Genomic DNA, 120,643 nt, shown 5'->3' on the forward strand with positions numbered 1-120,643 from the left:
TAAGACTCAGGTTCACCTGAGAGCCAGGAGCCTGCAGCCCCTACCAGGCCCCCTACAACCCTTATCCTAACCTTAGGAAGGAATCACAATGTGAGAAGGCTTAGTTTCCCCCATCCTTCTGGGGAGACCACCGGAAACCCCAAGAGGCTCCATTGAGAGAGGTCCCGCTAGGACACGGGGAAATTGGGTCTGTTAGTGCTCCCTCACTGGTACTCGGGCGAGAAATTTCAAGAAGGAAATGAAACCATTGCTAGAAGATCCCCTGGGCCTAGCGGGCCAATTAGACCAATTCCTGGGACCTAATATGTGTACTTGGATTGAGCTGGTGCCCACCGTGAATATGCTGTGCCCTGGTGGTGAGAGGGGGTGACCAGGAGAGCCACTGTGTCCGTTTGGGAACGAGAACACCCACCGGGCCGGGGCGTCCAGCCAGCGGAACAGAAGTTCCCAAGTGTAGATCCTGGGTGGGATAATAGTAATCTAGGGGATAGAACTAAAATGCAGGATCTTCGAGGGCTGATTATAAAGGGAGTTAGGGAATCGGCCCCAAGATCTCAAGATGTTACTAAGGGGTTTGGAGTCCAACAGGAGAAGGAAGAGACCCCAGCTGCATTTTCACAGAGACTCGGGGACCAGATGAGGAAGGACTCAGGACTTGGGCCCGAAGATCAGGTAGGAAAGGGTCTTTTAAAGGTCAATTCTGTAACCGAAAGTTGGCTGGATATTGCTAAGAAATTACAGAAGTTAGATGGATGGAAAGAGAAACCTAATGAGGAATTACCGAGGGGAGCTCAGAAAGTGTTTGTCACAGGAGAGGACGAGGCGAAGGCAGAAAGCAAAGATTACGGGGCTGCCGTAGAGTGACTGAGAGGAGAGGCGGAGGGCCGCCTCAGAGGAGACGGGGGGGTCAGGGAGGACAGAAGAGGGGGAGACGGGGGCCCAAGGAGGGGACAGGAAATGCTCTAAATGCGGGTAGTCAGGCCACTTTAAGAGAGAGAGTGCCCTTTATGGGAAAAAGAAGAAGATGTGACTTCCCTCAGGGCATTAGATGAGGAATAGGGACGTCAGGGTTTCCCCTTAATCAAATCCTACCAGGAACCTGTGATAAAGGTAAAGGTGGGGACTAAAGAAGAAGACACAACCTTTTTAGTAGAAACAGGGACAGCCCGTTCCTCCTTGACCTTTCAGCCACAAAATGTGGAATTTCAACTGAAACGCTTTTAGTCTCTGGGGTCGAAGGGGAGGGATTCCAAGTTCCCATTTTTGAAAAAACTCATCAGATTGGGAAATGAAATTACAGAGGGATCATTCTTGTACGTCCTGGAAGCAGGAACTACTTTCTTAGGATGGGATCTAATTATTCAGTTAGGCCTGGGTCTAGGAAGAGAGAAGGGCCCAATAGAGCCCTTCTAATGGCCTGTCTCACGGAAGAGGAAAAAAAGAAAACAGACCCTAGAGTGTGGGTTAAGGAAGGAAATAGGGGAGGTTTTCACAAGTTCCCCCGATAAAAGTAACTTTGAAACAACAGGGTGAAATAATTTGCAGGAGACAGTATCCAATTCCCCTTGAAGGGAGAAAAGGTCTCCAGCCGTAAGAGAAGGCCTTGCTAAGGATGGTCTGTGGAGCCTTGTAGGTCACCATACGGCACTCCCGTCCTCCCCGTGAGAACACCTGAGGGCCATACCGGGTGGGGCAGGATCTTCGGGCTATAAACCAGATAGTCCAGACCCGACAGCCTGCAGTCCCTAACCCTTATGCCCTCCTGAGTAAAATACCATATGAACATGAATGGTTTAGTGTGGTGGACCTGAAGGATGCATTTTGGGCCTGTCCACTAAGTTTGGATAGCAGAGACCTTTTCGCCTTTGAATGGGAGAGTCCCATAAATGGAAGAAAACAGCAACATCGTTGGACTGTGTTGCCACAAGTTTTCACGGAGACCCCCGGTTTGTTTGAACAAATTTTAGAATCCATCTTTGAGGGCTTTGAACCTGCGCAAGGAACACGACTTCTGTGATACGCAGATGATTTATTAATCTCAGGGAAAGAAAACACAAGAGTGTCTCAACCTACTGTGGATTTGCTTAACTTCCTGGGACAAAAGGGGTTAAGAATCTCTAATAAACTTCAATTTGTAGAAAAAGAAGTTAAATATTTAGGTCATCTTATAAATGGAGGAAAACGAAGAATCAATCCAGGAAGAATTGCTGGAATCATAAGTTACCCCAAGCCTAAAACAAAGAGGGTACTTAGAAAATTTGGGGGAGCAGTAGGATATTGTAGATTATGGATCGACTCATGCACAAAAAGCTAGAAGCTTGTACTCCATATTGTTAGAGGGAGAGCCAGACCCTCTCCAGTGGGCCCCAGGGGAACTGCAAATCCTAGAGGAATTAAAGCGACCTTAGTCACCACCCCAGTCCTGGCACTCCCATCTTTAGAGAAGCCGCTTCACTAGTTTGTTACTGTTGAACGAGGTTCCTCTGTAGGGGTTTTGACCCATGCCTGGGGAGGAGAGAAACAACCAGTGGCCCTTATGTCTGCATTGTTGGGCCCTGTCTCTCAAGGATGCCCTGCGTGTGTTTTCTGAGCTTGGAAACTAACTTTTGGAGGAACCCTCATGGTCAGTACTCCTCATCAGGTTCCGGCCATACTTAAATCAGCAGGCTGGGTGCTGGCTAACAGATGCTTGAATTTCAAAATTTGAAGGCATTTTATTTGAAAAAGATGACCTGATCCTAACCCCAGATGCCTGCCTCAGTCCGGCCAGTTTCCCGTGTGCAGGGGAGGCTGAAGGATGACCAGAATTGAGCCACAGTTGCACAGACCTCATAGAGCATCAGACTAAAGTCAGGCCTGATTTCAGGGAGGCACCTCCAGGTGGAGGCATGAGACTGTTTACAGATGGGTCCTCCTGGGTGATAGGGTGCAAATGACATGATGGCTGTGCCATCATTGATGGGAACCAATTATCTATTAAAAGAGGAGATTACCCAATAATTGGTCAGCCCAAACCTGTGAGTTGTTTGCCCTTAATCAGGCCTTAAAACTACTTTCAAATAAGGAGGGCACGATTCACACAAATATGACTCCAAATATGCCTTTGGAGTAGTCCGTACCTTTGGAAAAATTTGGACAGAAAGAGGTCTCATAAAGAGTAAACTAATTAATTCACAGGGAATTAATCAAGGAGGTTCTGCAACATCTCTTGACTTCCAGCTGAAATACCTATAACACATGTGAATGGGCACCAGAAACGAAATTCTTCTAAAGCAACAGGTAATAGAATTGCTGATGTAGCCGCTAAAGAGGCTGCATCTGAAGATGAAATTAGACTTTTGAATCTCACTCCTAATATCCCTAAAACTACCTTGATCCCAAAGTTTTCTGAAAAAGAAATTAAGAAGCTACAGAAGGTGGGGGCATCTTGGGAAGAGAAAGGGTGGTGGACTTTACCAGATGGGAGAGAAATGATCAGCCGACCTATTACAAGAGAGCTGTGAACATGTTACACAGAGGGAGCCATGGGGTCCCCTGGCACTGTGTGATGCTTTGATAAAAGGTTATGGGTGTGCAAGTATTTACACCATTGCTCAGCAGGTTTATAGGAGTTGCAGAATGTGCCAAAGAATTAACAAAAAGTGTATGAGAAAGCCAGACCTGGAGGGAGACCCCCAGGAAGACGACCACTCCAAAGCATTCAGATTGACTTTACTGAGATGCCAAATATGGGAAAGCTTAAATATTTAGTAGCGATTGTTGGCCATCTCATTGGATGGGTAGAGGCCCACCCACTAACAACTGCAATGGCAGGATCAGTAATAAAAGTACTTTAAGAGCAAGAAATTGCTAGGTTTGGATTAATAGAAAAAGTTGATTCAGAAAATGGGAGTCATTTTACTTTCAAAGTACTACAGGGAGTAATGATGGCACTCCAGGTACAGTGGGATTTCCATACTGCTTGGCATCCACCATCCCCTGGAAAGGTAGAAAGAATGAATCAGACTCTCAAGAAACATTTAACCAAATACTAGAAACCAAGTTGCCTTGGGCGAAATGTCTCCCTGTAGCACTCCTAAGGATCAGAACTGCTCCCTGAAAGGATCTGGGACTTTCACCTTATGAATTATTATATGGGCTGCCATGTCTGGGATGGGCAGTGGACTTGCCCACCAGGGAAACAAAGGATTGGTTTCTAAGGGTGTATGTGCTGGCCATGTCTCCTACCTTGTCTTCTCTCAGGCTGAAAGGACCCCTCGCCCAGACTCCCCCACCTGAGCCCTTCGCTCACTGCTTCCAGCCTGGGGACCTGGTGTTAGTAAAGTCCTGAAAAGGAGACTGACTCCAGCGCAGCTGGAAGGGCCCCTACCAAGTGCCTCCTGATCACAGAGATGCAGTAAGGACGGCCGGAAAGGGTTGGACTCATTTCACCAGAGGAAAGAAACTGAGGGGGTCTGGGGACAACACAGAGAATTGGCAGGTGTCCCAGGTGGCTAACCAACCCTTAGAGCTGAAACTCAAAGGACCTAAAAATGTTAACTTTTATGCTTCTAACCGTATTTCACAGACAAGTAGCAGGGAGCCCTAGAATGGAAGGAACTCTGGGTTATCCTGTCAAGCTGGTGATCAATATTACAAAACTGTCAGGCCCCCAAACCATCAGGTTTGATGCGTGTCAGGCTCTGTCTTGTGGTGACCTGAGTGACCAAGGACAGCTTCCTGGAGGTAGTAAGTGTCTGTGTCCTGAAAGGACGAATGTAACGGAGTGAGAAAGGTAAACGGGCCCCCGTGTGCAGGGTGGAGTGGTGTCTGGTGGACCACCCAGTTTCAAGGGTGGACTGATGGCCCCTCGTGCAGCAGGAAAACCTTTAAAAGGAACGCTCCACTTGGCTAAAGGTATTCCTCCTGATAATTGTCAGGACAGACAGTGTAACCCCCTCTTATTAACCATACATAATCCTCAAGACTTAGGCTCAGACCCTGTGATTGCTCCTCGTGTTTACAGACTCGGTGCAGATGTCACTGGAGTCGATCCCGTGGGAAGGTTTGGTCTTAATTTAACCAAAGACAAGACTTCACCCACAGTGACCACTCCGATCCTGAGGGAGATAATGAGCCAGAATTTCCCTATAATGACCCTAAACTCTAGTTACTGTAACAGTGGTAAAGGATCTAAAACAGACTCTTGAACTCCAGACAGGTTATGGAGGCACCAATGCCTGGGTAAATGGGTCAGATTTTCAGTACGAGCTTTGAACAGAAGAGATTGTTACGCATGTGCTGCTGGACGCCCATGGGCACAGGTGGTCCTGGTGGTCCCGTTCCCTCTCGGCTGGGACACGGCCCCCACTGGGATGAACTGCACGTTGGCCCTGTACCGGGACAAGGACTCTTGGGGAGACGAGATGTGCAAGGGCTTGTCTCCACTCCTTCTTGCGCTAAAGAAGTCAGACCCGAGGGCAACCCCCTCTTTTCCATAGAGAAGATGTATCACTCCTCATGCCTCTCTAGGAAGGGGAAGGTTTCACAACTCCTGTGGGGAGCTTGCTGACTTGTCCCACGTCCTAAATGTCTCTAAAGATGGCAACTTCTCTCGAAAGCACGCATCCCCTGAGCGGATGTTCAGTGGTACTGCGGAAAGGGGAACCTGTGCTACTTGTTGCCACCCAGTGGGACTGGGACTTGGGCTTTAGTCCAATTGGCCATTCCATTTACCCTGGCATTTCTCTCCACCCCTAAGGAAAAAAAATTTTTTTCATAGAATCACAGAGCATTACAAGGATCCTTTGATTGGAATGTACACATTGACTCAATAGGAGTCCCTAGGGGAGGCCCTAATGAATTTAAAGCTAGAAACCAAATAGCTGCAGGGTTCAAATCAGCACTATTTTGGTGGTCCACCATCAACAAAAACATAGATTGGATCAATTACATTTACTATAATCAACAAAGGTTTATTAACTATACCAGGGATGCTTTTCAAGGAGTGGCTAGCCAATTAGATGCTACCAGCAGGATGACCTGGGAAAATAGGGTAGCATTAGATATAATGTTAGCAGAAAAAGGAGGAGGTTATGTTCTTTTGGGAGGAAAATGTTGCACTTTTATTCTAAATAATACTGCCCCTGATGGTACTATTACTAAAGCCCTACAAGAACTCACTATTTTCGCTAATGAATTAGCTGAACACTCTGGCATCAGTGACCCCTTTACAGACTGGTTGGAAGGGTGGTTTGGAAAGTGGAAAGGTGTGGTTGCCTATCTTTAACATCCCTTGTTATGGCTGCAGGAGTTGTAACCACCGTAGGATGCCGGATCATCCCTGTGTGAGAGCCCTGACTCAGAGGCTTATAGAGGCCGCCATAAACAAGCAAATACCTATGACCTGCACCCAAAATAATCTTATGTTACTGAAAGATAAATTTGACTATGAAGAAAAGAGCAAAAATATATTAGAAAAGTTTGAAAAAGGACTGGGCATGAGTTGAAACACATTACTGGGAATAAAATCAGAAATTCTTAAAGAAGAAGAGGGGGAAGTGTTAGAAAAAGTCAAAAACCCAAATGTGATTTATTCCCACTAGAGGGTTTAACCGTTTTAACAGTCAGGTATTGACAAAGGGCCAGTAGTGAAATATATGCCAGGAAGTTACTCAGGCTGGGAGTTGGGGAGGGTGAAGGAATTGATAAGGACCAGGCTGTACCTATCTGGGAAAAGAAAGAAGTTTTAATCCAGCCAATAAAATTAAGACAAATATAAGGGAAAGCCTAATATGGATAGAACTTGCTTAGGGGAAGTCGGGGAAAGAATGTGGACCTTGTGGCACTCAGCCAATGAGGAACCAGGGGAGGGACTTGCATACAGAGAATAAATTACTTGCGCCAACTGCCCCAGGCGTGCCTGCCCACCAGACTCCCGTTCCTGCAGGACCACCATTAAGGCCTCACTCTGCTGTTCTCTTTCTATGCCCACTTATTGAGTTTGTGTATTTCTCACAATGTTAGTACCAGTTTTAACACCTGCCAGCAGTGTATGAGATTCCTGGTTTGTCCTTATCTTTGCCAAAATTTGGTATTTCCTGTAATTTTCACTTTAGCTCTCTGGTTTCTGTAGGACGGCACATGGTAGTGGTTTTGTTTTTCTGATTATAAAGGACACTGAATATTTCCCCATAACTACTGTATAATCTCTTCTTGAGGTTTCTGTTGGAATACTTTTTCCATTATTCTCTTGTGTTGATCATAAACTTTTTTTGCACTGGAAACAATTATGTGTGGGTTCCTTTTAATGAGAACTTGATCATAATTTTAATATAATCTGTCACTTCACCCATATACCTAATGAATTTTGTGCTGATTATGTTTTCTTCCTCTAAGACCACATAAATATTTTTAATTTTTCTAGATTTTTCATAATTTAATTGTAATATTTAGATCAGTACCATTCAGAAGTGATTTAACCTATGGTGTAGGTAGTGATGGAAGTGTCTTTTCCAAGGTGGATCACAAATTTCAGTTCTTCTGAAAATGTGTTAAGCATTCGTGCCGTTTGTTTTCACTTATTGCTTCCTTCAGATTAAACCGCTTTATCTTTAGTGCACTTTGCCGTGAAGTCTGCTGCTAATTCTCCGCCTTCTCCTGCCTCCTAAAGGCTTTGGCAATCTCACAGGAGCAAACAACCTCAGCTACTCTTGATGTCGGAAATGTTCAGGGAGCCTTTTTGTTCACAGGAATGACAGCTGCAATAATTTAAAGGAAAACCTATTGAACGACAGAAGAGCCTCCGGGGACCTGGCGATGGGAATCATTATCACAGACTACAGTTGGAATCTCGGGCAATTTCTCTCTTCTTTACCATTACCTTTTCCTTCACTGCACTGGAGGCAGGTTGAGACTGACAGACTTGATTCTCAAGCACCTGATTCTAGGCAACTCCTTGGTCCTACTGTCTAAAGGAGTCCCCCAAACTTTGGCTGCTTTTGGTTTGAAACATCTCTTCAGTGATTTAGGATGCAAACTGCTTTTGTATGTCAGCAGAGTGGGCAGGGGTGTGTCCATGGGTGCCACTTGCCTCTTGAGTGTGTTCTGGGCCGTCAGGATCAGCCTCATGAACTCTAGCTGGAAGACTCTTCAAGTAAATGCTCCAAAGTGCATTGTCTTCTCCATTTCCCTCTGCTGGATCGTGTATGTCATGGGAAATGCTTTTTTTCCTATATATGTGTTATTTATGTCTAGGGAATGGAATAGCAAAAATATGACAAAGAAAAGGCATTTTGGATACTGTACTGCTGCATATGATGAGCAAATCAGTGGCTCAGTATACGCAGCCTTGATAGCCTTCCCTGAAGTCTCCCTGTCTGGGCTCATGCTCGGGGCCAGCGGCTCCATGGTGCTCATCCTGCACAGGCACAAGCAGCGGGTCCAGCACATTCACAGCACTAATGTCTCCCCCAGGTCCTCTGCCGAGTCCAGAGCCACCCAGAGGGTCCTTGTTCTGGGGAGCACCTTCATGTGTTTTCACTTCCTCTCCTCCATCTTTCATATTTGTATTGCTTCTTTTAAAAATCTCAGTTTGTAGGGATCCGGACGATGCTGCGGTTGTGGCTGCATCCAGCCCACTGTCTCCTGGACTTGCCATAAGAAGGAGGAGGGAGATGTCTAGGCTGGCATGTGCATACAGTGAGACAACGAATTTGACTGGATCTGTACTGTTGGAACTCAACCAGGAGTTGGGAGGGGTGCAAGTTGTAGCACCCCAAAATCTCATGACTATAGACTATCTATGGTTAAAAGAACATATGGGATGTGAACAGATCCCAGAAATGGGCTGCTTTAATTTGTCTGATGGTTCAAGTACAGTTGGACAATATCCATCATATCATAGATAAATTTTCACAAATGCCTAGGGTGCCTAAATGGTTTTCTTGGCTTCACTGGAGATGGCTGGTAATTATAGATTTGCTTTGTTTATGTCACCGTATTCCTATTATGTTAATATGTGTGTGCAAATTAGTTAGTAGTTTAAAACCTATACATACATAAGGTACTCTACAAGAAGATATGTCAAAGAAATAATCAATCCTCCCAAGTTTCCCTCATATGCTACATCTATAGCTTTTCTTCTTCCTTCCTAATTACAAACCTTAAATAGAATTCGTGCCTCATATCGAATTTACCGAGTATCATAATTCCTCCAGGTGGTAAAGATACCTCGAGACAAGTGCTGGGCATAGAAGCCACAGGGCATAAATCTGCAAAGAAGTAAAAAGCTAACCTTTGCAAACAATATGGCTTCTCTCTCACTTACCAACTTTACATTTCCCTGTATGGCCCCGGAAGATGACTGGTTAGCCAGAGACGGGTAAGATTCCTCAAGGGAGGAACAACCTAAGACAGGCACAGTCGCAGGGGGGCCATCAGGTGAGAATTTGGGGATCAACAGAGGTGAGGCTCAGAACCTCACCCCCCCTGCTTTGAGAGAAATCTTCTGCATCCGTGGATGTCTTGCTGCCCTTGTCTAGCCTGGATTAATACTTAGTCCATAGGCACACACCTGATCATCTGATCATCTACATTTGCCTTCTTACAGCACTAAACTATGTTTTCTACCTTTATCTTGCATCTACCTACCACTTCAGCATTTTATTAAAAATAAAAATAATAATAATAATAGGAGAAATGTGGGATCAACATATAAATCAAGTACAAAAATCAAATGAATATTCATATTTGACCTGATGGTTTATAGGTCATATTGCATGATCAAAACCGAAAGTTTCTGTGATGAATGCCCTTGTACTGTTCACCATGTAAGAATTTATTCACTCTGTAAGAATTCGTTCACCATGTAAGAACTTGTTCGTTATGCTTCAGAAGATTGGAGACTGACGAGAATTAGGCTTGAGATGGATTAATGATTGTACATTGAGCATTGACCCCCCTATACTGAATTTTATTGTTGTTAACAACCATTTGATCAATAAATATGAGAGATGCCCTCTCAAAAAAAAAAAAAAAAAAATCTCAGTTCGTGGGGGTTAACTATCTCTGCTCTAATTTCTGTGTGTTTTCCAACTGTCAGCCCCTATCTGCTCATGAGCTGGGACTGCACTGTATCCAGGCTCTGCTTTGTGAGGATAAGGGACCCAAAGCCCCCTTATTGTACCAGAACAATGTAAATTGTATGTTTTGCACAATGTTTGGTTGTTTTTCCATTCATCATTCTCAAAAAGTCAATACAAAATCTAAGGAGAAGCACATGTCTTTCTAAGGTAGACTTTAACGGGCACTGGGATTTCTTCAGATGGTGAATGTATATGTGGGCACGAAGGTGAACCAAGCAGGATAGCCTCATCATGATACATATCATCCCATTGACAGTCTTCATCAAATGTTGCTTGAGGCAGATTGAACGGATCTGGTCCCAATCTCTTGTCAGATCAATCAGTGTCTGAACAAGTGATACATTCATGGGGAAACATGCCAGGAGCTAATACCCTCAAGAAATGAGCATTGGGTATTGGAAGACAATCCTCCGTGGCTTTCTCATATATGCACATGCCTTATGGACAGTGGCATGGGCAGCTTTTATTCCAGACTGTGTTTTCTTAGATTTTTGTGTGAAAAAGAATCTTGGAAGATAGTGATAGTGTCACCTTTTGGAACAGCAGACAGACTTACTTGCTGTACAATAAGGATAATGTGGGCAAAAACTCTGGGCAAAGATGGGAGCAGGTTTGCGAGCAGCCCTCTTTAAAAGATTAGTTTTCCTAGACTCAGGCTTCCTTAGGTGTGTTGCAAACCCACTGCACACACAGCATTCACCTGGGCCTCTCTGCACTGCCTGGATCAGAATGGGGAGCAGGCCACCAAGGGGAAAAGTTGCGATCAGGTTGTTCTTGCCGCCTCCGGCACCGCGAGTCATAAAGGCATTCTTTTTTAATCTAGGAATCTCATGCATCCTGCTTGTATCTGTGTGAGTTGTGGGTTAATCTTAGACACTCACAGTTCTGGAAAGAACCTTAGGTGTGATTCAAAAGAAAACAGATAGATGATAGATAGAACTCATAAAAAGTTGGATAATACTAAAGCAAAAGCTTACCTACTCACTAAATCACAATAAATTTAGGTGTTTAGGTTTGGGTGTAGATGTAGAAAGCCAACTGATCTGCGTCAAAATGGAGAGGAATTTAAGTTGTTTGGGTAGGTCGGGCAACAGGGGAGAGAGGAGAGCAGGACCCGCAGGTGGTACCGCACAGGCACAGGCTGAGGGAGAAGATCAGAGGAACAGAGCAGCTGAGGGGGGTGGGGGGGGAACAATCTTAATAAAAGCATACAGGTGATTTGCCCTAGAGTGCCCTGGTACCTTTTCTGTCATTCTCATAATACCTTTAAAGATCCACATAGGTCACTGAGGTTTTTCTGTGAGAGCAGATTCTTTTGGGAATACTGACTGCGGGAGTGAGTTTTATGTCTGTGCTTAAACATGGCAATGTGTAATTCTGTGGGGAAGGCTGAGCTGAGAACACACAATATCCCCAAAATGAAAACTATGGGGAATTAGCACAAATTCTTGGGGAAACGTCAGCCTTTCAAGGCTGTAGATCTGGCAGGGTAAAAGCCAAGAGCTCCAAGGGATGAAGCTAAACCCAGCTGATACCTGGTCATGTGTACGTAAACAGTTATCCCAAAGAATATGTTTATATGATTAGAGAAAGGAAATTAAATGGATGTCCAGAGAAGAGCAGAAAAGATCAAGGTGGCCCTGCAAGGTTGGAATTTGCTGGTTGAATAGTGAGGGGAATGTGATGTAATTCTGCTTGTGCTCTTTACCCAGTTTTGAGGCCTGATTAGACGCCAGTCATTTCCCTCTTGCTGAGCAGCTGATTAAGTCCACACATTAAACCGCAATGAGCCTTCTGGCACTTAACTTGTCCTAGGCGAGGTAACTTTGAAAACCAACCACCTTTCAACCACAGTAACAGTGAAAATTGGTAACCTAGCAGCCAGTGGGGAGCAAGAACAGCTCTGGAACTCCCCAAAAACCCGTCCCCAGAGAATTTTCACAATCCAGTCCCTTCAGCAGCTCACTGGGAAGTTCCATTCTCATGGTCTTTCTCTATATGACTTGACTCAGTGCTTGATCTGTGTGAACACCCCCACCCATTAGGGCACTTATTAGAAACAGCCAGTGGCAACTGTTTAATACTGGAGTGTTTGTGAGGTGACACTGTGTGGGTGTGTCATAGCGTGGGGAGAGAAGAGGGCATGTGGAAAGGGGAAGATTGGGATAAAACAGAGCGTCTGTGAGTGTGGGGTATAGAGTGCAGGGAAAGAAATAAGGCAGAGAGATAAAAGGTAAAAGGGCGTTAAATGTTGCTTAAGGGTTAAAGTGCAAAGCCATGTTTAAGATTACAAGGAACAAGGAATGTAAGGACTCTCCGGGTATGGGGGATATTGGGATCCAGGAAGATAAGGTATATAGGGTGTTACGAGAACAAATGGCAATGGAGAGTTAAAGGATCAAAGTGCATGAAACATAAGAGCCAAATCTATAAACTTTAGATGAAAATGTAAGGGTACATCTTCATGACCTTGGATTTGACTGGTTTCTTAGACCTGACAAAAGCACAAGCAACAAAAGAAAAAAATTGATAAACTGGATTTCATCGAAATTAAAAACTTTTGTGCATCAAAAAACACTATGAAGAGTGAAAAGACAACCTGCAGGATAGGAGAAAATACTTCTAACTCATATACCTGAAAAGGGTCTACAAAGTATGTCTAGAACTACATATAGAGAGAATATAAGGAACTGCTATAACTCAACAGGACAAAAACCCAAGCAAAAAACAGGTAAAGGACACAGAGACATTTCTCTGGAGAAAATACATACACAGGCAGCAAGCACACGAGAAGATGCTCAATGTCATTTGTCATGAGGGAAATGCAAATCAAAACCACAATGAGTCATACCATTTGGACGGCTAGTATCAGAAAAGAAAAGTGTCCGTGAGGATGTGGAGAAACTGGAACCCTCCTGGCTGCTGGTGCGAAGGAAAAATGGTGCAGCTACTGTGGAAAATAGTATGGTGATTGCTGAAAAAGTAAACATGAACCAAAAAATCTGTCAATTTCCCTTCTGGGTACATACCCAAAAGAATGGAAAGCAGGGATTCAAAGATGTGTTTTACTAAAAATGGATTAAAAACCTAAACATAAGACATGAAACCATAAAACTTAGAAGAAAACAGGCAAAAATCTCCTGAACATAAGCATGCATAACTTTTTTCTGGACACATTTCCCTGGGCAAGGGGGAAAAAAAGAAAAAATAAGCAAGTGGGACTACATCAAACTAAAAGTCTTCTGTACAGCAAAGGCAGCCTACAGTATGGGAGAATATATTTGTAAGTGATACATCCAATAAAGGGTTAACATCCAAGATATATAAAGAACTCATATGACTCAACACACACACACACAAAAAAAATGATTAAAAAATGAGCAGAGGACCTGAACATTTTCCCAAAGACATACAGATGGGCAACAGGCATATTAAAAAATGCTTCACATCACTAATCATCAGAAATATGCAAACAAAAACTGCCCGGAGGCAACACCTCACAGCAGTCAGAATGGCCACTGCCCAAAAGACAGGAAATAAGTGTTGGCAAGGGTGTGAAGAAAAAGGCGACTACACTGTCGGAGAGAATGTAAATTGGAGCAGCCACTGTGGAAAGCAGTATGGAGGTTCTTCCAAAAACTAAAAACAGGAATACCATTTGACCCAGGAATTTCACTTTTAGGAATTTGCCTGAAGAAAACAAAATCTCTTGTTCAAAAATATATGCACCTCTTTGTTTACGGCTGCATTATTTACAATAGCCAAGATATGGAAGCAATCTGTCCATTAATAGATGAACAGAAAAAGGAGATGTGGTACATGTACACAATGGAATATTATTCAGCCATAAAAAAGAAAGAAATTCTGCCATTTGTGACAACATGGATAGAATTAGAGGGCATTATGCTAATGAAACAAGTGATTTCACTTTTATGTGGAATCTAAAAACAAAATAAAATGGACAAAACAGAGAGACTCATAGACAGTGAGAAGTGGCTGGTGGCCACCATGGAGGAGGGGTTGGGGCAGGAGCGTGATACAGGTGAAGAGGATAAAGCAGCACAAAATCTCAATCCTAATATAAATTACTCATGGGATGAAAGTAGGCATAGAGAATATAGTCAATACTTCTGTAACCTTCTATGTTGACAGTAACTACACTAGTTGGGGTGAGGATTTAATAATGTATATAACTGTTGACTCATTATGCTGTATACTTGAAACCAATATATTGTATATCAACTATACTTCAATAAAAACAACCAAAAATTAAGATATAAAAAAATCTATTGAAGTTTTGCCCATTATTAATCTATTTTTTGCAATGTGGCTTACAACAATGCTCATGGTAGCATTACAAACAGTAGCCAAAACATGGAAATAACACAAATGTCCACTGATGGATGAATGGACAAATAAAATGTGGCATACATATGTGTGTATATATATATACATACATACACACACACAAATGGAATATTATTTGGCCTTACAAAATGAAATTCCGTTACATGCTACAACCTCTGTGAACTGTGAAGATATTATGCTAAATGAAATAAGCTAGATATAAAAGGACAAATATGGTGTGAGTCCACTTATATGAAGTACCTAAAGAGGTCAAATTCATAGACACAAAGTAAAATAGTGGTTGTCAGGACCTGGGGGCAGGGGAAATGGGGATTTTGAGTTTGAGATGATGAAAAAGTTGTGGAAATAGCTGGTGACAATGATTTCATAATGTGAATGTACATAATGCCACAGAACTGTACATTTAAACATGGCTAAAATGGTCAATTTTGTGTTATGTATCTTTTAAGAAGATACTAAAAAACCACAGAATTGACATTTGAAACCCACTACTATGGGTATAATAATATTTTTAAAAAACTGTTGGTGAGAATGTGGAGAAATTAGAATCCTCATACACTGCTGGTGGGGAAATAAAATGGTATAGCCACCATGGAAAATAATTTGGCAGTTACTTTTTAAGTTAAACACAGAAATACCATGTAACCAAGCAATTTCATTTCTAGACATATGTTCAAAAGAACTGAAGGGATGAAAGGCATCAAAAGATACAAACTTACAGTTATAAACAAAATAAATCATGGGGATCTAATGTACAGCAGGGTGACTATAGTTAAACTGTACTGCAAATTTGGTAGTTGCGAAGAGAGGAGATATTAACAGTTCTAATCAAAAGAAAAAAGATTTTACTATGTATGGTTATGATGTCTTTTTTCCCCTCTATATATGTATAAAAATAACAGTATACACAGCAGTAATAGTATAACTTTATTCGGGTACCCGGACCCAATTCCAATGTGTGTAAGTATGTGGGAGGGGGTCTTCCCACTCATATGGACACCAAGCAATTCTCGAACACCAGCAGGGTGTCCAAGAACTCAGGTCAATTCTGATGCTCTCTGTCTGGAGACAGCATCAGATTCCCCAGGTTAAGGGCTCCCTCCAACAAGACGGCCCTCCACCCTCCACTCCAGATGATGGTCACAAGCCCCAGGCAGTTCCCCGTGCCTCTGACCTACCGGCTACAGACTGGAGGTTCCCACAACCTCTCCTTGGGTTCAATTAATTTGCTAAGAGTGGCTCCCACTCAGCAAAACACTTACTTTCCTATTTTAATAAAGGATACAAGTTAACAGCCAGGTGAAGAGACACACAGGGCAGGGTCCCACATAAGGGAGCCTCTATCCTCCTGGAGCTCAGGGCCTGGCTCGGGGGCATGTGGAGGCTTCCTGGCTCCCCACACATAGAAGCTCTTCCCAACTGAGAAGCAGGACCCAACAGCGCAGAGAGAGATAAGCCCCTTCTCAGGGCTTTTTGTGAGGGGCTCATTGCATAGTCATGATTGACTAAATTATTGGCCATTGGCTGATTCAGCCTCCATCCCCTGCCCTTGGGTGGGCGTCCAGAAGTCTCTCATTAGAACATGAGAAAATGCCATTTCACCTTTAAGAGGCTGTAGTGCTATCAGGAACTGTGGATGAAGACCAGTATTCCTGGGAAATATATATTTGGCTATTCATAATTTCTTATGACTCATGTCACACAGCTTGTTTCAGCCAAAAAAGATGAGGGATTGTGCATATTTTCATCAAAATGGATTCATTTAATGAATTAATATACATAAATTTAATCATTAGTTTCATGGTTTGGTAAAAGGAGGGCTAAGTATAAAGGTTGCTTTTGTGGAGCTGTGTGTGATTTTGGGCCCTTAAATATCAGGATGGTCCTTGGTCTGGCCAGCCTCTTGTAGTATCTGTTCAGAATGTGGTGGGGGTGGAAGGAGTAAGTGACACTCCTCTGAGTCACCCTGCGGACTTTGCTGCCATAAACCACCTCTGCTTCAGAACAGATCCCAGGGCAGGGCACTGGACCACCATAAACCACCTTAGCAGAAATGATGATCGTGATAATTCAATCTACCGGTATACAGCGCTCCAGGCACGGTTCTAAATGTTTTGCAAACATCAAGTTTCTTAATCCTCACAAGAGCCCCAAAGATAAGAGACTATATCTCATTACACAAATGAGGAAACTGAGGCACAGATAGGACATGTAACCTTGCCATGGTCATAGTACATGGTAAAACTAGGATTGAATCCATGCTCTCTGAATCTGCGCTTTTATCCACCATTCTATGTGCCACTCAGTTTATATTCCAGTTGGGTGCTGGAATATTTGACAAGAGAAAACCTCCCAGAAGCCGATTTAATCCAGACCTCAGTTCCTCCATTATTATCCCTCTACATCCTGCTACACGTAACTTGTTTTATTTACTTAATTATTTGGTGTTTAATGAGAACAGCTTCTACACAGGAGACTTACAGAGGAAGGGACAAAGGCCTAATAATATTAAGCAAATAAAACGTTTCAAATAGGTTATACAAAAATTGATTTATATGCCTGTAACTCCAGGGGAAAATGCTGGGGCACAATACCTTTAGTCAAAGGGAGAAATAAAATGGGAGAAACCCATTTATTGATTACAAGCAGCTGTCCACTTCTCCTCTCCCATGTCTCTGGTGACCCAGCTGCAGAAGGGACCCCACCCAACCTCTCCAGTCCAGATGTGCCCCTGCTCACCTTTGTAATTACCTATTGATATGAGATGGACTATTTCTCTCCACCCCTTGGAAACACCTATTGATAACGCAGATGCACTAAGGCCAGGTGTGAGATTCTGGAAATATTGTGATTTTACCAAAAATGCCATTTCCTCTTTTTTGATGTTTAGAAAGTGCAGATTTAACAAAAGGTATCCATATCCTTTCTATGTACAATGCCGATTATAATTATGCAAACAAATGTCAGTTACCCAAAAATCCCATTGTTTAGCTCTCAAACCTTACGTCAGTGAATTAAACACAGATTAAAGAGGGTTAAAATTTTAAAAGCTACTATCACATTCCAGATAGAGGAAAACAACAAACACATTAAATTAATCTAACAACAGTAGGTTTTAACCTAAAACTTTTCAAGAAACTTCATTATTTTTATTGGAAAATGAGGTATTATTTGGCAATGCTGCTTTTACTAGTAGTAAACAATGATAAAGTCAAGTGGCAGAAAAACCTACAAACCATCACCAAGTGAGGCATATAAAATTATTTTTAGGGCAGTATCTGAAAAACTTACGGATGTTTACAGCAGATACGTCCCCTTGTTGTTTCTTTACGTGAGCCAAGAGGGCATTAAAGTTCGGTCCACAACACAGAGAAACTTCAGGGAAGCTTCTGTCCTAAACTCAGCCTCTACTACAAGTGAATCCTGCTGCTGTTGGGCAGCTGCGTCTGGGGAGGTTTCTCCCTGTGCACCAAGTAAGCCTTCAAGTTCGACAGGGGAGGGTTCTTGACTGTGAACAAGAAAGAATTCTTGAGCAGGTTGGACGAGTGTAGGTAAGGAAGGAGCTCAGTAAAGCAAGAGAGCGGGGAATGGCGGCTGCTTTGCAGGCAGCAGAGGGCGAGGAAAAGCACAGGGAGGAAAGGGAACCTCGCGGGACTCACGGCTCAGCATACGGAAGATCCTTTGCCAACTCCTAAAGCCAGGGTCACCTGCTGTCCAGTGTCTGCTTGAATCTGCATGGGAACTAAGCCCCCACCACCCCAGTATTTGGGGGAGCCAGAGCACTGGATGGAGTGATATTATTTTCGGAGAAGTTCCCAAGGCAAATAAAGGAGATTTTCAGGCAGGCTACTAAAGAGCATGATCATGCAGCTGCCATCCTGTCCGGGTCACCAGGCGACGGGAACTTGCAAGCCCAGATCAGAGAGCTCAGTAGCTCTTCCCTACTTGTCTGAAGTGGAACAGAGAGTGAAGACTAGTGATGAGGTCTAGAAAATAGAATGAAATAGTGAAGTGACAAAAACACTTACTGGAAGAGCACAAAGACAAAAACGCAATAAGGTGAGCAGTGAGAAGTACTTATTTAAGGCAAAAAGTACACACTCGAAGAAAGGGGAGTGTGGACAACCTCTGAGAAGAGGTGCACTTAAAGGCTCAGGATTCTGTCTTTTAAGGCTTTCAATAATAGGGCAAAGGGCAGAGGTGAGGGTGCACGGGCCTGAGATGTGGTCTCATGATGTTTGTCTCTGGTGAGAGACATTATGCCACCATCCAGTAAGTCCTCTAGATAACTGTGTAAGATAAACTTAACACAAGGACTTAATTGATCCTGTTCTTCTCCAAGATAGTGGTTTTCCTCAAGCCCTGGGAACATATCATTTAGGTCCACTGGCCCTGCCTTAAGATAGGGTGTTGGCTGATTACCAAAGAGTATGTTAGGAATCTTACCTCCTAACTCCCTGGTTTTTAAAATGGAATCTCAGCCTTAAGATAGAGTCCCTCTTATTCTTATTATACAGTTTGTAACTTGGTATTTTTCATCACAGGCAGAAAAAGTTAATTATGATGCTTCTCCTGTGTCTCTGCCCCACCTCAATGCTATTCACAATTTTCAACAAAGGTACCATCTTAGGATGCTGCAGTGTAGCAAACTTAACTTACCTATCCTAGGCTAAACATTGAAGCAGAACTGGTAAAATTAAGTGAAAAAAGGATGATGTTAGAGATAGCTAGAGATCTCATGCTTACATGAAAAGCCTTTTATTGTCCTTATTCCAAATACATGGTAATCCAAGTTTCCAAAGAGATGTGGAGAGGACCTAATATTCTGAACTATTTTTCAATCAAGGTAAAGGCCACTTAACACTGAAAAGGTGTTCTTCAAAGCCCAGATCTCAATATATTTGGCAAACATGTTGATAAATTTCATTACTCCTTTCCACTGTTTTAAAAACAACCTTTAAAAAACAAAACAAATCAAAATAAATTGGGCTACCAAACTGCTAGAGGAATTGGGAAAATGGAGACTACTCCAAGTTTGGTTATGAGATTTATGCTAGGAAACTGAATAGGCTGTACAACGAATTAGAAAGACAAAGCGTAACACCCTCCAAATACAAGTGCTTCGATTTTCCCTCCCATTTTGTGAACTCAGTGGGTAGACAGGAAGGGAAAAAGCGAAGGGGAAGAGGAATGTGAAATAAAACAGCAAGTAAAAGAATCTGGGACATAAGTTTTAGGGGAAAGAGAAAATAAGAGGAAGACATTTGAGGGCAGACAGTTCAAATTGCATCTTTGTTTACTTGGCCAATTAAATCAGTGGTTTATGTTAAAGTTGGCAAACCTAGTTTGCCCCATAGCGCGGTGGGGGAGGAAGAGGCGGACAAAGCAACAAGCAGGGAGACAGACACAGTGGTAAGTGGGCAGGGAGAACTGGTGGCAGGGATAGTTTAAAATATCAGCGCCACTTACAAGGACACTCAGCACCCCGAGGCCACCATTTCTGCATTACCCCTTGTCCTCAATTAACCGCTTTGAAAATGACAGCCAAGCAAACCACAAGCATTTTAATGGTTTATGTCTGGATGATGTGTCTCCTGCTGTTGCTCTGGGAGAAGGGAGGGTCCCCTGCTTTAGGCAAGTTCACAATGAATTTGATGAGACCAAAGACAAGGGCAAGGTGGGGGTGTTAAAAGGGGTGCATACCACGCTTATTCTCCGGAGTCACGCAGTTACGTACAAGCGGCAGAGACCAGCCCGTCTCTCCCGGCTCCGGCCCTGCTCCCTCCTGCTCCCCGGCACGGGCACAATCCCCTCCTAGCTCCGCTCCGGGGCTTCCCTCCAGCAGCCTCTGTTCTCTCCCGTTCTCCCTCGAAGCTTCGCTTCTCTGCCCTTTCCTGTCCTCCGTTTTCTGCTTCCCCACCCCTCGCTCCGGAACTCTGGGCAGGCCTCTGTGGTGACTGGCAGATGTCTGACCAATCATGTACCAGGAACTGAGCAGCGGGGAGAACGGGTGTTTCCTCTCCGCCCTCCGCAAGGTCGGTTCTCCAATGACTGAGCAGCTACAATGTCCCCAGGAAACATCCCACAGATATGCAAACAGGCTTTTCAGGTCTACAGTGTGCAGTATTCAAATTAGGTGACGCAAGAATCCTGCCTATGATTTCCATTCTCTGCACCTACATGCTTCCACCGAAACAAACAAAAGTAAAAACCAAATAAGTTCCTTTCCACATAAGGATAAAATTAACTACATTTACACATTCAAGGCAAAATTATTCTCCTGGTTTTTGTTTATTTTGCCATCAATGTCTATAGATCATAAGGCCTTAAGCACATTATCCATGATAGAACATTCCACTGTTACACAAATTAAAATTGTGAACTCTAATGTTTATTCTTACACAGTTTGCAGAGTACAGCTGAAATTATCTAAGTTTTAATGTTGATAAAAAGAACTGGACCATAATACAACCGAAATGCAGTGGTGAGCTGAGTGAGAACATTTAAAAATGAAGTCACAGATATGATTTTTCTATGTGTTTTTTTTTGTTTGAAGAAAAGTTAACACTGCTATATGTAATTTCTAATACTACACTGTCCAAATTAAAATTCATAGCAAACTAAAACAGCTGTTGTCTGAATCCATCACAAAATATAGTTTGTTCCTTAGTATTTTGGCAACCCTGAACTGTACGGCCACAATAAGTCCTTCCTATTAATGTTACTAGGTACTTCAAAAAATGCTGGTACGGCAAACAGTGGCACTCTAAGCATGATAAATCATAATTGGTTCCTGATAAATCATAATTGGTTCCTGTTTTCCAAACCGAGTTAAGCATATTTAAGTATGTACTCAATTGTATTGAAAAGAGCTGAAGGAAGAGGTGTCTAGATATTTCATAGAGACCTCTTCTTTAACCCCTTTAATAGAGTGAGTGTACTTACTGTAAGATAAATTCTAGCCGAAATAAGCAGGGGACAAGAGGCATCAAAGGGCCAGGCAGTTTATTTGAGCGCAATTCCTGGGCGAGGCTCACCAGTCTGAAACACACGCTGGGAAGTTCGAGTACAACCAGACAGGAAGGGAGCTTTTATAAGCACAGGGAGGGGAGGGGGAAGTGGGCCGCTCCAGGGGTATGTGGGGAATTTTTTATTGGCTCAGGGTCGGGTGATGGACAGCCAGAGGTCTCCTTCCAGTTGGAGGGGGTCTGCATCCAGGTTTGTCTGCACGTCACAGGACTGGAATCCCGGAAGAGCTGTCCGTTCCTAATATGGCACAGAGTTATTTGGTGCTTTGTTCCGTTTGCACTGTCCTCGCTTTCCGCCCTCCAGTGCCTCCAGCCTTACACTTACATATCAGTTATGGATTACTGAAACTTACATATCAGTTATGGATTATGAAAGAAAAACCTAAATAACTGTGGCTGAAACACATAAGGGTTTTTATTCTCTCAACAAGCATGGATGTCCACTCTCCAGGATTGTGCAGGGACTCTTGACACCATTTACATACCAGACCCCTTGTTTTTGGCTTTGTCATTCTTGTGACGTTCATACTCATAGTAGCAATATGACCTCAGTTTACCCAGGTATCGTAACCACATTCATATCAGGGAGAAGACAGAGGACAAAGTGCAAAAAAGAAGTGCGACTCGTGTGTCTCCTACACAGGGAGAAAAATGGGTTTCTCAGAAATCATTCCCCCTTCCCACTTGCTATTGGGCTTCTGATCTTAAGTCCCTTGTAAGAACTGGGTCGCATGACCACCTCTAGTTAAAAAGGGACCTGGGGCCCGCAGCGCCCAGCCTCCCCGGCCTCCGCGCAGCCCCAGGCCGCGGTGCATTCCGGAGAAGCTCCCGGGCATGGCCTGCACCCGGCTGCGGCCCACTGGTGCCACTCTTCGCGTGGGCTCCATTCTCTCCTTTGTTCGCCAGGGTCTTGGAGCACCACTCAGGATTCAAATCGAAGGGCCTCACTTCTCAAAAACAATAAACGTTTTCGAGAATGAGGTAGTCCATCTTCTTGGGAAATGTGACTGTGTTAGGGAGACTTGTAGGTCAGACTCGATGGGTCCCCGCCGGCATCTACGAGAGGTGGTTACCACCTACTTCTTTGTTGCTCTTTGTTCCATCAGGAAATACACCCTGTTCGGAGGTTTAGGAGAGCATTGATTGGCACCTTGCTTGTGAAAGCTGTTTCTAGGTGGTGGGAGTCCTGGTGTAGGAAAACTTTGAGGAGTAGTGCAGTAGTGCTAAAGCAGGTGGTATTGGAAATTATTATTATGGACAGGGTCATCCCACGAAACCGCAGGGAATCCGCATGACTCATAACTTGCTGCTAAATTATGGCTTATATAGAAAAATGGAAATATACAGGCCCCATAAAGCCACTGCTGAAGGAATAACAAAATACCACAGTGATGAGTACATCAAATTTCTACATTCAATAAGACCAGATAGCATGTCTGAGTATAGTAAGCAGATGCAGAGATTTAATGTTGGAGAGGATTGCCCAGTATTTTGATGGACTATTTGAGTTTTGTCAGCTCTCACAGGTGGCTCAGTTGCTGGGGCTGTGAAGTTGAACTGACAACAAACTGATAATGGCTGTTAACTGGGCTGGAGAATTACATCATGCAAAGAAATCAGAAGCATCAGGATTCTGTTATGTTAATGATATTGTACTTGCCATCCTTGAATTACTATAGTATCATCAGAGTCTTATATATTGATATTGATATCCATCATGGTGATGGTGCTGAAGAAGCTTTTCATACAACAGATTGTGTAATGACTGTATCATCCCATAAATATGGAGAATACTTCACTGGAACAGGAGACTTGAGGGATATTGGTGCTGGAAAAGGCAAATACTACACTGTCAATTTTCCAATGAGAGATGGTATAGATGATGAGTCATATGGGCAGATATTTAAGCCTGTTATCTCAAAAGTGATGGAGATGTACCAGCCTAGTGCTGTGGTGTTACAGTGCGGTGCAGACTCACTGTCCGGTGATAGACTTGGCTGCTTCAATCTAACAGTCAAAGGTCATGCTAAATGTGTAGAAGTTGGAAAAACATTCAGTTTACCATTACTGATGCTTGGAGGAGGTGGATACACAATCCGTAATGTTGCTCGATGGTGGACATATGAGACTGCAGTTGCCCTTGATTGTGAAATTCCCAATGAATTGCCATATAATGATTACTTTGAGTATTTTGGACCAGACTTCAAACTTCATATTAGTCCCTCAAACATGCCAAACCAGAACACTCCAGAATATCTGGAAAAGATAAAACAGCGTTTATTTGAAAATTTACGCATGTTACCTCATGCACCTGGCACCCAGATGCAAGCTCTTCCAGCAGATGCTGTTCTTGAAGACAGTGGGGATGAAGATGGAGACCCAGACAAAAGAATTTCTATTCAAGCATTAAACAAACGGATAGCTTGTGATGAAGAATTCTCAGATTCTGAAGACGAAGGAGAAGGAGGTCGTAGAAATGTGGCTGATAATAAGAAAGAGCAAAGAAAGCTAGAATCTAAGAAGACAAGAAGGAAACAGAGGACAAAAAAGCAGATGTTAAGGAAGAAGATAAAGCCAAGGACAATAAACAGTGAAAAAACAGATATCAAAGGAGCCAAATCAGAACAGCTCAACAACCCCTGAATTTGAGAGTCACCAATTTCAGAAGCCATAAAACAAGTGAGAAAATATTGGGAAGAAGTGTTTTCTTTTTAAAGACTTCTGGCTTCATTTTACACTACTTTGGCATGAACTGTATTTATTTTCAAAATGGCCTTTTGTTTTTGTTTTTCTTGGCAAGTTTTATTGCGAGTTTTCTAATTATGAAGCAAAATTTCTTTTCCTCCACTGTGCTTTATGTGATAGTATTTAAAAGTGGATGTGAGTTATGTCAAAAAGCTGATCTGTTGAAGAAGTAATTGGCCTTTCTGAGCTGATTTTTCCATCTTTTGTAATTATCTTCATTAAAAAATTATACTTGGAAAAAAAAGGGGACCTGGGAAGAGGCATACAAAAAATTTTTTTTTTTAAACTAGGCAATTGCTATCCTGAATATAATTAGTTTCTTATATTTGGGCAAGGAGAGAACAGATACTGTGTGGATAAAATGAAGGTTCCTGTGGCCAGGATTCTCACCTGGCTCTGGTTGGCTAGCTCACGACACACGTGGGCTATATGTTGCTATTGACTCTATATAAAGAGCTCCGCCCAGTGCTCTGGGTGACACGGTGGCACGGCTGCAAGGCTGCAGGAGAGCAGAGCAGAGCCTGGAGTGATGACAGCACCGAGGACAGAAGCCCAGAGGACAGCTGTGCGGGCAGAGAGGTCCAGAGGCAGAGACTGGCTTGCTGCATGCAGACTCGCTCTGAGTGGACGGGATTTTTGTGATTGACCTGCCACTCTGGAAATAAAGTTGAGTATAACCATTTCACCCCAAGAACGTTTTACTGTCATTTCTTTGGTCACACTGAACCCATAGTGAACTTGTCTGGGGCTGAAACCCATTGGCAAGATAAGTTCACTAAGGATTCAGTGAGACTGAAAAAATGACAGTGGAACATTCTTGGGGTAGAAGGGTTGTCTTGCCAATGGGTTTCAGCCCCGGGCAAGTTCGCTATGAATTCAATGTGACCAAAGAAATTGACAGCGAAACATTCTTGGGGTGAAAGGGTTATAACCAACTTTATTTCCAAGTGGCAGGTCAGTCACTAGAAGCCCATTCACTCAGAGCGAGTCTGCATGCAGCAAGCCAGTCTCTGCCTCTGGGCCCCTCTGTCCACACAGCCATCCCACACAGCCATCCTCTGGGCCTCTCTACACAGTTGTCCCACACAGCCATCCTCTGGGCCTCTGTCCACACAGCCATCCCGCACAGCTGTCCTCTGGGCATCTCTGTGCAGTCATCCCGCACATTCATCCCACACAGCCGTCCTCTGGGCCTCTGTCCTCTGCGCTGCCACTACTCCAGCCTCTGCTCTGCTCTCCTGCAGCCTTGCAGCCCTGCCACTGTGTCATGCCCAGAGCACTGGGCAGAGTTCTTTTTATAGAGTCAACAGCCATGTATTCCCCACACGTGTGCAGTGAGCTAGTCAACCAGGGCCAGGTGAGAATCCTGGCCACAGGAACTCTCATTTTATCCACAGGGTTAATACCCAAGTTTATTCCCACAGTGGCAGTTCAATCACCAGAACCCTGTGCCCTCAGAGCAAGACTGCATGTAGCAAGCTGGTTTCTTCTTCTAGGCCTCCCTGCCCCCACCCACACAGCCATCTCAGTCTTTGTCCTCGGCACTGCCACCACTCCAGTCTCTGCTCTCCTGCAGTCCTGCAGCTGTGCAGCAGCCCAGAGCACTGGGCAGAGCTCTTTAACAGAGTCAGTAACAACTTATTGCCCACATGTGTGTAGTGAGCAAACTGGCCAGGGCCAGGGAAGAACCCTGGCCATAGGAACCTTCACTTCACAGCCACTAGCAGTACCTGCCATGGCTGAAGGAGGAAGTTCGCACTTTCTTTTTTTTACTATTCCATCTTATGTTTTCTTTTACATTGTACGTTTTACATGAACAGATCTGAAGAAGTTTGGTAACAGTTAGTGGTGTACTTAAGTAAGCCAGCAAATGTTAGGAAACAAAACATATGTTTTCACTTGTTATATAATGTCATGTTAGTCTTTAAATATTTATATTTTGGTATATTCTAAAATTGTCTCATGTGGTATATGCATATTTCATATGCTGTTATTTTCATAGGTGTATTTTCCAAATAAATAAAATTCATGTTATATAACATAGCCAAGAAAGAAAACCACATAAAACTGAGGGACTAATCACACATTTATAACCTTTTTGAAGTCTAATGACCTTCGATAAACATGCCTACCCTTTGTAGTATGTTTTACATAATCTTTCAGAAGTAATGTGCTGAATCTATAACATGATTTTCCTAATTTCTTAACACACTTTTTCCAGATGAATTAAATTCATGAGATTATGAAATACTTTATAAGGTTTCTCCTCAGGTGTGAAGCCTGAAATTCAGGGAAGTTGGTGTTCTTGGTGATGGAATTCCTGCATTCATTAAATTCATAGATACTAATTCTAAAACATATTTTTTATTAATCATTCACTAGGAAGGGCACTTCCAGAGTAATTGGATTCAGAGGCTTTTTCCCCCCAAAGTGAATTTCTGATGAGTAATGAGACACACCTTCAGAGCAAATGTTTTCCCAAATTGCTGGCATCCAAAGGATTCCTCTCCTGTGTGAAATCTCTGATATATAAAGAGATAAGCCTTTTGAGAATATTCTTTTCCACATTCATTGCGTTTGTAAGATTTCACCCCAAGATGAATTTCCTGATGTGCAATGATGTTAAATTCATGGCTGAAGGCTTTCCCTGTAGTCACTGCATTCATAAGTTTCCTCTCCTGTATGAGTTCTCTAATGTGTAATGAGTTGTGACTTCCTGATAAAAGCTTTCACTTTATTCACCCTCATTCACTGCATCCATGGGGTTTCTTGCCTGTGTGAATTCTCTGATGGTTAAGTAGGATTGATTTCTGACTGAAGGCTTTTCTACTGCACCCAAAGAGTTTCTCACCAGTATATGTCCTCTGACATATTACTAGGTATTATTTCTTACTGGGCTTTTCCACATTCAGTGCAATTGTAAGGTTTTTCTCCTGTGTGAATTCTCTGATGTTTTATGACATCTGAGGAGTGAAAGAAGGATTTCCTGCATTCTCTGCATCCACAGGCCTTTCCCAGTATGCATCTCTGATGTTTAATGATGAATGATTCCTCACTTAAGGCTCTGTGACATTTGCTGCATTCATGGGGCTCCTCACCTGTGTGAATTCTCTGATGCCTAATGAGGTATGACTTCTGGGTGAAGATTTTCCCACATTCATTGCATTTACAGGGTCTCTCCCCAAGGTGAGTTCACTGATGTATAATTAGGTGTTTTCTCAGCAACAGATTTTCCACAATCTCTGCATTCACAGGGGTTCTCAGCTGTATGAACTATCTGATGTCTGGTGAGGTAAGCTTTCTAGGAGAAGGCTTTCCCACACTTGCTGCATTTGAAGGGTTTCACCCCAAAGTGACTTCATTGATAATGAGATATAACTTCAGAGTGAAGGCTTTCCCACATTGATTGCATTCATAGGGCTTCTCACCCACATGACATTTCTGGTATAGAAGGAGGTAAGATTTCTGGGAGAACACTTTCCCACATTTATTACATCCAAAAGGTTCTGCTGTGTGAATCTTTTGACATTTATTGAGACCTGGATTCTCAAGGAAGCCTTTTCCATATTCACTGCAGTCTTACGGTTTCTCTCCTTGGTAAGTTCTGTGATGTATAATGAGCCATGATTGACGAAGGTTTTTTCCATTCATTACATTCACAGTATTTAATTCTCAGTTGACTTTTTTCATGCTTAGCAGGAAGAATATGTTCATTAAATTCCTCAGTCCTCTTTCTTGAATAGTATCTATTTTAAAAAATAAATTTACGTGTGGATTTGGTTTCAACCTTTTCCCATGGGAATCAATATGTCTTAAGAACCAAACTTTATGCTTACACAAAAATTTTTCCAAATTATCATATTCGTGGCACCTTTCCATAGAGCTCAGTTTATCTTGCTTATCCTGGTGCTGTTCTACATGCTCAGCAAATTGCCAGACATCTAGAAAAACAGAACAATGAAACTACCCAGTATAACATGCAGGGAAGGGTTGGCTCAGCAAAAATGGGTTGCTCAAACCCTGCAAATTCTAAAGAAGGCCTGTCTTCAGGACTGGCCCTGGGCTGGCTCCTGGGAGATAGGCTCTGAGCCCTAGAAATCTTTTGCTGGGTAACAGGGTGTTTTATATCGGAGACATTGGGCCATCTATACTCATATGCCTACATAAGTTTACCCTAACAATGTGGTTTATGGTGACTGCATTTTTGCTCCCATTTCTATATGAATGACACTGGTACAACCCTGTATCAAGGCTTAAGTGAACTTCTTGGTTGGCAACACTTCACATATACTATTACATTGTTTCAGGGAAGAATTAAGCACATCTCCATGTGACTTCACTGGGAGGGACACCTGGAAACTTACGCCTGGTTTCTTGTGGAGTTTGCCCCATGCCCCTTTTCCCTTTGCTGATTCTAATCTGCATCCTTTCATTACAATAAAGGGTAATATTAGTCTAACAGCTTCTGAGTTCTGGGATTCCTTTTATATATCATCAAGCTTGAAAGTGGTCTTGGAGATTCCTGACTCAATCATACTAGATAATAAAACATTTTTAGAAATGTCATCCTGTGGTAACAAGTTTAACAAGTGTAGGATCCCAGGTTGAAGAAATACAACGGTGAATATATTCTGGATATTGGGGGACTAAAACACACACACACACACACAACCAAAAAGGAATCTACAGAAACAAACTCATGCCATGGAAATCACGACATGACACAGTGATAGAGATTCGGTCTTTGTCTTTGTTTCCTGACATAAAGCTTCTAAAACCCCTTGAGTTTGCGTGACAGAGGTGAAAGGGGCATCTTTTGTTATTCATAACTCTTGCAACCACACCTGAGTTTATGCCAATGAGGTAGCGACTCCTGGGGGACTCCCAGACAACTTCAGCATGGAGCTGGTCGCTAGAACCAGCCATGTGCTTAGAGGGTTGAACTTTCAGCCCCACCCCTTGGCCACCAGGCTGGAGATTTGAGTTTGATCATCACCGGTATTGAATCAATGATCCCCATGTAATGAAATCTCCGTAAAAACCCCTGAGCAATGGGGTTCAGAGAGCACTGGAGCTAGTGGGCACATCCACCTGACTTCACAGCAACAGAAGCTCCTGTGCTTGGGGCCCTTCCAGAAGTTTCTCAGTACTTCCTCCTCTGGCTGCTGGCTTCATACAAGGTGATGGAGAAAAGATGACCAGCAACATGTGATCATTTCTGCCATACATGATATGCACTGCCTTCTCTACGTCTAGTATAGTCAAAAATTTTTTTAATAGCATTACATAATTACCCATTTACGCGTTCTCTAAGCTGCAAGTGGAATAAGCCGACTTTAAAAACTCTGGCTTACCTAGACTCCATCCTGAATATATTTTTGAGAATCTGTTCGTCTGGGCCATGAAAGACAAGGTAAGAAGAATGCCCCCCAGACTGTGGGAGGGACCCAGTCAACGTTGGGGGCAGGCCTGTGGTGGACGCATGGCTTCCTGGCCAAATGATTCATGAAATACCAGCGTAAGAGGCCCAAAGAGGTGGACTGGAAATGGGGGGGATACATTTGTTCTGTGTTCCGTCTTATGACTCCCACATATCAAACTAACAAGCACCGTTAGACAAGCTTATTCCAGGTGTTTACACAGCTTGTGAAAGCAAAGGTCAGAGAGGTAAGGGACCCACCTAAGTCACACAGTGAGTCAAAAATTAAAACGGGCACTTCTCTCCCACCTGCGTGTGGGCAGTTTCACATAAAAGGCTGATTGAATTTCCTCAGCCACTGAGAGTGGGGCCCTAGGCTCGGAAGCACCTTCCCATGGTGCGCCTACCTATTCTTCAAAGCGCAGCCAGTTGCCCTCGTGTTGACCACTCCCTCCATGCCATCCCGCCATTACCACCTGGTCTCACCTCAACCCACTGAATTAGTGTGCATCTTACCTACATTCACCTCCAGCTCGTCAATGAGAACACTGGCCTGAGGGCTGAAATTCCTGTTATATTTATCAATCAGGGCAGCTGGCTGTAGGTCATGAATGGGAAGGTTTGAGGAATCAATGGGACGGAAGGTCAGTAGGTGGGGTCCCCTCAAACTGTAGGACTGGTAGGCCTTTGGGAGGCAGTGAACAATGATCTGTGGAGGACAGTGATGGGAAGGTCCTTGTGGGCACTTACACGGGTCAATTACTGGGAATCCAATGGTCTCATGGTTGGAAGCCAGTAAGAAGAGGGCTTTTGAAATGATCAGAATCCAAATATGCCCTCCAAATGGTGATGTTTTCCCTTCCAAATGGAGGTTTTCGATCGACAATGGACCATATATGATGAAGTAGACAAGTAATTTCATATTTTTCTTAATATGATCAGTAATCCTTGCAGCCTTATGAAAGTATCTTCCCTTTCCCAGTGACCTGCAGCACCACTTCCTCACATGATTTTAGGCTGTATATCTGTCCTAAAATAACATGAGACTATACTCCACAGGAACATACAGAAAAGTAATAGACTCTAGGGGCATAAATCATACTGAGGTTCGTGTTACGTGTCCCATCAAAGTTCATAAAGAACCAAAAATAAAAAATCACTACTAACTTTACTAACAGGTTTCCTTTTACACAGCAAATGTTAAAGGAGCTTGAGTAATCGTATTCACAAATACCTTTTCATTCTGTACTCATCTAGGAGTGAACTGTTAGATTTGTAAATTTGGGGGTGGGGCAGGCACAATTACCTAAAACTGAAGAATATTGTCGTCCTGATTTTTTTAACTTAGCTCTTGTCTCTCATGTTTCAACCTTATTCTTCCTGTCTCCCTTTTGATGCTCCAGCTGGTATTGAAAACCTGATTCTCTTTTGCCAGCTGCGTTCATGTTAAGTTGTGCCAACATGGGTCACTGGGTAGAAGTCATAGGCAGAAGGAAAACACAGAAGGGACCTGCTGTTTGCTCTCTCTTCTTGCTGCTGCTGAAAGTCGGGTGCAGTATCCCCTTTCTGTCCACATTCTGCGAGTCCTCTTCAGCACACACCCTCAGGGCTTCTAGCACCAGCCAGCTATGTGCTGTCCTCAGAGACTGGAGGGAAACTTCCACGGGGGTTCCTCCTCCAGGCTCCAGGGGAACTTTCCTCGGCCAGCCTTTGTCCTCTTCAAGCCAGCACAAAGTTTCAAATGAATGACTGGGGAGCAATGACTTCAAGGTAAACCACTTCTGTATTTTTAAAAAATGAGTGACATTTGTGAGATTTTCTTCTCACCAGGGCCCTCTTCCCATGAGTGTGGGTATTCTCAATGGTAGTAGTATCTTAGTAAAACTTGGGATCTTTGTGTTTCCATCTTTTTTTTTTTGCAGGGCAAGGGGCAGTTTACCACATTTGAAAAAATGGTACAAATGAAAAAAGCTTAAATGGATTCTTAGTTACCGTAAAGAAAAGATAAAACCAAAATGCATGCATGCCACAGTGACCAAGGTAGCCACTCCCATGTCTATTGGGAAGCCTGCCTAATGCTCAGCTCTCACTCCTTCCTTAGCTATGCCCGTCAGCTACTCTGCGTGCAAGATTCAGGGAACCTCATCTTACAAGTTGGTTATGTAGTCACCCAATTCTCTGATGTATTTCTCCTGCTCACTTGGGTAAGGAGTCTCAACTAAGTTACACAAATGGAGTTTGTTTTGTCCGCAGGCACTTTGTGCAGCTCCAGTGGTGACTGAGACACACCTTTTTCTAACTGAGAAACACACTCCATTGCATTTAGCTCACTCTACAAGTCATTATGCTCTAGTTTCTGGATATCTCAAAGGACAATTGGTCTACCTAGTTCTGCATCCTCATCACTTTCTCAGCATATTCCATCTCCTCACGAGACTGGAGAAGAAAATATATGGCAAAGTTCTTCAAAGCCACATCATTGCCATACAGGTAGTAAGACATGACAGACTATAGGTCGATCTGGCAGTTGGCCTCCAAGGCCTACTTGTGATGCTGGTGCACCAAAGAGGGAGACATGGTACTCCTAGCAGGTGGTGGAGGCTTATCAGCAGCAGGTTCTGTACGGCACTGGAGCAGTGGCAGGAGCTTTGGGATCTAAAAGAAGGAGGTGACAGAGGGCTGGCTCTACATGGCCAGATGAGGTTTGGGGGGCAAGCATCAGGTTCTGTCCAGACACTGTTGAAACAGGAAACCATGGCAACACTCAGCAATGTATGTCTTTTTTTCTCTTGAAAATCATATTCTGGCAGGCTGACTCTAGGGAAGTCCTCAAGGATAGCCAACTCCTGGTGTCCACTCCCTCTTGTAAAACTTTTCCCTTGAGTGTGGGTTGGCCTATGAACTTGCTTCTAAAATAATACAGCAAAGGTGATGGGAGATTTCGATACAATATGTACAATGTGACACTGTCTATAAACTATCTTCTTCAAATGAGTTATGGAGTCATTCCCATAACAATGAGAAAGAGTTTAAGACATTCTAATCTCAAAATATACATTAGGGGTGTTATCTGATGAAAAATGAAGGTAAACTTCTGACAAGTTGCCAAATACCCATGGCAATCATGGGCTTATCTCCTTTGTCAGATCTCTAACATTTTCTCAAGGGTTCTTCAAACTTAGTGTGTACACAGACACTTCTTATTTTTGACATAAGAGAAGACTGTTACTGAAAACCTTGTTCTGTTCATGTGGTTACAATAAAGCCTTGATTTGGCAGGTTTGGAAAGTTCAAAACCTGCACATTGCAAAGAAAGAACTGACCCTTGACTGCTACCTAGGAGGAAAGTCTAAGCCCTTGGAACATACTGCCTGATAAGTGTGTTTGTATACGTGAGCTTTGGGCCATGGCAAACAGTTCATGTTAACAAAGTGAATTTTGGTGAGCATGTTATTTGCTTGAGGCTCTGGGCCATGCTCTATCAGTTTGATCTCTGGGAACTGGCATGCGAGAAGTTACGGTCAGTCATGTAGCTACTCCATGCCTATTTAACCCCCAATAAAAACCCTGGGCACTAAGACTCGGGTGAGTTTCTCAGGTTGGAAATATTCTATACGTGCTGTCACATCATTGCTGGAAGAGTTAAGCAATGTCCATACAACTCCACTGAGAGAGGACAATTGATAGTATGTGCATGGTTTCTTCTGGATTCTGCCGTGTGCACCTTTGACATTTGCTTATTTTATGACCTTTCAAAGCTTCTTGACATCTTCATTTCTAATGAAAAATAATGAGCCAACCAAAACCAACCAAAACCTAAAACCAATAGTGTGATCATTAACTGTTTTTTCTGATGACTTTTCACATTTGCTAATTTTAATCTCTTCATCTCTTCATTATAATACACTGTAACATATGTATAGCAGCTTTTGAGTTTTGAAGCATTTTATTTTCTTTTTTTATTTTTTGAAAATTTATGAACTGATTTTAATTCCTTACATTAGGAATTGAGGAAGGTTGTAGAAAAGAGGATACAGTAACATTAGATTTAGTCTTTCCCATGTGGCTGTTCTTTTTTTTTTAATGAGGTTTTTTTATTAAGGTATTACTGATAAACACTCTTATGAGGGTTTCACATGAAAAAAACAATGTGGTTACTACATTCACCCATTACCGCACCCCCCCACTACCCCACTGCAGACACTGCCCAACAGTGTAGTAAAATGCCAGAGTCACTATTTGCCTTCTCTGTGCTACACTGTCTTCCCCATGATTCCTCCCACACCATGTGTGCCAATCATAATACCCCTGAATCCCCTTCTCCCTCCCTCCCCACCCACCCTCCTGGCCCCTCCCCTTTGGTAACCACTAGTCCCTTCTTGGAGTCTGTGAGTCAGTTGCTGTTTTATTCCTTCAGTTTTGCTTTATTGTTATGCTCCACAAATGAGGGAAATCATTTGGTACTTGTCCTTTGCTGCCTGGGTTATTTCATGGAGCATAATATCCTCCAGCTCCATCCATGTTGCTGCAAATTGTAGAATTTGTTTATTTCTTATGGCTGAATAGTATTCCATTGTGTATATGTGCCACATCTTCTTTATTCATTCATCTACTGATGGACAGGTTGCTTTCATATCTTAGCTATTGTAAATATTGCTGCAATAAACATAGGGGAGCATATGTCTTTTTGAATCTGAGAAATTCTTTGGGTAAATTCCTAGGAGTGGAATTCCCAGGTCAAATGGTATTTCTATTTTTAGTTTTTTGAGGAACCTCCATACTGCTTTCCACAATGGTTGAATTAGCTTACATTCCCACCAGCAGTGTAGGAGAGTTCTCCTTTCTCCACATCCTCGCCAGCATTTGTTGTTCTTAGTCTTTTTGAAACTGGTGTGAGGTGATATCTCATTGTGGTTTTTATTTGCACTTCCCTGATAATTAGAGAGGTGGAGCATCTTTTCATGTGCCTGTTGGTCATCTGAATTTCTCCTTTGGAGAAGTGTCTGTTCATATCCTCTGCCCATTTTTTAATCGGGTTATTTGCTTTTTGGGTGTTGAGGCGTGTGAGTTCTTTATATATTTTGGATGTTAACCCCTTGTTGGATATGTCATTTACGAATATATTCTCCCATACTGTGGGATGCCTTTTTGTTCTCTTTGCTGTACAGAAACTTTTAAGTTTGATGTAGTCCCATGTGTTCATTTTTGCTTTCATTTCCCTTGCTCGAGATGCATTCAGAAAAAAAGCTGCTCATGTTCATATTCAAGAGATTTTTGCCTGTGTTTTCTTCTAATAATTTAATGGTTTCATGACTTACATTCAGACTTTGATCCATTTCGAGTTTACTTTTGTGTATGGGGTTAGACAATAATCCAGTTTCATTCTCTTACATGTAGCTGTCCAGTTTTGCCAACACCAGTTGTTGAAGAGACTGTCATTTCTCCATTGTATGTCCATGGCTCCTTCATCATATATTAATTGACCATATATGCTTGGGTTTATATCAGGGCTCTCTAGTCTGTTCCATTGGTCTGTGGGTCTGTTCTTGTGCCAGTACCAAATTGTCTTGATTACTGTGGCTTTGTAGTAGAGCTTGAAGTTGGGGAGCATAATCCCCTTGAATCATTTTAGAGAATAATCAACTTAGAGAGTAGTCTTAGGGGCCTGAACCAATTGCCTTCCTAAAAACATCTTCCTAAGTGAATATATTGGTGATTTTTAAGTCAAGTTCACTATAATTCAACCTACTAAGAGCCACTGATATTTAATGAGGTATATCTTTCCATTATCACTTCATTCATAAGGGTGTCTAAAAAGTTTTCAACTATCAAATAAGCTAAAGCTCTGATCAAGGCTTTTCTACAGAGTGTATCAAATTATCCCTGTATGTTTCCCATGACATAAAAGAAGACATAATTGGTTACTGAAGGAACTACCACATTTATTGCATTGATCAGGTCTCTCTCATGTGCAAATTCTATGGTATCTCCTGAGAGTGCACATCTGGTAACACACTGTCCAACAAAGACTACATTCTTCTCAGCTAGGAACCCACCAATGTTTGATGGCGGCTGGATTACAAGAGAGGGCATTTCCCCAGTCACTCTTCTAACATGATTTTTCTCCTGTATAGTATCTGTGGTACATAATGAAATGTGATTCCCAAAAGAATGATTTTCCAACTTGATGGAATCCACACATCTCTCTCATATGAGTTCTCTCATGTTTAATGAGGCATGGCTTGTGGGAGAAGCCTTTCTCACAATTGCTGCATCCATAAGGCCTCTCTCTGGTACGGATTCTCTGATGTCTACTAAGTATTGACTTGGTGGAGTAAACTTTCCCATATTCACTGCATTCATAGGGTTTCTCTCCTGTATGAGTTCTTTGATGTTTAATGAGACCTGACTTCTGAAAGCAGGATTTCCCACATGTACTGCATACATAGGGAGCATTTCCAGTGTGAAACCCCTGATGTGCAACGAGACATGACTTATGATTGAAGGCTTTACCATATTCATTGCATCCATACGACTGCTCTCCAGTGTAAGTTCAGTGATGTATAAGCAGATTGCCCTTCTGGATGAAGGTTTTTCCACATTTGCTGAATTTATAGGATTTCTCTCCTGTGTGAATTTTCTGATGTACAATGACCTGAGACTTCCTAGAGAAAGCTTTTTCACACTCACTGCATCCATGGGGCTTTATTCCCCTTTCAGTTAGCTGACATACAGTGAGCTCTGCTTTCCTTCAGAAGGCTTTACCACATTTGAGGCATTGATATGTTTTCTCTCCTGTATGAGTTCTCTTATGTGCGGTAAGCTAAAACTTCCTGGATAAATTTTTCCCACATATACTGCATCCATGGGGCTTTTTTCTTATATGAGTTCTCTAATGTTCAGTAAGCAGAGACTTTCTCATAAAGCCTTCCCCACACTGAGTACATTCATGGGATTTCTCTCCTGTATGAGTTCTCTGAACTCAGTGAGCAGAGACTTTCTGATGAAGGTTCTACCACATTCAATACATTCATGATATTTCTTTCCTTTGTCACTTTGATATATAACAAGATGTGAATTAGTGCTGATGGTGTTTCCATATTTACTGAATTTAATTCTAGTGTAGCATTTTTCATGTTTAGTATGAAGAAATGATTTCTCATATCTATTAAACTTATCAAGATTTTTCAATGCACAGTTTTTATTTTGGTTCACCAAATCTAGAGTTTAGTTCATATTTATCATGTCTTTGTCTTAAAGTAACAAAATTTCTGAGCAGATGAAAAATATTTGGAGATGAAATGTATTTATGACATCTTTCCATATTTTTAAGCTTGTCTGAATTCCCAAGGGCCACTGCATATGATGACCTCCAATTTTAGGAAAAATATTAATTCTTTCACAATCATGTGATGGAATAAAATTTCTAAAACATTGTTTTGACAAGCTCTTTGCAATAATTTTGCTATTAGATGGAAGAAACATTAAGTGCGAATTTATGTCTTGGGCATGAGAGGAAACAATGAAATAAAGCCAGAACACATAAAACATCAGATGATACAGAATCAATGGTATAGATAATTCCCAATTAGTAAAGTTTTGGCTGCCCTCCAAATAGATCCTTGAAAAATGGGGAAAGAGGATGAAGCAGAAATGATGAGATAATATCTCTTAGGGAGAGTTAAAAACCAGAAACATCATGGCTCAGGTTCAAGTCTTTATATATTCCAATATTTAGGGTCTTAGGTGGAAATTCACAGAGAATGAAGGCCCTTCCAGAAGGAACAGACAGTGCCACATGCCCAGGGAAATAATATTGGCAAAGATATTTACTTTGAACAAATTCTGGTAAAGACAGTTCAAAAGGCGAAATTTCTTTTGTTGGTCATCCTGCTCCTGAATCAAGTCTCTTTTATTAATTCAATATACTTCTACCAAATTAATTTTCCTAAAATGCCCTTCTTTTATGTGGGGAAAATTCCTGTAGTCAATGTTCCAACTTCTTATTTAACTGAGATTATTTTCATAAATGAGAAATAAGATCATCCATGTGGATTTTAAAATTAGGGCCAAGAACCATCTAAGCCATCTGTAAGTCCAGGGAGAGGAAATCCCAGGGCAAAATACCTCTAAAACCAAAATCAGTCAAAGGGAGAAATAAAGTTTAAAACCCGTTTCTTGCTTACAAACTGCAGTCCGGGGCCGTCTCTCTCTCTCCTGCTCTGGCAGAAGCAAAACCAGCCCTCACCCCTGACCTCTCAGGTTCAGATAGGCCCTCTGTTGCCCAGGTAATCACCCACTGATATGGAGATGATCTTCTCTCCACCCCTGAGGAATGATGAAAATGCACTAAAGCCGTACTTATTTCCAGCTCTGAACCCCTACTGATATGCAGATGTACTAAAGCCAGGCGAGATATTCTGGAAATATTAGTGTCACCCACACCAGCACCTATGGACAGAGCGCTGCCGAACTGTCACTTTCTCCAACCAGATCCAAAATAATGGAACTGCACAGACTATAGCAGCTGGGGTTTTTTTTCCTGTTTCATTGCCCAAATCCTCTTCTTTCCAATGATGCTTTCCTGAGTTCTTTATTTATGTCTTGGTTGCCACATATCTGGCATCCATCAATTAAGGGGTCCTCATCCTGGATCAAGAATCCTGGGTTTAATCTTCCATTTATTTTAGAACCATTGATGATATCACCTAGAACCATCCAGGTGAAAGCGGACAGGGACTGTGAGTGTAATCAGAACAGGGTGAGGGCCTCTGGGAAAAGCAAGGCAAGATAATTAGTCAGAGAAGTGTAACAACATGCAAGGAAACCCCCTACCAAAACTCCATGTTAAACATTAAGCTCTAAAGTCGTTCTTCAGTGAGATCAGTTAATATTTCCCAGATAAAGTAAAGTATCTCAGTATAGTCCATGTTTTTGTTATGCTAATCATTTATAATCATGTGTAAGATTCACTTTAGCATGCTAAAAGGGACTTAGTGTCTCATCAAGGACGAACATTCTAAGACCACTTTTAACAAGTCCACACCCCTAAGCCCTTTTTCACGTTCCCAAAAATCCTCAACTGCCTATAAATCCCCTAGACAATGCACCACCTCGGGCTCTCCTGTCCCCTCCTGGTGTGAGCCAGCAGCTCTGTCTTCTCATTTTACCTTTAAATAAAAGCCTCTCCCTGGCTTTCCTACCTTAAGTGTTTGCTAAGTTCATTCTTTGACTCTGCAAACAAGAACCCTGGCATCAAAAGCAGGGTTGCCTAAAATGAAAGAAAAACCAAGCAAAACCAACTATCTCTATCATTTAGAGTAATCAGCCTGGCCAAATGTTGGTACTTCAAGATATGCCCAGTTTCCATTCTACCAGGTTCTCAATAAATAACATCAATAATGGCCTTTGACAGCTTACTGCTTTGGACCAATCTATCAAATATTCTACTTTAAATTGTATATTCCCAAATCCACACAAAGTCTCTTGGACTCCATCATCTACTTTATTCAAAACAAGATAGGTTTCTTATTTTGGGCTATTAAATGTGCACACACGCATGCATGCACACACACACACGTGCGCATGAACGCACACACACAAACACACACACTCTCTCTCCTCCATTTGCTACTCTGCCATTCATCTACCCCAGGTCAGTAAATGGTCACTCCATTCCATAATCTGCTTAAGCCATAAAACGTCATCTTCACTCTTCTTCTCATTGGCGATATCCCATCTATTTGCTAATTCTGTCACCTTAGTCTTTTACACTCATCACAAGTCTTCCTTTTTCTTGTGAATCCCACTGCTTCCACCTAAGACCAAACTAACATCATCCCTTAACGGGAGTACTGCAGTAGCTTCCTAGCTAGCCAGCTATCTGCACCCATGCCATTTACATCTCTCCTTCAGCTTGTGATTCATAATGAGTTATAAGAAATACATATTTTGTCACTAATATGACAAAATATCTATTTCCCAGGTATGTTTTGTCTTCATCTCCAGTTCCTGAAAACACTGCAGGTCTTAAAAGTGAAATGGGTGTCTTTTCATGTAAATGAGACTGTTGGACCCCCACCCAAGAGCAGGCACTGGAGGTTGAATCAGTCAATGGCCAATAATTTAGTCAATCATGACAATTCAATGAAGCGCTCACAAAACTCCCTGAGAAGAGCTTATCTCTCACTTGGACCCTGTTCTCCATCAGAGAGAGAGTATATACGCTTGGAGAACCAGAACACCTCCACGTGCCCCCGAGCCGGGCCCCACACTCCCTGAGGAGAGAAGCTCCTTTACTGGGGACCTTGCCCTGTGTCTCTCTTCATCCAGCTGTTAACTTGTGTCCTTTATTAAAATAGTAAAGGTAAGTGTTTTGCTGAGTTCTGGGAGCCATTCTAAAACATTAACTGAACCTAAGGGGGAGGTCGTGGGAGCCTCCAATCTGTAGCCGGTAGGTCAGAAGCCCAGGAAACAGCTGGGGGCTTGCGACCGGCATCTGGAGTGAACGGTGGAGGGTGGTCTTGTCAGATGGAGCCCTTGACCTGGAGAATCGGCACTGTCTCCAGGCAGGTAGTATCAAAATTGAGTTCTTGGGCACCCTGCTGGTGTTTGAGAACTGCTTGGTAGTATGTGTGGCAGGAACTCTTCTCACACACACACACACACAGATTGGAATCAGGTCCGGGAACCTGAACGCGGTTAAACTACTTTACTGCCATGTACAATACTATTATTGCTGTGTATAATAGTATTGTTGTATATGAAAAACATATCACACAGTCTAAAGCTAAACATCTTTTAAAAACCTAAGCCAGATCATGTACCTCCTTGCCCCAACCCCTTAATAGCTCTCATGTCATTATGAAAAAAGTCCCAAGTCCTTAAGATGGCCTGCAGCACCCTGCATGTCCTATCCCTTTCCCTCTTTCTCACTCTATCCACAGAGGCCTCCTGGATAGCCCTAAACATGCCCAGCACACCTCTCCCTCAGGAACTGCCTCTGCTAGCGTGCTCCTTCCAGACCTACATGGGGGCCATCCCTCACTTCAGCCACCTCAGCAGAGCAGAGAAGCATTTTCTGCCCACTGTGCAATCTAACATCAGGCCCTGCCTGACACTTATTATCCCCCTTTATTGTTCTTTATTGTTCTAGTTAACCACCAGAAATTTTCATATTTGTGTACCTCCCAATTAGAATACAACCTCTATGAGAATTAGAACTTAATCTCTTTTACTCTCTGCTATAGGTACATTAATATAAAGTATACTACATAGAAGCTCATAGTAGGCACTAAAAATACCTGTTGAATCAATGAAACAATCACAGTTTGGAGGAGTCCTGACTGGTTTAAATAAAGCTGACTTTGAATTTAGAGAATGGAGAGAAAGTGCTTCATAAGCAAGGTATTTTATCTTTGAGTCTCTTGATCACAGTGGAATTTATTATATAGTTGGTAATAGGGTAATACATAGGATCATTTAGACTAGAGAAATTAAACCAAGAATAACATCTAAGATAAGTTAAGAAAAAGATCTGATTCAGGAAATACATGTAAAGTCAGCAAAGTATGAGTGAGTTTTATGGTTTGATTTCAGGTGGGACCTATGATTGTGAATTTTTTGTTTTGAGTGAATTCCTTTATTTCCACATAATTTATTCTGAAAATTACACTTAACAACTCTTCCCTTACCATTTTAAGAATTTTCAGACATATGGATGACAGGGAATTATACAGTGAACAGTCATATATCTACTCTTTGATTCTACAGTTAACATTTTGCTACATTTGCTTTATCTCATATTTACACATCCAGAATGAGGAAACAAATACATGCATATGAAGAGACCAGGTTACCATGGGGACACAGCATCCAAGGGGGAGCTGGATGCTAGGGAGAGGCATCAGTATTACCCAGTGGGGCAGGAAGGTTCACTAGTTCACAGAAAACTGATGGATTCCAAGTTCTCTTTGCAGAGAGGCAAGGGGGACTGGATTCCCAAGCAAGAGGGAGCATGTGATGGTGCTACGGCAGGCAGTGAAGAGAAAGACTTGAAAATTCTAAGAGAAAAAAAATCTTAGCAGAACCATCAAGATCCTAGATGACGTAAATCAGGATCAAATCTAGAGGCGAGAACACAGAGCGTCTTCCTCTAAATGATTAAGCAGTTAATATTAACATAGGAGAGTAATGACCAGGAGCTCTGTTTAGGTATCTTTAGAGACCATTAACACTCTAGAAACTCCAAGATGAGTCACTTCAGCACTACTCCAAAGGTATGAGGCCTTCGTGAATCTAGATACTTACTTCCGTTCCCTTCTACCTAGATGCCCTTCACTAATTCACCTGGAAAACTGACCATGGATTTTTTCCTTTCCTATCCGTGGCTTTTCTCCTTACTCCAATTTGAAGATATCAATTGGTTGGGTACTTTGATACCCTATTCATGAAAAATAACAGAATATTTGGAAACACATATTTAGGCATGAGATATGAACATTGTTAAATGATATCTTTTACAGATTGTACAACTGACTTTGGAAAAGAGCCTTCCCTTAGAGGAGTATGGAAATATACCCTTTGTCTGGGACCAGAAAGGAAAATAAATACTGATCACTTACAAAATTTAAGTCTTAGGTAGGAGTCAGCAAACGATGTTCCACGGCAGTAAGTAAGTATAGTTTTTGCATTTTAAAAGAGTTATGAAGATGTTGCAGAGACAGTAGGCAGCCTACAGAGCCTACAGTATTTTCTGTCTGGCCCTTTGCAGAAAATGTTTGACGGTCTCTCACATTATTCAGCACTTCAGATACCCCCAAAATCATTCCACAGTTGAGATAGGAAAGAATACAGTTTGGGCTCCCTGGGCAAACCAGGGGCGCAATCCTTACTCAGCGACACTAGGTTGCTGCAGTTCCCCAACATCACATCCTGGTAGAGGTCGTTCTGAGCTGGGCCCAGCAGCCTCCACTCCTCCCAGGGGAATTCCACAGCTACACTGTCAAATAACAATGATCCCTGTAGTAATAAGTTCTTTCATCTGAGGGGATTATTATTTTGGTTTGGAAGTGATATATAGAAACCTACTCTTACCACTTCCATTGTATAGATCTACCTATATATGTAACTCCACCACATTATATATTGTGGTAGAAAGGGAAGTCTTATATAGACATCTTGCTACTATTCAGTCATCCATTCACTTGATAATTCAGAACATTTTCTAAAATGTAGTCATTAAAATCTCTTATCAACCTGAGTGGGTTTGCTGTCTGCGTCTATATGTGCACTGAAATACACGCAGGTGGTATCGAAATGAACACTCATATTCCTGCCCTCAAGGAGCCTTCACTGTGTGCAAGTTGAACAGAAATAATAAAAGCAGAATTCAACAAAAAGACCTAAAGATGCTGAAATTGTAATAAGGTATGGTTAATATGTGGAAAGGTATAAGAGAGACTATTAAAAAGGATGAGTGGCTAATTTGAAGAAACAAAGATGAATTCTCAAAATAAAAAAGACATGCTAATTGGAATTAGGAATTCAACCTATAGAATGACAACAAGTTTGATGCAAATGACAGACAATCCATGAACCAGACAACACATATGAAGTACAAAAGACAATAGTGGAAAATACAAAGGTGGTTGAGAGATATGAAAGAGTGTGAGAATGCTGAATTTACTCTCTTGAGAGTTTGTGGGAAAAATACAAAAATTGAAATAATGTTATAAGGGCAGAGATTTTTTCTTTTAGAACTGATAAATGACAACAAACCTCAGAATGAGGAAACCAAAAAATTCTAAGCAGGATAAAGGAGAAGAAATCTACTCTTAGACAAGCAGAAGTAAATATGCAGAACACCAAACTCAAAGAGAAAATTTATTATAGGCTTATTCTATGGAAGGCATCTTTCAAAATTATCCAAGACAGATACCTGACAACAGAATAATAAATACAATTTATTGACAGTAGCGTTCAATAGCCACAATGGAAGCCAGAAAAAGAATGAAACAATATTTTCAAAGTGCCAAGTGAAATAACTGTTAAGAATTTTATACAAGTATTATCTTAATATTATACACGGATATTTTCCCCTATTGTTTCTAGTAAGGTTGTGGTGATTCTTCTATATTTTTCCATGTATTTAAGCAAATTATCTTTAAGTATGAAAAAATTTACCTCCTCTTTTCCAAATTTACTTCTCTTTTATCTCTTTCTTTGGTTAGTATTTCCAAACAATGTCGTGTCACTAGACATCCTGGTCTTGTTCCAGGCTTTAGGTGACATGCCAAAGGGGGATATGGAAATGTGTAAGGATGTTTCATATGGGGGCCTTATGGTATTATATATCTGTACTTATATATATATATATATATATATATATATACACACACACATACATACAAGTGGCTCCCAAACGGGACACACGGTATTATGTGTCCTATAAAGCATATGACAATCCTGCAACAGGAAGAAATGTCAAGCTCAAAATGTCAATAGTACCCATAGCCTCCCTTCCATTGAAAAACACTGGCATGGTAAATTATATTGTATCCAAGAACAAAACTCAAAAATACTTAAAGGAATAAAAAAATAATCCATCATCCAACAGTGAGAAATGTACAATTCCTCATACACAGACATGTGATATGACCAGATCATATGAAATATAACCAGATATGTGAAAAGAAAATATGACCCATTCCCACAACAGAGAATTCTTTGTCAAAAAAGTCAATAGTGTGGAGGTTGAAGAGAGAGAATCAACAGAAACCAGAATGATATACATAACAAAATTAGTAGACAAGGCCATTAAATAAAAAACTATACACATATGTTTAAGAAGGTAGAGAAAGCATGAACATGATGATGAATAATATGGAAAATATAAAATAATCCCAATTCCAACTCCAGAAATGAAAAAAAAGAAGTCTGGGGTAAACATATACTCATTGGATGTGATTAACAGCAGATTAGACACTGCAGATGAAAAGACCAGTGAACTTGAAGATACAACAATAGAAACTATTCATTAGGAAAGAGAAAAAAGACCAAAGAGCAAAATTTTTAAAAAGCCAGAGAAAAGATTCACTGTATGCACAACAACAAATTGGACAACTGTAGACTTCTGTAAACAATACAAGTCAGAAGATAATGGAAAAACATCTTTACACAGCTGAAATAAGAAAACTTCCAACCTAGAATTCTACACCCAATAAAAATATCTTTCAAAAATGAAGGCAAAACTGTATTTAATGTAAGTAAAAAAGGAAGAAAAAAAATTGAAGGCAAAACAAAACCTCTTTCAGATGTGCAAAAGCTAAAGGAATTCATCATCAGCAGACGTGCTAGCAAAATGGTAAAGGACATCCTTCAGATGGAAATCTAGATCTACCTGCATGAATGAAGGGCTGCAGAAATGAAAAATACGTATAAATATAAAATGTTTTATTTTTTATATACCATTAGATGACAACTGATTATTTAAAACAACAAGAATAATATACTGTGGGATTTCTAAAATATGAAGAAGTAAAATGAAAATGATATATGTTGATATATATCCATAAATATATATATGTCTATAAAATAGAGACAGAGAAGAAATTGAAGCACACTTTTGTAAAGTTCTTATACTATGAATGAAGTGGCATATTACTTGTAGACCATGACAAGTTAACTATAAAATCAACCACACAAAAGAACTAACATGTATCACCAGTAAGCCAACAATGAAGATAAAAGAAAATAAAAATATTAATTAATACAAAAGAAGGCAGAAAAAGAGAAAGCAGGAAACAAAGAATAGCTTTGACAAGTAGAAAGCAAATAGCAAGTTGGCAGATCTGAATCCTTTTACATTTATTGAGATTGGTTTTATGGCTCAGAAATGTGGTCTATCTTGGTAAATATTTTGTGCCCAGAAATAAGAAGAACATGCAGAAACGAATAGCTTAGGAGCACACTAATAATGACCACCTAGAAAATGTCTTACAAAAAACAGATAAAGATTAATATCCCTGAAACCTATATATATTTTTTGAGACTGGAAAAAAACAAATCTGCACAAAGGATTTGATTAGGTAATTCAGAAAATGCAAATAGTTAATAAATACATTAAAGTATGTTCAACATCACCAGTAATAATGCAACTGAAAATAACAGTGTAGGTAAAATTGTAGTAGTTCCAGAATATCTTGCCTGGCTTTAGTGCAAATGTGTATCAATGGGCATTCAGGGGTGGAGAGAGGTACGGCTTTAGTGCATTTGCATCATTCCTTGTGGGGGGTGTAGAGAGAAGTTCATCTCCATATCAGTGGGTAATTACCTGGGCAACGGAGGGCTTACCTGCACCTGAGAGGGGAGGGGGAGGGGCTGGTTTTGTTTCTGCCGAGCAAGAAAGAGAGAAGGGCCTGGACTGCAGTTTTCCTCTCTCTGAATCTACTAATTAAAAGTAGTAAAACTCATTCTGATAGCCCTTCTAAAGTGACAGACACTATATTCTAAGATATATTTTATATATGTCTGTACTACTATGTACATACCAGGGCTCTCAAACAGAGATGGTTTGACATATGGCGATGTCTGCAAACCTTTTCGGGGTCACAGCTGGTGGGAGGTGCTACTGATAACTAATGCGCAGCGACCACAGACCCCGCTCAACACCCTGTGATGCACAGGATACCCACAGTGTCCACCAAAAGGACAACAAAGAATTCTTTTGTCAAAAGAGTCAACAGTGCTGATGTTGAAAAACTCTGAGATGTATTACTTTATCTAATCTTCACAATAGTCCTCTCATGTAAATTCTCCTGTAATTCCCATTTTTCAGATTAAGACAGGACCACGGCAGGATTGACTAGAAGATCGTCTAGGTAACCATGGGCCAAGACAAAATATGAGTGAGGAAATATGACCATACAGCTCAAACACTAGGCTCTACCACCTTCAAAATTGATAGCTTTTATATTGCATATTTGTAAGATTTAAAAGCCAATACATTAAATAATGGCAAGGACGTAGGAAAAACAGGGACTTTCTTAAATCGGATGGAGTGTTGAAGACTTTTAGAAAGGCAATTATGTAGTGACCACAGCAAATTTAAGTCCAGGTACCATTTGACTCAGATTTCACTCTTAGGAATCTGACCTAAAAACCTTCACACATATTCAGAAAGATGTATTTTAAAGAAATGTCATGGCTTCATTGTTCATAACAGAAAAAGGAAATTTAAACCACTAGAATGTACTTTTCCATAAATTAAGGCATATCCATGCTAGGAAATATCACACAATCCCTAAATGCAATGAAGTAGATCCATGTACATTCAATGGGAAGTTCTATAGGGCAGGTTGCTATAGAATAAACCAAGCAGTGATATGTTTACTATGATCCTGGTAATGGAAAAATATTTTCAGAGTGTGTGTGTGTAATGTGTGTGTATATACATGTGCATATAAATGTTAATAAAACCAGACTAAGCCATTAACAATGACTTTCTCTCCTAAGTGATGAGTGTAGTGTGAAAGGGCAAATTTCTTCTTTTTTGCTTTGTTTATTTCTATACTGTTTCTGTGTATTTCACAAATGGCTTGTATATTACTCATTTATAGGTTCAATAAATGGTTTATCTTGGCCTGTGTAGTAGTCATACAGGTATACAAATGTATAAAAATTCACTTTATGTATGTTACACTCCAGTATGAAAGTATTAATGTGTGTACAACACACACACACGCATGAGCAGGAAAAAGAGAAACAGCCACAGGAAACTTCTTACATATACCAGAAAGCTGCTCTTCGGGCCACTGTCCACTGTAGGAAGGGCCATCAAGAATTTATTACAACTTCAGTGTCAGGAAATATTTACTTATCTGAGGAAATGATCTACTCTCTCTGTAAAAATAATGCAAATCATATAACATTTTGTATCTCTCTTGTTGGAACTGGCTGCCAAAAATATTGGATATAATCTGGTAGCTCAACCTGTCGGCCTCCTCCCCGTCTCCATCCTGAAGACAAAGGAGGCGACGCGGTGACATATCGAAGACCTGAGTGGGCCAGCCAGGGGCCTCAAGGCTCACTAGCTCAAGAGTGGTGCTGGAAAAGCACCTCTCATATTTACTGATCAGGCATCACATTCTTGAGGGGGTTAACAAGTTTCTAGACACAATGATTAACATGCTTTACTCCAGGAATGTAATTGCCCCCAGGTTGCTGGGGCAAGTCTTCCCTGGCACCAGGCAATGAGGGGGTAGAGATAACAAGAAACAGATCTCCGTTTAGATTTAGTGAGCTGTGCATGCACCACAGATAACAAGAAAGGCAAACAATTCCCACAGAAACAGAATCATCTATGGATAGCAACCCACACAACCTAATTAAACCATTTTACTATTCTGATTTTTAAAATTCTGAGCAGATTCTATGACCTGCACTTATTTCCAAGTTTGCCTTGATAGTGACATTATGGTTATTTACTTTTTTTCAGATTCAAGCTTTTATCAATGTATATTTTTCCCATTGATCAAATAAATTTTTTAAGTCTCCACAAATAAATACAGCAAGAAAAAAAGGGGGAAATAAATAAATATGTAAAACTCACCTGGACCTTGTTGGTCATTTTCTTCTGTTCTTAGAAAATGGCCAGTTACTGGGATCATTCTTTTTACCCTTCTAGATTGTCACTCCAATTCTGGTCAAAGGTCTCACATGTCAAATTAATAGTATCCCCACAAATGATGCTCTCCTGGTCCTGGAACTTCCTTCCCATGACCCTAAGGACTCGAAAACAAATTCACTTTAAATGGTATATTCCTTTGGGCCACACACCTTGTCAATGTTGCTATAGGTGCTGGGATAGGCAGAATCATCCCCCTCCAACCCCCGCCGGTTGCCCCAAAGATACCTATATTCTAATCTCCAGAAAACGGAATAAATTACTCCCCTTGAGTGTGGATGGGATCTGTGCCTCACTTCTAGCTAGCAGAACACACCAGAGGTGAAGCGATCTCACTCCTGTAAGTATGTTGCATTATCTAAGATGATGTCTTAAGACCGCCGTGTGATTCGCTCTTGCTGGACTTGGGGAAACAAACACCCATGATGGGAAGTTTATGGAGAAAGCAACACGGTCCTCCCACACACACCCCAACCAATTCTCGAACACCAGCAGGGCAGCCGAGAATTCAACTCAATTCTAACACTACCTGCCTGGAGACAGACCCAGATTCCCCAGGTGAAGGTCTCAGTCTTACAAGACGGCCCACCAACCTGCATTCCAGATGCTGGTGGCAAGCCCCAGGCTGTGACCTGTGCCTCTGACCTACGGGCTACAGATTGGAGGTTCCCACGACCTCCCCCTTAGGTTTGATTAATTTGACACAGCGGCTCACAGAACTCAGGAAAACACATTTACCAGTTTAAGAAAGGATATAGATGTTAACAGTCAGATGAAGAGATATATAAGGTAAGGTCCCAAATAAAGGTGCCTCTATCTTCGCGGAGCTTAGGGCCTGGTTCTGTGGCACGCAGAAACACTCTGGTGGCCAAAGCAGAGAAGTTTCTCTGGCAGAGAAGCAGGATCCAAGAGAGCAATACCCTCTTCTCAGGGGTTTCTGTAAGGCTTCATTGCATAGTCATGATTGACTAAATTATTGGCTATTGGCTGATTCAACCTCCAGTCCCAGCCCTTGGGTGTCTCTTATTGACATGACAAAACACCTATTTCACCTTCAAGACTGAAGTGTTTCAGGAACTGTGGATGAAGACCAATATATCTAGGAAATGAATATATTTGGTCATATGATCAGATACGTATTTCTTATGCCTCATTATACTGCAGTCCACCCCCTGGTCTTCAAGCACAGATTCCTTACAGCAAAACGATCATGCCCGCCACAACACTTAAATCTGGTATAGCATCTATACAACAGAACAATAGTACCAAGGCAAATAGGCCTAACATTTGGAGAAGCCAGTGGGGGGTGGGGACAGATTTAAACACACAACTCATTTGTCCTATAAAGTCATCACAAACATTTTTTTTTTGCAAACATTTTAATATTGGTCCAGTTTGTCAACATATCTTATGACCAGAGTTTCTCCCAGAGCGATGTAACTCGTTTGCAGGCTGTCATTCAACCTTGTCAGGTTCCAGAAGCAGAGGTGGTCTTGGCAAACACAGAGCTTCACCCTTCAGGGCATCTGGCATGCTTTTGCTAAGGGATATTATTCTCTTGCTCCGAGCCTCCCGTGAGGAATTAATAAAATGTTGGATTTATTTCATTGCATGATCCATTTATTTATCCCTTTACCCTCAACTATAATTTCTCCTTCCCTCCATGTGTCATTTATCTCTACCCAGACTTTTCCACTTGTGGAAGGGACATTAGGTTCAGCTACTTTGCTGGTCCAGATTGCTGGCAGCAATACTAGTCTAGCAAATGCCTCCCCCTCATATATGCTTTTAGATACATTAGTTAATTTCATGAACTCCTTTGGAAAGACTAGTTCAAGGTATGCAGCTTTAGCTCTAGAGGAAGGGGTTCTCCGGCCGGGGCAAGTTCTCTATGCATTCATGGAAACCGAATATAAAGTCAAAGGCAAGAAGTTGGTGAGAAAGGAGGTTACCACGTCTATTCTCACGGTGGTCACAGGCAGCTCAGTACACGCAGCCAGCTCAAATGCGCTCCCCAGGCCAGCTACGGGTTCTGCTCCCCAGCACGAGCATCTTCCTCTATGCAGCAGGTCTCAGTCTCTCCTCGCTCTCTGCTCCCACATTCAGGCTTAATTCTCCAGGGGCATCGGGACTCCATGGCAGTCTCCTCACTCCCCCAGACCCCCCAATTTCCTGCTCCCATGCTCCGGGATCACTCTGTGGGCAGGTCTCTGGTGACTGGGGGACACCAAGAACACACGCAGAGCAGAGAATGGGTGTTTCCTCACTAGCCCTTCCCTGGGCAGGTACTCCCATGACCAGCAGCTCTGTTGTGGTTAAACATCCCATAAATGTGCCATCAGCCTTATTACATACACAATGGGCGCTATTAAGACCAGGCAAGAATCCTGGTCAGAAAGTTTCATTTCCTCCACAGCAACTAAGGGAAAAACCACTATTAAAAGGACAGGCTTGTTCATAACACTGGAATTATTTGTGATTAACAAAACTGGTCAACTAGAAAATGTAAAGGAATCCATTGAGACTTTGACTTTCAATGATACCAAGCAATTAAATTACTTTTCTGCAGTACAAAACTGAGAAGGTAATTTAAAAAAATACATAAAATTGCAAAGAAGTATAAACTACCTAGGAATAAGAATGATCAGAAATGTCTGAGCGGCATGAAAAAAGTCACAATAAATGTTGGAGGTGGGTGGAGACCGTGGAAAAGCAGAGAATCATAATGTTTCAGAAAAGTATAAATATATAAGTCAAGCCTATCTAAATCAATGCATACATTCAATGCGACTCTAGTAACGCTGCCACCGGTTCACCCGCCTGATGTAATGCTATGAAGAAAGTCCGTAATCATGTTAGACTGGGAAAAATGTTTATAATTAGAAGTTGTGATAAAATCAAATGATATTGGTGTTATACAGAGCATTTTAAACGTGAACGTAGCACAAAATTAAACACAGGCACAGGTTTAGGGCAATGGTGTTTTTACTTGTGTACAAGGATCCCGAAAGGAAAGATCCAAGAACACCGTAAACTTGGAGGCAAGAAGCAGAAAACACATCTTTTATGACACATCACTAGGTCACATGTGACTACTGTTAGATAATGACAAGAGTGTTTAGGTGGCAAGACAAGAGTTTTTCATTAGATTTTCAGGGAAGTAAAGAGTGGGAGGCAGGAACTGGATTTGGATCAGCTGACCGAATGTATCGCGTCCGCCCCCAGCAGTCAACTTAAAACTCAGCCTCTCCCTGCCTCCTCTGCAGAGACCCGTCTCCAAGGCCCCAGCCTCCGGCCTCCCCACAGACGTGCACTGGCCTCCCTTCCCACCAAACAACAAAACTGACTCCAGCATTGGCCTGAATTCAGAAGCAGAGGCGCTCGTTTGCCGACACGGCGCGCCCCGGGCGGCCTCACGTCCAGGCCCCACAGGGACACCCACCCACCGCCGCAGTTCTTGTCGCAGGGCCACGCGCCCACTCACACCCACAGACCCTGACGGTCGGGCTGTCGGCCGTTAATCTCTCCGTACGCTTGTAACGACACTGGCCGCCAGGGGCCCGATCACCGAAGCCAAGACTCCGCGGTGACCGAACTGAAAGAAACCCCCAGAGCGGCGCCTCGCGGGCCTCGCGGGCCCCGCTGACGCTGAGCTTCAAGGACCGCCGGGGCTGCCAGAGGCCGTACTCACTTCCGAAGCGGCGCCCGGTCCGGGGCTCGGCGCCGGAGGCGCCTCCCTGGCGGTCGCGAGGGACGCTCCGGGTGTGGCCGGGAGCCCGCCTTGCGCGCGCGGCTGGCCTGGCCGGGCCGTGACGTAACGTGGCCACGCCCCCTGGGCGGCCCGGTCCTCGGCGGCCCGGACGGGGGCTGCGGCTCCGCCCGCGGAGGAGAAACCAGTCGCTCTCGCGCCCGTCCTTGCCCGCCAACCCCTCCTCGCCGTCGGCCAGCAGCGCTGTGCGGGACGCTCGGAGGCCCGAGCCTATCCGAGGCCAACGTGTTCGCGAGCCGTATCCGGCCTTCTGGGCAAGACGGGAGGATGGCAGCGCCCGCGGGCCTGTAGGGGGCGCACCCTGGGGGGCGGCCATCCTCCCGGGGGTACAGCGCGGGGCGACAGGGAGGTCCTCAGGGCTAAAGCCGCCAGGAGCTTCTGGATGGCCCAGGAAGTTCGTGCCGTCAGGCCCGGACGCAACACTGGAGGCCGCGTCCTGGAGAGATGCAGAGGCGCGGAGGCCGGCCGGCCTGAGGTTGGACACGGGCCTGTTTCAAGGACGGAGCTCCGTGAATCCGACGCCCAGGAGGGCTGGAAGGTGGCGTCCTCCAGTCAGAAGGGGAGAGGAGTGAGGCTGCTGCCCGAAACAAAGGCCATTTCAGAGTGGTGAAATGAAGTATTTTATTATCTTGTTTGGCATCATTCCTAAATTAGCACGACACTCAAGAAATATTTTAGGCTAAGAAGGTGCAATAGGAGAGGATTTAATAATGTGGATTCCCCCTTACCAAGTCCCCACCAGGTACCCCCATCAGTCACTGTCCATCAGCATACCAAGATGCAATGAAGTCACTTGTCTTCTGTTATACTGCCTTCCCCGTGCCCCCCCTCCCACATTATGTGTGCTGATCGTAATGCCCCATTTTCCCCCTTGTCCCTCCCTTCCCACCCACCCTCCTCAGTCCCTTTCCCTTTGGTAACTGTTAGTCCATTCTTGGGGTCTGTGAGTCTGCTGCTGTTTTATTCCTTCAGTTTTTGCTTTGTTCTTAGGCTCCACAGATTGAGTGAAATCTTGATACTTGTCTTTCTCTGCCTGGCTTATTTCACTGAGCATAATACCCTCTAGCTCCATCCATGTTGTCACAAATGGTAGGATTTGTTTTCTTCTTACGGCTGAATAATATTCCATTGTGTATATGTACCACATCTTCTTTATCCATTCATCTACTGATTAGGTTGCTTCTACTTCTTGGTTATTGTAAATAGTGCTGCGATAAAATAGGGGTGCATTTATCTTTTTGAAACTGGGCTCCTGCATTCTTAGGGTAAATTCCTAGAAGTGAAATTTCTGGATCAAATGGTATTTCTATTCTTAGTTTTTTGAGGCACCTCCACACTGCTTTCCACAATGGTTGAACTGTCTTACTTTCCCAGCAGCAGTGTAGGAGGGGTCCCCTCTGTACATCCTTTTTAGAAGACAACTTAGATTATACAACTTTGTTTGCATTTTGGTTGATATAGAAATTCCAATGCTAAGAAATTTTTTAAGGGGGAAATCTCCCTCATTACTACATACACATTACTGTAAATTACTAGGGCTTATTTATTTTTCTTTGGATTTAGCATTTCCTGGTATTTTATAGTCCATTTACTGTCTCCATTGCTAGATTATAAAGTCTGTAAATGCTGCTCCTTCGCCTGTTTTGCTCACTGGCGTATCCTCAGTACGTCATAGTGTCTTGCAGTGACAGTGTTTTAAGATATATCTGGAGGAGTTAATTACCCAGACACAAGATTTCAACCAAGTTCTGAGAGAGCCACAGCACATTTCCATTTCTCTTCCTCTAATTAGGACTCACTGTTGGTAACCTGGATATTATATCCTCATGGAATAACAGGAAAGAACTAAAGGAGATAAAGGAGAAGGCAAACACCCCACTCGCAGGACAGTAGGAAGGAATGAAGGACACAGCAAAAGTCACATGTCTCAATTCAGCAGGTCACCAAGGACCCAGGATCTTTAAATGGCAGACTCATTTAGGTAATAAGCCTGTGGACAAATATAAGGATTCATCTCCAAAATATTCCAAAAAGATCTCACCTCCTCTCACTTCCTATACTGTCCACCATCTAGACTGAGGTTCTCATCTTGGTTTTTCCTCTGTTTGTTCCAGGAATAATTTCCCTTTTTTGCTTTGTCCCTTTATAAGTTACTAAGTCTCTATGATCCTAAATGAAAACAGTTTGGAGCAACAACTGGCTCTTTAGAACTGTTTCCCTTCAATGACAAAATATACTTTGATTAGCTCACTAGCTCATTTACTCACTCTCCAAATCTATATATAATTAGGGTTTCCCCTATGTACTGAACTTTTATAAAATCATGGAAACCAGCACTCTCCAAAATAATTTTCTGGTATAATGGAAATGATAGAGATTTCTCATTGTCTCACCATTTTGCTCGGTGTCGGTGCTGTCCACTTCTATAGTCACTAGTCATGTATGACTGTTCAGCACTTGAAATGTGGTTAGTGCAGGCTAAGGAACTGATTTTCATCATATTGGTCTTCAGTTTTTTTTTTACATTAAAATTTAAGGCACTAAAAATTGAAAATGTACAATTTTGTGTGGAGATGAGAAGACGTTTTAAAAATACCTTATGTTCTATGGTACTTAATTACCATTAATAAGAGTCCTTCCCCAGTCCCCCCAAATAATATACTCATTCAATAATAAATTGTCATATTCCCTTGAACCAATTACTTCAAGTCCATTTCACATAAAACAGATACTTACATCCTCTCACTTTTTTAGAACACTGGTCAGTGATGACCTGTGACTCTTTGAGGACGGATTCTTGACTGAATGAAATTTCTGGTGTTTCTTGAGGACTGACTTCCCCTGAAATGATTTCCCTCACTCACTGCATCCATAGGGTCTCTCTCCCTTAAGAGTTTTCTGATGTGTAACTAGCTGTGCTTTCCAAATAAAGCTGAAACGTAGAGTCACCACTTAAAAGACAACTGGACTAACTCAATGCACTCACCACATCACAGGCTTTTCCTGTTTTGATAACCAGTATATCCTCAGCTCATGGAAAAGAACCAAGTGCAAAGTATCTGACAAATACTAAACAAATGAGTTGACATAATCCAGTGCTATTTCATAAGTTCCTCTGCATAATACAATCTTCTACAAGTTTATGGCAGGCATCCCAGTTTCCAATTAATCTGTCACCTGGACCTGGGGAAACTGAAATAATTTATACATATCCCATATGGTACCAATCGGGTATTAGCCCATTCCTGGTTTTTTGATCAGAGCAACACTCCAGATACAACATATTTTATATATTGTAAAAATTCACTTATTTCCTCCAGTTAATTGAACTCCAGGTTCCTTAATTTGTTTTATTGACACAATAAATTGATGTAACTGTTAAGAGTTAACAGATTGTGCCTCTCTTTCAATGCATATATTTAATGGAATGAGGATTTACATAATCTCTTAGTATATGCTTTTCGCCCATAATATGAGCTACACATTTTTGCTTTAATCCTTTTCCACACAGAATGTCTCTTGAATTTTTCCCTACTTCTTTGAGACACAGAAGATGTAATTGATCATTGAAGGCACAACCACACTCACTGCCGTTCATTAGGTGTCTGTCTTGGCCAGATCCTCCTGAGAGTGCCCATTTGGCATGGCTGCATTCCTACTTGCTGGAAGCCCACTCATGTTTAGTGCTGGCTGAGCGACAGCAGAAGGTACTTGCAGAGTCACCACATTAACAAGATTTTTCTTTTTTGGAACGCTGGTCAGTGATGACCTGTGACTCTCTGAGGAAGGATTCTTGACTGAATGAAGTTTCCCCTTATGAGTTTTCTGATGTGTAACTAGTTGTGCTTTCCAAATAAAGGCCTCCCCACATTCACTGCATTTAAAGGGTTTATCTCCTGTGTGAATTCTTTGATGTTTAATGAGGCTTGATTTCCGGGAATAGGGTTTTCCACATTCACTGCACAAAAAGGGAGTCTTTCCTGTGTGAAATCTCTGATGTGCAATGAGGTATGCCTTCTGGTTGAAGCCTTTCCCACATTCATTGCATACATAAGGTTTCTCACTTGTATGAATCCTCAGATGTACCATGAGATGTCCCTTCTGGATGAAGGTTTTTCCACATTCATTGCATAAAAAAGGTTTCTCACCTGTATGAATCCTCATATGTACCATGAGACTTCCCTTCTGGCTGAAGCCTTTTCCACATTCACTGCACACGAATGATTTCTCCCCTGTATGTATTTTCTGATGTACACTGAGCTGTGATTTCTTGATGAAGGCTTTTCCACATTCAGTGCATTCAAGAGGTTTCCCTCCTGTATGTGTTTTCAGGTGTTCAGTGAGCCAAGACTTCTTGATGAAGGGTTTCCGACATTCAGTGCATACGTGAATCTTCACTATTTTTTGAGACTTCTTATGTTTGATGACTCCATACTGAGTGCTAGGTTTTTGGCTTTCAGAAAATTGAATTTCATGCTTAACATGGAGAAAGGATTTCCCATCTCCCATAAGCTCAACAGGATTATTTATTTCATAGCTTCTGCTCTGGTTAAGTAAAGTTAAATCTGATTTTATACTTTTTCCATGGGAGTCAAACATACCATGACTTTGCCTTAACACAGAGTGACTTCTATCCTGATGAACAAAATCTTTAAAGGTGTTATGTTTGGGCCACTGTACAAGGCTATTCTCCGTACTTCCTTTTTGTAGGTGTTCTGGTAGAAGATCATCAACTTTCCACATATCTAGGAAAGAAAACAATGGATCCTCCCATCACTTTGATTTGGAATAAAGACATTTAAAAAAAAAAACCTTGATGCCAGGTGTCTTTTTCGTGATGACCCTGTGTGATACAATGAGTTATAAGAAACAAATATATTTGGTCATATGTATTTTCCAGGTATTTTGGTCTTCATCCAAGGTTCCTGAAAACACTGCAGTCATAAAGGTAAAATGGGTGTTCTCTCATGTTAATGAGATTTTTGGACGCCCAAACAAGGGCGGGGGCTGGAGGCTGGATCAGCCAGTGGCCAATAGTTTAGTCAATCACAACTATGGAACGAAACCCTTATAAAAACCTCTGAGAAGAGCCTTGTCCTCTCTGTTCTGCGCTTTGCCTGCTCTGCTCGGTTGGGTCCTGCTTCTTGGTTAGAGAGCTGCTATGCCTGGGGAACCAGATAGCCTCCAAGTGCCACTGAGGCAGGCCCCACGCTCAACAAGGACAGAAGCTCCTTTATTTGACACCTTGCTCTATGTCTCTCTTCATGGGGCTGTTAACTTGTATCCTTTATTAAACTGGTAAATGTGTGTTTTCCTGAGTTCTGTAAGCCACTCAAGCAAATTAATCAAATTTAAGGGGAGGTGGTCATGGGAACCTCCAATCTGTAGCCAGCAGGTCATAAGCATAGGGAACTGCCTGGGGCTTGTGAGCAGCATCTGGAGTTGGGGATGCAGGGCAGTCTTGTAGGATGGAGCCCTTAACCTGGGAATCTGGTGCCGTCTCTAGGCAAACTGCATCAGAACTGAGTTGAGTTCTCAGACACCCTTTTGGTGTTCGAGAATTGCTTGGTCTAAGTATGTGTGGGAAGACCCCTTCCCACATATTTAAACACATTGAAAATTGGTCCACGTACCCAAATGAAATTGCACTACTGCTACTGTTACGTATGATATTGTTACTGTTATACATATACACAGAGAAGAAATACACATCTCATTTGGTGTTAGAGATAATTGCACTCTATCACGAGTGTAAACATAATGTTTCTTATACAGTGCAAAAAACAGCAATGAATAAACACACATTTGGCTATTTTCTAAATACTGGCTTTACAGAACAAGTAGCAACTGTCAAATACAAGCAATTTACTGTGAGCAGTGGGCCACAGGTGGGAGAGACCTCATCCAAAGTAGAGAGGGAGACTCACTCATGCCACCAATCCTTACTGATGAGTACTGTGTTTCTAGAATGGGCCATGTTGGAGATACACAAGCATACTCTTCATGCACTGCCGACTGGGGAAACCACTTAAAGGGAAGAGACAGTGACGAGGGAAACAGGCTGTAAAAATTAGTCGGAAGGTGCAATGGACATGGAGACAGGTAGAATCAGGTCACGTTTTGGAAAAAGCCAGCCCTCACAGGTGGACTCATGGTGGTGGTCTGCACTGGGGGGAGCAACAATGACAAAACAGAGGGCTCCAAGCATATCTAACTTACAGTCTACCCCTCAGAGAGGTGTTCCCATTGCTAAAAAGGAGTCACCACCCAGCACTTACTGTGTCATTGTGCTGACTTCATTTTATCACTGCACTTTTTACCCTCCACATATTATTTCTTTTTCATTTTGATTTTTATATCACCTCTTAGAATGAAAGCCCTTGGTTGACATTGATAGAGAGACCACTGATATGCTGTCATTTCAGTTGCCCTCCAGCAGATACCAGGCTATCAAAAAATATAAAGGAATGAATCAAGAAGCAATCACATGCACAGAACACACTGGGGAGTTGAGAAAAAAAAAGGAAATTTCTGTTAGTAGGATAAACTATGTGTCAGATATCACTGAAAGGAGAATTTTACGTCATATGACAAATAATGTGGTTAACTGGGACTTAATGTCATCAGAATATGATGGGACAAAAACGAAGATTTCAAGTACTGCCTGGATGGCCACGATGGAGACGCACGGGGGGAGAAAGGGGACCCAAACGCACACGGGTGTTCTTGGAGGGAAGGTGATTCTGGGTCCTGCGATCGCTGGAAACTCAGAGACACCGGGGAGGTGAGTAAACGACACAGAACTAACGCCTGTGGATCGCATGAGACGCCGATTCGAGAGTCCTCACCGGGGACTGGATCAGCCTATCCGACTGGAGAAAGCTTTGAGGGGCTGGATCACATGACAGATGGAAAAGAGAACCTTTGGGGAACCTGAGAGCGGGGAGAAAGGCACAGAGGAGACCGGTCCACTTTGGGGGCCCAGCTTCCAGGACGGGGCGGATGTCAGGCCAGGGAATCCACATCCCAGTGGGCAGGAAGCGGCCTGACGACAGCGAGGAACTCGGTCTCCTCTTCGGAGAGAGGCCGTGGGCGGTGGGATTTCACAGCGAGGGAGGCGAAGGAGGAAGAGGAAGGGGAGACTCGAGACCCTGGAAGGGGCCGACTATGCAAACACAGATCTAGACGTAGGTAAAATGAAGATCAAACCCCAGAAGAGAGAAAGGGGCGTATTTTTCTTCCAACGCCTACAAGAGCTCTCCCGTGGGAGAGAGCTGCAGCAGGCAGTGCTCCGGAGCCTCAGACCCCCACACGGTCGTGACCCTTCGCCGGGCGATGAGCACGCGGGCCCGCAGCCTGCCCCCTGTGCGGGTCGCCTCACCCACCTGGACGGGCCCCACCTCGGATCCCGTCTTCCCCGGCCCTCGGCGGTTCCCCCGGCTCCAGCCTGGGGAGGGCGTTCGGGCTCTTCGGTGGACCGCCTGCCGTGGGAGACGACGCAAGACTCAGACCCACGGAATGAGGCGCGGGGTCAGTGAAGACCACAGAATGTGACATGCAAGGACAAAATGACTTCCACACCTAAAAGTAAAGGTTTTTCTCTCAGGAAGGGGATATGACACCCTCTACTCCAGGACCCGAGTGGGGCTGAGAATCAACCACTTCAGAGAACCTAGGACACACCAGAACGTTCAGAAGCTGAGAGAGGTGAGGTCACGATGGGCAAGCACCCTCTGGGCGACACAGGGGCGCCGTCCTCACCCACTGACACCAGGTTCCTGTAGTTCTCCAACATCACGTCCCGGTACAGGTCCTTCTGAGCGGGGGCCAGGAGCTGCCACTCCTCCTGGCTGAAGTCCACGGCCACGTCGTCAAATGTCAGGGATTCCTGTCATAACACAGGGCTGTTTAATGAAGTCATGTTTTCAATGACATGGAAGAAATGTAAAGGTTTTTCTGCTTATATCTACTCTATAGGCTACAGCTAGATATCTAGTGGGGTTATTTTCATATGTTGTTGAAGCAAATGTCTAATAAAATATTCTGCAATTATGCATTCACTCATCAATCCACTTCCCTATTAGGACTTTCTATAATGTGCACAAGTTAGACTTTCTTGTTAACCTAAGAACACCACACTCGTGTGTGTGACAGACAGAAGACATAGGTACGTGTACTTCTGAGATGAATGGGCCTGGTTTCCTACAGGCCTCTCCAAGTCCCCGAGGAAACAAGGGCGGGACTGAAATGAGCCCGAAGTCACCTGGGCCTGGATCATCTCTCCTGCCTCTCAGCAGCTGGCAAGGGGGCTCTTCGTGGTCTGGATCTGCTCAGCTCTCCGCTCAGCGATCTCAGGCTTCCGTCACGTGTATCAGCAGAAATGCTGGTACCGGATCCTGTCACTTCTTCCTCCTTCACAGGGTTCTCCTGCTCCTGGGGACTCAACTCAGGACCTGTGCGTCAAGGAGAAAGTGAATTTGAGGGGTACAGTCCTCTGTGCCCAGGCGCTGTCACGGCTCCTGGGCACTCACCTGGACACAGTGGCGGCAGTATTGCCGAGTGTCCCTTTATTAGGGGTCCCCAGAGGACCTTACCCTTCTGGCCAAGAAAGCCTTAGCCTCTGAGTGTGGTGGAGGTGAAGTTAAAGTGGGGTGACTGTCAAAGGAGAAGGGGGAAGTGAGATCCATCCTGGCCCCCAGAGCAGGGGAACTGCAGGCAGATAAGTTATAGACAGACCCTGGGGAGGAGAGGGTCTGGGCACAGCTTTCCTTAAACCATGTGAGCTCAGGTACCTCTTCAAACGTTCCGTACACCCCAGGAGGACTCACACTTCAGTGTGAATACCAATGTACTGGGCAAAACGGAAGCACTCTTTTCAGCAATAATGAGAACACCTTAGGTGGTTTTAAATAGATGAAGAATTAAAATACATGATAACAGTAAACAATTAGAAGGTGGAAAACGAAGCCTAAGCTGCTTTTAATGTTGGAGAAGAATGTGAAGGAACTAATAAGCATAAAAATTTGAGAAAGAAAGGGTCCATGCTGTATGTCATCTCTAGTGTCATGATGAAACCATTGATTTTCTTAAAGCACATAATTTACAGTACTACCAGAAGAGGGAAATGTTAAAAAAAATAAAAAATTCATCCAAAAGAAGGTCTCTAATACCAATTTAAACATTGTGTGTGTGTTTATGTTTCACACACCACAATGCAGTTTTGCAACACCACCTTCGTGTCTTACAATTCAACTCAATTCTGACACTGTCTACTCAGAGAAAGGTCAGATCTCAGAGGCTAACAGCTCAGTCCTACAAGACTGCCCCCTCCTTCTACTTCAGACACAAACACAAGTCCACACTGTCACCTGTTTCTGACCAGATAGGAGGTTCCAACCATCCTCTCCTTGGGTTGATTGATTTGCCAGAGCAGCTCACAGAACTCAGAGAAACATTTTACTTACTATATTTGTTTATTATAAAAGGGTATGAGGAGGAACAAGCAGAAGAAAGAGATGACCAGGACAGGATGTGTGGGAAAGGGTGAGGAGTCTCCACACCCTCGGCAGGTGTGCACTCTCTCTGCATCTTCCTGTGCTCACCAGCCCGGAAGGCAATTCACTCTGAATTTTACATCCATCAAGTCCTCCGAAAATAAGGGCATATTGGAACCAGAAGACATGACAAGAATTTTCATAGCAGCATTATTCATGATAAACCAAAATGCAAACATTACTAATTGAATAAATAGTAGAAAAATCGCCATATACTCAAATGGATAGCTATGCAGACAGTACAGTATTTGGCCAACTTGAAAGCTAAGAATTCTTTTTATATTCTTCAAGGACCGTAAAACAAAAATGAGCATATATGAGAGACCTGTGGCTTGCAAATTCTGAAAAGGTTACTGTGTGGATATCTATATAATACAGTTGCCTGGCCCTTCTTACAGAGCAAAAGGAAAAAAGAAAAAATTCACCTATGTGGAAAAACATGATTCTCATAAATATTGAGCAAAAGAAGCCTGACATTTAAAAAATGCTTGACGCATGATGACGTATAATAAAATAAATAATGTTAGGAATAAGTACTTGTATTATAAAACTATAAAGAAAATACTGCAAGTGCTTGCTATACAGACAGACGGTAATGACCCCCGGGTGTGAGGATGTAATATAATTGGAAACAGGCTCTCCGAACACCACTGGGGTGTTGGCAATGTTGTGTCTCTTAATATGGGCAATGTCTTTTATATTGATTAACTTGCAAATCTTTTAAATTAGCAAAGAAATGGGAGTGTTCAGAAACACCAAAGGCTTGTTACCTGAAGAGAAAAACAATAAAATACATATCACAGTATGTATAGGGTCAAAAGACAAAATGCAAATAAAGAATATAAGGAATAAATGAGAGATATGACTCAGATACATTATGCATATATATTTTTGTCTAAAAGACTACTATGAATATCTTAACATCATTAAATTGGAAATCCTAGATTAACCCTCCAGGAAACATGTTAACTCCAGAGATTATAGCAGATGAAGTTTGTGGGTAGGCAACACAATAAAATGTCCACTTTCTCACCACTTTTCAACTTCACATTGTGGAGCTGACCCAATGCATTGAGATAAGAATGTTATAAACATTCGAAGGCAGGACAGAAAATTAAGATTATCTTCATTATTATCAGCATTGAAAAAGAGATGCAAAAAAAGACATTTAAAAAGGATCATGCTCCCCCAGAAATTCCCAGCAGATTTTCACGTATATAGCCAGCTAGAACTGTCATATACCTAAGAACATTTTGTAGTAATTCAATCATTAGCAGTAAGAACTGGAACCAGCACGATTGGCTAAGACCAACCAGGACTTACTAATCAACTGAGATCACCACCTTGTGTGTCTTTATTTCTACACAACAATAATATATAGCAGTAATAGTGTAACTCTTTTCAGGTTTCTGGACCCAATTCAAATGTGTGTGTTGCAGAAGGGAGTCTTCCCACACACAACCAAGGAATTCTCAAACACCAGCAGGATGTAGGAGAACACAACTCAATTCTCACATCTGCCTGGAAACAGCATCAGATTCCCCACGTTAAGGGCTCGGTCCTACAAGACTGCTCCCCTACCCCCAACTCCAGTCACAAATTGCAAGAAGTTCCCTGTGCTTCTGACCAACTGGCTACAGATTGGAGGTTCCTATGACCTCCCACTTAGGTTCAATTAATTTGCTAGATCGGCTCACAAAGTTCAGGAAGATACTTAGGTTTACCAGTTTAATAAAGGATACAGCTAAATGAAGAGATACATATAGGGCAAAGTCCCAAATAAAGGAGCTTCTCTCCCCGTGGAGCTTGGGGCCTGGCTCAGTGGCACAGGCAGGCTTTCTGGTTCCCCAAGCATGGAAGCTCTCTCCACCAGAGAAGCAGGATCCCAGAAGTGATATGCTCCTCCAAATGATTTTTGTGAGGGTTTCACTGAATAGTCCTGATTGACCAAATCACTGGTCACTGGCTGATTCAACCTCCAGCCCCTCCCTGCCTCTGGGTCTGTCATTAACCTGACAAGGTACCCATTGCACCTTTAAGGTTCTGCAGTGTTTTCAGGAACTGTGGAAGAAGACTATATATATGCCTGGGAAATAAATATTTGGTCACATTATTGACCAAATATGTATTTTTTGTGACTCATTACATTGCACTTGCCAGAGGGATGGGTACTTAATAGACTGCTAGAAAAAAAAATGTGTGACTGTATGTCAGGCAAATAAGCAACAGTGTCTACTGTTACCTATTAAGAGGCCAGTGCGGGCAGTTGGCAAACATTTTCTACAAAGACACAGAAATACATTTTCAACGTTAAGGGCCAAAATTATCTCTGTCACAAGGACTCAAAATTCTTTGCAGGGCAATGACTGCCACAGATGATACATAACAAACGGGCGTTGCTGGGTTAGTCCCTCAGTCTACAGTTAGTCAAGACCTTAGTAAAAGGCTGAAAAATAAATGCTTTCCAATTGCTGCCCTGGGCCTCTCGCCTCTGTTCCAGCAGCCGAGGTTGGAACCTCAACCCAATCACCAGCCAGGGGTCCCACGGGTCTGTCCCAGACGGATCGATCACACAGGCTATTAACCCGAAGGCCAGACACCCCGCGACGACTCCCGCACCCCCAGCCCCACCACCGAGGTGCACATTAAACCCCCAGCCAGAACCAGACACTGCGATCGTCGCAAATACCACCTGCACCACCTGCAAGCGGAGGGACCTGACACCCCAAACACAGTGGCGGCTGGTTCCCCTCAGACACCTCAAACCAGTGCCCCTCCCGCTTCCCCATAAACACGCTCCACCTCCGCGCCGGCAGTGATTCCAAGGGTTCACACTGCACGTCCACACGTCACCCTGCGAGAAACGACACTTCTGCTGTGACGAGAAAACTTCCAAGGGGAAAGACCGCACACAGACCTGGTTCTCCCCGGACCAGGAGGGCCTAAGTCTTACTTCCGTGAACTGCTCCCACCGCGCGACTCCCGGCTCCGCCTACGGCGGCCGCGGAGGCCCCAGAAGGGCGGGTGACCGCGCGTCTCCCGTGTTGCCCCGCGAAGCAGTCCGTCTGTGCTCCGCTCGCCGCCCTGTTGAGGGGCGGACGTACAGACGGCGGGGCGGGCCCGTCGGGGCCCCGAAGCCCCGGAATTGATCTCCTTTGACTCCTTCGGGAAATGGGGTTTTCAAAGACTGGAGCTTCCAGAGGCAAACATGCAGCAGGCTAAGTTGCTTTATGAAGTTGAGCAATGACAATGACGAGTACTCTGATTCGTCCGATGGCTCATTCACTCACGTTCAAAATCAATGCAAAATCAATACAAAAAACGTTCCAATACAACCTTCCGAAAATGACAGATTTTTCTCAGTACGTACTTGCCAGCCACAGCTGAAAATTCTGCTCATAGTCTTATGCTGTCCAACAAGGAAGCCACTAGTCACATATAGCTACTGAGCAACTGAAATGTGCTGTAGTGCAACTGAGGGACCGCTTCATTTTGTTTTTAAAACTCTGAAATTTAAATGCAAAAAAAACTAGCGTTATTTTTAATCGACATGAGATAAAACATGGGCATTAAAAAAAACTTGCATCCTAAGGTGCTTAAAAACCATTAAGAGGAGTCCTTGCCCTCCCTCAAAATAATATACCCCTCTGACAAATTATCACAAATCGTTGAACCAATTACAGTGGTCCTGTTAGGCAGGAAAATAGATATGAACAGGGTGGAAAGAGAACAAGGTCAGTAAAGCTCCCTAGAAAGGACTCAGTTAAGCAGTTAAAACTAGAAAGCCAGAAAAGACTCACCTGCTTCTGACCCGCAGATAAGGGAGGAGACACGATGAGATATCGAAGATCTGAGAGGACCAGCCAGGGGACTCGAGGCTTAACTGCGCAAGAGTAATGCCGAAAGGGCACTTCTCATATTTATTGAGCAAATGATAATCATCGTTATCTGGCCTTGAGTCTAGCCCAAGGTCGCGACGCTTCTCAAGTGTTAGGAAAGAGTATAAAACCTAAATGTGATTTATTCCCACTAGGATGTTTAAACATTTTAACAGTAAGGTATTAACAAAGGGCCACATGGTGGAAGCTGCTGGGGCTGAGAGTGGGGGTGGGGGAATTGATAAGGGCCTGGCTATTCCTGTTTCGAGTTTTTTAAACCTACCAATAAGATTAAAACAAATGTAAAGATATAACTGGCTTAGGCGATGTCCAGGAAAGGTGAACCCTGTAGTACTCAGCCAATGAGGAACCAGGAAAGGGACACGCGCACTAGGAGATAAATTATTGGCGCCAAACTCCCCAGGTGTGCCTGCCCACCAGACACCGGATCTTGCCAAGACCGTCATTAAAGCCTCGCTCCGCTGTTCTCTTTGCCTCCATATCCACTTATTGAATATGGACCAGTGAGTGTTCCTCACATCAAGGATACTGAAACCATGTGAAGGCGGCCCTGAGCAGTGGGAACTGTTTTGGTTCTCATCATTGTTTTTGATTACACATCAAGAGTTGTAGGAAAAACAAGTCATGTGTATTTGTACATTTGATTTCTATATTACTTGATTTATGTATTAATCTCATTAATCCCACACAGAGTTAATGAATTAATCAAATAAAGCTCAAAGGTCAAGAGCAACTTGGCCTTGAATGTTTGAATATTCCCCAGATAAAGAGCAGTACCTGAGCACAGCCCATGTCTTCATTGTGCCATTGTAAGCCTGCTAAAAGGCCCACGTATAAACAGCATAATAAAGACAGGGAGATCCCACCTTAAAGCCAAAATTGCATTTTGGTAAAAAAAAAAACAAAACCAGTAAATTCAAGAAGATTCTTTACATCCTCTAGCTTGACTGATATGTTCCGAAACCAGGAAGCTGCTATCCTGGGAGGGGACCAGAACAGTAAATTTCTTGCGTTAAGCTAATTTGGCAGAATTAGAGGACTGATAAGAAACATTCATCAAGATACTTGACACCAGTTAACAAGTCCACACCCCTAGCCCTTTGTCACATTCCTAAAAAAATCATTAAAAGGGGGAACCCTCAACCTTTCAGCACTCTCCTCTCTGAGGTCGCCCACACTTTGTAAGTGTGAAGTCTCTTAATCTTAAACTCTCTCTCCAACCTTTCAGGGCACTCCTCTCTCTCTGAGGTCACCTGCATTTTCTAAGTAACTTTAAATAAAACTTTTACTTCGCTTCACTACTGTCTCTGCCCTTCAATTCTTTGTTGCGGCGGGGACAAGGACAGAGGAAATACACAGCGCCTCTCCCCCAGCAGTTCGTCTTTACAGTAGTTTTGATAGGGAAAAATTTACAAGGACAGCAGTCTGGCCCAGATGGCTCCCTTCTGCTGCTCCTCTTCGCAGACAACAGAAACTCCCTTAACTTCCCCCGCCCTTCACTCCCGGCTCTGCCAGGCACCTACTCCCCCTTGCTTGCTCGTTTGCTGTGCACGTAGAAATGCTGCAGATACAAAAGCAGAAAGATATGTATTGCCCCCCTTGCCTTTGTTCGGGGCTCAGACCTTGGGAGATACTTCCCCTCTGAGCCGCCGGTGTAAAATTAAAACCTCAACACTCCAAGACTTCCTAGGGACGCTTGGTTCTTCCGTCAGTGATCCAGTCCAGGTTTTTCCAGTATTTTCCGTAGCAGTTTCAGCTACTATAGTTGTAACAATATATATACACTAGTATAGCTTTGGGACAGGGACTGTGGGTATAGTCAGAGCAAGGTGAGGGCCTCCGGAAAAAGCAAGGCAGGATATTTGCAGTCAGAGCAATGTACCTACATGCAAGGAAACCCCCTACCAAAACTCTTGTGTTAAACATTCAGCTCTAGAGTCATTCTTCAGCGAGATCAGATCATATTTTAATGCTTACACTAATCATTTGTAATCTTAAGATTCATTTAGCATGCTAAAAGGGCCAGGCCTATGTGCTGTCTTTCCTCCTTAAGACCTGGTGAAGTGATTTGCAAACTTGGCAACTAATTCAGCACGTAGGCCCAGCCATAAAAAACATAGTAAAAGGCAGGAAGGATCCCACCTTAAAGATAAGATTGCATTTTAATACCCAGGGAGTTAAGAAAATTCTTACTCTTCAGCAAACAATACCTCAGTCCACCTTGCGGTCTGGACAGGCGGCCTAGTTTGATAAAGCTCCCAGACCAAGCTGCTGGTTTCTCAGGGAGAAATAATCAGAGCAGGAAGTTGCTTGTGTTAGTTTTAAATATTCAGGGACCACTTAATAAGTCCACACCCCTAAGCCTTTTTCACATTCCCCAAAATCCTCAACTGCCTATAAAACCCCCAGACAACGCTCAACTATGGATCTCTTGTCCCCTCCTGGCATGAGCCAAGAGCTCTGTCCTCTCACTGTATCTCTCAATAAAAGCCTCTCCCTGGCTCTCCTACCTTGGGTGTTTGGGAAGCTCACTCTTCGGCTCTGTTCACAAGAACCCCGGCATCAGCTTCAGCTACCACAGATCAACAGCAGGCTGGAAGCAGAGGATCCTTCTGACCTATCATCGAAGGTCAATAGTAGCCTGTAAGTCTGGGGAGAGGAAGTCCTGGGGCAAAATACCTCTAAAAGCTGCTATCAGTCAAAGGGAGAAATATTTTTAAAAACTTAAAACCCGTTTATTGCTTACAAACTGCGGTCCAGGGCTGCCTTTCTCCTCAGCTCTAGAAGTCACTAAGTCAGCCAGCCCCCTCCCCTTAACCTCCCAGGTTCAGACACGCCCTGGGTCGCCCAGGTAATTACCCATGGATATGGAGATGGACTTCTCTCCACCCCTGAGGATATGCAAATGAACTGAAGCCAGAGGAGATACTCTGGAAATACTACAATTTTACCCACATAGCCTAAGGCTACATCACTGTGCCTACATCCTTCACTTCACCTCACCACAGGAACATTTTATCTTCTTACATCAACACAAAGATGAGTACCGTGCACTAAGATTTGGAGAGACCATATTCACATAACTTTTATTATAGCACATTGTTATAACTGTTTTATTACTAACTGTGCATCTCTTATTGTGCCTCATTTATAAACTTTTGTCATAGGTATGTATAGGAAAAAAATTATGCACAGGGTTTAATATCCATAGTTTCAAGCATCCACTGGGAGTCTTGGAATGGATTGGGGGAACGACTGTACTCGATACCTGCTACGGACTGGATGTTTGTGTCCCCCCAAAATTCATACATTGATGCCTAATCCCAAATTAGTGATAGTATTAAGTGGGGCCTTTGAGAGGTGATTAGGTCATGAGGGTGGAGCTGTCATAAATGGGATTAGTGCCCTTAGAAAGACATCCAAGAGAGCTCCATTCCCTTTCCCCTATGTGAGGGCACAAATGACTATCTTCTGTGAACCACGAAGCAGGTGCTCAATAAACACCGAGTCTGCCAGCACTCTGATCTTGGACTTTGAAGCCTGCAGAAATGTGAGAAATAAATTTCTCTAAAAGCCACCCAGGCTATGGTATTGCCTTCTAGCAACCAGAATGTTTAAGACGGCGTCTATTTCACCTAGAGAGTGACACCCCCTTGCTCGGTGACCTGCAAAGGTACCACTAAAGACAGTCCAATTACCTCAGTGCCTCCTCTTAGAGACCACAGGCTTTTTCTGTTTTGATCACCAGTGTATCCTCAGCTCCTGAACAGGGACAGTACACAGGGAGTATTTGACAAACAGTAAATGAAACAAATAGGCTCAATCGTAGGTTGTTGTTTCATGACTCTATATAATATAAACTTCTAAAACTTTATGGTAGACATCCCAGTTTTCAATTAATCCTTCACCTGGACCTGGACTGACTGAACTGATCGTATACATTCCCATCTCTCACCAATTCAGTATTAGCCCTTCATTCATAACATCCAGATACAAATTACCTTGTTTTAAAACTTCACCTGCTCATTTCCTCCACTTAGTTGAACTCAAGCTGCCTTCATATGTTTAACTGACCCAACAGAGGAAGTGAGTGTTGTATGTGTTTGGGTCACATCCGGTGATGCCCCTGTATCGATGCATATACATAATAGGAGGCTATTAGGCTTTCCCAGTCTCAGCATTTATAGTTTTTCTCAATATATACTCTTCAGCCATAGAATGAGCTGGAAACTTTAGCTCAAACCTTTTACACATGAAATACCTGAGTTTTTTCCTACTGGTTCTCTGTGATATAAAATAAGACATAATTGACCACTGAGGGCACAGCCACATTCACTGCACTCATAAGGTGTCTGTCTTGGCAAAGTCCTCCTGAGGGTGCCCACCTGGCCACAGGCTGCCCCACTATGACTACATTCCTATTTGTTAGGAGCCCACTCATGTTTAGCGACGTCTGAGGGGACAGGGAAGGCATGTGCAGAGGCACTGTATTAACAGAGCCCTCTTCTTGCATGGCAGTACTAGTCTGTGATGAACTGAGATTCTCTTTGAGGGGACTTTCCACCTTGACTGAATCTCCGCGTTTCTCCCTTGTGTGTATTCTCTTATGTTTAACAAGGCAAGACATGTATGCAAAAGCTTTCCCACACTCACTGCAGACATAAGGTCTTTCCCCCGTGTGAGTTCTTTGATGGACATGGAGTTTTTGCCTTGTGGTAAAGGCTTTCCCACATTCACTGCATTCAAAGGGCTTCTCTCCTGTGTGGATCCTTTGATGTTTAATGAGGCCTGATTTCTGGGAACAGGATTTTCCACACTCACTGCACACAAAGGGAGTCTTTCCTGTGTGAAATCTCTGATGTGCTATGAGGCACGTCTTCTGGATGAAGCCTTTTCCACATTCATTGCATATATAAGGTTTCTCACCTGTATGAATCCGCTGATGTACAATGAGATTTCCCTTCTGGATGAAGCCTTTTCCACAGTCACTACATATATATGGTTTCTCTCCTGTATGTGTTTTCTGATGTATATTAAGCCGTGATTTCTTGAGGAAGGCTTTGCCACACTCAGTGCATTCGTAAGGTTTCTCTCCTGTATGAGCTCTCTGGTGCTCAGTGAGCATGAACTTTCTGGAGAAGGCTTTCCCACATAGACTACATCGATGGGGTTTCTCTCCCGTATGAATGATCTGGTGATCACTAAGCCAAGACTTCTTCATGAAGGCTTTTCCACATTCACTGCACACATGTGGCTTCTCTATTTTTTTAGTTTTTTGATGCTTGATGACTTGGCACTTAGTGCTGAGTTTTTGGCTGTCAGGGAATTGAATTTCAGTCTGAAATCGCTCACTATTATAACAGAGAAAGGATTTCCCATCTCCAGTATGCTCAGCAGCATTATTTATTTCAAAGCTTCTGCTCTGGTTAAGTAAAGTTAAATTTGATTTCATATTTTTTCCATGTAAGTCAAGCATATCATGATTTTTCCTTAATAGAAAATGAATTCCACTCTGATGAACAGTATTGTTAAATGTGCTAAATCTACGCCATTGTTCTAAGCTATTGTCCATGCTTTCATGATCATCGACTCTCCAGATTTCTAGGAAAGAAAAGAAAAATGAATTCATCCATCAGCTTGATTTGGAAGAAAACTAATTTTAAAAATACCTTGCTAAATTTTTAGTGAGGACCCTTTTAGTATAAATAAAACTCCATGTTTAATGTTCCTTATATATTTCAAAAAACAGCAATGATGAGTAAACACATTGTCCGGCTTTCTAAATATTGGCCTTGCAGAAAAGCAGAAACTGTCAAATACAAGCAATTTACTGTGAGCAGTGTGCCACACATTAAAGCACCACCTCATTCAAATTGGAGAGACACAGACTCACTCGTATCACAAATCCTTATTGATGATTACTGTGTACTAGAATGGTGCTAGTGTTGGGGATACACAAACATATTCTTCATGTTCATGGTGTCTGCACTGCAAATTGGGGAAAACACTTAAGGGGCAAAAGACAGAGACAAGGAAAACAGGTTGTGAAAATGGTAATGGTAATGGAGGGAGGCGCAATCAGGTTATATTTTGGAGAAAGCCAGCCCTCACTGGTGGACTCATAGTGGTGGTCCACACTGCAGGGAATAACAACAACACAGTAGAGGGCTTCAAGCACATCTAACTTGCAGTCTCAAAAACAGAACTCCTTATTTCCCAAGCCAAATCCCTGCCACCCTCCATCACAGTAAGTGGCAACTCCACTCTTCTCTTCAACTATGACAAATCTCATGGTCGCCCTTGATTTGTTCCTGTCACTCACACACAGCATCTATCTCAGTGATAAATAAAATATCCACAGAATGGACTAACAGCCACGCCACCTCCCCACGTCAGAGCCAAGCACTCTCTTGGGTACTCCTGCAGCAACCTCCTGCCTGGCTTTCCCGTTGCTCCCCTTCCAGCTCCTGTCTGTTTTCTGAGCAAGAGACAAAGTGATCTTTTCAACACAAATCATATGGTAACAGGCTGCCTCTACTCAAACTCTCTGACATTTTCTCATATCCTAAGGGATATACTGAAGGTCTTGAAATGTCCTTGACAGGCCCCTGTGTGACCTACTGCCCCAGTCCCTAGACACTACCCCACTGACCTGACTGTTGTCTTGCACTCCATCCAAACAGGTATCCTGATGTTCCTCAGACACTCCTGCCTCCAGCCTTTGAACTTTCCAGTTTTGTTTTGGGATGTTTGATGCCCAAAGAGCCTGCTCATATCCCTCACTCACATCTCAAATGCACTTTAATGGACTTCCTGTCGCTAGAATCACAGAGCTGAGGTCAAGGTCCCCTTTATTCAGTTATGCCACTTTGATGTTCTTTGCAACAGCTGTCACCTCAAGAACGTGACCATCAACTTTCATCTGCTTTCTGTCAGTGCCCTGACTGACTTGAAGGTCAGCTCCCACCTGCCCGCTCTAGTGAGCCCATGCTGAAGTCAACCACCCCCTCTCGTGTTCTGCAGTTGCCTGTCACATGACTTTCCTGCTTGCACCCCTGCTCGCTGTCTGCTTTCTACACAGTAGGCAAAGAAATTCTTTGAAAACATTACAAATTTCATGTCATTGTGGCTCTCAAGAACTCGTTTTCTCATCTTATTAGGATAAAATTATGATTCCTTGAAATGGACGGCTTGACCAATCTTACTCACCCTTACCTCCCGCTGATACTGGCCCTTTGGCCATGTCTCCAGCATGTTCCTGATAGCACAGACTGCTCTGTCCATGCAGACTCCGGAATATTTCTCAAATGCTTTCCTGTCTTGGGCTTTTATACTTTTGTACTTGCTGTCCTCTTCACACCGAACACACTCCTAACCCAGGGCCTACAAATTTCCTTCATCTCTTGGCTCAAAGGCACCTCATCGAAGCAGCATTCCCTTCCTAGCCCCAGCCCCGACTAAACTTTTATCACAGTACTTTTCATCCCCTAGACATATTATTTACTTATTTTGGTTAACTCTTTGCCATCTGATCTTAGAATGAAAGAAAGCTCTGATCTATCTGTATGTTTTTTTCTCATTGTTCTTACCCTCCGCCATACACTAGGCTGTCAAAAAATAATTTATACATGAACGAATCAAGAAAGTGATCATGTATGGAACACACTAGGGAGAGTTTTGAACAGAAGATAGAAATCTCTTTGTGATTAAGATGACATATCATGGAGATCATGCAAAGAAGATTAATGTCATATGATAGGTAATGCAGTTAAGTGGGACAATGTCATCAGAACATAATGGGAAGAAAAATGAAAGTTTTGGGGAAATGAAATCAATGGTAACATCTATGATGGGAAGTTAAAAATTAGAAAATATACAGAGGAATTAAATCAAAGTTAGCAAGAGTTATGATCTGGTTTAGGCTGTAACTGAATATATAGGATGTTAAAATATGTTTTCTAGTTAAAAATTCATCATGAATGGGAGACCACTGCAGGGAGGGAATATTTCAAGTACTGCCTGGATGGCCACGATGGAGACGCCCGGGAGAAAGGGGACCCAAACGCACACGGGTGTTCTTGGAGGGAAGGTGATTCTGGGTCCTGCGATCGCTGGAAACTCAGAGACACCGGGGAGGTGAGTAAACGACGCAGAACTAACGCCTGTGGATCGCATGAGACGCCGATTCGAGAGTCCTCACCGGTGACTGGATCAGCCTATTTGGAGAAAGCTTTGAGGGGCTGGGTCACATGACAGATGGAAAAGAGAACCTTTGGGGAACCCGAGAGCGGGGAGAAAGGCACAGAGGAGACCGGTCCACTTTGGGGGCCCAGCTTCCAGGACGGGGCGGATGTCAGGCCAGGGAATCCACATCCCAGTGGGCAGGAAGCGGCCTGACGACAGCGAGGAACTCGGTCTCCTCTTCGGAGAGAGGCCTTGGGCGGTGGGATTTCACAGCGAGGGAGGCGAAGGAGGAAGAGGAAGGGGAGACTCGAGACCCTGGAAGAGGCCGACTATGCAAACACAGATCTAGACGTAGGTAAAATGAAGATCAAACCCCAGAAGAAAGGGGCGTATTTTTCTTCCAACGCCTACAAGAGCTCTCCCGTGGGAGAGAGCTGCAGCAGGCAGTGCTCCGGAGCCTCAGACCCCCACACGGTCGTGACCCTTCGCCGGGCGATGAGCACGCGGGCCCGCAGCCTGCCCCCTGTGCGGGTCGCCTCACCCACCTGGACGGGCCCCACCTCGGATCCCGTCTTCCCCGGCCCTCGGCGGTTCCCCCGGCTCCAGCCTGGGGAGGGCGTTCGGGCTCTTCGGTGGACCGCCTGCCGTGGGAGACGACGCAAGACTCAGACCCACGGAATGAGGCGCGGGGTCAGTGAAGACCACAGAATGTGACATGCAAGGACAAAATGACTCACATTATGAAGGAAAAACCCACTCCTCCGTGTCTCCTGCCAATACTCTAGTACACTACTTCACTCTGACACCAGATATGTAGATTTGCCACCCATTAGGGATGGATGCTAATGGGTATCGCACAATTTAGCTCAGTTCTGGCACTATCCTTCTGGCCAAAGTGTCAGGTGCCCCAGGTTAGGGGTTTGCTCAACAAGACTGCCCACCCACCTTCCCTCCGATGCCGCCTGCAGGTCCAGGTTGTCTCCTGGGTTTCTGATCCCACAGATAAGAATGGAAGTTCCCATGACTCCCTTCTCAGGTAAAATTAATTTGCTAGAGTGACTCACAGAACTCAGGAAAACGGTTTACTTACTAGATCACCAGTTCATTATAAAGGGAGACAACTCAGGAACAGCCAGATGAAAGCGATACACACCTATGTAAGGGCCGTGGGAAGGGACGCGGAGCTCCATGTCTTCTCTGAGTGCCCCACTTTCCCTGCACCTCCACCCGTCTACCCGCTCGAAAGCTCTCTGAACCCACCCTTTGGGGTTTTCATGGAGGCTTCATTCAGTACACGTGACTGATTAAATCCTTAACATCTGGGGACTGATTTAACCTCCAGCCCCTGGGTCCTCTCCAGAGGCGGGGTGGGGGTGGGGCTGAAAGTTCTCATCTGCTAATCATGGTTGGTTCCCTTGGCTACCAGCCCCCCCGCTGAGGTTATCTTGTAGCCTTTCAAATACCACTTCATTAACATAAACTTGGATATGGTAGAAAGGGTCTTGCTATAAGAAAAACCAAAAGACATCCATTTTAAGTTCACCCTCTTATGCTTAAGAAATTCTAAGACTTTTAGGAGCTCTGTGCCAGAACTAGAGACAAAGGTGGAATATATACATTTCTTAATGTAAATCAAAATGTCACATGTATCTACAAGGCTTCTCTCTCTGGTGAACGCAGAATATGCCAATTTCTCTGAAGCCAGAGAGGGGACTGAGAATCAACCACTTCAGAGAACCTAGGACACACCAGAATGTTCAGAAGCTGAGAGAGGTGAGGTCACGATGGGCAAGCACCCTCTGGGCGACACAGGGGCGCCATCCTCACCCACTGACACCAGGTTCCTGTAGTTCTCCAACATCACGTCCCGGTACAGGTCCTTCTGAGCGGGGGCCAGGAGCTGCCACTCCTCCTGGCTGAAGTCCACGGCCACGTCGTCAAATGTCAGGGATTCCTGTCATAACACAGTGCTGTTTAATGAAGTCATGTTTTCAATGACATGGAAGAAATGTAAAGGTTTTTCTACTTATATCTACTCTATAGGCTACAGCTAGATATCTAGTGGGGTTATTTTCATATGTTGTTGAAGCAAATGTCTAATAAAATATTCTGCAATTATGCATTCACTCATCAATCCACTTCCCTATTAGGACTTTCTATAATGTGTACAAGTTAGACTTTCTTGTTAACCTAGAAACACCACACTCGTGTGTGTGACAGACAGAAGACATAGGTACATGTACTTCTGAGATGAATGGGCCTGGTTTCCTACAGGCCTCTCCAAGTCCCCGAGGAAACAAGGGCGGGACTGAAATGAGCCCGAAGTCACCTGGGCCTGGATCATCTCTCCTGCCTCTCAGCAGCTGGCAAGGGGGCTCTTCGTGGTCTGGATCTGCTCAGCTCTCCGCTCAGCGATCTCAGGCTTCCGTCACGTGTATCAGCAGAAATGCTGGTACCGGATCCTGTCACTTCTTCCTCCTTCACAGGGTTCTCCTGCTCCTGGGGACTCAACTCAGGACCTGTGCGTCAAGGAGAAAGTGAATTTGAGGGGTACAGTCCTCTGTGCCCAGGCGCTGTCACGGCTCCTGGGCACTCACCTGGACACAGTGGCGGCAGTATTGCCGAGTGTCCCTTTATTAGGGGTCCCCAGAGGACCTTACCCTTCTGGCCAAGAAAGCCTTAGCCTCTGAGTGTGGTGGAGGTGAAGTTAAAGTGGGGTGACTGTCAAAGGAGAAGGGGGAAGTGAGATCCAGCCTGGCCCCCCGTCCCCTAGAGCAGGGGACCTGCAGGCAGATAAGTTATAGACAGACCCTGGGGAGGAGAGGGTCTGGGCACAGCTTTCCTTAAACCATGTGAGCTCAGGTACCTCTTCAAATGTTCCGTACACCCCAGAAGGACTCACACTTCAGTGTGAACACCAATGTACTGGGCAAAACAGAAGCGGTCTTTTCAGCAATAATGAGAACACCTTAGGTGGTTTTAAATACATGAGGAATTAAAATACATACTAGTCTAAAATTAGAAGGTGGAGTAAACATAAGAATTTGGAAAAAGAAAGGGCCCACACTGTAGGTCATCTTTAGTGTTATGATGAAACTAAGAACTGTCTTAAAGTACGTAATTTCCAAACTAACTGAAGGGGGAAATATGATAAGAAATTCATCGAAAACAAGGCAAAAAAAAAAAAGGTGGAGGGGGGATAAGGAACAGAGAACAAGTAGGGAAAATGTACAATATACTTAGATAACTGTCTTAAAATAAAACATAGCAAGCATTATATTATCTATAAACAGAACAAGGATTCCAGTTAATTATCTTAGATTCAAATATCTCAAATCTGTCAGACTGGTATTGTAGTAACATGCTATTGTAGGTGACATGTTTGAAACATAATAATATGGAAAGCTTGAGAACAAAAGATTAGAAAAGATAACGATGGAAAGAGTAACCATGGATAATCTAGCATAAGTATATTCTCAGGCAAAATAGACCATAAAGCCCAAAATCTACTACAGAGAAAGAAAAAAATGCTCACTGGCAAGAGGTTCAGTTCACAGCATTATAAAATTTTTCAGTTTCTCTCCACTTAACAATACAGCCTTGAAATGTATACAGCAAAAATAGCCCAAGCAACATGAACAAATCCCTACTAATTTGTAGAAGACTTCAACAAACCCACCTCTCCCAGTAACTGACAGAAAAAACAAGCCATTGACAAAATAACATTTATAAACAATATCTCAATGCCATGAAAAATGTTTGATAAGTTAAAAGAAATATTGAGAGAAATTTTAACAGACTGAAAGAAATTGAAATGGGTTATAAAGATGACTTAGGAAGCTAAACATTTTAAATATACATCTCCCAAATATGTCTACAAATTCAAGGAAATCTGGTTGAAATCCTAACTGACAGCTATGTTCACTCTTAAAAAAAAGCTGGAAGATTTTCTTTATCACTTAAAGTCACTTTTAACAACACAGTATTAATACAATAATAGACAACTAGGATAAAGCAAGAAAATTAAATGCCTATAGACTCCTGCATATAAAGAGAACTAGGTAAGAAGGGTGGCACTGCACAGAAGTGGGAAGGATGTCTTTTTAAGAAATGGTACTGGGACAATCAGATATCCATGCTGGGGTGAGTAACCAGGGAGAAAGTGGAACCCCACTGTATAACATACACACACAAAAAATAATTTTTTAACAGGGGGCAGCTGTCAATCACAATGGGAGAGGCAAATTAGTAAAACTAAGAAGATAACATAGCAGAATCTCTCAATGATATCAGGGTATATAGAAAGACATTCTAAACAGGCCACATAAATCACACTATAAAGCAAATGATATTCTTCTGGGGGAACTGTAAATAGTACAACCACTTTGGAAGACATTTCAGCACCGTTTCTCTATTGAAGTTTTACACACCTTAACATACAGCAATTTCATTCTGAGGTGTACAGCTAAGGTCTATATTACACCCTCCAGCCAGCCCCAAATAGGGGCACATTGGAACCAGAAGACACTGACAAGAAGTCACATAGCAGCATTATTCAAAACAATCGAAATTGCAACCAATACAAGCTCAATTAACAGCAGGAAACTGCCTTATACTCAAACAATGGGAAGATAGGTAGAAACTACAATCTTTGTCTAGCTTGCAAACTAAAAATGGTTTCTAGTTTTTTGTAAAGACTCTAAACATACAAAGAGGCATATCTGAGAGACTGTGGCCTGCAACTCCTAAAATATTTACTGTGTACGTATTTATAGAATGTTTGCCTGAACTCTGTTGTACAGCAAAATAAATAAGAAAAATGCACCTATGTGCAAAAACATGAATGATTCTTACAATTATTGGGCAAAAGAAGACTGGGATTAAAATAATGTGTGGTTTATGATTACATTGACCCACTGTTAAAAATAGGCACAAGTAACTCAAATTAATGGTTCGTATGTAAAATAAAAAAATTTTTAATATGATAAAACTGTAAAGAAAAGTCTGAAAAAGCTTGCTATACAGATAGGATGGTAGTGACCTTTGGGTGTGAGGACGTAATATAGTTGGGAAGAGACTCACCACTGGGGTGCTGGCTGTGTTCTCTTTCTTGACCTAGGTACCAACTGTTTCATATATTTATAGTCCTTTTATACCAATTACTTTATGGATATTTTAAATCAACAAATAAATGGAAAAGCTCAATAATACCCAATTATTTGTTTTTTAAAGAGAGCAATAAAACATTTGTAGTGAGAGGGATCAGAGAAAGAGAACTGGTACAAATAAAGATCGTTAGGAATTAATAAAAGACAAAGCTTTAATAAAGTTTTTTATTCATAAAGACATAACTCAGATTATACTGTAAACATTTTTTATGTCTTTCAATTGGAAATCCTGGATGAATTCATAATTCAATGATCCTACTCTCTTAGAAACATGTCAACTCCAGACCACGTAGCGGGGGAATTTTTCGGGTAGGCAACAGAGCCAAGATGCCCACTACCACCCTACCTGCCTTCCTACTCGGCATCAGAGAACAGCCAATGCACTGAGACAGGAATAGGTTACAAACATTAGAAACTGGACAGAAAGTTAAGGTTATATTCAGACAAAATCATCACTGACATGGAAAGATTCAAGGAATTACTTATTTAAAAAAGAAAATGGTCCCTGAGGCAGGTTTTCACATGGAAGGCTGGTTAGAGTTGCCCCATATAGCTAAGCTCATTTCACAGAAATTCAACACTAGCAACCGGAACTGGAGCCACCATAATTCACTAAGACCAACCAGGACTTACTAATGCATCAATTACCTAAAAGGATGGGTACTATAAACCAAATGGAGATCTGTCAGCAAAGAAAAGGTGTGACTGCATGTCAGGCAAATAAGCAACAGTGTCCGCTGCTACGTATTAAGAGGCCAGTGCGGGCCGTTGGCAAACATTTTCTGCAAAGGCACAGAAACACATTTTCGACTTCGCGGGCCAACATGTATCTGTCACAAGAACTCAATTCTGCCTTTGCAGGGCGACAGCAGCCACAGACATACATGAGACCAGCATTGCTGGCTTAGTCCCTCGGTCTGTAGTTAGTCAAGTCCTGAATAAAAGACTGAAAAACAGATGGTTTCCGACTGCTGCCCTGGGCCGCTCGCCTCTGTCCCCGCAGACGAGGTTGGAATCTCAACCCAAACACGAGCCAGGGGTCCCACGCGTCCAAAGCGTCAGCCCTCATTGCTTCTCTGTACCAGGCTCTGCTCACACTGCCATGAATCAGAAAGCCGGAGCAGTCAGAGCCCCCCTGTGATGACCGCCCACCCCAGGCCCCCCATCACTGAGCCGCACATTAAATTCCCAACGTGAACCAGACTGCGGTCGTCGCAAATACCACCCGCACCACCTGCCAGCAGAAGGACCCTGAGGAACCCTCCACCCCGACGGCCGGGACACGCGCGAGGATCTCTGCAGATCCAGTCGTTTGAAGTATCCCAGGTACGAGCCCGCGCCGGCGCGTCAGACTCCCGCCGGGCTCCGCCCGCACACCTCCACGTCGGCGCGCCCTACCCGCCCCGCCAACAGCCCCCAGGTCCACCCGCTCCGCTTCCACTCCGTGGCCGTCACGCCCCTCTGTGCGAGACAAACCTCCCACGGGTTTGTCAAGAGAAAACCACAAGGGACAACAGCGCGCTGACCTGGTTTACCCAGCCCACAACCGGGGTCCAAACGTCACACTTCCGCGAACTGCGGCTGCCTCCGGGAACGTCGCCCAGAGTTTTCGTCGGCCTACGGCGGCCGAGGAGGCTCTGCGGCGGAAGAGGGTGGGCAGCGCGTTTCCGGGGCTGCCCGGGTAGGCAGCACGTCGGGGGCCGGCTGGGCGAGCGGGGGGCCGTGTTGGGAGGGCGGGCGGAGCCGGGAGGCCCCGAGGTTACTCTCTAACGGCGCGGTTTCGGCGCCTGCGGAAAATGAGGAGGTTTTTAGAGACTGAGCTTTGCGAGGCAAACATGGAGCGGGCGGGTTAAGTTGCTTTCGGCAGGTTGGACGGAAAGGTAATGTCGCGGCATTTTACGCTTTGTAGAAAAAAAATAAAAAATAAAAAGGTTTCGATATGGACAAGGAATTCAGGCGTTGGTACAGCTGCAGAGAACTAACTTCTGAAAAGAGAAACAGCAATACATGATTTTACCGATGGGTAAACGAACAGCCACGGAGACTACTGGCGGAAAATTTCAAGAAGCTGGTACAGCGCAAGCCCCGACGTCTCCTTCGAGGGGGAAAGAGCAGCGGGGACTCGGGAAAAGGCCACTAAAAACGAGGCTTGTAAAGGTCTGGAGTCAATAGGAATGACACAATTGGAATTCAGAATCCACAAATACCAAGGGCAATAGCTTTTTGACCAAGGTTTCAAGTCAGTGGGGTTAGTCTTCTCAACAAACGATGCTGGGATAAAGATCTAGTGCAGAAAATAAGACGCTTAACTCTAGCCATATATAAAAATAAAAATAGGGGTCAGCAGAGATCGTTGGGGTCATGGCCACTCGCTGACGGGGCCCCCCGCCGGCTGAAGAAGGGGGCGAGGCTGTTCCGCCGCACCTCCCCGGGCCTGAGGCCGGTCGGCCTGGCCCCTGGCCTTCCCTCTTTGTGCTGCCATGGCACTGCCGGTTGAGGCGGGGAGAAGAGTTGGTTCAACGCCTCCCAGCTCTCCAGCTTCATGAAGCAGGCCCTGTCCCAGGCCCAGAAGTCCATCAACAGGGTCCTGGACATCCAGGAAGAGGAGCCGAGTGCCTGGACCGAGACCATTCCAGATAAGTCCTCCTGTCAGCGGAGGATGGGATACATCGACCTGGGGGTTAAAGTCCATCACTGAACCTCAGAGTCAACCAGTAGCCTCTCCAAAAGCAATTACAAAGCCAGTTGGGAGAACTGTGGTAGATGAATCTGAAAATTTCTTCAGTGCCTTTCTGTCTCCAGCAGATGTTCAGACCATTCAGACGAGTCCAGTGGTATCAAAACCACCAGCAAAATCACAACGGCCAGAAGAAGTGAAAAACACCTCACAGGAATCATTGCACACTGGGCAGTCAAGAACAAGCGAAACAACAGAGTCAAAAGTAAAAGACCCTTCTCCATGTGTGTCCGGGGAAGGTCTGGCATTAGATAGTCTGTCACCTAAAACTGAAGGCAGGCATGAAGAAACTGTTAATAAAGAATCTGATACGCAGGTGTCAGTCATGCCTCTGAAAGTATCTGAAAGTGCAATTAATGTGAAAACAACCAGGGAAAACATATCTAATATGTCTACATCTAATATGTCTACACAGTCTCTCACAACAGAAACAAAGGACATGGCTTTGGAACCTAAGGAGCAAAAACATGAAGACAGACAGAGTAATACACCTTCTCCTCTTGTTAGCACCTTCTCATCAGGTACTTCTACCACCAGTGATATTGAAGTTTTAGATCATGACAGCGTAATAAGCGAGAGCTCAGCAAGTTCAAGACAAGAGATGACAGATTCAAAATCAAGTCTTCACTTGATGCAAACATCTTTTCAGCCTCTCTCAGCATCTGCTTGTCCTGAGTATAATTGTTTAGATGATTTCCAAAAACTCACTGAGCTGTTGCTCATCTTGAAAGATGCTTTTGAAAGAATGGACTCCTTTAGTGTACAGTCATTAGATAGCCGTAGTGTAAGTGAAATCAATTCAGTTGATGAATTGTCAAGCAAAGGATATGCTTTAGTACCTATTGTAGTTAACCCTTCAACTCCAAAGACTAAAATAGTTGAATCTGTTGAAGGAAAATCTGAAGAAGCAAATAAAACATTAATTATACCGACTGAAGAAACAAATGGAAGAAAGTAGACGAAGTGCAACTCCTGTTAACTGTGAACAGCCTGATACCTTGGTTTCTTCACCAATAAATGAAGGACATACTGTCTTAAGTAGACCGAGCAGTGTGAAGGTGCTGAAAGTCAGCCAGAGGCACTTTCTGAGAAGGAAGATGTTTGCAAGAAAGTTGAATTTCTGAATGAGAAACTGGATAAAAGGGAGGCTCAGTTATTATCTCTTAGTAAAGAAAAAGCACTTCTAGAAGAAGCCTATGATAATCTGAAAGATGAAATGTTCAGAGTGAAAGAAGAAAGTATCAGCATTTCTTCTTTGAAAGATGAGTTTACTCAAAGGATTGCAGAAGCAGAAAAGAAAGTTCAGCTAGCCTGCAAAGAGAGAGATGCTGCTAAAAAGGAAATCAAAAGTATAAAAGAAGAACTTGCCACTAGATTAAACAGTAGTGAAACTGGAGACCTTTTGAAAGAGAAAGATGAACAGATCCTAGGATTGATGGAAGAAGGAGAAAAACTTTCAAAACAGCAACTGCATAATTCTAACATCATTAAGAAATTAAGAGCTAAAGACAAAGAGAATGAAAATATTATGAAGCTGAACAAAAAAGTAAAAGATCTAGAAGAAGAATTGCAGCATTTAAAACAGGCCCCCAATGGCAAAGAAGAGGTTGAGAAACAACATAGAGAAAATATTAAAAAATTAAATTCTGTGGTTGAACGCCAAGAGAAGGATCTTGGCCGACTTCAAGCAGACATGGATGAACTTGAAGAAAAGAGTGAGGCACAGGAGGCTGCCCTGAGTCGTGAAATGAAGGCTAAGGAAGAGCTGGCTGCCACCCCAGAGAAGGCCCAAGAGGCCGCCTGTCAGCAGCAAGAAATGTTAGCAATTCAAGTGGGGGACCTTCGGCTGGCACGACAATGTGCAGAACAAGCAGCTGCCAGAAAAGAGGATTATTTACGCCATGAGATCAGCAAACTTCAGCAGAGACTCCAGGAAGCAGAGAATTGAAACCAAGAACTGAGTCAAAGTGTTTCGTCAACAACAAGACCATTGCTTTGACAGACGGAAAATTTGCAAGCAACTCGAGGGTCTCAGACATTGTCATGGGAGAAGTTAGAGAAGAATCTTTCTGAGAGGCTTGGTGAATCCCAGACCTTGCTGGCAGCAGCAGTTGAAAGAGAACGTGCAGCCACAGAAGAACTCCTTGCCAACAAAATTCAGATGTCCTCCATGGAGTCACAGAATTCTCTCTTAAGACAGGAAAACAGTAGATTTCAGGCCCACCTAGAATCAGAGAAAAATAAGCTAAGAAAACTGGAGGATGAAAATAATAGGTACCGGGTTACATTAGAAAACCTAAAAGATGAATATGTAAGAACACTTGAAGAGACAAAGAAAGAAAAGACACTATTGAACAGTCAGTTAGAAATGGAAAAAATGAAAGTTGAACAAGAAAGGAAGAAAGCAATCTTCACTCAAGAAGCAATGAAAGAGAAGGAACAGAAGCCATTTTATTTCTCTAGCACTCCTACAATTTCACGCTTAAGCTCCGTAAGTGGAGTTGACATGGCAGGACTACAAACATCTTTTCTATCTCAGGATGAGCCTCATGATCACTCATTGGGACCAATGTCTGTCTCAGCAAATGGAAGCAATCTTTATGATGCTGTAAGGATAGGAGCAGGGTCAAGCATTGTTGAAAATCTACAATCTCAGCTAAAGCTAAGGGAAGGAGAAATTACTCATTTACAGGTAGAAATTGGCAGTCTAGAAAAAACACGTTCAATAATGGCTGAAGAGCTAGTTAAATTAACAAATCAAAATGATGACCTTGAAGAGAAAGTAAAGGAAGTACCCAAACTTAGAACTCAGCTAAGAGATTTGGATCAGAGGTACACCACCATTCTGCAGATGTATGGGGAAAAAGCAGAAGAAGCCAAAGAACCCCGCTTAGATCTTGAAGATGCAAAAAATATGTATAAGACCCAAATAGATGAACTTCTACGACAAAGGCTCAGTTAACTTCTAAAAATTACATTCCCATCAATCTGAATGTAAACATTTCGTATTTACATGCAGACTTCCAATAAATTCTTTTATAGAAAAAAGTAAAAAATAATAAAAAAATAAATAAAAATAGATCAGACCTAAATATAAGAGGTGTAAGTATAAACTTAGAGAAGCAAATGGGATATAATTCTCATGAACCTAAATTAACCAGAGTTCTGAGACAAGACAGTAAACGTTGAACCATTAAAGAAAAACTAATAAATTGAACTTAATTAAAAAACTTTTGTACTCACAGCATTTGAGAAAGTGAAGAGTGGAGTCAGAGATTGGGGGAAAATATTTCCATGTTAAAATTCAGCAATAACAAAACAACCATCCATTTACTTTTTGGGGTAATGAAAACTGAAAAGTGGATTGCAGTGATGGTGGCACAACTCTATAAACTTACTAAATGTCTTCGAATCGTACACTTACTACTGGTAAATGTGTTATGTAAATCATGACCGTAAAGCTATTAAATGATTTGCTGTTCTATGTTACAAAATTTGTTACGAATTTTAAAAAACAAAGTATGATTGCAAAATTATAAACTACCTAGGATTAAAGTTAATGGAGATATGTGAGACAAGAAAAAAGGTACAACAAATCTTCAAGTGACAATGTAAGAATCTGGATAATGAGAGGGTTATAATATAAACAGTTGAATATATTGTTTTTTGAGTATACTGAATGTCTTGCCAATGGGTTTCAGCCCCAGGCAAGTTCACTATGGATTCAGTGTGACCAAAGAAATGAAAGTAGAACGTTTTTGGGGTGAAAGGGTTTATAACCAACTTTATTTCCATGGAGGCAGGTCAGTCACTAGAATCCTGTCCCCTCAGAGCAAGTCTGCATGCAGCAGTCTCTGCCTCTGGGCCTCTCTACCTGTGCAGCCATTTCAGTCTCTGTCCTTGGTGCTGCCACCACTCCAGTCTCATCTCTGCTCTCCTGCAGCCTTGCAGCTGTGCCACCATGTCGCCCAGAGTACTGGGCAGGGCTCTTTATTACAGAGTCAATAATGACATATTGCCCACATGTGTAGTGAGCTAGCCAACCAGGAACCTTCACTTTTTCCACATCACACTTTAATGCATACCTTTTATGTGACTAGCTATCATCCTGTTAGGCAGAAAAAAAAGATATAAGGGGGGTGGAAAGAGAAGGCCAGGAAAGTGCACTAGAAGGGACTAAAAAAGTTAACCAATTAAAAATAGAAAGCTCAGAAAGCCAGGAGCAACTTGACCTAGAATGTTTGAATAGTTAATAACCTTTTGCCTGGCATTCTTTAGCCCGGTCTTTATGCAGAAGAGGAAATGGTTTCTTTCCCACATAGTATCTTTGTCATTAAAATCCCAACGAGGGTTTACAGAGGGAACAGCAATCTTACCGATGGCAAAGTCAGTGTCTGACAAATGGAGGCTATCAGCAAATTTACGGGCCTCCTGCCCCAGGATTACCTTAATGTCTTTTCAGGTGAGGTCATAGGCTACGCTGATGTACTGGAATTAATCAATGTAGTTTTCTGGTTTGGTTGTACAGCTACCGAAGTCAGCCTTAAGCTGTTTTAATTTAGTTAGTGAAAAAGATTTGTGGACTAGCACTGTGCCAAATTCACCTCCAGCTGTATCCGCTCATGGGCGAATTTTAGGTGTCTTGGGGAGCGGTTCTGAGCGCTCAGAACTTGGTTCTTTGTGCTCCTGTGGGGCTCCCTGCGGGGCTCTGTCTTCGGAGAGCCCCGGGCACTGGGGCGGGGTAAGGCGGGGAGAAGAGTGGGGCGGGGCCGGGTGGACTACCCGACTTACACGTCTGGCAGAGATCCTCCCCGCTTTCAAGACAGAAGAAAGCCTGAACATAAGGGACCTCTGCCCGCTCACCCAGCTGCTTACAGAAGAGGTCAAGCTGCATGAGTACTAGGGTTAAGAGTTATGTTAAGTGGCCACTGCTTCTGGTCCTCTAGCTGATATTGGGGCCAGGCTGTGTTGTAAAAGAATATTAGCCATCTCCTTTTAAGTGCCCCTGGGTCTATTTGGGACCAATGAGAAAGGATACAGCCCAATGGCATGGTAGTTGGGATGGACTCCTGGTTGCCCATCTAGGAAGAAACAAATGGGTTAGAGACCCTAGAGTCGCAGGGTCTATCCCAGAGGTCTCAGCATCCCAGGACCTGGAAATCTATTCCTGTTTTTGGATGTGTCCAAAACGAGAGTCCTGTTGCAGCTTACTACTTTAGGGCTTATGGGGCGTGGATAAAGTGAAGGTTTCTGCGGCCAGGATCCTCACCTGGTGCTGGTTGGCTAGCTCACTACACACGTGTGGGCAATACGTTATTACTGCCTCTATATAAAGAGCCCTGCCCAGTGCTCTGGGTGACACTGTGGCAAGGCTGCAAGGCTGCAGGAGAGCAGAGACTGAAGAGGTGGCAGCACCGAGAAAAGAGACTAGATGGCTGCGCGGGCAGAGAGGCCCAGAGGCAGAGACCAACTTGCTGCGTGCAGACTCGCTCTGAGTGGACAGGATTCTAGTGACTGACCTGCCATTGTGGAAATAAAGTTGGGCATGACCGTTTCATCCCAAGAACATTCTACTGTCATTTCTTTAGTCTCACTGAATCCATAGTGATCTTGTCTGGGGCTGAAACCCATTGGCAAGACGGGGCTTACCGTGGTCTGAGTTGATCCCAAGAGATGGAGACAATGGAAATCCAGGCCGGCAGATCTTCTGAGGGAGCCAGAGGGGGGCTCAACCAAACGGGACACACACACACGCTGGAAAAGAAAGGCTGTCCGGCAGCCTGAAGGCTCGGCTAATTGAAAACTGGAAAACCAGAGGGCTGCTTGGCCTGTCAGATACTGAAAAGGAAAATGTGTTGGGCAGCAAAAAATTCTATTTGGGAGGTGGCTAGGGGTTGGACTTGGCTGTGATTTACTGTGTGCCTGGCTGTACAAATGTCGTCCTGTGGGTGGCAGAGACAAAACGTTGTAAGTTGAGTAGTGAGAAGTTTGTTTAGAGCAAAAAGGTGCACACTCAAAGGGGAGTGCGGGCACCTCAGGGAAGAGGCGCTGGAAGATTGGGAAAAGGCTACGCACTTAGAAAGTGTGGGTGATATCAGAAGTGCACCCTAACGGGTTAGGGTCTGGGTTTTATAGGCAGTTGAGGATTTTCAGGAACCACAAAGGACTAGGGGTGTGGACTTGTTAAGTGGTCCCCAAATGTTCATCTTTGATAAGGCATTAAGTTTCTTCTTTTAGCACAAGAAATTTTCTGCTGTGATTCCTTTCCAGGATAAAAGTTTCTGTCTGGAAGCGGATCAATCAAGACTGGTCGCCCTGCCTCCAAGGTGGGCTGTTATTGTCTGATTAAAATGCAGTCTGAGTTGTAATATGGAATTCTTCTTGAATGAACTGGGTCTTTGAGCAGGCTGAAGGAAATCTTACAACGGTATGTACTGATTGACACAATGAAAGCACAGGCTATGCTGGGATACTTTTCTTTATCTGGGGAGTATGCAAACATTCCAGGTCAAGTTGCTCCTGGCCTTCTGAGCTTTCAATTTTTAACTGGTTAACCTTTTGAGTCCCTTCTAGTGGGGTTCACTGGCCTTATTCTCTTCCCACCCTGCTCATATCTATTTTCCTGCCTAACAATCCTACTAGTTCACCCATATTACTACAGCCCTGAATAGTAATTTTTATAGAGACATTTATAATATAAAAATGTTTATAATGATAAATTAAGTGATAAAATGAGATTACACCTCTCTAGTTTTGATATAATTAACATAGGCTATACCTACTTTTCACAAAAATTTTAGAAAATTTTAGGATTTTCACGAAACAAGGCACTTACAGAGGGTTCACATATACTGTCATTCGACTTCCCCTCATATGAACATTTTATATAACCATGATACATTTGTCAAATTGAGAAATTAACAGTATAATATTCAACTAAACTACAGATTCTATTCAGATGTCAGGTTTTCCCCCTGTCTTTTTCCCCCAATGTCTTTTTTCTAGCCCAGGATTCAGCTCAGAATACGGTATTGCATTTAGACATCACGCTTCTTTGGCTTTCTCTGCTTTCTGACCACTCCTCACAGTCTTTTCGCTTTTTCATGTCCTCAGTTATTTTGAAAAGTCCTGATCAGGCATTTTACACAGTCTCCGTCTTTTGGGTTGGTCTAAACTTTCCTCATTAAACGGGTCATTGTTGAAAAGACACCTCAGAATTCAAGTCCCTTTCTCATCACCCCATATCTAAGGGTACAAAAATCTCAAAATGCCTTAATGTTGATCTCCTGGTAAAGGTAACATTTGTCAGGTTTCTCCACTGAGAACTACAAAGATGATTCTGACCAAAAAGAACTGTCATTACAGGGCTCACATCAACAGATTTCAGAAAGTACTGGTATTAATAGTATTGCTGAAAGGATACACATATAGACCAGTAGAACAGAAGAGGGAGTCCAGAAGATGACCCACACATGTCAGATATACTGTTTGATTGAGGTACAAAGTATACTCAATAGTATGACCACGGTACGAAGGCTGTCGAGTGGAGGAAGGACGGGCTTTCAACAAATGACGCTGGAACACTTAGAGGTCCACAGGCCAAAAAACCAAACAAACATACAAATAACCCCACATTCATCACACAAGTCATGTATCTTATAAAGGACTGGTACCTAGAACATAGAAAGAACTCTAAAAGTCAACAGTAAGAAAACCCAGTTTTAAAAATGGGCAAAGATCTTGAATATACTCTTGATTGAAGATAAACAGATGGCAAATAAGCATGTGAAGAGATGGCCCACATCGTTTTTTGCTAGGAACTGCAAATTAAAATTGCAGTATACCACAAGTACCAGGCTATGAGGTGTGCTAAAATCCAAAAAAACCCTGAAAATATGAAATGCTGGTGATAAGGTGGAATAACAGGAACTCTTATTTGCCAGAGACAATGCAAAAAATGATATCCATCTTGGAAGTTAGGCAGATTCTTGAATGTATGTTTTACAGTGATCCCAATTTTTAGAAAGGTAGTCTAAAAAAATTATTTTTTAATTAAAATGCTTCTCACTGACAAGAATTTAGGAAAATGGTTTTGTGACAGACCTGAAAAGAAACATCCAAGTTTATTTTTGTGGGGAAAATGAGAAGAGTGGATGTGGGAGACAACTTTTTAATAGGGGCCTTCAGAAGGAACTTTAACTTGAAAGAGGTAACTTTTCCCAGTATCCAAAGGTTGGGCCTCAAAACACCGACTAGCCTAGGGCATGGGTTCACCCCTTGCAGACTCCCGCCTCTCAAACACAGACAAACCCTGCACGCCCAAAACAACACTGACCAAATTCAATCTGAAATTTACTGTAGAAACTTATGCACTGAGGCTCCTCTCTCTACTGCAGGCCTGTGTGTCATGTGCCCTGTATTAAATCACCGAGTTAGAGGCAGTGCTCATGGGACACAGTTCCCTCATTTTCAAATACCCTTCTTTCAGTTAACAGACTCTAAGCCCTGACCACAGGCCCTTCAGCCCATAATCTCAGACTAAGCCTTAACGAAAGGCCCCACACTCACACCAGATTCCACATGACTGACCCCAGATAAACCCCTACATGGACATTCACACACGTTCCCACTTCCTGGGCACAGCAGGCCCCTCGCTCGGACCCCACCACCAGAATCAGGTTTCCCGGACCTTGAGCCTCTGAAGACCCCATCTGGACCAGTGCCACTTCCAGTTCTGGTGCCCTCACCCCACAGTCCCTCCTCGGCTCTCGCTTAGGGCCACCGTGGGCTGGGTGGAGTGGGTTTTGTGAGAGTGCAAGGTTATTTCCGGAAGTCCAAGCTCTGGCCTGGCAAGGTTGCACGAGTCAGTGCTGGGGCCACTGGGGCCGCCGGGGCTGCTCTGACTCCGACAAGCAGGGAGGAATGAAATGTCTATGGACACCCCCATGCAGTCCTCTTTGCAGGAGGCACTCAATGCTGCAGAACAATCTACTTGTTTTCAGAGGTGGGAATCTATCCAAGGTCAAGTGACACTTTGGGATTCCCACTCTTCTGACACCAAAAGCTATGGTGTACTTTTTTTCCTACATTATGTGTAGCAGTAACATTATTATACACATCAGTAATAGTGTAACTTCATTCAGGTAACTGGACCCAACTCCATTTTGTGTAAATATGTGGGAGGGGGTCTCCCAAGACATACCAAGCAATTCTTGAACATCAGCAGGGTGTCTGAGAACTCAATTCTGACGCCATCTGCCTGGAGACAGTACCAGATTCCCAGGGTAAGGGCTCCATCTTACATGACTTCCCTCCATTCCCTGACTCCAGATGCCAGTCACAAGCCCCAGGCAGTTAACTGTGCTCCTGACCTACTGGCTACAGACTGGAGGTTCCCATGAGCTCCCCGTTCTGTTCCACTAATTTGCTAGAGTGGCTCACAGAACTCAGTAAAACACTTAGACTTAGCAGTTTAATAAAGGATACTCTAAAGGATTAAGTTAACAGCCAGATGAAGAGAGACACAGGGCAAGGCCCCAAATAAAGGAGCTTCTGTCCTCTTAGAACTTGGGGCCTGGCTCGGTGGCATGTGGAGGTGTTCTGGTTCCCCAAGCTTAGAAGTTCTCTCCAACCAAGAAGCAGGATCCAACTGAGCAGAGCAAGCAAAGCAGAAAGAGGGCACAAAGCTCTCCTCAGAGGTTTTTGTGAAGGATTCACTGCATAGTCATGATTGACTAAATTAGGGCCACTGGCTGATTCAGCCTCCAGTAACCAATACATGTATTTTCTATTATCTCACAAGGTCAAATAGCCAATCTTAAAAGGGTACATGCTAAGTGATTCAATTTTTCTAACATTCTATAAATGACAAAATAATAGATACACAGATTTGTGATGCCAAGGGTGAGGGTCAACGAAAGGATGTGATTAGGAGGGCGTAGCATGAGGGAGTTTGTGTTGAGAAAACATTCTGAAGTTTTACTGTGGTGTCAGTCACGCAAACGTGATTAACATTTCTTAAAACATAAAAATCAATGAGTGCATAGTAAAACTAGTGAGATCCAAATAAATCCTGTAGCTATCAGCACAGTAACAATTCCACTTTCCTCCTATTTGATACAATGAACTAAGGTTATGTAAGGTTTTACTTGGGGGAATAACTGGCCGAGGGCATTTAGGGAATCTCTGGAGAATTTGTTTTTGTCATTCTAAACTTTCTTCAATATTAAAAATTATATACTGAAGTTAACACTTAAACTTGAGACAAAAAAATTGTGTCTGTTACATAACAGGCATAGAATACTCCACTGTATATATAAAATTTAATCAGTGATAAGAGTAACTAGCACTATTTAAAATTTATAAAATGAGAAGGCAACTAGAAATATGGCTGAAGTATCCTTTCCCCAATGTCTGATGTGTTATCTGTCCAGACTTGTGACAGAATGCTCTCATTCATCATTTCCCCAAGGCTTCTTTCCTTCCGTAAATTGTCTGATATTTAGCTTAAGTCCACCACATTGAATGTGTTGATGTTATTTCTGTATGGATTCCTGGCAAATGATGATGCAATATACATTACTGAAACTCCTGCCATATCCATTGCTGTATCTCTACTGTGAACCAAAAACCACTGAGGTCTTGAGCAAAGGCTTTCCCACAGCTGTATTTCTACCAACTAGAAATATTCACTCATGGTTATGATGATCACATATGATAGGGTCTAGTTCCCACTGAAGGCCTTCCCAGTCCATCACATTCACAGGGCTTATCTCAGTATACACTTTTTAGACATATAATGTACTAAAATATTTTCAAGGCTGACTGTATGAGTTGTTTATAAGTTCTGTCAACAAAATATGAGGCAATTGATCACTAAAGACAATACCAACCTTCTTTGCATTGTTATTCTTCATTACGTATTACCTTGAGGGCTCACAACTGGCAAAAGCCTTTCCCAAAGTGACTACCTGTGAATTCTCTTATGTTTAACTAGGATTGACAAGTGGGCAAAAGCTTTCCCGCAATTGCTGCACCCATAGGGCCTCTCTCCTGTATGTTTTCTTTGATGAACATTGAGCCCTGACTTTGTGGTGAAAGCTTCCACATTCACTGCATCCATATGGCTTCTCTCCTGTGTGAATTCTCTGATGGGTAATGAGATCATTTTTACGCAAAGAAAATTTTCCACATTCAGCACATGCAAAGGAAGTCTTTCCTGTGTGAAACTGCTGATGTTGTATGAGGCATGTTCTCTTCCTGAAGGCTTTCCCACATTCACTGCATTTGCGTGGTTTCTCTCCAGTGTGAGTTTGCTGATGTATACCGAGAGTGCTCTTCATGGTGAAGCCCTTTCCACACTCATTGCATATGGACGGCTTCTCCCCAGTATGTGTTCGCAGGTGTGCAATGAGCATGTTTTTTCCAGTTAAGCCTTTACCACACTCATTGCATATGTAGGGCTTCTCTCCTGTATGAGTGCGCCTATGTACATTGAGATGACTCTTTTCTGTAAAGCCTTTGCCACATTCGCTGCATATATAGGGTTTCTCTCCTGTATGAGTCCGCTGGTGTCCAATCAGCCGGATCTTTGCTGGGAAGCCTTTGCCACATTCGCTGCACACATAGGGTTTCTCTCCTGTATGAGTTCGCTGATGCACAATTAGGCGGCTTTTCACAGTGAAGCCTTTTCCACAGTCACTGCGTATGTAGGATTTCTCCGCAGTGTGAGTTCGCTGATGCACAATGAGATCACTTTTCATGGTGAAGCCTTTCCCACATACAGCGCACACATAGGGCTTCTCTCCTGTATGTGTTCGTTGATGTCTGATCAGAGGGCTCTTCAAGGTGAAGCCTTTTCCACACTCAACTGCAAGTATAGGGTTTCTCTCCAGTATGAGTCCGCTGATGTATGATAAGACAGTGCTTCACTGAAAAGGCTTTTCCACATTCATTGCATGTATACAGTTTCTCTTCTGTATGAGTTTGCTGATGTGTAATAAGACTATTCTTCAGGGTGAAACCTTTCCCACATTGATTGCATATAAAGGGTTTCTCACCAGTATGAGTTCGATGATGTGCAGTAAGACGCCTCTTTTCAATGAAGCCTTTTCCACATTGGCTGCATGTATAAGGTTTTTCTCCTGTATGAGTTTTCTGATGTGTATTGAGACTAAACTTTGTAGAGAAGGCTTTCCCACATAGACTGCATCCATGGGGTTTCTCTCCTGTATGAGTTTGTTGATGATAAATGAGCCGACAATTTTTGATGAATGCTTTCCCACATTCACTACATGTGTAAGGTTTCTCTCCCATATGAGTTTTCTTATGTATATTGAACTGCGATTTCTTGAGGAAGGCTGTGTCACATTTAGGACATTCATAATGTTTCAGCCCTGTGTGAACTCGCTTATGTTCAGTTAGCCTGGATTTTCTGGAGAAGGCTTTCCCACACATACTGCATCCATGAGGTTTCTCTCTAGTATGAACTCTGTGATGATCAGTGAACTGAGAAATCTTGATGAAGGCTTTCCCACTTTTGCAGCATGTATAGGCTTTCTCTATGTTGTGAGTTCCCTGTTGCTTAGTAACCTGGGATGTATTGTGTTTTGCACTTACAGAGCATTTAATTTCAGTATAAAACTGTTCATGGTTAGCATGGAGAAGAGGTTTCCCATGTCCATGAAACTCAGCAGACTTCTCTAAGTTACAGCTTCTGTTCTGGTTTTCAAAACTTAAATCTGATTTTAAAGGTTTTTCACATGAGTCAAGCATATCACAATTTTGCTTTAAATGGAAATGACTTTTGCTGTGATTAACAATATTTGCAAACATATATTCACAGCATTCTTCCACACTCTTCTGCATGCTTTGATTTTGCAAGTGACATTGCAGAGGATCACCAAATTTCCTCATTTCTAGGAAAGAAGAGGATAATGAATCATTCTATAATCTGTCATAATCTTAGTTTGGAACAAAACTGTTTTTGAAAATGCCTTCATGTGAAGTAACTATTTAGTAATAATCCTGTGTTTGGTATAATAAAGAATATATTTGTTCTTCATCCATAGTTCTTGGCACAGAGCTAAAACCCTTTTAATTTCCTAAGTGATAAGAGAATCTTTTGTTACTCAAAACAGGCCCTTTCAGTCACACCTGAGTTTATGCCAATCATGACTTAGCTCTGGGTTCCTAACACAGCCTCAAGATAGGGCTGGTCACCAGAAAGACCAAGTGACTAGAAGGTTAGAACTTTCAGTCCCACCCACCAACCTCTGGGAAAGAAGATATATATATATGTGTGTGCGTGAATGTGTATATGTATTAAAGAATATGTGTATGTGAATAAAAACTCCTGAACAAGATCTGATCAGCTTCTGGATTGGTGAACACATCCCTGGGTCTGGAGTGTGCTACACCCAAGTTCCATGGGGACAGAAGCTCCTGGTTTGGATTCCTTCAGACTTTGCCCTATGGGCTTCTTCATTTGGGTATGCATCTATAACCTTTATAATAAATTTGTAAACATAGGTAAATGTTTTTCTGAGTTCTGTGAGTCACTCTAGCAAATTAATTGAACCCAAGGAGGGGGTCATGGGAACCACTGATTTAGCCTGTTGGCAATCTGGACTTGCAGCTACTGACATCTGAAGTGAGGGCAGTCTTATGAGACTGAACCCTAAATGTGTAGGATGTGCCACTGTTTCCAGGTAGATGCGTCAGAGGGTGAGTTTAATTTGTAGAACACCCAGGTTTAATTACAGATGTAGATAACTGAAGCAAAGGAATAAAGGCAGTGACTGCAGTCCATGAAACACACTTAAAGGTGCAATGGAAATGTAAGAGTTGGAGGAAATCCAGATAGATATTTAAAGAAAAAACAACTGATGGCCTCATCAGTGAGAAGAGGTTAACGAACCCGGGGAATCAAGGATTATTCCCGGGATTATGTGGCTTGAGCCACTGGCTGGGTGGAATGCCTCTGGATGAAATGAGGACTACTATTCAAGTCCAAAATGAGAGGAGACTCTACTGTGCACTGTGAAATATGAAGTTTAAGACAATGATTATATATCCAAGTACAAACATGAAGAAACTGAATATATAAGTCTTTATAAAAGACCTGAAAATTGCCATATGGATATCATTAACATATACAAATTATTCAAACAAAGAGTACTGGATGAGACTGTTTGGAAACGTAGAATAGAAGGTGAAGGCACAGGCCAAGGCTTTAGTCATTCCAACAGGTAGTTTTTTGGAATTCAGTAAGCCCACCCAAGGGAACCAATGTTGTAATGTTCCTTACAACAACTGTATCTGACACATTGTTTAGTTATGCTTATTATTGTTTATATAGTACTTTCACTGAGAATAAAAACCATGTGAAGAGTAGAGGCAAGGTTTCTTTTTTCTTTTTTTTTTTGTACTGCTGTTAGCTTCAAAAATATTAGCCTATTAGACTATCAAAACACAAGTTCTAAAGGAATGAGGTTATCACATTAAGTGCAGGAGGAAACCACATGTATGAACACATTAAAGTGTTTAAAAGGAGACAAAAACTTTATCATCAAGACGATGTCACCTGATGGAGATCACTGAATGAGAAACTGTAATCTCACGTGGCAGGAAACATGGTTCACTGGGACTAAGGGTCATCAAGTAGGAAAATAATTGTATTTCTCTATCCCAGCAATAAATAATCTGAAAAGCAAGAAAGCAATCGAGAAAGTAATTCCATTTACTACATAATAAAAAGAACACCATACTTTGGAGTAAATTAAAAAAGGAGATGCAAAACATTCTGAAAGTTATAAAATGCTGTCAGAAGAAATTAAAGACCTAATTAGATAGAAAAACGTCCAATGATCATGGACCAGAATGTTTGATATGGTCGAGATGTAATTACTCCCCAAACAGACATACAGATTCAATGTTATCTCAATCAACATCTTAGCTGGCTTTTTCACAAAAATTCACAAGGTGTTTCTAAAGTCCAAATGGAAATTCAAAGGATTCAAAATAGTCAAAATAGTCTCAAAGTTGGAGAATTCACATTTTCAAATTCAAAAAACTTCCTCCAAAGCTGTAGTAATCAAGGCTACTATGAGGATATATACATATAAAATGTCCCCAAATTGATCATGGTGACAGCTGTCAACTATGTGAATACACTAAAAATGACTGAATTATATACTTTAAGTGGCTAAATTGTATGGTATGTGAATTTAATCTAAAAAAAGCCATTAAAACATAAGTGAAAACAAAAGCTCTAGGAAAAAAATGCAGCAATAACATCTAAGAACTAAAGAAATATCTGAATTAGCAAAACTATGAAAGAAGTCATTGAAGAAGACGTAAGTTATGACCTAGTTTGGGCTGGAAATCATGGAGCACGTTACAAAGATTTTTTCCAGTTAATCCAATGAAACAGTAGAGACCTGTAAGAGGGCTCAGCATGCAGGGGACATTCAAGGTAATGCCAGGATGGACAGAATTCCAATGTGTAGTGTTGAAAAAGAATCTAAATTTTAAAAAGACTGGAGGGAAGGTGATTCCTGTTCCCACACACAAAACAGAAGTCACAGGCCAGTTGCCATGAAGAGTAAAATACATAGAAAGCAAGCATACATGTGACAGTATTAAGGCAGAAGTCAATTTGGGAGTCTCTTTCAAAGAGCGATTAACTCATGGGAATGGAGACTTAAGAGATGACCACTGAAAAGAATGAAAACAAAAGTAAGGAGAACCTTGAGGTGGGGGTGGGAGCCAGAGGAGGACAGGCCCAGTGAGAACCAGGTCCCCGCGGGGACGCATCCGAGGTGAGGCTGGGCGTTGTGGAGGGGAATCATTGTAAGAAAAAAGTGATGAACTCAAAGTTCTCTGTTTCCAGAGAGGCTTGGAAAGTGGAATTTCATAGTAAGAGAGGTGGCAACCCAGGTAGGGACATAGTGACAGTGGACAAAAGAGGAAGATATGAAAATCCTAGGAATAGTAGGGATGAGGATTTAATACACGGGTAACTGTTGAACCACTGAGCACTGTCCCAAAACCAGTATAAGACTATCAACTATACTTCAACTAAAAAAAAAAAATCCTAGGAAGAAAGTAATCATGCAAGCAAAAAAACCCGATATATACAAGATAAAAAAATCTAAGAGGGTAATTATGCAAACAAAAACAAGATATATACAAGATATATATAGGATCAGACGTCAGAAGAGAAGAAAAGGGGGTAAATTTCCGTCCAAACTTCTACAGAGAAAGAGTTCTCACATGGCAAAAGAGATGTGTGGGGGTCTCTGCATTTCCCCAGGTGTCCTCTCTGACCTCTGCCGCTGCCCAGCTTGCTGGTTGTGACCCACTCACCTGGACAGATTTGACTGTGAATTTCATCTTCTAATGTCCAAAGTTCCTCTCTGCGTTCCAACTTGGAGAGTGCATCTGGTTTGGAGGCTGGATACCCTGCTTGTGAAAAATGCAGAAGGCTTACACGTCTGGATTGTGCTGGGGTATGGCAAGAAGGGATGATGGTATGTATCAGGGACCCAACGGGTTTCCTATCTGTAACATCAAGGCTTTTCTCTCAGGAGAGGGGACATTTTATCCTCTTGTCTAAGGATCTGAGAATCTGCAGTTTCAGAGCACTGCAGTTATTCTGAAGAGCTAAGCAGCTGAGAAAGAAAAGGTTGTTGACGGGGGCCCCCTGAGCGACACAGGGGCGCCGTCCTCACCCACTGACACCAGGTTCCTGTAGTTCTCCAGCATCACGTCCCGGTACAGGCTCTTCTGAGCGGGGGCCAGGAACTGCCACTCCTCCCGGCTGAAGTCCACGACCACATCGCCGAATGTCAGGGATTCCTGTTGTAACATAGTGCTGTTTAATGGGGATTTGGAAACAGGGTAAAGGAAATGATTCTGCTCATTTTTGCAATATAGGAAATTGGTGGGTTTTTTTTAACACACTGTGACAGAATAAGAATCCTAGTAAAATATTATGTCACCGTGCAGTCTTCCATTTATCCAGCGAAGTTGAAAATCCAGTTTCTGTAATATGTACCATTAAATCCTCTTGCTAATGTAGGAACACCTGCAATCTATATATAAATTTGAGCACCTATTTGCCAGTACTGAACTATATGCTACTTATAAGTAGATGAATAACACAGATTCCTAAATTTGTCATGATCGTTTGGGCCAATACCAAAACCAGTAATGAAGAGACTCCAGATGCTAGAATCGCAAGACAATACAAACTAATTTCAGTGGCTAATATATTAGGCAAAATTTAAAAAAACAGTATAAAACATGTATAAAGCACAAAAGATGGCTAAACAAATATGCAAAAAAAATCTATTCTTTACAGAATATATTTATGGGCACATAAATGTCCATATAGAGAAGTACGTATGTATGTGTGTATATCATTAGGCAGAGTTAATCCCATATTGAGTCAATGAAGAAATAGCTGTAGGGAAGATATTTTTACATTTATGAGAAATGAGGGCAGTTAAGGACACCACCCACCACATCTCCTCTATGAAGAATCATCAAAGACCAGTGTGAATTGCACACCTGTGTGCCGTGGAACATTAACATTCCTCAAGGAACTGGTCTTTCTCCTCCCAGTTAATGCCTGAGAAATCATGAGATAAGAAATAGTTGGTCCTTCCTGATTCCTGGCACAAGAGTCCTAAAGCCCTTGGAATTTCCTAAGTGATAAAGGTGAGAGGGGCATCCTACGGTATTCATAGCAAGATCCTTTCAACTGCACCTGAGTTTCTATTAGGAGATGACTCTTCATGGGCCCCTAGATATCCTAAGGATGGGGGCTGGTTGCTAGGGAACCAACCCTGTGATTGTTTTGTTTACATGTGGGCTGATAAAATAAAACATTTAGGATGTTTGGGAAGCACACCTTTCTTTTGTAAAGTGGAAGCAATTACGATCGTGGGAGGCAGTGTGGGAAGGGAACCAGCAGAGCGTGATGGCTCAGTGGCAAGGGACCCCTCAGACTAATTTCAGGAAAGAAGACACACAGACAGGATAGACACATTGTTGTGTCCATGAACCTCCTCAAGTCGTTTTACATCCCAGGGTGCAAACACTTCAGTATGAAGAACACTGAGCTAAGCAAATAATAAGCACTGTTATAGTTAATTCTCATAACCATCCACCTCTTGATACTCTGTCAGAATACTGTAAGTATAAACCTATAAAGGATTCTCAGCAAAAATATTCTTTAGGAATAAAACTGAAGCAAAACATTTTCAAGCAAAACCAGAGAGAGTTCTAAATGAAAAGACCTGTGCAAAAGGAAAGGATCCTCCCATGCAAGCAGAGGGGCAAAGAGTGAAAAGGAAAAAAACTGGCAGATAAAAAGTTAAGTCTAAATCAGTACCAACTGGAAAAAAATAATGATCCTATCTCTGGAGATTTTAAAAACATAAACCATTAAAATACACCATGACAGCATATAAATTAGGAGTGGGTAAACTTAGAGGTGTTCGAAGGTCTCTGTATAGAGAAGCATACGAAAGTACTGACTACCATAATACTTTGACAAATTAAGTCTGTATGTCATTTGTAATCTCTAGCGTGGGAATAAAACTAACATGTTTTAAAAACATACATAATTTCCAAGTTAGAAGACAGGGAAAATATTATGCATATGATTTATGTGGCAACTGCTCACCTCTATCACTGCACCTCAGAAGCAGCCATATTAGGAAAACAAGTAGGGGTGGTTGGGTTCCAGTGAAACTGCATTAGCAAAAACAGGCACCGGGCCAGAGTGAGTTGCAGTGCAGTTGGTGCTGGCAGCAAGATGTTATTCTGATGGCCAAACCTCAGCTTCAGTGATTTTTCCTTGGTTTTTACTTGCAGTTGTACAGGGGGTATGACCTTATTCAGTTCTCTGTAATCCACAGTCATATGCCAGGAGCCATCTGGCTTTTTTACTGGCCACACTGGGGAATTGAAAGGACTATGGGTGGGCTTTGTAATACCCACCTTTTCCAGCTCCTGGAGAGTTTCTCCAATCCCTTTATATCCTCTATATAGCGCAGTAATAGCTTATTGCCTAAAGGTGTGGAAGCGGGAGCCTAGCAACAGGCCAGTTACATCGCCAGGTGGTTTAAGTTCAGTGAAGATCCTGGCCATAGGAACCCCAATTTCCCCACACCGATACAGAGTCAATGCAACCACTATCAAAGGTACACAAAGAATTTTATAAATATTAAGAAGCTGATTCTAAAATTTACATTAAAAGGGCAAAGAACCTACACTAGCCAACCAATCGTAAAATACAATTATAAAGTTGGGAATGCTTACGCTAATCTATTTTAAGATGTACTATGAAGCCACCGTAAACAGGACAGGTACTGAATGACATGATACATACATAAATCGGAGCGCAACAGAATTAGAAGTTGAGAAATAAATACACACACGGCCAGCTGATTTTCAACAAAGTTTCAAGACAGTGCAATGCAGGAAAGGATGGTCTATTCAACAAATGGTACTGGGGCAACTGGGATATTCATTTCCCACAAACCTACACCCTTACCTCATACCATAGGCTAAAAAATTAAGTTAAAATAGATAGTAAATTTAATTGTAACAGCTAAAAACATAACATCTACTTCAAGGGAATGAGAAGACAAGTCATAGATCGTGAGCCTGGACGAGACACGCGATCACTCACAGAAGCTTTCCACCGCAGTTCTCAACCGGGTCCCACAAACAGTGATCCAAGAGGACCTCAAACCTGGCCGAGTCGGCCTCTCGCTGGTTGATGTTTTCAGACTCAGCCGCGGACTCCCAAAGGCCCCCTCACCCACGCTCAGTGACCTACACCCACCCTTCCCGCACCTCTCGTCTCACGCATCCCACAGGTCGAGCATTCAAGCCCAGAACCCGACTCACCTGACCCCGTTCCTCTCCAGACACCGCCGGCAGCGACAAAAGGCGGAGCCCACAACCGAAGCCACTTTCCATCCGCATTCCCACCTTCGCGATCGCGAGAGAAGCCGACGGGGAGGAACCCGGGAGGCCGGCGAGGACCTCCGTTCGCCGCGGGACTTCCGAGTTCCGACCGCCGGCCCCACTCTATGACGTTACGGCCCCGTCGGCCCCGCTCTATGACGCAACAAGGCCACGCCCACCCCAGCGATTCCGACGCGAGGGGTCGTAACGGCTGCGGGGAGAAACGGAAGTCCTCCTGGGCCCCCGCGGTGCTTTTACCTCCTCACAAGGGACGGTCCATAATGATGAGCTAAGCGCGTAAGACTGCGGAGGCTGGTGCCTCTTCAGCGCCACCATAGTGCGTCCTGCCGGCGGCGCGACAAGGAAGCATGGTGGCGCCTGTCGTGAACTGTCGCGCTGAGACTAGGCTGCCGTACCGTGGGCGCCGCCATCGTAGGGGAACGCAGGTGTCCGTACAGCAGAGATGGCCTCGGACCCCGGGCGACTTGGGAAGATAACGTCACTGCAGAGGCCACGGCCAGAGAAGTGAACAAAAGCAGTGATCACATGAAATGTTAGGTTTGGGGAGGGGGCAGTTCCGTGTGAAGTTATGAAGGAAGTAAGACAACCATTTAAGGGGAGAAGCCCCATTAAAAACGCTGATACCCACATGGATGTGGGTACAGCGCTCCCTCTAGTGGCGAAGGAGCTGAAGTGAAGGTGCAAATATAGGTACCGGTTTCCTCCCGAAAATAAATGAAGATGACCGAGTCATTTGAGAATATGAAATTTTGAGATAATGCAATTATCATACTTGGCATAGTTTCCACCCACCCAAAACCAATTTTAAAATGTTTTTATACAGGCATGGGAGTTTTAATCGCAGAGGATTTAAATAGATAGTCCCGTTTTAGAAGGCAACCTAGATCCAGGCTACCTGGATCCAATTTAAAGATTCCATTCTCTTTGATCCAGAAATTCTAATTTCAAGTTTATTTGGTAAAAAGTTTTCTTAAAAGTAACCACAGCGGCTTTTGTAATTTTAAAAACAAAAGAAGGAAAAACCTACAAGTACAATGATAACCTGGAAATTCATGTAACATCAGCTTGGCAGGATTGTATAGAGCATTTAAAAAGAATAAACTCCAACTTCAGTATGAGATAACCATATCCTTTAGAGGGCAAAAAAAAACAGATCTGCAGGACAGTAGAAATATTATGGGAACAAATCATAAACATTTGACTTTTCGAAAGTTGTTAAATAAAACATTTAGTTTGTATCACGTTAGGATCTGTGCTTATAGGTAAGAGAATATCAGAAGTTTTCACATTGCCAGTTTTTGCAGTTCTCCATTGTTAGTATATGTTTGTATTATAAATATGTATTACTTCAGTGTATAAAAATGTCAAGTTAGAAAGGTTTTAGAAGAATAATGTAGATGGTTATATAATAAATATATAATAGATTAGTTTCACTGTTCTTTCATAAAAGATATATGTACATACGTTCGAAAATTTGGGGAGATGAACACTGCTTGGCTCTCAGGTACAATTACAAGTGTTTTAGGATTTCTGTATTTGTTGTATTTTTCTAATTTCTATACATTGAAAATTTATTTGCATAATTTTTTTTAGAAAAAACAAGATTTGTATTTTATCTCCTTGTAAAAATATTTACACATGCAGACAAACCAGTGTCGAGAAAGTATTCGCCATCATTTAAACAAATAACCCCTTAAATAGAACAATGTCTGCAATTTTATATGTATAAAAATAAGATACATTTTTATGGCATTCACATGCCATTTCTTAAAGCAATAAACAATACACAACTATAATAAGCACAATGGAACCTGACCATTGTTTTCAATTACATACTGCAAGGGCATCATAATTTCTTACAATAAGAATATTATATCCCCTCTAGGGATTAAATTTCAGCCCCATCGACATCTGGAATGTCAGACTCTGAAAGGTGAGTTCAGCATCTGGTCCAGTGAGTTCGGGGCAGCCGAGCAGCCCATTCCGGAGCCCTGACCGGGGAGTTTCGGGAGTTGATCTGACCTCGCCAGGGCAGGGTGTGGAGATCCACAGAAGGACAAGAACAGGGATCTGCGGGCCTGGCTGGTGGAACACTCCTGTCCGATGTTTTGCTGTGGAGTATCTACCCAGGATCCATCCTGTTACAATATGCAGATGGTGAAAGGAGCACTAAATCAGGATTTAGGGCAGAGATGTTCATATTTAAGAACAGATCATAAAGATCATTTTATAAATGCAGAGTCTGAGGTTCCAGTACCAGAAGTAACCAGAGAAAACACTTAGGAACAGGTCTGGAGAGTTCTTGGCTTGCAAATATTATGCTGGCTAGCTCCCCTCAGTACACTTAGGTCTTGGTTCAAATTAACATCAGTCCGGCACAGCCTTCCTTGAAAACCCTTACTAAAACAGCGCCTCCATTACAACCTATGCACTAGGCTTCCTATTTCTTCATAGCACTCATCAGAACTTCCTGTTGTATATTTATTTTACTCAGTTCCCTTCACTATGCTGTATGCGCCGTAAAGGCCCTGGCTTTCCCTATTTTGCTCGCTGACATGTCCCTAGGGGCTGCAACAGTGCCTGGCACAGTGTAGATGCTCAAAAAACTTTACCAGAAGGAATTGTTCAATATAGCAATTGTACAACGTGACGCTGTATGGCAAATGTGCTCTCTTTTGCTAAAAGCAGGACTTAGCATCTGTAAACCAAATTGAATATTACACCGGGGGAAATGTACAAAGAAAAGGGAACAAGAGCCCTATTGCTAGCAAAACTCAGAATTTGTTGCCTGCAGACCTGCTCAAAAACAATGGATGAAGTTCTGATAAAAAGAAAACATGGTGCAATGAAGAAAAAAGAATAGTGTAAACATATCAAATATACTCGAGTTTTTCAAACTGATGGTTGAATGCAAAAACGACGACTGTACCCGATAAGGTTCTCAGTGTATGCAGAGATACTGAACATCATTCACTGTGAGGGAAATGTGAGTTAAGGCCATCATCATATACTGCCACACACCGACAGGATGGCTCGAGTCATGTATGACTGTGCCAAGGGCTACAAAGGACACAGACAGCTGGAGCGTCCATAGGCTGCGGGTGGGAATGTAAATTAGTAAAGCTGCCTGGAAAAGTTTGGCAGTTTCTTATGAACATAGACCTAACATGTGACTCCTCAATATTTATCCCAGAGAAACGAAAACTGTATTTGCACAAAATTGGGTACACAAATGTTCACAGCATTTTTATTCTTAACAGCGAAATACTGGCAACAACCCAGTCAACAGTGAACAGATGGTACATCCATACAAAAAAATACTAAGTAACAAAAGCTACTCATACAGCCAGCAAATTGGATGGATCTTAGGGCAATTTGCTGAGTGAAAAAAAGCCTATGTTAAAGGTTACACATGGTATGTATGATTCCATTGCAGTGGCATTCCTGGAATGACAAAGTCTGCTGGAGAACCGACCAGCGGTTGCCATGGGTCAGAGTTGGCAGGAGTGTGTGACTGTAAGCGGGTAGCATGAGGCTGTGGCTTTGATTTGGTGCAACAATCCTGCGTCTGGATTGTGCTGGGATTAAAGGAATCTAGATATGTGATAACATTTCTTAGAATTCTACACCAAAAAACCCCCAAAAACCTCACACAAATTAGTGCATGCAAAAACTAGTGAAATCCAAGGTCTACAGTTACTTACAGCATCATACCAATGTTACTTTATTGGTTTTGATTGTGTATTATAGTCATGTAAGATGATTTCGCTGAAAAACCTAGATAAAGGTACTAGGAACTTTGTATATTTTATAATTTCTTGTGAATCTTAAATTATTTCAAAACATTTTAGAAAAATCACATATAAAAGTGTTTTTGTCAGCTAAACTTGGATTAACACATCCAAATATGTTGAATTACATTTATGAATATATTCCTTTTTCTTTTGAAGTACATAATAGGCTGAAAAAGATGAATTTAGAGCCTAAGAAATGTAAGGGCTAATCACATAATGATACAAGATGGGCACAGTACACCCCTGCACTGTATTTAACATCAAAATTTAACCAGTGTTGAAATAGCCTACTTTAAAATTATGGAATCATTGAGAATATGGTTCAAGGTATCCTGTCCTAAAATAGACACCAGGTTACGTAAGTTTAGTTTTGTGAGAGAAAATTCAAATATACACCATTTTCACAAGGCTTCTTTCCTTGAGAATGCTCTGATATTTTGCTAATGTTACTCCACATTTAGTGTGTTCCTGTTTCTGTATGAATTAATGAGAAATGATGATGCGGAATGTATCACTGAAATCCTGTCATATTCACTGTCATCTGGAAACTTTTCTCCAACATGAGCATCAGGTAACTGTTGAGGTTTTATTTCTAGACAAAGGCTTTGCCATGACGATCATGTTGCTGCTGCGTATGATGTCAGTCATGACCTATTATGACCTCCAATGAGCCAGGATCTTCATTCCCAGAAGCTTTCCTAATCTCTCCTCTCATAAGATGTATCTTAGTATATACTTTTCAGACATTTAATTACCTAAAAATGTTTACTCAGACTTTTGTGCATTGAGTGTACCAGACTTTTTCTTCCTTATGTGTTAATTTGGACATACAATGTGAGGTAATTGATCACTGAAGGCGCTAGCACATTCTCTGCATTCACTAAATTTCACTCTTATGAAAACTGTAATTTCCCAAGGTGAAAATCTAACAACAGACTATACTGACAATATCCGAGTATGCTTGGAGCGCTCTGATGTTCAGACTGTTCACCAAACTACCATGGTTTGTCCCCTGCACAAGTTCACTTGTACGTACTGAGTTTAGATCCTCTTCAAGGGATTATGTGCCTTGATTTATACATTTCTCGTGTGTATTAACAAGGCTTGACAAATAAGAGAAAGGTTTTCCTCAATCACTGAATCCATAGGGCCTCTCTTTTTGAGTTTTTTGATGTACAGTGGGTGCTGAATTCATGTTGAAGGCTTTCTCTCCTTAATTGCATATGTAATGTTTGAATTCTCTGTAAATTCCCTGGAAGTAATGAGACTAATACTGTCTGAAGAGAATTTTCCACAGTACATATACAGGATATCTGTGTGCAATCTGATGTTGTACAAGTCCTATTTTCTTTCTGAAGATGTAACCATATTTGTTGTCTTATTAGGCTTTGTGTCCATTATGAGTTCTCTGATGTACAATGAGATTTCTCTTTGAGGAGAAGCGCTTTCCACATTCACGGCATACAAAAGGTTTCTCTCCTGTATGAGTTCGCTGATGAACAATAAGACGGCTTTTCACGGTGAAACCTTTCCCACACTCATTGCACGCATAAGGTTTCTCTCCAGTATGAATTTGCTGATGTAAAATTAGCTCAGTTTCCATGGCAAAGGCTTTACCACATTCCATGCATACGTAGGACTTCTCTCCTGTGTGAATCTGCTGATGTACGATGAGATAGCGTTTCATGGTGAAGCCTTTCCCACATTCCTTGCACATAAAGGGTTTCTCTCCAGTATGAGTGCGCTGATGTACCACAAGATTGCTCTTGAAGGCAAAACCTTTTCCACATTTAATGCATATGTAGGGTTTCTCTCCGGTATGGGTTCGCTGGTGTAAGACCAGTCCACTATTCACAATAAAGCCTTTCCCACATTCCCTGCATCTGTAGGGTTTCTCCCCAGTATGCGTTCGTTGATGCACGACCAGCCGACTCTTCAAGGGGAAGCCTTTCCCACACTCGCTGCAGATGTAGGGCTTCTCTCCAGTGTGGGTTCGCTGGTGGATGACGAGCATGCTCTTCACAGTGAAGCCTTTGCCACATTCGCTACACATGTAGGATTTCTCTACTGTATGATTTCTCTGATGTACAATGAGATTACTCTTTCTGGGAAAGCCTTTTCCACATTCATCACACACATAGGGCTTCTCTCCAGTGTGAGTTCGCTGATGCTCAACCAGACGAGATTTCATCGTGAAACCTTTCCCACATTCATTGCACATGTATGGTTTCTCTCCTGTATGATTTCGCTGATGAATGATGACATAGTGCTTTGTGGTAAAGCCTTTCCCACACTCGCTGCAGATGTAGGGCTTCTCTCCAGTGTGAGTTCGCTGATGTATGATAAGCATGCTCTTCCCAGTGAAGCCTTTCCCACATTCACTACATATGTAGCATTTCTCTCCAGTGTGACTTCGCTGGTGTACAATGAGATTACGCTTCCCTGGGAAACCTTTTCCACACTCGCTGCACACGTAGGGTTTCTCTCCAGTGTGAGTTCGCTGGTGTTCAATCAGACGGCTCTTCATGGTGAAGATTTTTCCGCAGTCATTGCATATAAAGGATTTTTCTCTTTTATGAATTCGCTGATGTTCATTGAGCCTGGACTTTCTGGAGAATACTTTTGCACACATGTTGCATCCATAAGGTTTCTCTCCTGTATGAACTCTCTCATGATCAGTGAGTTGAGACTTCTTAATAAAGGCCTTCCCACATTCACTGCATACATGGGCTTTCTCTGTGTTGTGACTTCTCTGTTGCTTAATGATGTGTGACTTACTGTTAATGGGCTTTGCACTTACAGGGAATTTAACTGCAGAATGAAAATCTTCAAGCTTACCATGCAGAAGTGACTTTCTATCTCCATTAAATTTAGCAGAGTTCTTAACCTCATAGCTTTTGGGCTTGTTAACTAAACTTAAATTTGATCTCAAAGTTTTTATGTAGATCTCAAACATATCATTATTTTTCCTGAAAGGGAAATGACTTTTGCTTTGAGAAACAATATTTCCAAATACATTGTGTTGGTGGTATTGTTCCAGACATTTCGGTGGTTGATTTTCCCAGTGATCCTGCAGACGATTATCAACTTTGCCAGTTTCTAGGAAAGAAAAGAACAATGAATCCTTACATAATCTTGTTTGGAATAAAACTGTTTTAAAAAATTCCTTGGTGTTTTTTAAAAAATGGCACTTCAGTGATGACCCTATCATAGTGCAAAAGAAATGTCCTGTATAAATGTTCCTTATTTATTACACAATAATATAAACAAACCAAAAGGAAAAAGCAGTGTACCGATAAGGGTATGCAGTTGCCAATCTATGTAGGTTTCACTGCTTTATAAATAGGACCTTGCAAAACATGAACAGACAAAATACAGGCAAGTCATTGTTAGCAGCAAAAGACGGGGTTTGGAGGAATACCTCTCTACTTGGGGTGACACCCGGTGACAGAGGTGGAAAAGACAACTGATCTAAACGATGAGGGTTGCATTCGTTCACCCCAAAGCATTTCCTGAATAGCTGCCATGTACAAGAAACTGTGCTGGTGTTTGGAATTTATAAAATGTGCCTTGCTTTCCCCGATCTTAAATCTAGTTAGGGAAAGCCAGATAAAAAAGGATAGAAAAAAAGATGGAGTTGGAGACAGTTAAATGTGATTTGAAGGAGCAATGAAGAGGGTGGGAAGTGGTGAAATCAGGATAAAGAAAAGACCAGATTAAATAATGGGTTCAACCAGGAGAGCGGGTCACTGCAAGTGGGGAAAGAGGATTACTCTGCTAACTGTGGCCTGAGCCACTGGGCAGGTAGAAGTATTACAAATTGAGATGAGGATTATTACTGAAATCCAGAACGTGTAGAAAAAAGTACTGCACTTATCCGTGTTTCCATGCTGGCTCTTCTCCTGCAGAAACCTTCTAACACTGGCTTTCACTTGGCCAACTTCAGGTCACTCTTTGGACAGCCAGCCCCGTGGCCTTCCGCATTTCCTATTTCATGCCCTCCTTCCTAATTCGTGGCATCACCTTCCTAACTCAAAACATAGGTGTCTTCACCTCATACATATGCTGTCATTCCTATTCTGAATGTACTACCGTAAGCTTTATTTTTTCTATATTTCCAAGTTAATCCCTTTATTGTTCATTTTCACAGTTACTTCAGTGAAGATTTAATCTCACCCAAAGAGAGGTCTGGCCTTTTCCCTTGGCTATGAGGGAAGTGGTTTCTAGGCCCCTGGAAGGTCCGGCCTGATCAGAGTGTCTTTGTTTGCCTGGAGGCTATGGCTATTGGACATTCTAGCAATGTGACTTATGACGGGCCATGCCATATGAGGTCCGACCTGCAGACCCCAGAGGAACTCGAGGCTGTGGGTACTAGCCGAACTTCCGGAGGGATCAGAGACTATAAAGGTCAGCCATGCAGGCAATATGTGACTGCACCCCAGTAAACATTCTCTACATGCCAAAGGCTCAAGTGAGCCTCCGTGGCTGGCAATACTCTGTGCCTCCTGTGAGACGTCGTGGCCAGGAGAGGTGATGCCAACTGTGATTCATGGAGGCACCACGTTTAGACCCATCAACTCTATACGGCCCAAGAATTCTACTCCTAGATATATATCCAAGAAAAATGAAAACATATATTCTCAAAAATGCTGTGCATGACCGTTCATAGCAGCATAATTCACAAAGCCAAAGAATGGAAATAACTCAAACGTCCATCAATAGATGGAAGTGTAAATAAAATGTGGGACATCCATGCGATGGAATATTACTTGACAATAAAAAAGAATGAAGCACTGATACAAAAACATGATACTAATTGGAAGAAGCCAGTCACAGAAGTTCACATATTTTATGAAATATCTGGAAAAGGCAAATCTACAAAGATAGAAAGCAGATCACGGGTTGTCTAGAGACGGGGGCTGGGGAGGAAACATTTTTTTTAAGAGATGAAAATCTTCCCGAATTGCTTGTGGTGGTGGTTGTATAACTCTATCAATGTACTACGGGGCACTGAAGGTGCTTTAGGTTGGGAAATTGTTAGGTATGTGAATTATCTCAATAAAACTGTAGAAAAAAAAGAAGAAAATACAATGGGAAAAACAAATGACTTAGTGAAATGAAGACAATGCTAAGGCCTAGGATGAACCGGCAGAAAGTCAGAAAAATCAAATGTATGAAAGAAGAGAACTGGAGCAGACAGAAGCTAGGACTTGGGCTCGAACTGATGTGGGGTGTGAAAGAGTCTTTTCTAGTTAAACAGTCAACAGAAAGAGCAGAGACCTTTAAGATGAGGACTTCGCAGACACCACCAGTCGGGACAGAATAAGATGTACGGTACTAACGGAGACTCTGCTGCTAAAATCGGATGGTGGAAAGGGTTTCTGGGGAGGGCAGATAATTCCTGCTCCTCGCACACGAACTGGAAATCTTAGTTCACTGAAATATCTAGAACTGAAAGCGGATGCTAGACAATACTAAGGGAGATACCAATTTGGAGTCTCTTCCCCACAGCAGAAAGCACTTAATTCATGACTGAAAACTTCCAGGATGAGGAACACAGCAAAGAAATGTAAAACAGAACCCTGAAGAGCTTCAGAAGCGGAGCCAGTGGGGGTGCGGGCTGTGGAAAGTGCCCTTGTACTGGTCACCATGTAACTTATTCACTGTGTAAGAATTTGTTCTCCGTGTAAGAACTCGTTCGTTATGCTTCAGAAGATTGGAGACTGAGGGGAATTAGGCTTGGGGTGGATTAATGATTGTGCATTGAGCATTGACCCCCCTATACAGAATTTTATTGTTGTTAACAACCATTTGATCAATAAATAGGAGAGATGCCCTCTCAAAAAAAAAAAAAAAAGTACACACTCCCAATTGTAAAATAAAGAAGTAACCGGGATGTAATGTATAGCATAAGGAATACAGTCAAAATATTGTAACAACTTGGTATGGTGACGGCTGGCACCTAGAATTATCCTGTAGATAAATGTTGAATCACTGTGTTGTATACCTGAAACTAATGTAATGATGTGTGTCAATTACCCTTCAATAAAAAATAATTATTTACAAAAAAAAGAAAAGAAACAAAGGAACTGGACCGATGCCCAGTAGGAGAGCAGGTTACTGAGAGGCCCAACACACAGGGTAGTATTGGAAGTCAGGGCAGAGTTGCAGGGGCATGAGGACCCCTTAATAGTCAGCAAGGGCCACAGTCAGAAAATTCTGTGAATTCAAAGATCTCTCTTGGGAGTGAGGCCTGGAAGGTGGAACTTCAAAGCCAGGACAGTAGAAAGAACAGGGACAGACACCGTGACAGGTCCAAAGAAGGGGTAGATCACGGAACCCAAGGAAGAAGAAAAGCCGGCAAACAAACAGAAATCAGGATGTGAAATAAAACAAGCCAGGCTGAGTCTCAGAAGAGCAAAAAGGAGTGTATTTTCCTCTGAAGACATGAAAGGAAATTTCTTTTTCTGATATGGGGAGATAGGAGGAGACGCCGCTTCTGGAACCGGCACACCTCCCAGCCTCCTCTCGCTGACGCCCGTCTGGCCGCTGCGGTTACCACCTGGCTGGTGCTGACCTGCTTACCTGGACGGACCCGGCTGTGAGCTTCATCCTCTACCGTCCACAGGTCTTCCCCTCGTTCCAACTTGGACAGTGCCTCTGGTCTGCTGGCTTGGTACCCTGTTCATGGGAAACGACAGCAGACTTAGGCCCACTGGATTGCGCGGGATGTCAGCATGGGAGAGAGAGTCATTTGAAGACTAGACTGTTCACATCGGCAAAGCTGAGGCTTTCCACTCAGGAGAGGACGCACGTGATACGGTGATATACTAACGTATACTTGCTCTTTGTCCCAATTCCTGACACCGAGCTCCTAAACCCTTGTAATTTCCTGGCTGATGGGCACGAGAGGGGCATCTTTGGTTACAGTGTTTGGTTGAAGTTCCAGGTCCTGACACAAGAACTTCTTGACACCCCGAGTCTCTCTGGAATGAGGAGGGCCTTTCTGTAAGCTAATGAGACGACTGGTGGCTGCAGTTGCTTCGGAAGCTTCAGGAGTGGGGGCTGGGCACCAGAAAGGCCAAGGCAGCTTAGAGGGTTGGACCCTTCAGCTCCAAGCCCCACAGAAGGAAACAGTTATTCGCCAATGGCCAGGGATTTAAGCAATCACGCCTACATAATGAGATATCCATAAAAACCCCTAAGCTCTGGGCTGGGAGAGCCCCCGGGCCGGTGAACACATCTCGGTGCTGGGAGGAAACACGCCAGGAGAGAGCGGAGGCAGGCCCTCCCACCTGCCCCCGTGCCTGGCCCTATGCAGCTCTTCTGTCTGGCTGTGCCTGCATTGTAGCCTGTGTAATAAAATGGTAAGTAAAACACTTGTCTGGGTTCTGTGAGCTGTTCTAGCAAATCGTCAAAGCTGTGGCTGGCATCCGACGAGAGGGCAGTCCCGGGGCACGGAGCCCTTAGCCCTGGGGAGCCTGCTGCTAACTCAGGGCACTAGCTGAGAGGCTGAGAACTGAACTGAACCGCACAACACCCAGGTGGTACCCGGGGAGCTGGAGACTGGTTTTTGGTGTAGAAAACCCCCACACATGTGGGGTCAGCTGTGTTGGCAGTAAAAACAGTTGAGAGGACATTACAGCCTTTTGTCAGGAGCCAGAGGAGGGGCTGAGCACCTGCCATTCACAGCGCGGCAGTGACTCAGAAGAATGAGCGGCTGAGAGAGGACAGGCCACTGACGGGGCCCTCTGGGCGACACGGGGGTCGTCCTCACCCACTGACACCAGGTTCCTGTAGTTCTCCAACATCACGTCCCGGTACAGGCCCTTCTGAGCGGGGGCCAGGAGCTGCCACTCCTCCCGGCTGAAGTCCACGGCCACGTCCCGGAATGACAGGGTGTCCTGCAACAGCAGAGTGCGATTTAACGAGTGTTTCTCTTTTATTGGTTAAGAAGAACATGAAGGAGGTCGTCCAGCACATACCAGCCACAGTTTGGGCACCACGGCTGCTGTGTGATTGTTCCCCGGCACCGCATCAGCCGCGTGTCCTCCAATTCAACTCGATTCTGACACCATCTACCCGGAGGCCGCGTCAGATCCCACAGGTGATGGGCTCAGTCCCACAGAACTGCCCCCATGCCCCCTGCAGATGCCAACCCCAAGTCTAGGTTGTCACTTGTGCTTCTGACCAACCAGCTGTAGACAGGAGGTTCCCACGACTCTCTCCTTGGGTTTGAGGTATTTGCTAGAGTGGCTCAGAGAGCTCAGGAAAACAGTTTAGTTACTGATTACCAGTTTATTATAAAAGGATATGATAAAGGATACAGATGTGATCCAGGTGGGAGACGTGCATACAGTGAGGTATGCGGGGAGGGCAGCGCCACTCACCGGGCACCTACACGTGGTCACCAACCCGCAAGCCCTCGGAACCCCCCGGCTTGGGGATCATACAGAGGCTTCCTCGCGTGGGCCTGATCACTCACTCACTCCACTTCCAGCCCCCTCCTCTACCTGGAAGATGGGGGGCAGGGCTGGAAATCCCAGGCTTCTCCTCACAGCTGGGTCTTCCTGGTGACCAGCATCCATCCAGGAGCCCACCCAGCGTTGCCTCATAGAGCAAGAGACAGTGATCTCACCAGGACATCCCAAGGGACTCAGGAACTTTGTGTCAGGAACAGAGGCAAAGGTCAAATAGCAGAATAAAAGATGCCCTAGTGCTCTTATCACTTAGGAAATTATAAGCATTTTAAGAGCTCTGTGCAGGAACTGAGGGCAGAGACCAGCAGACTCTGCCAGCACCCGTACTTACAAGCGTTTTAGGAGCCCTGTGCCAGAAACTGGGGTCAAAGACCAATGCACAGTCTTACTTGCTCTCAAAAAGTTAATATCATATTAGGCTCACTGAACAGGTAACTGAACTGGAATATGCATTTTAAAAAATAACTGGAAAATGAAGCAGACACACCGAGATGGAAAATACAAAGCAGAGTGCAATAAACATGAAGGCCAGAGTGAGGTTTGACTTGTGCCTACACTTAGTTTTTGAAACAGAGAAACAGTCTGAAGGTCTCAGGAATGAGAACATTCCAGAACTGATCAAGTGCCCTGCAACTCAGACTTAGTAAAGCCAGCAAAGCCGAGCAGGGACTCTGCACCTGCAGATGCCAGGCCGAGGCTACAGAGACCGGTCCGGAGGTCATATCATGAGAACCAGAAAGAAAAGGCTCCTCAACATCAGAAGACAAAGCTTACTGAACATTGGTCGTTGTCCCTGGTGCCTGGCACACAGTTCCTAAAACCCTTTCAATTCGGGAGCAATAAGGGCGTCTTCTGTGTACTTATGAGATGACTGGAGGCTGGGGGTCCCTAGATGGTCTCCAGAAAGACCCCCAGCCTCCGGGGAGGGAAGAGGGACTGAAGGCTGAGCGCAGTCACCAAAGGCCAGTGATTTAATCAGTTGTGCCTACATAGTAAAGCCACCATATGCTCCTAAACAACAGCTTTGAGAGCTTCCAGGTTGGGGAACGCCTTGAGGCGCTGGCAGGAGGCGGCTGGGGGAGGACCTCCCCTGCTCCCCAGCACCGCCCTGTGCATCTTGTCCATTTGGCTACTCTTGAGATGCAGCTTTTCCAATAAACAGTGAATGTAAGTAGAGTAGTTTCCTGAGCTCTGTGAGTCATTCTAGCAAGTTCCCAAACCTGAGAAGGGGGTTGGAGGAGCCCCCACACTTAGAGCAACTTGCACAGGTGACAGCCTGGGACTTTTGACAGGCACCTAAAATGCGATCCATCTTAAGGGACTGAGCTCTTAATCTGTGGCACTGGACACTTCCTGCAGGTCCTTAGCGTCAGAATGGAGTTGAACTGTAGGCCGCTCAGCTGGTGTCCAGAGAGTCAGAGGATCGGCAGCTGTGAGGCAAACACCCCCACACTCGATGGCAGAAGTGCTGTGACTGAAAACGGCTTAGAAGTGTGGGATCCTTCAACATCCGGATCCTGTGGCCACGCAGCCTGGGCCCAAATGCCACCAGGCAATGAGCTGACACCTGCTTATCAACTGACCTGTCAGAGCTGAGGAAAAATTGGGGGAGCCTGTACCCCAGTACTGCAGACATTACCACACAGAGAAGAGGGCAGGCCTGGCAGAGGCTGCACGTGCTTAACTCTGCTGACCTTAGCACACTCTGGATTATTTCACATGAGATGCACACCCCTGTGGAAAAACAAATGGGCTCCTACGTAATGTCGCACAAATGCCTTTCTCTTGCTTGAAGTCCCACCCATAAAACAAAAAGCGTCTATGAAAGCACCAGAGGCAAATAGGAAGTCTCTTCAGATCCCAAAAACCATGAAAGAAAATAAGTAACAAACTTTGTGGGAGGAAAAAAACTGAAAAATATGTATAGAAAAACATGACATGGACAAAGCTAACAGAAAAGTGTCAAGTTGAGAAAGTATCTTGAATAAACAAAAGAAAGGATTAATAGATAGTAGATATAAACAACTATTAATCAGGAAGAAAAAATTAAAAAAAATTTTTAAATGTGAGAATGATAAGGCCAAGCATTTCACAAGAGAAAATATTCAACTGGTCATTTGCTCTGTAGCAGGCACTCATCCATAGTTTAGCTCATTTTACATAGTTTAACTCATTTTGTGGAGAATGAGTATAGACAAATGGAATTTCACATAGTTAATATCCATCAATCAATTGTAGTCATTATTCCTCTAGATGCTGAAATTACACCCTCTCGGGCCAACAGGTTATGTTCTTTGACATGTGATTCCACTGATACACAAAATGTCCTATCAGATGTGTTTATGTACATAGTTACGTACGTAAGTCCACATGCATTTGTAAACAGGTGCACGTACACGGGAGCACTCCCAGGGTCAGTGACCGCAAGGACACACTACCAAACACGTGTTAAAGCGGTACGAGCCAGTGGGAAAGGATGTCACAAAGAATCAATTTTCTTTTTGCCCATGTGCGCTTCGCCATTGGAAAATTTTTCTTTAAAATGTATCCAGGAGTAACTTGTGTAATTATAGAAAGACAATAAAAGAAGATTAGGAGAGAACTGAGTTTGAAAATGGGGAAGGATTCTGCATTTCCGGAGATGATGTGAAATTATAAAGCCAACACCGTGGAACCTAATAACTCAGCCCTTACCAGACAAAATTTCTTGCAGCTCTAATGCCCAGACTGTACTTTAGTGCCAGTTCATCCACCTGTTCACGGAGGACCTTTGGAAGGCCACGCAATCCTTCCATTTCCCTAGGCCATTTAGGCTTTATTTCTGGATAAACTGAGGCAGACATCAGGCCGAGTCCTTTCAGTGACCTTGCATTGGTTCCCTGAGAAAACTGTGTTCACTGAGTTTTTGTGGTCTAATTCCTACAAGGGTATCTGATAATAAATAATAATAAATAGCAGTTGGAAATCTGCCTTTGTTAGAAGACTACTATTCAAGACACTGTCTACCCCATGACCTCCAGGAAGAAGATAAAGTTTTTCCTGAGACCTAAGGGCCATGAAATATTGACAATCCCTGAGGGACCTTCCTGTCTTCTCCTCACAGTCCCGCACGTCATGTAACAGCATGGTTCTCCCGCTGTGCTGGGTGTCACACGTGTCAGATGCAAGACGACAGCTAATATAACCCAGAAGATCCTTCAGTTACACACTTACGTTCCAACCTTAGTCATTTACCAGGAATCATACAAACACTATATTTTTTATTCTACTTTCTCATGCGTTGGAACTAGATTCAGAGTTGGATTTCTCTCTAGATACTGAACTGATTGTTTACAAGCCTCTATAAGCCCATCAGAGAGTAAAACAAGAGAAAAGTCACCTGAGCATGGATCATTTTCTTCGGTTTTGGGCCAAATGGCCAGCAGCCGGGATACTCTGTCTTTGTCCCTTCCGGATATGCTCTAGATTTCTAGTTAGAAATCTTAGTCGCCAGTCAAAAGTGGCCCCAGAATGACAACATCTAGATGCTGGCACCTCGTTCTCCTTCCTCCGTTTCCTGTTTCTTGTCAGGACCTGTGGGCTGAAGAGCAAAGTCACTTTCAGGGTCACATTCCCTTTTTCTGTGCTCTCACCTTAACACATGGTCCCCAGGGTTTGTGCCTCTTTGATTCCCCTGAGGATCAAAGGCGTAAGACCCTGAATGTGTGGCAGAAGCATGGACGCGAAAAGGGAGGTAGCAAAGGAGAATCAGAACAGAAGTACCCCGCTGCGGCATATAATTTTCAGATCAGTTTTAGAAATGAGGCCATATGGACGGGGAGGAACAAGGGGTTTTTCCTTTAAGCTATGCTGCCTTCATATCACTTTACAAGTTTTTATAAGCCCTGTTTATATACACACTTCAATATGAAGAGCAATGGATTTCATATTGAAGAGCAATGAACACAACAGTGAAGAGAGAGAAGGAATACAAGCTATAAAAAACGATTTAAAAAGATAAATATTGGAGAAACACCAGCCTTTCTATACTCACATATAGATCCTGAAAGGAAATATCCAAAAGAAATATACAGGAAGTTTGCAGGAAGGAGGATACACAAAGAATCTTAAAAGCGCATAATTTTAAGTACGCTGAATCTTACTCTCCCCCCCAAACTTTCATTTCTGTGGTTTCACAGGCAGTGGGTGATGCGGGGAGCCAAAAGAAACTAGAAAACTAGTGGAGGAGGAAGGACTTGGCCCTGAAGTTTTTGGGAAATGTTAACTTCCAGCAAGTCTGTTCCAGCAGAACCAAGCCTAAGCTCGACACAAGGACCAGCCAGGGCTCCTGGGTCTCTAAGCCTTCTGCTGCCACGCACATCTGCACAAAAGACGGTGGCCACCAGCCCACCAGATGAATCCCAAACCCAGACCAGGTGCATAGGTACCCTGACCTCCCTCAATGGTTCCTCGATCGCTGAGCTCCAAATTACCCCAGAATCCGAACCACGCGCCGCATTCATTGACAAACACCACCTCACCAGCTGTCAATCACCCAAAGGCAGAGTGACCCCAGAGGACCCTAAACCCTGACCTCGGGACTCCCGGTGGTTGATCCGTTCAGGCCTTTAATCACTGACCACCAGAGGCCCGTATGACTGACGCCAAAGACACCCCGATCACAGACACCCATTACAGGTTCCTCCTCCAAAATCAACTACCTTCTTCGACTCACAGGACCCAAAACCTACCTGGAGGCCGACAGACGGGCCCCGCTCCCCGCGGCTTCCACAGACAGACCCACACGCCGACCCGAGTGTCTCCCGAACCTGCGGCGACCTCTCCGGGGCCTGGCGCACTCCCCTAACCTGCCGTCTCCTCGCCCAGCCTCCTCCCCAGAACCTCGGTCCAGGGCCGGGGGCGTTGCCGCCGCGTTTCTATGGGAATCGGGATCCGGGATTCTGGCTTTGCTTTATGAGGTCATACTTCCGCGCCGCCGCCGCCGCCTTGGCGCCCGGGGGCCGCCATCTTTGCGCGCCGGCCGTACAGAAGGCGGGGCGCCGCCTTTGCGTTAGCGGCGCGACGCGACGCTGAGTGCAGTGCGGAACCTCTCGGGTTTCCCAGCACCAGAGCCGGGAAAGGAGAGGATTTTCTGAGGCTGGAGCACACGCACGGCGAACGCGCCACGGGGGTGAACTTTGGACAGACAGGGCCCCGTGGTTGTGGGGGAAGGACAACGGCGCGATTCAAAGGCCAGAGCCCGTCGCATTCTGAGCGCGCCTTCTAAGCGGCGCGTACTGCCGTGGCGTCTCCGCTCGCTGGGAAATAAGAATCATCTCTGGGCGCCCCGTCACTCTGCGAACCGGGTTAGGGACCCTATACACACTGGGACATGCTTGCCAAGGGCCGGCGGCGCGCTGCGGCCGCGCCGGCCTAGGCGGGCTCCCCAGGGCGCGGCCGTCTGGAGGAGGGTGTGTCCCTCGGCAGAGCGAAAGCTCGCTGGGGAGGAGGGCGGGGGTGCTTTGGGAAGACCGGCAAGGTTTGCGAAGGTGAGATGGTGTGGCGGATGCAGCGATCCGGGAGCAGACGCGATGGACGTGGTGAACCTCAAACCCATGCCCCGACCCGGCCCAAATACAAAACCCGGTACATCCCAGGCAGCCACTGGTCCGCCTTCTGCCACTGTGGATCAGCCTGCACCGTATCCATAAAATCTGTCCCGCAAGTACTCTTCTTATCCGACTTTTTCCACACAGCATAATTATTTAAAAATTAATCCCTGATTTTAAGTATAGTTCTTTCCTTTGCATTCCACTGTATGGGTATTCCAAAGTGTGTTCAATTGTTGGCCAGTTGGTGGACCTTTGGGTTGTTGTCTTTTGGATATTGCAACTGTTGTGGACGTTCGTGTGCAAAATAAAATGACCACAAAGAACTGGACTTCCCGTAGTGCCACGCATCGGCACCAGGAGGTCCTCGCCAGCCATTTGCGGACCTGCTCCCCATGTCGAGCCCTATTCTCCCCCCAGCCCAGTCCTGAGCTCGAAGGCTCACTCACCCTGCGCAACCACAGATCTTGAGCACACAGGCTGGGGCACAGAAGCCAGGTTCACCTTGCTCACATTATTTTCAACCATATACGCCATTATAATTCTCAGAATTCTCAGAATCAGGTGATAGCGTCACGTAACCACAGGTCAAAGCCGGAAGTCAGTTCCATCTTCTTGGACTCCTCCATCATTACTACGCTGCCTCAGTCTCACCTGGGATACAATTGTCCCTGTTTGTGCCCTTGGCCTGTACTTCCTTATTTCCATAGAGCAGGCAAGGGGGTCCTTGTAAAGCCCAAATCAATCATGAAATTTTCCTGTTCTCAATTCTAGTGACTGCACTACAGAATAAATCTCATGTACTTAGATGGCCAAGTTTAGATGCTTGAAAATACATGGAGTGAATTTACCCTTTAATCCAGGGTTTGTGATGAAAATACAACAGCTATTGCAGAGCAAATTTCCATTTCTTCTCTAAAAAGGCCTCAGGGTGTTTTTGGCAGGGTTATCCTTATTGGATCAAGAGAAAGACTGGGTAGAAGAGAGGACGGGGTCCCATTCGTAGGAGTAAGAAATGGAAAAAGAAAAATCACGTGCACTTTAGCAGGTCGCAGAGATGGCAACTTTGATATGGTGACTCTCAAAGGTGACTG

At 43.2% G+C, this 120,643-nt stretch overlaps 7 protein-coding genes and 2 pseudogenes across 11 annotated transcripts; 3 read left to right on the forward strand and 6 right to left on the reverse strand.

The window, feature by feature from the left end:
* Positions 1-636: 636 nt before the first annotated feature.
* On the forward strand, positions 637-10,271 carry LOC140847127 (vomeronasal type-1 receptor 4-like). The gene is made up of 4 exons (XM_073226357.1): positions 637-672; positions 3,918-3,938; positions 7,817-8,572; positions 10,020-10,271. Exons 1-4 carry the CDS (start codon positions 637-639, stop codon positions 10,176-10,178), a joined length of 972 nt encoding a protein of 323 aa, XP_073082458.1. The 3' UTR covers positions 10,179-10,271.
* An 11,209-nt stretch (positions 10,272-21,480) lies between these two features.
* Positions 21,481-58,987, reverse strand: LOC118973800 (uncharacterized). Its single transcript, XM_037025846.2, has 4 exons — positions 58,855-58,987; positions 52,061-56,883; positions 48,295-48,466; positions 21,481-23,776 (listed from the first exon to the last, which is right to left on the reverse strand). Exon 2 carries the CDS (start codon positions 56,879-56,881, stop codon positions 55,736-55,738), a length of 1,146 nt encoding a protein of 381 aa, XP_036881741.2. The 5' UTR covers positions 56,882-56,883; positions 58,855-58,987; the 3' UTR covers positions 21,481-23,776; positions 48,295-48,466; positions 52,061-55,735.
* Positions 23,282-24,178, forward strand: LOC108387130 (histone deacetylase 2 pseudogene; annotated as a pseudogene).
* Positions 34,065-53,811, reverse strand: LOC108387131 (uncharacterized). Its single transcript, XM_073226358.1, is given in 4 exon segments — positions 34,065-35,882; positions 35,884-36,433; positions 51,856-52,626; positions 53,807-53,811. Coding segments are annotated over 4 exon segments (1,647 nt in total). The 3' UTR covers positions 34,065-35,561.
* Positions 58,988-59,481: 494 nt separating the features above from the next.
* Positions 59,482-65,043, reverse strand: LOC118973805 (zinc finger protein 649-like). Of its 3 annotated transcripts, none has more exons than XM_037025901.2 (4): positions 64,610-65,043; positions 60,402-60,591; positions 59,900-60,026; positions 59,482-59,619 (listed from the first exon to the last, which is right to left on the reverse strand). In XM_037025901.2, the coding sequence occupies exons 2-4, from the start codon at positions 60,414-60,416 to the stop codon at positions 59,516-59,518; spliced, it is 246 nt and encodes an 81-aa protein (XP_036881796.1). In that variant the 5' UTR covers positions 60,417-60,591; positions 64,610-65,043; the 3' UTR covers positions 59,482-59,515. The 3 variants fall into 3 exon arrangements, with proteins under 3 accessions (XP_036881796.1, XP_036881795.1, XP_073081963.1); XM_037025900.2 differs by having other exon boundaries at positions 59,507-59,619; positions 59,822-60,026; positions 64,610-65,041; XM_073225862.1 differs by having other exon boundaries at positions 59,580-59,719; positions 59,822-60,026; positions 64,610-65,036.
* Positions 65,044-68,644: 3,601 nt separating this feature from the next.
* On the reverse strand, positions 68,645-80,581 carry ZNF350 (zinc finger protein 350). Of its 2 annotated transcripts, XM_073225860.1 has the most exons (6): positions 80,470-80,577; positions 76,105-76,294; positions 75,603-75,729; positions 74,321-74,416; positions 70,518-71,192; positions 68,646-69,353 (listed from the first exon to the last, which is right to left on the reverse strand). In XM_073225860.1, the coding sequence occupies exons 2-6, from the start codon at positions 76,117-76,119 to the stop codon at positions 69,304-69,306; spliced, it is 963 nt and encodes a 320-aa protein (XP_073081961.1). In that variant the 5' UTR covers positions 76,120-76,294; positions 80,470-80,577; the 3' UTR covers positions 68,646-69,303. The 2 variants fall into 2 exon arrangements, with proteins under 2 accessions (XP_073081960.1, XP_073081961.1); XM_073225859.1 differs by having other exon boundaries at positions 68,645-71,192; positions 80,470-80,581.
* Positions 79,215-85,375, forward strand: LOC118969745 (TATA element modulatory factor pseudogene; annotated as a pseudogene).
* Positions 85,376-89,786: 4,411 nt separating this feature from the next.
* Positions 89,787-101,918, reverse strand: ZNF615 (zinc finger protein 615). Its single transcript, XM_073225841.1, is given in 6 exon segments — positions 89,787-92,782; positions 92,784-93,547; positions 93,549-94,597; positions 98,049-98,144; positions 98,414-98,540; positions 101,607-101,918. Coding segments are annotated over 6 exon segments (2,250 nt in total). The 5' UTR covers positions 101,685-101,918; the 3' UTR covers positions 89,787-92,646.
* A 690-nt stretch (positions 101,919-102,608) lies between these two features.
* LOC118966892 (uncharacterized) lies at positions 102,609-119,199 on the reverse strand. 2 transcript variants are annotated; one of them, XM_037025811.2, is made up of 5 exons: positions 118,692-119,199; positions 117,341-117,541; positions 113,259-113,385; positions 112,067-112,162; positions 102,611-108,580 (listed from the first exon to the last, which is right to left on the reverse strand). In XM_037025811.2, exons 2-5 carry the CDS (start codon positions 117,353-117,355, stop codon positions 106,863-106,865), a joined length of 1,956 nt encoding a protein of 651 aa, XP_036881706.1. In that variant the 5' UTR covers positions 117,356-117,541; positions 118,692-119,199; the 3' UTR covers positions 102,611-106,862. The 2 variants fall into 2 exon arrangements, with proteins under 2 accessions (XP_036881710.1, XP_036881706.1); XM_037025815.2 differs by lacking the exons at positions 117,341-117,541; positions 118,692-119,199 and having other exon boundaries at positions 102,609-108,580; positions 113,161-113,276.
* Between the last annotated feature and the right edge of the window lie 1,444 nt (positions 119,200-120,643).

The sequence above is a fragment of the Manis javanica genome, chromosome 17 (assembly GCF_040802235.1).
Source record: "Manis javanica isolate MJ-LG chromosome 17, MJ_LKY, whole genome shotgun sequence".
In the NCBI taxonomy this organism is placed as follows: Eukaryota; Metazoa; Chordata; class Mammalia; order Pholidota; family Manidae; genus Manis; species Manis javanica.

What these genes read in the sequence shown, in the direction of transcription:
- LOC118973800 (XM_037025846.2), bottom strand. Translation starts at nt 56,881, where the DNA reads ATGTGGAAAGTTGATGATCTTCTACCAGAACACCTACAAAAAGGAAGT.
- LOC140847127 (XM_073226357.1), top strand. Translation starts at nt 637, where the DNA reads ATGAGGAAGGACTCAGGACTTGGGCCCGAAGATCAG. An exon ending in GAGTAATGATGGCACTCCAG is followed by an intron (nt 3,939 to 7,816) that starts GTACAGTGGGAT and finishes TCATTATCACAG; the next exon opens with ACTACAGTTGGAATCTCGGG. An exon ending in CTTCTTTTAAAAATCTCAGT is followed by an intron (nt 8,573 to 10,019) that starts TTGTAGGGATCC and finishes AAAAAAAAAAAA; the next exon opens with AATCTCAGTTCGTGGGGGTT.
- LOC118966892 (XM_037025811.2), bottom strand. An exon ending in CAGGAACCTGGTGTCAGTGG is followed by an intron (nt 112,163 to 113,258) that starts GTGAGGACGACC and finishes TCCCATGAACAG; the next exon opens with GGTACCAAGCCAGCAGACCA. An exon ending in TCACAGCCGGGTCCGTCCAG is followed by an intron (nt 108,581 to 112,066) that starts GTAAGCAGGTCA and finishes TTTCTTTCCTAG; the next exon opens with AAACTGGCAAAGTTGATAAT.
- ZNF350 (XM_073225859.1), bottom strand. An exon ending in CAGGAACCTGGTGTCAGTGG is followed by an intron (nt 74,417 to 75,602) that starts GTGAGGATGGCG and finishes CTCCCACGGCAG; the next exon opens with GCGGTCCACCGAAGAGCCCG. An exon ending in CCGAGGTGGGGCCCGTCCAG is followed by an intron (nt 71,193 to 74,320) that starts GTGGGTGAGGCG and finishes TTTCTTTCCTAG; the next exon opens with AAATCTGGAGAGTCGATGAT.
- LOC118973805 (XM_037025900.2), bottom strand. An exon ending in CTCAGCTTCTGAACGTTCTG is followed by an intron (nt 59,620 to 59,821) that starts GTGTGTCCTAGG and finishes CTCCCACGGCAG; the next exon opens with GCGGTCCACCGAAGAGCCCG.